At 43.5% G+C, this 144179-nt stretch overlaps 1 protein-coding gene and 3 non-coding genes across 4 annotated transcripts; 3 read left to right on the top strand and 1 right to left on the bottom strand.

Moving 5' to 3' along the window:
* Positions 1-4444: 4444 nt before the first annotated feature.
* On the top strand, positions 4445-4517 carry Trnaa-cgc (transfer RNA alanine (anticodon CGC)). The gene has a single exon. It is a non-coding gene; the product is annotated as a tRNA-Ala (tRNA).
* Positions 4518-50117: 45600 nt separating this feature from the next.
* On the top strand, positions 50118-143635 carry LOC126425242 (uncharacterized). The gene is made up of 8 exons (XM_050088203.1): positions 50118-50294; positions 50379-50456; positions 75697-75842; positions 80739-81032; positions 81998-82486; positions 97230-97368; positions 120620-120969; positions 140272-143635. Exons 1-8 carry the CDS (start codon positions 50118-50120, stop codon positions 140324-140326), a joined length of 1728 nt encoding a protein of 575 aa, XP_049944160.1. The 3' UTR covers positions 140327-143635.
* On the bottom strand, positions 130691-130765 carry Trnas-uga (transfer RNA serine (anticodon UGA)). Its single transcript has one exon. It is a non-coding gene; the product is annotated as a tRNA-Ser (tRNA).
* Positions 130880-130954, top strand: Trnas-uga (transfer RNA serine (anticodon UGA)). Its single transcript has one exon. It is a non-coding gene; the product is annotated as a tRNA-Ser (tRNA).
* Positions 143636-144179: the final 544 nt, after the last annotated feature.

Below are 144179 nucleotides of genomic sequence, written 5' to 3'. Positions count from 1 at the left end.
CAATTGTTCCCTTACGCTCTCCTTGAAACTCTGTACAACCTCTGCTTCTTTCAGTTTATCCAGGCCCCATCTCCTTAAATTCCCACCTTTTTGCAGTTTCTTCAGTTTTAATCTACAGTTCATAACCAATAGATTGTGGTAAGAGTCCGCATCTGCCCTGGAAATGTCTTACAATTTAAAACCTGGTTCCTAAATCTCTGTCTTACCATTATATAATCTACCTGATACCTTTTATTATCTCCAGGATTCTTCCATGTATACAACCTTCTTTTATGATTCTTGAACCAATCATACTAATCATATATTTACACACCTTGTTCCACAGGGCGGCATTGACCAACCTACCCCGCAACGTCGCTACCCAATTAATCCTCAACCGAGCAAACGAATATAGCTACACTTCACCTCTCTTGACTGAATAGAGTTTTCCTAGTCCTAACCCCTCCAAGTGCACCACATTTCTCGAGATGTAACCAAGTCTTTGAGCTTAGCACACCATATCGATCTATAGTAACAGATCTCAAAGTGCCTTAATGTAATAGCATACAGTTAAGAAGAACAAGAACGGAATGATATTTATACGCAACATACTTCAACACATTTTTACGTAAATCATCCATCATGACTAAAACGCAGACTATATCACGTGACTACAGCATCCAGATAGAACATTGGGAAAAAAATGTTCTACAGCAACTTGTACTTCTCTAGAATAAAGGAGTCAACTTTTAAATCATACCTAGTTACAGCTCTATCTCAATCGATCATCCTGTACATATTGAAATATACCAGGTGGTTATAATTAAATTTTGCCAATTTAACTCACTATAACATGGAAACTAATTACCATACGAGTACCAAACTTGGTAGAATTAATGTCCAGAGTATGGGGTGCAGTGTCAGATAGACCGTCAGAAACAGAGCACCTCGTGTTCCTGCTGCTAATACGCCAAGTACACAGTTCATTTCTTACATATTTTTACGAGCTTCAAGCAGGAGCGACTGGTGTAATGGATAGGAACTGTGATTGCTGTGTACAGATGCAAACTGAGTTGGCGACCCTTCGCTCACAGCTCCAGGCTGCATTGGCTTCTGTCACACCGCATGAAGCTGCCGCCAACAGGCATCACTGTGGGGGGGGGGGGTGGGGGGGGGGTCGGACGTAGGGATGTGAGGCACGTCGAACACGTCCCACGTGTCCCCTGTTCGGTCCACTGATGTGGCCGCCCTGGGCTCTGCCGGCACTGAGGTTGACCCCTCACCCATGGTCGAGTGGGGAACCATTCCAAAGTCTTGCAGGCAGCGAAAAACTTTCCGAGGGGCCAGTTCGTATGATGAACAGCTTTTGGGTGTTATCTGTGGCTGACAATGTCTCTGAGCGGGATGCAGTTGCCCACCTTGTTCCAGAGGAAGCTTCACGGCCCGCAAGGCGTTCAAATGGGGTGGGTTTACTGGTAGTTGAGAGCTCCAACGTTAGGCGCATAATAGGGCCCCTTAGGATAATGGCTGCCAAGGAGGGGAAGAAAGCCAGTGTGCACTCCATGTGCATACCAGGAGGAGTTATTCCGGATGTGGAAAGGCTGCTTCCAGATACCATGAAGAGTACAGGGTGCAGCCAACTGCAGGTGGTGGCTCATATCGGTACCAATGACGTGTGTCGCTTTGTATCAGAGGAGATTCTCTCTGGTTTCAGGCGGCTAGCGGAAATGGTAAATACTGCCAGTCTTGCTTGTAAGATTAAGGCGGAGCTCACCATCTGCAGCATCGTCGATAGAACCGACTGTGGTCATTTGGTGCAGAGCCGAGTGGAGGGTCTGAATCAGAGGCTCAAGCGGTTCTGTAACCGTGTAGGCTGCAGATTCCTTGACTCGCGCCATCGGCTGGTGGGTTTCCGGGTTCCGCTTAATAGGTCAGGAGTCAACTACACACAGGACGCGGCTACACGGGTCGCGGGGGCTGGGTGGAAGGGACTGGGCTGTTTTTAGATGGTCTCAGGGAACCACAGAAGGGGCGTCCATCTAAAAGGGAACAGTTAAAACAAGGTAAGTTAGTCGTAGAAACGATCGGTATTAGAGTTGTATGTAAATTGTCGTAGCTGTGTTGGGAAAGAACCAGAGCTCCAAGCCCTAATAGAAAGCACTGAAGCTCAAATAGTTGTAGGTACAGAAAGCTGGCTAAAGCCGGAAATAAGTTCAGCCGATTTTTTTTTCGAATGATGTAACAGTGTTCAGAAAGGATACATTAAATACATTTGGTGGTGGAGTATTTATTGCTGTAAGAAGCAGTTTGCCTTGTAGTGAAATTGAAGTAGACAGTTCCTGCGAAATAGTATGGGTAAAGGTTATACTTGACAAACTATTAATTGGATCGTTTTACTGACCCGACCCCCCCCCCCCCCGACCCAGGAGATGTTGTTGCTAAACAGTTCAAATAAAACTTGAGTATCATTTCAAATAGGTACCCCACTCATATAGTCGCTGGTGACTTCAATCTATCCTCGATATGCTGGAAAAATTATACGTTTAAAGCCGGCGGCAGGCATAAGTCGTCCGAAATTGTACTGAATGTTTTCTCAAAAAATTAGTTTGAACAATCAGTTCATGAGCCCACTCGAAGCCTAAATGGTTGCGATAGCATACTTGACCTCTTAGCAAAAAATAATCCTGGACAAATGGTATCATGACGAATACAGGGATTAGCGACCACAAGGCAGTAGCTGCTAGACTGAACGCCGTAACACCTACAACCATCAAAAAGAGACGCAAAATATATGTTTAAAAAGAGCTGATAAAAAGGCTGTTAACACCGTTTTAACAGACAGTCTTCACTCCTTCCGATCTGGCCATGTAAGCGTTGAAAAGTTGTGGAATGATTTCAAAGAAATAGTAGCGACAGCAATTGAGAGATATATACCACATAAATTCATAAGTGATGGCACTGATCCCCCACGGTTCACAAAACGAGTCATATCGCCGTTGCAGAAGAGAAGCAACTACAAAAGTATGCCAAATTTAAAAGTACGCAAAATCCCCAGGACTGCCAAACTTTTACAGAACTTTGAAATATAGCGCGTACTTCAGTGCGAGATGCTTTTTATAATTTCCATAACGGAACTCTGTCTCGAAATCTGGCCGAAAACCCAAAGATATTCTGGTCATACATAAAGCACACCAGTGGCAAGACGCAGTCAATACCTTCACTGCGTGATAACATCGCTGAAGTCACTGATGATAGTGCCACTAAAGCAGAGTTATTAAACACGGTTTTCCGAAACTCCTTTACCAAAGAAGAAGTAAATATTCCTAAATTCCAATCAAGAACAACTACCAAGATGAGAAACATAGTAGATTTCCTCGGTGTAGCAAAACAGCTAAAATCACTTAGTAAAGGCAAGGCCTCCGGTCCATATTGTATACCAGTCAGGTTCCTCTCAGAGTATGCTGATACAATAACTCCATATTTAGCAAATATATACAACCAGTCGCTCACAGAAAGATCCCTACCTAAAGACTGGAAAATTTCTCAAGTCACGCCAATACCCAAAAAGTGAATTAGGAGTAATCCGTTCAATTGCAGGCCCATATCACTAAGGTCCATTTGCAGTAGGGTTTTGGAACATATGCTATGTTCGAACATTATGAAGTACCTCGAAGAAAACAGTTTATTGACACATAGTCAGCAAGGATTCAGAAAGTATTGTTCTTGTGAAACACAACTAGCTCCTTATACTCATGAAGTAATGAGTGCTATCGACTGGAAATGTGAAATTGATCCATATTTTTGGATTTCCAGAAGGCTTTCGACACCGTTCCTCACAAGCGTCTTCTAATCAAACTGCGTGCCTATGGAGTATCGCCTGAGTTGTGCGACTGGATTCGTGATTTCCTGTCAGAAAGGTCACAGTTCGTAGTAATAGATGGAAAGACATCGAGTAAAATAGAAGTAACATCCGGCGTTCCCCAATGAAATTTTATGTGCTCTCTATTGTTCCTGATCTATATTAACGACACAGGAGACAATCTTAGTGGCCGTCTTAGATTGTTTGCAGGTGATGCTGTCATTTACCGTCTTGTAAAGTCATGAGATGGCCAAAACGAATCGCAAAATAATTTATACAAGATATCTGTATGGTGCGAAAAGTGGCAATTGACCCTGAATAAGGAAAAGTATGAAGTTATTCACATGAATACGAAAAGAGATGCGCTAAATTTCGATTACACACAAATCTGAAAGTTGTCAATTCAACTAAATACTTAGGGATTACAATTACCAATAACCTAAATTGGAACGATCATGTAGATAATGTTGTGGGTAGCACAAACCAAAAACTGCGATTCATTGGCAGAACACTTAGAAGGTGCAACAGGTCTACTAAAGAGACTGCTTACACCACGCTTCTCCGTCCTATTCTGGAGTATTGCTGTGCGGTGTGGGATCCGCACCGAGCGAGGTGGTGCAGTGGTTAGCACACTGGACTCGCATTCGGGAGGACGACGGTTCAATCCCGTCTCCGGCCATCCTGATTTAGGTTTTCCGTGATTTCCCTAAATCGCTTCAGGCAAATGCCGGGATGGTTCCTTTGAAAGGGCACGGCCGATTTCCTTCCCCATCCTTCCCTCACCCGAGCTTGCGCTCCGTCTCTCATGACCTCGTTGTCGACGGGACGTTAAACACTAATATCCTCCTCCTCCTCCTGTGGGATCCGCATCAGGTGGGACTGACGGATGACATCTAAATAGTACAAAGAAGGGCCGCTCGTTTTGTATTATCGTGAAATAGGGGAAATAGTGTCACAGACATGATACGTGAACAGGAGTGGCAATCATTAAAACAAAGGCGTTTCTCGTCGCGACAGGATCTTCTCATGAAATTTCAATCACCAGTTTTCTCCTCCGATTACAAAAACATTCTGTTGGCACCCACCTACATAGGGAGAAAAGATCATCACGATAAAATAAGATAAATCAGGGCTCGCACAGAAAAAATTAAGTGCTTGTTTTTCCCTCGCGCCGTTCGAGAGTGGAACGGTAGAGAGACAGCTTGAAGGTGGTTCATTGAACCCTCTGCCAGGCACTTTATTGTGAATAGCAGAGCAATCATGTAGATGTAGATGTAGATGTAGATTATCTCCGTGCGTCACAGCGCCACCATCCCAGTTCCAACTATGACCACCAGGTGCCGTGATCAGTCATCTCTTGGCAAATGCCTTTCCGAGATTGATGTCTGAAATACTCCTCTGCAATGCAGACAAGAGAGAGATTGAATCAATAATTAAATCACTGAAGACTCTCATCGATATGATTGGGTGCCTAGCAGAATATTAAAGTACCATGCTGCACATGTTAGCCCTGTATTTAGGCATATTTGTAATTTCTCCTTTAGGAATGGTTAGTTTCCCCAAATGATTAAAGTACTCAGTAGTAAAGCCGCTTTATAAAAAGGGAGAAAGTGATAATGTAGACAATTTTAGATCTATTTCTATGCCATTAGTATTTGCTAAAATTATTGAAAAGGCTATGTATGTAAGGATAATTGATCATTTTATATCACACGATTTGCTGTCAAATGTACAGTTTGGATTTAGAAGTCATTTAACAACTGAAAATGCTATATTCTCATTTCTCTGTGAGGTACTGGCGTTTGATTCTGTTGATCCCAAAATATTGCTCCTGAAGTTGGACCATTACGGAATACGGGGAGTAGCTCACAATTGGTTCATCTCTTACTTTAGCAACAGACAGCCAAAGGTCATTATTCACAGTGTTGAGAATGGCTGTGATGTGCGGTACGGTCAAGTAGGCGTGCCCCAGCCATCGGTGTTGGATCACCCCTGTTCCTCATGTGTATAAATGACACACAAGAACTGCATCAAATGAAATATTTCAGCCTTAATAATTACTATAATTGTCACTTTAACAATATGGCCCTCTAGTATTACGGGTAACTCTAAAATATTTCTGTTGGCTGATGACACCTGCTTGGTAGTAAAGGATGTTGTGTGCGACATTGGCTCTGTTTCAAATAGTCCAGTTAATGGCTTGTAGAAAGTGAACTAACGCTAAATCACAGTAAGACTCAGTTTTTACAGTTTCTAACACACAATTCAACAAAACCTGACGTTTTAATTTCACAGAATGGGCATATGATTAGTGAAACTGATCAGTTCAAATTTCTTGGTGTTCAGATAGATAATAAACTGTCGTGGAAAGCCCACGTTTAATTCACCAGCAATGCTCAGAAAATGATTGTTAAATACTGTACGTATATCTGATAAACCAGTAACAGAAATACTTTTACTACGAACTTACTTTATATCGTCGACTTTGTGCTGCTGACCAGACACTTCCTTCACAACTGACCATACGGTTTTAACTTTATCCTGTGAATTAGCTATTCCATTTGCATACCGAATACTCTTTGCCTTCCTAATAACATACAGTACTGTTTGTAATGGGTTACTGTAGCTTGATTGTGACTACTCCTAACATTTTGATATAATTCCCACTTTGCTCTACATGATATTCTTACCTCACTAGTTAGCCACCCAGGCTGCCTTTTACTGCTAGTATCCCGTTAAGAACGTTCTAAAAGCGTGTCAACTGAACTGACTCTGCATGATTTCTCTTCCTCGTGTCCTTGGCATTAATGCTACCAAGCTTGGTACTCGTACGGTAATTAGTTTCCGTGTTATAACTTACTAAGTATGGAAAGTTTAGTTGTAACGACCTGGTATAAGACCAAAGGTTGTTTAACAGTAACGTAACTTGCGTACCTAGGAGCAGGTATAGACTCAGATCACAGTATAGTAGTCGTGAAGATTGGGCTGAAGTTTAATACATTAGTCAGAAAGAATCAATACGCAAAGAAGTGGGATACGGAAGTACTAAGGAACGAGAGATACGCTTGAAGATATCTAAGGCTATAGATACAGCAATAAGGAACAGTTCAGTAGGCATTACAGATGAAGAGGAATGGACATCTCTAAAAAGGGCGATCCCAGAAGTTGGAAAGAAAAACATTGGTAAAAAGAAGGTAACTGCGAAAAACCATGAGTAAAAGAAGAAATACTTCAGTTGATCGATGAAAGGAGGAAATATAAAAATGTTCCGGGCAACTCAAAATACATAAAAACAAGTCGCTGAGGAAGGAAATAAATAGGAAGTGCAGGGAAGCTAAGACGAAATGGCTGCATGAAAAATGTGAAGAAATCGAAAAAGAAATGATTGTCGGAAGGACAAAGCATATAGGAGAGTCAAACCAACCTTCAGAGGCATTAAAAGCCAGTGAGATTAAGAGCGCAACAGGAACTCCGCTGTTAAATGCAGAGGAGAGAGCGGATAGGTGGAAAGAATACATTGAAAGCCTTTATGAGGAGAAAGATATGTCTGATGCGATAGAAGAAGAAACAGGAGTCGATTTAGAAGACACTGGGGATCCGGTATTAGAATCGGAATTTAAAAGAGCTTTGGAGGACTTAAGATCAAATAAGGCAGAAGGGATAGATAACATTCCATCAGAATTTCTAAAATCATTGGGGGAAGTGGCAACAAAACGACTATTCACGTTGGTGTGTAGCATTTATGAGTCAGGTGGCACAGTATTTGACTTTCGGTAAAATATCATCCACACAATTCCGAAGACTGCAAGAGCTGAAAAATGCGAGAATTATCGCGCAATCAGCTTAACAGCTAATGCATGGAAGTTTCTGAAAAGAATAATATAGAGAAGAATGGAAAAGAAAATTGAGGATGTGCTAGATGACGATTAGTTTGGCTTTAGAAAAGTCACAAGAGAGGCAATTCTGACGTTGCGGTTATTAATGGAAGCAAAAATCAAGACACGTTCGTAGGATTTTTCGACCTAGAAAAAGCATTCGACAATGTAAAATGATGCAAAATGTTCGAAATTCTGAGAAAAACAAGGGTAAGCTATAGAGAGAGACGGGTAATATACAATATATACAAGAACCAACAGGGAATAATAAGAGTGGACGACCAACAACGGAATACTCAGATTAAAAGGGGTGTATGACAGGGATTTTGTCTTTCGCCTCTTCTATTCAATCTGTATAACGAAGAAGCAATGGCGGAAATAAAAGAAAGGTTCAAGAGTGAATTAAAATTCATAGTGAAAGGGTATCAATGATACGATTCGCTGATGACGTTACTATCCTGAGTGAAAATGAAGAAGAACTGCATGATTTGCTGGATGGAATAAACAGTCTAATGAGTGCAGAATATGGATTGAGAGTAAATCGAAGAAAGATAAAAGTAATGAGAAGTAGCAGAAATGAGAACAGCGAGAAACTTCACATCAGGATTGATGGTCACGAAGTAGATGAGGTTGAGGAATTCTGCTACTTAGGCAGCAAAATAACCCATGACGGACGGAGCAAGGAGGACATCAAACGCAGACTAGCTATGTCAAAAAAGGTATTCCTTGCCAATAGAAGTCTAATAATATCAAATATCGGCCTTAGTTTGAGGAAGAAATTTCTGAGAACGTACGTCTGGAGTACAGCATTGTATGGTAGTGAAACATGGACTGTGGGAAAACTGGAACAGAAAAGGATCGAAACATTTGAGATGTGGTGCTATAGACGAATGTTGACAATTATGTGGACTGATAAGGTAAGGAATGAGGAGGTTCTGCGCAAGTCGGGGAGGAAAGGAATACGTGGAAAACGCTGACAAGGAGGACAGGATGATGGGACGTCTGTTAAGACATGAGGGAATGACTTCCATGGTAGTAGTGGAAGATGTAGAGGGCAAAAACTGTAGAGGATGACAGAGATTGCAATACATCCAGCAAATAATTGAGGAGGTAGGTCGCAAATGCTAGTGTAAGATGAAGAGGTCGGCACAGGAATTCGTGGCGGCTGCATCAAACCAGTGAGAAAACTGAAGACCCAAAAAAAAAGTCTTTCATATTTCAATATATACATCATACTCATCCTTGTTATTCTTTACCGTATTCTTTATCTAACAGATACAATCACAAGTCAACACAACACTAGTGATACGTCCATCACATACCACACTTTCACTAAGAATGTATCAGACTGAGTAGAGGCAAAGACTGTAGTGTGGTAAGACCAAAGATTGTTTAACAGTAACAACGTCTTCGACCATAAATATAATAGACTGGCCCTGACCTCATTTTCGTGGCTCCAACATCTCTGGGCTAAAGTCACGTGAATGTTGGCAAAACATGGTTGTTTCGAGTTGCTTATGGCTGTACTCAGCGTTTGGTCGGGGGAAATGGCATTACATTTCACGTGTGTTTCTATGATAGTGCAGATGCGTTTATTGAAATCTGCTGAAGTGACTTTTATATGTTTTTTACACTTGAAATAGGGCATCATGTAATTTATAGTGTTGAAAGTGATGCCTGTGAAGTCAGACTCATATTACATTTTGGAAATTATCTGTGATAATTCGGTTACACAAGTAAGTATAATTGTTTCTCGTTCCTACTCATAGTTCCCTAAGGATGAAAACCGAAGGCAGCTTTGGATACAGGCCCTGAAACGGAAAAACTTTAAGCCAATCTGCACATACGCGCCTTTTTGTATATACAAGTGAAATTATAATAAGGTAAGACCACCTATAGTCGACACATGAAGAGAATTTTTTTCTACCTTCTAATACTATTAAATAAATGTAGGCTCTAACATTATTTTCTGAAACTTCAAAGTCTCACCTTTCATCTAAAATATATTTTTTTAAACTGATAGTTTAAACTTTTGTAAAAATAATAGGAACTGAACCTTTGAAGTGCGCCTAAAATTGATACTCTAAAATGGACCTGCTCCTAAAGTCGACAATTTTGGCACCTATAGTTGACATAATTCCCATATCCCCTTTTCTTTTATAAGTGACTAGAGCTCAAAACGCGGCGAAACCAATGGTTAAAGTTTTGACACGAGCCCACTCTTGCTGTTTAAAAGAATTTTAACGACATTTTACTTTAATTGATAGTTTATAGTCATTTCGTCCCGCTGCCCACCAGAGGGGCGTTGGATGTATTTGTTAGATCTTATAAATGGTACTGTGAACAAATCCAGGTCAAATTTAGTTCTGACATAATTTTTCGCAAATAAAAAAAGTAATTTTTGTTGAAAGCGTTTGGCAGTCAATTGAGAAATGTGGGGAAAATACGGCACAAACATAGGATGGCAGACCGCTGATTTGAAATCCCGCCACGTTTTGCCAACAGTCACGTGGTTTATGTTGGAGCCACACCAGCCCTACAGCTTCTGCACAGCAAGGCCAGTCTACTAGTATCTATGGTCGAAGCGTAACTTTCTCTTTCTCTGACTGGCATATCGATGACATATAAAAATCAAAATGACATGACCTCCTGATACAACACCGGCAACCTATCGACAATACATCGAGAAATGCCTGCAAGTTCTGCAGCGTCATCCGGCATTCGCCGCAGACACATCGCAGCAATGTTGACGGCGACGCCATAGCGGCCATATTGCCGTAACACGTGGCCCGTGTAAACGTACGTTCCGAGAGTGGAGCTGGAAGCGGTTGCGGTCCGGTGGCGTCCAGCTGGGAGGAAGTCGGCCAGTCCTGGAGGGGAGCGCGGCAGACACTTGTTAAGAGCGCGCCCGCCTGCGCTCAGACGTGAGTCTGCTCGGGCCGAAGCAGGTCGCAGCTCAGCTCAGCTCAGCAACACGCCGCACACATCAGTCTCCCGTCCGCTCGGGTCTGCAACGCCAAGAGGTAAGGCGGCGCTGCCTACACGCTAGGCGCGCCTCACCTGTTCTTCGGTCAACTGACAGTCTATACCGGCGAGCAATAATCTTTTGTTCGATACAGTTCCCCACAGTCGTTTAGTGAACAAAGTAAGAGCATATAGACTATTAGATCAATTGTGTGATTGGATTGAAGAGTTCCTAGATAACAGAACGCAGCATGTCATTCACAATGGAGAAAAGTCTTGCGAAGTAAGAGTGATTTCAGGTGTGCCGTAGGGGAGTGTCGTAGGACCGTTTCTATTCACAATATACATAAATGACCTTGTGGATGGCATCGGAAGTTCACTGAGGTTTTTTACAGATGATGCTGTGGTATATCGAGAGATTGTAACAATGCAAAATTGTACTGAAATGCAGGAGGATCTGCAGCGAATTGACGCATGGTGCAGGGAATGGCAATTGAATCTCAATGTAGAAAAGTGTAATGTGCTGCGAATACATAGAAAGATAGATCCCTTATCATTTAGCTACAAAATAGCAGGTCAGCAACTGGAAGCAGTTAATTCCATAAATTATCTGGGAGTACGCATTAGGAGTGATTTAAAATTGAATGATCATATAAAGTTGATCGTCGGTAACGCAGATGCCAGACTGAGATTCATTGGAAGAATCCTAAGGAAATACAATTCGAAAACAAAGAAAGTAGGTTATAGTACGCTTGTTCGCCCACTGCTTGAATACTGCTCAGCAGTGTGGGATCCGTACCAGATAGGGTTGATAGAAGAGATAGAGAAGATCCAAAGGAGAGCAGCGCGCTTCGTTACAGGATCATTTAGTAATCGCGAAAGCGTTGCGGTGATGATAAACTCCAGTGGAAGACTCTGCAGGAGATACGCTCAGTAGCTCGGTACGGGCTTTTGTTGAAGTTTCGAGAACATACCTTCACCGAAGAGTCAAGCAGTATATTACTCCTTCCTACGTATATCTCGCGAAGAGACCATGAGGATAAAATCAGAGAGATTAGAGCCCACACAGAGGCATACCGACAATCGTTCTCTCCACGAACAATACGAGACTGGAATAGAAGGGAGAACCGATAGAGGTACTTAAGGTACCCTCCGCCACACACCGTCAGGTGGCTTGCGTAGTATGGATTTAGATGTAGATGTAAATCGTGCGACAATAGATCGCGTTCGTGGCAGATTCCTGGAGCGGCCAACAGTTCAGACGTGTGCAAGCCTTGTTGGAAAGTTAAAAATTAATAGTCACTGGGGAGAAGTCACAAATGTGGTCTGACAGGTTTCAATTTTGGGTCCACTCCTACTCCTTACACAGGATGTTTTCGTGATCATATTTCAAGTTTTCGTGGATGATCGACAAAGCTAAACGTATCAGTCCGAAGTAAGGGATCCTGGTCCAGAAACGACAGCTGACTCTTCTATGCGGAAATAGTTCCAGTAGCTCTGACAGTGTAATACGTGTACCGATACTGTTGTTGCTGAGATTTTAGGGTAGCAAACTTCCAGAGGTGGTAGTATGGACCAAAAATGAAAAACATCCCGTAAGCGTTGGCTCTGACATGCATTCCTTAAGAGGTATAAGCACTTCATCTTTCATACTGTGAAACAGACCTCTTCTATTGCAAACACTTTGGTTTCCATATTTTTGGAGGAGGTAGTATGTACCAAAATAAGGATAATATGTATAGTAAATATGGGCTCTAAAATTCGTATCTTAAGAGCTATGGGCACTTCTTCAGTATAAGAGATGTGTTCCATAGCAGCGATTAAAATTGATACCGGTATTTTAGTTCTGAATAACCGGTATTTTTCTTTATATCTTTGGTGTCGGTTATAACAGGTATTTTTTCTATTTTTTACTAACAACCGAGTGAAAAAACCGAAATATCAATTAGCCATAGCAGCCGTGGTAAAGCTTCTCTTTTTTAAAAACACATTTTTTAAAAGAAAGGAGTAATTTTTATTCGTAATACTTTAATAGGTTTGAAATATTGCGTTATTGTATAAGACGGGAAAAGCGATAAGTATTCTATCAACAACACCAACAGATACATGGCATAGGAACTCGTACAGGAGTGCTGCCCCTGTCGCTGTTTGTCGCGAGTTAAAGTACGCGTGAAAGCGCCCTGTGCGAGACTGGTCTATATGGTGGTTTCTCGCTGTCGTCGCTCGAAATGCGATGTATTGCAGAGTGGCACCAACCCCAGTTTGGAGATATTTTTACGATATGACGAAGCAATTAAGCACAATACTTCATTTGCTTTAATAGATTAAAGATTTTTCTGCCATTTCTATAAAATACTAAAAGAGGAAGGAAATTATAGTAACAGTAAGAAATTAAAAGCTTAGCAACGATTGATTCATAGGATAAAATAAAAACAGGTACTAGGTGATCTGCCGGCTGTCTCTACATAATATGCCTTTATCTGACTGTAGCCCTTGAAAAGGGACAAACTAACTCACAAGGTAGAATTCTTCAACCTCAGTTCACCCTTTAGCACTGATTATTCACAATGCCCAAAAAGTGGTATGGTCCCCTGTTACAACATTATTTTTGAGCACAGTCTCAGAAATAAGAATCAATAGGAGAATACTGATGATTTTTTTTGTAGTATTCAACCACTTATCACATTAAATGTTTTTTATTCCAGTCTTTGATCACAATATCAATTCTTTTGACAATGACCGCTTTCAGTCTGCAATGACCATCCTCAGATCTACAATATAAAAATATATGCACCTAGTGAGCAGTGTATCTTTCAACACAATACAGTATTACGTATCACAATATACTATCATACAACCAGGGAAATGTACAGGTAAAATACGGTAAAACGTACCTTTTCTACTCCATGTCCTAAAGTGATAAGGCCGTAATGGCATCGTGAAAACATATAAATATACTCAGCACAGCATCGTCACATAGATCTAAAATAAGGTGTAGAACAGGCCACATCATCCACACAGTCATTTTTGCAACTGGCAACTGAAGTACAGTAGCTACAAGAAATATGTTTTTCTGCATCCTACATAGATGTCGCTACTGTGGGCTTAGATGTAGGCATTATTTACGTAAGTAACATAATCTAATAAAAAACACGTTTGGTAAAATACATGTAGCAGACTTTTAAATATTGTGAACTATTATAGAAACCAATTGTGATACAGTAAAAGATGAATACAGTTACCCAAATAAAATTATTAAAAGGAAACATATAAAGCTAATAGTGTGGTGTCACCGCCAGACACCACACTTGCTAGGTGGTAGCTTAAATCGGCCGCGGTCCACTAGTACATGTCGGACCCGCGTGTCGCCACTGTCAGGGATCGCAGACCGAGCGCCACCACAAGGCAGGTCTCGAGATACGGACTAGCACTCGCCCCAGTTGTACGGACGACGTAGCTAGCGATGCACACTGTCGAAGCCTCGCTCATTAGCCGAGCCAATAGTTAGAATAGCCTTCAGCTAAGTCAATGGCTACGACCTAGCAAGGCGCCATTAGTAACATTGCATGTATCTAAAGAGTCTCACTTGTATCGCCACAATCTCCAGATGTACCAAAAGGATGGATTAAAGTTAAGTATTCCAGAAGCTACGTACTTTTCTTTATAGCATTCATTACGTGTCCTGTTTCAGACCTCACGCCATCCTGCTTTAGCTAAACGCGTGCCTTTCGGCTTCCTCTCATTGTGTCTAGGCTGTCTTGTCTAGACACAACAAATAGGTCTCACACTTTTATGGTGAATCTATGGTCAAAAATTAATATACACAATACATTGCCTGTAGGAACCTATAAATTACCTATGGAAGATAAAATGTCTATATGACAGCTGAAGAAAAGGCGGAGCAATGATCAGTGCCCTCTGTTAGGTCGGCCGCCAGGGCGTTATGTAGGGGCGCACCGATCGTAAGAGCTTAACCACTAGAGGGCTGTACATACATCGTGAAATGTCTCCCACAGAAAAAGTTTAAAAAACGCATTAACAGCCAACAAATAAAGTTATCTAGTCTGGCCATACAATCCATGAATAGGTAGGAGATAATCAGTTACAGGATTACAGCGACGAATGTATGGAATTGCCTACTGTTCTCAACATAAATCATCAAGCAAGACTAGGTATAAATATGAGAGGCATTATTTGGTTATCGTAGTACGTTATCAAAGAAAGCAAAGTAGGCGTTGTGCACCCTAGTGGGCTGATTCGTTTTGGCCTTGTAAATCTCCAACAAATCAAGAGCGCGACCCTTCTCTGCCCTGTGTACGAAATGGTGCAGAAAAGATACGTTCTACCGTATTTTATCTGTACATTTCCTTGATGGTATGGTAGTATAGTGTGATACGTAATGCTGAAAGACACACCGCTCACTAGCTGTATATATTTTTATATTGTAGATCTGAGGATGGTCATTACTGACAAACCGGTCATCGTCAAAGAATTGATATTGTGATCAAAGACTGGAATAAACAACATTTGACAGTATTGGATCTCTGTTAATAGACGCGACTATGTAGCACCTGGTGAAACTTATCATCTTTAAAGGAAAACGGTGAACGGACTAAGTTTGCTTTCATTTGCCTATTTCATTTAACACTTTGATTCTATGTACGCTGGCGGTAGAAGACCACAACACCAAGAAGGAGTTGCGTGACGTAAAGTTGCTAGGCGACATCCTACACCTAAAAGATGATGTCTATCACAATTTCGCACCAGTCACATAAGTGTGGCGTCGGCAGCGCCACTATGACGCTGGAAACCATATTTGCTTTAAATGTGCGTTGCAAAGGTGGTGAGCGTTAATTACCTTTAGGATTAGACGTGATGAGTTCTTGTTAGTGATGAACACCTTTAAGAGTGTTGTGCTTTCTGATGAAAGCTGCTTCTGCCTCGGTGCCAGTGATGGCCGTGTGTTGGCCAGAAGGAGACCAGCTGAGGCCCTATAAGCACCCTGGCTGCATGCTGGACACACTGGACCTGGTCTGGGGTGAGACAGCAGGAGCACTCCCGAGGTTATCCCACGCACTCTGACTGCAAATTCTTGCGTCAATCTGGTGTTCGACCCGTCGTGTTGCCATTCACGAACAATATTCCAGGGGGTTTTCCAACACGATAAGCTCGCCCACATACACCACTGTTGTAACCCAACATCCTCTACAGAGTGTCGACATGTTGCCTTGGCCCACTCGATCACCAGATCTGTCTCCAACCGGGCACATACGGGATATCTTTGGTCAACAGCTCCTGCGTCATCCACAACCAGCTTCAACCGTCTCTCTATTGGCCGACCAAGTGCGACAGACATGGAACTCCATCCCACAGACTGACATCCGGCACCTGTACAACTCAATGCATGCACGTTTGCATGATTGCATTCAACATTCTGGCGGTCAAACCGGTTATTAATGTGCCAGCATTTCATATTTGCAATGGCTCATCTCACACTTTCAGTAACAAATGTATTCCCGAAATTTCATTACTCTACGTTAATTATTTTTCGATGTTGCGACTTCTTTTCTGGCAAGGTATCGCCGGCCACTGTGGCCGAGTGGTTCTAGGCGCTTCATTCCGGAACCGCGCGACTGCTACGGTCGCAGGTTAGAATCCTACCTCGGGCATGTATGTGTTTGATGTCCTTAGGTTAGTTAGGTTTAAGTAGTTCTGAGTTCTAGGGGACTGATTACCTCAGATGTTAAGTCTCATAATGCCCAGAGCCATTTGAACAATTTGACAAGGTATCTTGAAACTGAGAGACTCAAAATTTTTCATTTCTTGTTAACTGCTACATTTATTACCGGAAATCTGCTATTTCAGAAACATGTTATTTTAGGCAGCTTTAACACTCAGTTTAAACTGGCGTCGAAAGAAAGATCGCCATCCCCGTTTCATAGTAGCGAAGACGATCAAATACTCATAGCTCTTAAGCAACGCAACTCAAACCACATGTTTACTGCACATTTTTTCTTCTTTTCACACCATTGCTTTCTCTAAAATCTTAGCCAGTACATGTATTCCACTGTAAGAGGTTTCAGAACCTTTTTCGCCTACAACTTTTTGACTCAGTCGCGTCTGGAACAGGGACCATTACTCAAATTGACATATTTATCCCTCTCCATTGTCCCTGAAAGTTTGTATCATCATCACGGAATCACCCTGCGTACGTGAATAACCTCCCACTCAACATTCATCAGGCAGAGTTGGTACGCTTTCCAGTCGATACTAGTGTTGTGACAAATCCCTTTAAAGAGAATGCAAACAGAAAAAATTGTTAATGCTATTTTAGAAAAAAATAATTAAGGGGTTCCCTGAAATTTTACTGTCCTTAAATTTTGAGAAAACACACTGTGTTCCGTCCTTTATAGCAATGATTAATGCAGTACTTGAGCAGGAGCCAGTAACTGCAGTAGGATGCTCCCAAGTTTTGGGCATACATAACCGAGAAAACTTGAACTGCAAGTCATATATTATCGTGCGTCTCAAACTATTAAGTTCGGCTACTTTTTCTCTTTGTATAACTGCTAGTCTTGGAAAGAAACGAATTAACTTCCTGACATATTTTGCATCTTATAGAATAATTTTCTGGAGTAACTTATCACTCAGAAAAAAAATTTGAGTACACAAAAGCTAGCAGTTAAGAATAATATATAGTGTTCATCAGCGGTCGCTATGTAGCTACCTCTTCAAGGAGTTGAGCATTTTAACTGTACCTTCGCAATACAGGATGGTCCACTGATAGTGACCGGACCAAATATCTCATCAAATAAGCATCAAACGAAAAAACTACAAAGAACGAAACTCGTCTAGCTTGAAGGGAGAAACCGATGGCGCTATGGTTGGCCCGCTAGATGGCACTGCCATAGGTCAAACGGATATCAACTGCGTTTTTTTAAATAGGAAGCCCCATTTTTTTATTACATATTCGCGTAGTACGTAAAGAAATATGAATGTTTTTGTTGGACCACATTTTCGTTTTGTGATAGATGCCTCTGTAATAGTCACAAACGTATAAAGTACGTGGTATCACGTAACATTACGCCAGTTTGGACGGTATTTGCTTCGTGATACATTACCCGTGTTAAAATGGACCGTTTACCAATTGCGGAAAAGGTCGATATCCAGTTGATATATGGCTATTGTGATCAAAATGCCCAACGGGCGTGTGCTATGTATGCTGCTCGGTATCCTGGACGACATCATCCAAGTTTCCGGACCGTACGCCGGATAGTTACGAAATAGGAAGTGTTCAGCCACATGTGAAACGTCAGCCACGACCTGCAAACAATGATGATGCCCAAGTTGGTGTTTCAGCTGCTGTCGCGGCTAATCCGTAAATCAGTAGCAGACAAGTTGCGCGAGAATCGGGAATCTCAAAAACGTCGGTGTTGAGAATGCTTCACCAACATCGATTGCACCAGTACCATATGTCTATGCACCAGGAATTGCATGGTGACGACTTTGAACGTCGTGTACAGTTCTGACACTGGGCACAAGAGAAATTACGGGACGATGACGGATTTTTTGCACGCGTTCTATTTAGCGACGAAGCGTCATTCACCAACAGAGGTAACGTAAACCGGCATAATATGCACTATTGGGCAACGGAAAATCCACAATGGCTGCGACAAGTGGAACATCAGCGACCTCGGCCGGTTAATGTATGGTGCGCATTATGGGAGGAAGGATAATTGGCCTCCATTTTATCGATGGCAATCTCAATGGTGCAATGTATGCTGATTTCCTACGTAATATTCTACCGATGTTACTACAGGATGTTTCACTGCATGACAGAATGGCGATGTACTTCCAACATCATGGGTGTCCGGTATATAGCTCGCGTGCCGTTGAAGCGGTATTGAATAGCATATTTCATGACAGGTGGATTGGTCGTCGAAGCACCATACCGTGGCCCGCACGTTCACCGGATCTGACGTCCCCGGATTTCTTTCTGAGGGGAGAGTTGAAGGATATTTGCTATCGTGATCCACCGACAACGCCTGACAACATGCGTCAGCGCATTGTCAATGCATGTGCGAACATTACGGAAGGTGAACTACTCGCTGTTGAGAGGAATGTCGTTACACGTATTGCCAAATGCTTTGAGGTTGACGGACATTATTTTGAGCATTTATTGCATTAATGTGGTATTTACAGGTAATCACGCTGTAACAGCATGCTTTATCAGAAATGATAAGTTCACAAAGGTACATGTATCACATTGGAACAACCGAAATAAAATGTTCAAACGTACCACGTTCTGTATTTTAATTTAAAAAACATACCTGTTACCAACTGTTTGTCTAAAACTGTGAACCATATGTTTGTGACTATTACAGCGCCATCTATCACAAAGCAAAAAAAGTGGTCCAACAGGAACATTCATATTTCTTTACGTACTACACGAATATTTAATAAAGAATGGGGGTTCCTATTTTAAAAAACGCAGTTGATATCCGTTTGACCTATGGCAGTGCGATCTAGCGGGCCAACCATAGCGCCATCTGCTTTCCCCCTTCAAGCTAGACAAGTTTCGTTCTTTGTAGTTTTTTTCGTTTGACGCTTATTTCGTGAGATATTTGGCCCGGTCGCGGTCAATGGACCACCCTATATATATATATATATATATATATATATATATATATATATATATATATATATATATATATATATATATACGCTAGTGAAATTCATCACAAATAATCAATCACAAAGTAAGAAGAATAGTGATGTCCATGACTACAACACTAGAGGGAAAAGTAACGTCCATTACTCATTAATGTTGTCCATGGCTCAGAAGGATTCAATGTGCAGCAACAAAAGTTTTTCAATATTTCTCCAACGTCACATAATTTTTAAGTGTGTTCATTGATGTTAACACTAATCATTTATACGTGTCCTGTGAAGTAACTCGTTCCACATCACATAAAAAATCTCAACACGAAGACCAAATCTACGAGTATTCTCACACAATTCAACAACTATGTCAACATTCTCACATATTTTCATAAAAGAAGTGCTCTCTGGTGGTACCATGGACGATTACCACAGAAAGATGATGCATGCGTTAGATAGGGTTAATGTGCTAGATACTAACGTAAATCGTCTTATTAAAGGCATCAACACATCCTTATGAAAACTGCATTAGCCGTGATTTTTTTTTCGATATAAATGATCGATCCACTCCTTCGAGACAGTCATATTTGGTGCCTGAAGCGCAAAAACAATTACTGAAACACGTCATCCTCAACGAACGACAGCAAAAAATGGAAGACAAAGGACTGAAGGTCTTTGTATTGTACGCAACACAAAGAAGATAAAATTTGGTGAAAAAAATTGTAGACATTCGTGAAGAAATCAGCAACGAGTTACGTAAACCAATGAGAAAAATTTTTGAAGGAAGATATATTATTTCTCTTGGTAAAGACAATCTATGGTAAGCAGATCTAGTATAAATCGACAACTGGAACGAGAAAATCTCGAAGAACAAAGCACACAAGTATTTGTTGAATGTCATCGATGCCAGTTAAGGATAAAATAGGCATAAATGTGGTTGATGCCTTTGAAAAACTGCTGCAGGAGAGGACACCGAGAAATCTACAGACAATAATGGAAGAGAGTTCTTGAGAAAATAATTTCGTGAACTGATTTAGAAACGCGGCATGAACCGTTACTCAGCATTTAGTGAGAAGAAGGCATCCGTTGTTGAAAGATTCAACAGAACACTGAAGGAAAAAATGTGGTAAAAGTTTTCTCTTCTGCGTAAGTTGGTTCATGGGTACAATACAATGCATTCAGTGGTAAAGATGAAGACAAAGGATGTGAGTAAGAGGAGGAGAAATACTTGTTGAAGACAATTTAAGTTGAAGATGTCAAATCTAAGGTGAACGATAAGGTGAGGATCAGAAAACTTAAGGACATTCCGAAAAAGGTTACACACCCAAGTCTTCAACAGAAATTTTTGATAACGTATCGTTCTTTCTAATTCAGTTACGTGCAAGAGGAAAGCCTTGGACGGTGAAGAAGTGAAAGGAAATTTTTACGAATAGAAACTACATGAAACTAACTAACCTAATGTGTGTTCGTTGCGAAAGCCTTGAGGAAATCTGTGTGAAATAGTTGGGTTTTGATGGCTCACACAACAGTTGAGTGATGAAGAAAAAATTATTCTATTGAAAATTTCCTCTTTATAAATGAGCTCGGAAAAGATGATGAACAGATGATGATAGATGATGAGAAAATGATGATAGATGGTGAGACGATGATGGTAGATGAAGACATACAAATGTTTCAAATGATCAGGATAGAAGATTTGAGTTAATAGACGGGTGACTCAAATCCATGTTTGGTAATGATCGAGATAAATCGATTGGGGCGATGGATAGATGGTGTGAGATAACCTTTCAATCCATAGAAGAAGAAAAATATGAGATGAATTCTATTGATGTTGAGAAAAATAATTGAGAAAGGTCAGCAGCCAATGATGATGATAATGTTGACGAAACTCCAATTGTGAAGCAAGATAAAACGTATTAGAAATTGTGTAATTTTTTCCTCCATTAACATGGTTTTTTCATCATTTTGGTGAAAAGTCTCTTTTTGGTAAATATCTTTTCATACCGGTTTTCTTTGATTTACTGCTGATTTTTGTTTTGATTTGAAGATTTTGATGAGTTGGGGAAAAAGTAGTCCAGAACATCCGGTGGAAATCGTTTTGCTCTTTTTTCTGTGCAAATTCTTCGTTTTTCCTCCATAAACCGTGGTTCACAACTTTAAAAAGAAAAAGCTTATTTTGATAGATATTTCATGGTACTTCGTCAGTTTTTTCACCCATTTGTCCGAAATTTTCATGTTGGGAAAAGTGGGGCAGAAACGCTAATACATAATACTAGTCCTGTCCCCAAGTATATGACCATAAGGATCTCTCCTTTGTCAGAGTCACTTGTGTCAGTGAATTTCTCCATTTACGGCATGAACGAAATTTTAACAGGGTTGGAACAGGAACAATTTTATGAGTAAACACGGTTGTTCTTCTTATCAGACAAGTTTATTCGCCCAGATGGCATAACAATGAACGATGAGTACTAGTTTCAGCGAAATTAAATCACCAACTTCAGATCGTTTGTATAGAAAAATTTTGTACAGTGCCAAACCATTTCGTCGACTTTCCACATTAAATGGACACAATTGTATTGTAAATAAAGGTGCAGTAATGGAAAATTCTAATGTCAAACCAACATAAAATGCGTACAAATTCAAAGTAAACATACCTTACTGAGACGCTCGATAGGACCGTCTCTCATCATACAGTAAGAGAATAGCTGTGATAAGAGCGCAAATAGTTACAAATAAACCACACAAGACGTCTTCAATAAAATTCTTCAGGGTATCAGACCGCATCGTCATAATTTAAAATGCGCCAACGTTTCGGCCAGCGTTGCAGCTAGCCTTCATCAGGGCCTTCCGTTAACTGCTAAATGAATTTTTTTTTTTTTTTTTTTTACTTTATTGTAATTTTGACACCTGAACAAACCAGGTAGGCTGGCAGCAGCACAATACGCCGCTCTTCAGCCGAAGAGAGTACATGAAGATAAACAAAGAAGAGACATTACATAGAAAAACGGCGGGAAAAAACAGGAGACACAAGAATATAAAAGCACAAGAAGCCGTTCACACTTGATGACAAACCACACTATGAACCGGAGACCCGACGCACAAACACTGAAGAAGACGATGTCACTGGTGAACAATGGAGCGTGACGGCGAAACGGAACACTAAACATGACGGCACACACGATACACTGATGGCGGTGATCTCCGGCGCGCGAATGTCCACGGAGCGTGTGCGAGTCCGGGGACCTGCCAAGAGGGCAACAGGGATGAGGAGGGGGAGAGGGGAGGAAAAGAGGATGCCACGGCTGAGGAGACGGGGACAGGAGGATAGGGACAGGGGAGGCTGCTAAATGAACACACTTGGTTCCTTAAATAGCTGCACGAGAAAACCGTGTCGTTACTTGATTGGCTGTAAAAGGAGGAGGAGGAGGGGTGAAATGTATGCTTTATTGGTGTTTCCTTTATTATCTGTCATTGGCTGAAATAGCTGTTTTCTATTGGTCTTTATATTAATCCACCCCATTGGAGGAGACGGACGAATAGCGAACAGGTGATGGCTGTGACGTCACACTGTTTCCATGCTGTCCAGAAGCCGGCTGCGGCGTGCCATTGCTTTGTGTACTCGCGACCACTACTGCGGCTCTCCGCGTGTCCGCATGGGCCGCCACGGCTCTGCCGCCGCTCCGTAGCCCTGCTATTGCAGGCAGCCAAGACCTCGGAAGCTTGTACCCGTCCTCTCTATTCATGTTGGCGGGTCTTTTGGCTATTTCTATCGCCTCTCTAATCTTTCTTTTGAAAGTGAGAGGCTGTTTCGCCAGGACGCGGGCTTCTTGAAAAAATATTGGTTTCCCGCACTCGTCTCGGTGTTCCGCCACTGCTGACTTAGTGTGTTGTTTCAGGCGGATATATCTTTCATGTTCCGAAAGCCTTGTGCTAATCGGACGTCCCGTCTCACCTATGTAGACTAGTCCACACGCACAACCAATTTCATACACGCCAGCTGTGTGTAGTTTGTCAACTGCATCGTTGGTAGAACCGAGCATGTCTGATATTTTGTTTCTGCTTCGGAAAATTGGTTTGATGTCGGCTTTTCGTAGAATTTTGCCAATACGTTCCGTGACCCCTTGTACATATGGTAACACAGCAATGCTCTGTGCCTCCTTCTCCTCTTCCCTATTAGTCTTCTCCCTTGTCGACATGGTGCTGTCTATCATCTGCTTCCCATAGCCATTAGTTCCGAAGATGGACCTGAGGCGTTCAAGTTCTGTCTTCAGATGTTCTTCGTCGCTTATCCTGTACGCTCTCTTCGTTAGCGTGTGCAGGGCGGACTTCTTCTGCGTGGGGTGATGGTGGGAGGAGGCGTGGAGGTACCTGTCCGTATTGGTTGGTTTCCTGTACACTTTGTGGCCAAGTTTACCATCAGGTTTTCGATAAACTTCCACGTCGAGAAAAGGCAGCACCCCATTCTTCTCTGTTTCCATTGTAAACTGAATTTTCCTATGCTGTTGGTTAAGGTGCTTGTGGAAGTTCTGTAACTCCTCTTCTCCGTGGGGCCAGATGACGAAAGTATCATCGACATAGCGAAGCCAACAATTTGGACGTAATGGTGCGGACTGAAGGGCTGTTTCCTCAAATGCCTCCATGAAAATTTCTGCTGCGATAGGCGATAGTGGTGAGCCCATAGCTACACCGTCAGTTTGTTCATAAAATTGACCTCTCCACTTGAAATAGGTGGTCGTCAGACAGTGGCGCACAAGCTCAAATATATCAGGTGCCACGCGTTCTTCTAGGATGTTCACAGTGTCTGACACTGGGACATTCGTGAATAGGGATTTGACGTCTGACGACCACCTATTTCAAGTGGAGAGGTCAATTTTATGAACAAACTGACGGTGTAGCTATGGGCTCACCCCTATCGCCTATCGCAGGAGAAATTTTCATGTAGGCATTTGAGGAAACAGCCCTCCAGTCCGCACCATTACGTCCAAATTGTTGGCTTCGCTATGTCGATGATACTTTCGTCATCTGGCCCCACGGAGAAGAGGAGTTACAGAACTTCCACAAGCACCTTAACCAACAGCATAGGAAAATTCAGTTTACAATGGAAACAGAGAAGAATGGGGTGCTGCCTTTTCTCGACGTGGAAGTTTATCGAAAACCTGATGGTAAACTTGGCCACAAAGTGTACAGGAAACCAACCAATACGGACAGGTACCTCCACGCCTCCTCCCACCATCACCCCACGCAGAAGAAGTCCGCCCTGCACACGCTAACGAAGAGAGCGTACAGGATAAGCGACGAAGAACATCTGAAGACAGAACTTGAACGCCTCAGGTCCATCTTCGGAACTAATGGCTATGGGAAGCAGATGATAGACAGCACCATGTCGACAAGGGAGAAGACTAATAGGGAAGAGGAGAAGGAGGCACAGAGCATTGCTGTGTTACCATATGTACAAGGGGTCACGGAACGTATTGGCAAAATTCTACGAAAAGCCGACATCAAACCAATTTTCCGAAGCAGAAACAAAATATCAGACATGCTCGGTTCTACCAACGATGCAGTTGACAAACTACACACAGCTGGCGTGTATGAAATTGGTTGTGCGTGTGGACTAGTCTACATAGGTGAGACGGGACGTCCGATTAGCACAAGGCTTTCGGAACATGAAAGATATATCCGCCTGAAACAACACACTAAGTCAGCAGTGGCGGAACACCGAGACGAGTGCGGGAAACCAATATTTTTTCAAGAAGCCCGCGTCCTGGCGAAACAGCCTCTCACTTTCAAAAGAAAGATTAGAGAGGCGATAGAAATAGCCAAAAGACCCGCCAACATGAATAGAGAGGACGGGTACAAGCTTCCGAGGTCTTGGCTGCCTGCAATAGCAGGGCTACGGAGCGGCGGCAGAGCCGTGGCGGCCCATGCGGACACGCGGAGAGCCGCAGTAGTGGTCGCGAGTACACAAAGCAATGGCACGCCGCAGCCGGCTTCTGGACAGCATGGAAACAGTGTGACGTCACAGCCATCACCTGTTCGCTATTCGTCCGTCTCCTCCAATGGGGTGGATTAATATAAAGACCAATAGAAAACAGCTATTTCAGCCAATGACAGATAATAAAGGAAACACCAATAAAGCATACATTTCACCCCTCCTCCTCCTCCTTTTACAGCCAATCAAGTAACGACACGGTTTTCTCGTGCAGCTATTTAAGGAACCAAGTGTGTTCATTTAGCAGTTAACGGAAGGCCCTGATGAAGGCTAGCTGCAACGCTGGCCGAAACGTTGGCGCATTTTAAATTATGACGATGCGGTCTGATACCCTGAAGAATTTTATTGAAGAAGACAATGGCCGCGGAAGCCTACGCTTACATTTACACAAGACGTGTGTAAAATGTTTTCATTTTACGTTTTCGTTGATATCTGACAAGAAACCGTTATGAGGCAGTCAACGGAATACATCGTGTGACGGCAGCAGTCTTTTACAACTTAAGATTATGTCTACCAAATACAATATAAAGAATTATATACACATAAAAGGAACATAGACCTGGTTTTCCAAATATATACATCAAAAATTATTACAAAACTATTATTGCTGTATCTTACATCGTGTTGTGGTCATCGCTACCAGATACATAAATTGGTAAACTATTAACGGTGCAATAACAAACACTTGGCATATAGAAATTAAAAATACAGGATGAAAACAGTGTCGTGTAATTTTACTGCACGCGGGCATAGTCTCGTATAATGATGTATTTTTAATTATCAGCTGATGCGTGCTGAGTAGCTCGAGGTCTAGGTCAAGGTCCAATGTATCAAGTCTCTTATCTCAGTCACGGCCTAGCTTAGGATGAGTGTTACGTATTCACTCATTATCCAAAAGTTTCGGACCAAATTCCGTCTTTAAACTTAAAAAGATACTGAGGGGAGATATAAACACCAGAGGGGGCATGTAGTTTTATCTAAATCTATTGCAGCACCTTCCAGCATAATACCACATATAATTATGGAACAGATAAAAATATATAAAAAGCTATCAATGCAGTACATAAAGAAGCATTACAAAGCTTACAGTACTAGATATCAAATCGCATTAATATCAATAAAAGCTCAATTTCGTAGCATATGTAAAATAATAAAAGCCGCAAGCAGGGTTACCATTTCACAAACTGTACTATCTTTCCATAATGAGATTTTCACGCTGCAGCGGAGTGTGGTCTGATATGAGACTTTCCTGACAAATTAAAACTGTGTGCCGGACCGAGACTCGAACTCGGGACCTTTGCCTTTCGCGGGAAAGTGCTCTACCACTAGAGGAGGAGATTAGTGTTTAACGTCCCGTCGACAAAGAGGCCATTAGAGACGGAGCATAACCTCGGATTAGGGAAGGATGAGGAACGAAATCGGCCGTGCGCTTTCAAAGAAACCATCCCGGCATTTGCCTGAAGTGGTTTAGGGAAATCTCGGGGAACATAAATCAGGATGGCCCGCATCTCGTGGTCGTGCGGTAGCGTTCTCGCTTCCCACGCCCGGGTTCCCGGGTTCGATTCCCGGCGGGGTCAGGGATTTTCTCTGCCTCGTGATGGCTGGGTGTTGTGTGCTGTCCTTAGGTTAGTGAGGTTTAATTAGTTCTAAGTTCTAGGGGACTGATGACCGTAGCAGTTAAGTCCCATAGTGCTCAGAGCCATTTGAACCATAAATCAGGATGGCCGAACGCGGGTTTGAATCGTCGTCCTCCCGAATCCGAGTCGGATGTGGTAACCAGTGTGCCACCTCACTCGGTGTAGTATAAACGGAGAGTTCCAATGTTTGCAGCGTAGGTCGAGGTCAAGGTTCAACGTGACACACAATAAGGTCCTGCGTAAGCGAGTGTGAAGGTTCTGCTGCGGTTCTGCGTAAAAATCCTTAATGTAAGCACAATATCCTCTACTGCGTTAACTTGACCTGTGGTAGACAAAGTTGGCAGTATCACCTCCCAATATTATAAAGCTTTGTTAGAATGCCTTTGCAGTTATACATATATTTTATGTTGGTCTGTCGTTTGAATTTTCGATAATCGCATCTTTACATACATTACAGTTGTGTCCAATCAATGTGAACAGCCGACGGAATGAATTGGCCCCGTAAAAATTTTCTCTATACAAATGATCTAAAGATAGCGATTTAATTTCGCTGAAACAGGTAAACATAGAGCATTTTTGTGCGATCTGTGCGAATAAACTTCTGTAATACGAACAATCGTGTTTGATTCAGAGATCACCTCCACTACAGCATAGGTAATAATGATTTTTATGACTACTTACAAGTCCCCATTCGTCTTCCAAAATATTAAAAATAGACAATCTCTAGGTCTAGCCCCTCCCCCCCCCCCCCTACGAACTATTGTGTTACGGATGGGAAAAACCGATCCGTCAAAACCGATACCGCTATTTTAGTTATGAATAATCGGTATTTTTTGGTACTTGTTTGGTTCATTTATAACAGGTGCCTTTATTTTTTTACCGACAAATGAGTATAAAACCGATATATCAATTTGCCATAGCAGTGGTGCTAAAAATTTTTCACGAAATGAGTTTTGTACGTAGGTCTGTAGCTTCTGAAAGGTTGGTATTGTCTTTGAACGATATTCGTGAAAGGACTCAACTTGCGGATCAACACATTATAAAACAAGTATTTCCGAACAGATTGCATCACAAACATTGGCCAGTGGATTAACTCATTACTGAAATTATAACTATTGTCATGTATTTGTCCCTGGTAAATGCTATGTTTTGTCTACTACCTAAATTGTTCAATTCAGTTTTTTGAAAAAGCATTTCTTGTTTTTTTCAGAATCAATTTTACTCAGATTCCTACTAAAAAGTAGAGATATATATTTGCCTAAAAACAGGTTATTGATTCGAAATAATGAAAGAAAAAGAATGCTACAAATTTCACACAACACTTATTTGTCTCTCATTTCTATCAAATAAGTATAGAGGAAGGAAGTTATGGCAATAGTAGCAAATTATGCATGTGCATAATATACAACGGGCTCTAGGTACCGGCTCCCAGGTCGATGCCATATTCCTCGACTTTCGAAAGGTGTTCGACTCAGTTCCACACTGTCGCTTGCTCCAGTATAGGCGCGCTTATGGTCTATTCGATGACATATGCGGTTGGACAGAAAGTTTTCTAACAGACAGAAAGCAGTATGTCGTCCTGAATGGGGAGACTTCAACAGAAACAAGCGTAACATCAGGTGTACGCCGGAGCAGTGTAATAGGTCCGCTGTTTTTTACGATTTACATAAACGATCTGGTTGATGGTATTGACAGTGGCATTAGACTGTTTGCCGATGATGCTGTAGTCTACAGGAAAGTAGAATCAGACGAAAGTTGTGACGATTTGCAGAAAATTAATGCGTGGCGTAATAACTAGGAGTTATCTCTCAATATTAGTAACCTACTGCGTATAACAAAGCAAAAATCCCCATTAATGTACGAGTACAAAATAAACGGTAACATCTGTCAATTATCTTGGTGTAACTATCCGAAATGATCTCAAATGGAACGATCAGATTACACAAGTAACAGGTAAGGCGAAATCTAGATTGCCGTTTATTGGTAGAATCCTGAAGCGATGGTTCTTCAGCAAAGGAAATTGATTACAATACATTAGTTCATCCGGTCTTAGAGTATTGTTCGACTGTATGGGATCCTTACCAGTTGGAACTGATTCAAGAGACTGAGAAGGTCCAAAGACGAGCGGCAAGATTCGTGACTGGTACATTTAGCCATCGCGAGAACGTTGCAAATCTCATAGAAAGTTTGAAGTGGGACACATTTGCAGATAGACGACGCACTAAACGGTAGGGGCTGCTCACAATTCCGAAATACAATCTTCGCCGAGGATGTAGAGGATATATTATTATCACCAACTTTCATATCGTGCAATGATCACCATTCAAAGATAAGGGAAATTAGATCTCGTACTGAGGCGTTCAGACAGTCGTTTTTCCATCGCGCGATCCGCGAGTGGGACAGAGGGGTGGGGAGGGGACGGGGAATATGACTTTGGCGTGAATAGTGCCCTCAGCGACACACCGCTTGGTGGATAGTGGAGTATATATGTAGATGCAGAAATTAAAAACTTCACAATTCATTCGTAGTTTACAAAAACATAGAAAGTAGCTGATTTGCTGCATCTGCCTACACGGCAAACGTATTACAAAAAATAAAGTTCTCCAACCTCAGTTTTCACTATTTAGCACTGACTATTCGTGAAATCCAAAAAGCAATAAGAGCCTCAACTACAATATGCTTTTTGAGCATGTATTTAAAAAACTTAGAATCAGTAAGACAACACTGGAGAATTTTTTTATATCATCTAGACCCTCACTTGTTTTCGAGAAAGGGGGCGAACAGGAGGTGGACTAATTTTTTTAATATTTACTTTTTTAATTGATACTTTAAGTACCTTGGACTGTACAATGGAAAAGTATAAGCGAGTCTTAGCATTTTTCCATCTTTGTTCGTTTATTTTTGGAAATAACGGCGATAAAAAACAGAAAATCGGTGATTTCAGTAACCGGTTATTTTGAGCGGTTGTAATAGTCAGCTCAAACTGGAGATGAAACAAACCAGTACAGCCTGAAACAGGTTATTTTAGCGATAATTGTCATCCCTGTATGGAATGGGCGCCCTTCTATGTTAATGAGTGATAAATCACTGCAATATAATACTAGACATCTACGTGTGGTAATTTGTCGTAAGTGGGAACACGAACAAAGCAGCAATTATTTTATTCGCGATGGATTACTACCTGTAATCTGCGTAGCGCACGGCAACCATTCCTCTAAAACTAGTTGCTGTGTCGCGGCACATAACCCACCAGCATGACAAGACAGCGCTGCGGGTAGCCTAAACGGGAACTCGTAGGGGCCACGGCATTGAGAACCACAATACAAGGGATATTCGGAAAGTAAGTTCCGATCGGTCAAGAAATGCAAACCACTGTGAATATCTAATAAAGCTTTGCACATATGTGTTCGACAATGCCTCTAGTATGGCTGTCGGTTGCATCACTTCGCTCTTTTCAGTTTTGAGCGCATGGTGAGCACAGAAAGATGTGTACAAAATAGTGTCTCCCGCCAAGTATAAGGTCCTGGTGAGAGATTCCGCCTGATGGTATGCAGCCCACATTACAGAACTGTCATACGGTTCCTACTTCGTGACAAATCTCAGCGGCGATCTGCAGGGGCAATGAAAATGCTCCTGCAGGGTTTTCGATGGGATGTGTTTGGTCACCCGCACTATAGCCCGTAATTGGCTCGCTCTGTGTTTCATCTCTGCTCACATTAACTTCTGGCTATGAAGACAACATTTTCGCACAGGCAACGAGCTATAGATTACCGTAGAGAATTGGCGGGAAGCACAGGCGGCTGCCCTCTATGACGAGGGTATTGGAAAGTTGGTACAACGTTACGACAAATGTCTAAGTCGGAGTGGTGACTATGTAAAGTAGTGGTTGGAAGCTGTAGCTAACTGTTTCAGATAAAATATTTCTGGTTTTCAAAGTGGTTTCCATTTCGCGATAAATCGGAACTTACTTTCCCAATAGCCCTAGTATTAATAGATAAAACAGAGGTCACCAAACTTTCTTCACAGTGGGTAGCATAACTGACAGAAAGAAGGGCTCAGGCCGCGTCTTCATTCTGTGCAATACTTGAAAGTCATTACTAAAGCTCTGGGGTAAAAAACGAGGAACAAAGTTCTGCATTGCGTGTTAATCATGGCTGAGTGGCATGCAAAGCATAAAAAACGACAGCCAACCTATTTACTTACTAGAAAAGTTATCAAAGAAGGCGATGTTAGCAAAGAGAGTTACATATCCGAAACACACAAACGAAACAGCAAAACAGATTGGTGAGATTTGTGACACTGACGTTTGGCTTTCGAATATTATCAGTGTTTGGTTTGGAGTTGCTGGATATAATCAACAGAATTGCTTTCAAATGTCCATCAGTCAATCTCGTTCACTATGCTTTGTTCTTGAAAATGGTTGCTCACGGGCATAAGCTATTGCAAACACTGATGCTGTAAAAGCGACAAATTTCAGTTTCAGATATTCAGCATCAGGTAAGCAGCGATAATATTCAAGTAGTTTTCATTCTCTGTGCTTCTCTTTCAACAAGTCATTTTCTTGCTGAACAATGAGCTCCAGCTGTAGCTCGACAGTCACATCATCAAAGTTACAACCATTCGGAGTCTGGGAGAGAGGGATATCACCCTCAGTTCTGTCAAGATCGGAAAATCTTTCGAAAAAATGCTTCTCGAAGTCACGAATAAATTTTTCGGAAAATCAAAATTGACATCTTTGGCGACTGAAATGACAACGAGAGAAGTTGTCTCCTTCCAATTGTGTTCCAAACAACGATAGCTCTCTCCGAAATCTTTTGCTCATCTTGTAGAGATCGCAGACGAGGTTAGCCTTTGGCTGAAGTTTCAAGGTGGGACGTGATGTCGATAAACAATGACAACTTTGACTGCAGTGGATCGGCTGCCTTTTTCGGTGAGAAAAACATTTGTTTCGGAGATTGTCAGAACGAAAGAGGACTTTACCGCTTTTGAGGCACCTCACAGCAATGTGATGAGCCAATCCACACAATTCAGAATCAATTTCTTCAAGAGAAGTCTGGAAATGTGAGCGTGTCCCCGAATGAATTATGTACGGGACAAGGGGCCGTGTATGGAATCCGTCACGGTGATTTGGCAGAGTCTGTACGCAACACGACGAGAGAACAAGTCAGTAGGTCCTTGGGTACAATGATATTCAACTCCGTATGTCGGGATGCCGGCCACGGGCGAAACTTACAGATGGAATTCTTGACTTTGTGAAGTGGTAAGGAAGCTTCTTAAGATTCTTAATGTGGGTGGCCACGTGTGAGTAGTTCAGCACCCACGAAGTGTGCCGTAGAAGCCCCGTTGTCAGGTTTCACAGCTGCTCGTAGCTCCAGCAAGACCAACAGGAGCCCAGAAACGTCTCCTGTTACCTTCCTTTTATCGAGCGAATTCAGGCACCGTCGGCGCGCTGGGTGAAAAGTTGTCGCCTTGATCTAGACTGTTACAATTATTTTCAAACCTCAAACATAGCTTAGCACTGACGACTACAGAAATGCGTAGCTCATGAGAAGCTGATCCTCTTTAATTCCCTAAATATCGTAATTGTTCTAGGTGGAGTTCTGATAGCACTTACGGAATGATGAGAGATGCCGCTACAGAAATGCGTAGCTCATAAGAAGCTGATCCTCTTTAATTCCCTAAATATCGTAATTGTTCTAGGTGGAGTTCTGACAGCACTTACGGAGTGACGAGAGATTCCGCCCGCTGATTGCGTGCGGTATTTTCACAATCATCACCCGCAATGCTCGATGGATTGTCTCCGTCAGAACATCAGGTCTGCCTGGTCTTGATTTAGATATGAGTGTCTCTTCGTGCCTCCACTTCACAATCACATAACCAACAATTGACAGCTGTACAAGGGTTGAAATGCACCTGATGGATTCGTTACTCGCGTGGCAGCCGTGACTAGCCTACGTTCCAAGTCACACAGCTTTGCCGACCTACGCACTCAGCTTCCCTACTGCCAACGCAACACTCCGTGCCTCCTTTTATACGTACTGGCGGGTCCACGGCTAGTGACATCGAGTGGTCAATTAGAGGTGTGCGAGTACTCTCCTCGCTCAAGAAATCAATCATCATCATTTAAGACTGATTATGCCTTTCAGCGTTCAGTCTGGAGCAAAGTCCCCCTTATAAAATTCCTCCATGATCCCCTATTCAGTGCTAACATTGGTGCCTCTTCTGACGTTAAGCCTGTTACTTCAAAGTCATTCTTAACCGAATCCAGGTACCTTCTCCTTGGTCTGCCCCGACTCCTCCTACCCTCTACTGCTGAATCCATGAGTCTCTTGGGTAACCTTGCTTCTCCCATGCGTGTAACGTGACCCCACCATCTAAGCCTGTTAGCCCTGACTGCTACATCTATAGAGTTCATTCCCAGTTTTTCTTTGATTTCCTCATTGTGGACACCCTCCTGCCATTGTTCCCATCTACTAGTACCCGCAATCATCCTAGCTACTTTCATATCCGTAACCTTAACCTTATTGATAAAGTAATCTGAATCCACCCAGCTTTCGCTCCCATACAACAAAGTTGGTCGAAAGATTGGACGGTGCACAGATAACTTAGTCTTCGTACTGACTTCCTTCTTGCAGAAGACAGTAGATCGTAGCTGAACGCTCACTGCATTAGCTTTGCTACACCTCGCTTCCAGTTCTTTCACTATGTTTCCATCCTGTGAGAATATACATCCTAAGTACTTGAAACCGTCCACCCGTTCTAACTTTGTTCCTCCTATTTGGCACTCAATCCGTTTATATCTCTTTCCCACTGACATTACTTTCGTTTTGGAGATGCTAATCTTCATACCATAGTCCTTACATTTCTGATCTAGCTCTGAAATATTACTTTGCAAACATTCAATAGAATCTGCAATCACAACTACGTCATCCGCATATGCAAGACTGCTTATTTTGTGTTCACGTATCTTAATCTCAGCCAGCCAGTCTATTGTTTTCAACATACGATCCATAAATAATATGAACAACAGTGGAGATAGGTTGCAGCCTTGTCTTACCCCTGAAACTACTCTGAACCATGATCTCAATTTACCGTCAACTCTAACTGCTGCCTGACTATCTATGTAAAGACCTTTAATTGCTTGCAAAAGTTTGCCTCCTATTCCATAATCTCGTAGAACAGACAATAACTTCGTCCTAGGAACCCGGTCATATGCCTTTTCTAGATCTATAAAGCATAGATACAATTCCCTGTTCTACTCGTAACACTTCTCCATTATTTGCGTAAGCTAAGGATCTGGTCCTGACAACCTTTAAGAGGCCTAAACCCACACTGATTTTCATCCAATTTGACCTCAACTAATACTGGCACTTTCCTTTCAACAATACCTGAGAAGATTTTACCCACAACGCTGATTAAAGAGATACCTCTGTAGTTGCTACAATCTTTTCTGTTTCCATGTTTAAAGAGCTTTCGTCCAGTCTGATGGAACCTGTCCCGACTCCCACGCCATTTCAATTATCCTGTGCCGGCCGCGGTGGTCTAGCGGTTCTAGGCGCTCAGTCCGGAGCCGCGCGACTGCTACGGTCGCAGGTTCGAATCCTGCCTCGGGCATGGATGTGTGTGATGTCCTTAGGTTAGTTAGGTTTAAGTAGTTCTAGGCTCTAGAGGACTGATGACCATAGATGTTAAGTCCCATAGTGCTCAGAGCCATTTGAATTATCCTGTGCAGCCATTTAAGACCTGACATTCCACTGTATTTCATGAGTTCCGACTTAATTTCATCCACCCCAGCTTTATTGCACTGCAATCTATTGACCATTTTCTCCACTTCCTCAAATGTGATCCTATTTCCATCATCAATCCTATCACATTGTACATCGAAATTTGATACATTACTGATCATATTTTCACCTACATTGAGCAACTGTTCAAAATATTCCCTCCACTTGCCCAAGAAATCAATAAAAAAATTAATCGTTCATTAAGAAATTCTGGTCTCAGTGGCTTCATATAACTGAATTACACTAACCACTCTTTTCTTTTCTGAAGTCTATCACCCATATAGAGTGTAACATCACAAGTCCTCTATCATACTATTATGTATTTTTTGGTATCGTGGAGTCGGAGGGGGGGGGGAGGGGTAGAACGACATGTTTGTGTGGTGCTACGATTTAATTAGGAGCATAAATGACAACACACGTGAAATGTTGCAGAGAGTAAGCTTCTGGAGATGGGTGTCCCGCCCGAAACAGGTTTGGCGAAAACAAGTCCCGCGGACTGGTTTCCGTCAGCAGTGTGTCGCCCCATCTGTGCGTAGCGTTGCATTTCCGAAGTTTACAGTTTCCCCCTCTACTATCTCAGGGTCCCAGTTCCCTTCCACGCGGTACTGTGTCCCAGCGCATAGCTCCAGAAACTCCTTCCTTAATTTTGTGTCAATACTCAATAGAATTACAATGTTTTCCTTTTACTGCAGACTAGATTATAGTCCGCTGCTTCATTCCGTAAATGGTATGATATGCAAGTATGTTTTTTGTTTTTGTTTTTCTTTAATCGTATTTTTCTGTTGTTCACAGATGGAAACATCTAATAATGCACTTCTGACCAAAAATCGATTCTGGTAGCTGGAGTCACAGGTTTTCGTCAGTCCTGCGTTTTGAGTTTTAGTAGTGATATTACCATAGGAGCTCTCACCCCTAACACATATTTCTTTAGAAGTCAAATACCAGGTTTCATAGATTTAGCTTTAAAGGTGGTTTAATATGACAAAATATTTTCATAAGAATTTTGATCCCCTACTTCACTCCCTTAGGGGTTGTATTTCCAAAAAGCATAAAAAAAGCGTAATTTTTACTTCCAGCCGAGAAGCCAGATACAAATTTTCAGAGATTTAGTTTCAAACATACTTTTATAATGAAATGTTTTAATAAAAAATTTCATCATGTATTTCACCCCCTTAGACTTCGGATTTCCAAAAACATTGAAACATGTATTTTTTTTTATTTTTATGCGAGTAGTGCCCCCCATAAACCATGGACCTTGCCGTTGGTGGGGAGGCTTGCGTGCCTCAGCGATACAGATGGCCGTACCGTAGGTGCAACCACAACGGAGGGGTATCTGTTGAGAGGCCAGACAAACATGTGGTTCCTGAAGAGGGGCAGCAGCCTTTTCAGTAGTTGCAGGGGCAACAGTCTGGATGATTGACTGATCTGGCCTTGTAACATTAACCAAAACGGCCTTGCTGTGCTGGTACTGCGAACGGCTGAAAGCAAGGGGAAACTACGGCCGTAATTTTTCCCGAGGACATGCAGCTTTACTGTATGATTAAATGATGATGGCATCCTCTTGGGTAAAATATTCCGAAGGTAAAATAGTCCCCCATTCGGATCTCCGGGCGGGGACTACTCAAGAGGACGTCGTTATCAGGAGGAAGAAAACTGGCATTCTATGTATCGGAGCGTGGAATGTCAGATCCCTTAATCGGGCAGGTAGGTTAGAAAATTTAAAAAGGGAAATGGATAGGTTAAAGTTAGATATAGTGGGAATTAGTGAAGTTCGGTGGCAGGAGGAACAAGACTTTTGGTCAGGTGATTACAGGGATATAAATACAAAATCAAATAGGGGTAATGCAGGAGTAGGTTTAATAATGAATAAAAAAAATAGGAGTGCGGGTTAGCTACTACAAACAGCATAGTGAACGCATTATTGTGGTCAAGATAGACACAAAGCCCATGCCTACTACAGTCGTACAAGTTTATATGCCAACTAGCTCTGCAGATGATGAAGAAATTGAAGAAATGCATGTCGAGATAAAAGAAATTATTCAGGTAGTGAAGGGAGACGAAAATTTAATAGTCATGGGTGACTGGAATTCGTCAGTAGGAAAAGGGAGAGAAGGAAACATAGTAGGTGAATATGGATTGGGGGGGAAGTAATGAAAGAGGAAGCCGCCATGTAGAATTTTGCACAGAGCATAACTTAATCATAGCTAACACTTGGTTCAAGAATCATGAAAGAAGGTTGTATACCTGGAAGAATCCTGGAGATACTAAAAGGTATCAGATTACATAATGGTAAGACAGAGATTTAGGAACCAGGTTTTAAATTGTAAGACATTTCCAGGGGCAGATGTGGATTCTGACCACAATCTATTGGTTATGAACTGCAGATTGAAACTGAAGAAACTGCAAAAAGGCGGGAATTTAAGGAGATGGGACCTGGATAAACTGAAAGAACCAGAGGTTGTACAGAGTTTCATGGAGAGCATAAGGGAACAATTGACAGGAATGGGGGAAATAAATACATTAGAAGAAGAATGGGTAGCTCTGAGGGATGAAGTAGTGAAGGCAGCAGAGGATCAAGTAAGTAAAAAGACGAGGGCTAATAGAAATCCTTGGGTAACAGAAGAAATATTGAATTTAATTCATGAAAGGAGAAAATATAAAAATGCAGTAAATGAAGCAGGCAAAAAGGAGTACAAACGTCTCAAAAATGAGATCGACAGGGAGTGCAAAATGGCTAAGCAGGGATGGCTAGAGGACAAATGTAAGGATGTAGAGTCTTGTCTCACTAGGGGTAAAATAGATACTGCCTACAGGAAAATTAAAGAGACCTTAGGAGAGAAGAGAACCACTTGTATGAATATCAAGAGCTCAGATGGAAACCCAGTTCTAAGCAAAGAAGGGAAGGCAGAAAGGTGGAAGGAGTATATAGAGGGTTTATACAAAGGCGATGTACTTGAGGACAATATTATGGAAATGGAAGAGGATGTAGATGAAGATGAAATGAGAGATAAGATACTGCGTGAAGAGTTTGACAGAGCACTGAAAGACCTGAGTCGAAACAAGGCCCCAGGAGTAGACAACACTCCATTAGAACTACTGATGGCCTTGGGAGAGCCAGTCATGACAAAACTCCACCATCTAGTGAGCAAGATGTATGAGACAGGCGAAATACCCACAGACTTCAAGAAGAATATAATAATTCCAATCCCAAAGAAAGCAGGTGTTGACAGATGTGAAAATTACCGAACTATCAGTTTAATAAGTTACAGCTGCAAAATACTAACGCGAATTCTTTACAGACGAATGGAAAAACTGGTAGAAGCGGACCTCGGGGAAGATCAGTTTGGATTCCGTAGAAATGTTGGAACACGTGAGGCAATACTAACCTTACGACTTATCTTAGAAGAAAGATTAAGAAAAGGCAAACCTACATTTCTAGCATTTGTAGACTTAGAGAAAGCTTTTGACAACGTTAACTGGAATACTCTCTTTCAAATTCTGAAGATGGCAGGGGTAAAATACAGGGAGCGAAAGGCTATTTACAATTTGTACAGAAACCAGATGGCAGTTATAAGAATCGAGGGGCATGAAAGGGAAGCAGTGGTTGGGAAAGGAGTGAGACAGGGTTGTAGCCTCTCCCCGATGTTATTCAAACTGTATATTGAGCAAGCAGTAAAGGAAAGAAAAGAAATTTCGGAGTAGGTATTAAAATCCATGGAGAAGAAATAAAAACTTTGAGGTTCGCCGATGACATTGTAATTCTGTCAGAGACAGCAAAGGACTTGGAAGAGCAGTTGAACGGAATGGACAGTGTCTTGAAAGGAGGATATAAGATGAACATCAACAAAAGCAAAACGAGGATAATGGAATGTAGTCAAATTAAATCGGGTGATGTTGAGGGGATTAGATTAGGAAATGAGACACTTAAAGTAGTAAAGGAGTTTTGCTATTTAGGGAGTAAAATAACTGATGATGGTCGAAGTAGAGAGGATATAAAATGTAGACTGGCAATGGCAAGGAAATCGTTTCTGAAGAAGAGAAATTTGTTAACATTGAGTATAGATTTAAGTGTCAGGAAGTCGTTTCTGAAAGTATTTGTATGGAGTGTAGCCATGTATGGAAGTGAAACGTGGACGATAACCAGTTTGGACAAGAAGAGAATAGAAGCTTTCGAAATGTGGTGCTACAGAAGAATGCTGAAGATAAGGTGAGTAGATCACGTAACTAATGAGGAGGTACTGAATAGGATTGGGGAGAAGAGAAGTTTGTGGCATAACTTGATTGGAAGAAGGGATCGGTTGGTAGGACATGTTTTGAGGCATCAAGGGATCACAAATTTAGCATTGGAGGGCAGTGTGGAGGGTAAAAATCGTAGAGGGAGACCAAGAGATCAATACACTAAGCAGATTCAGAAGGATGTAGGCTGCAGTAGATACTGGGAGATGAAGAAGCTTGCACAGGATAGAGTAGCATGGAGAGCTGCATCAAACCAGTCTCAGGACTGAAGACCACAACAACAACAACAACATGCGAGTAGCCAAATAGCGTTTTTCGTAGATGTAGCTTTAAAATACTTTGGTACTTCTTTAATAATGGTTTATCTAAAATAACTTTCAGCCACTATTCCGCCCTATAGGGGCTAAATTTTCTAAAATGCCGAAACACGTATTTACTTATTTCTGACCGAGACACAAAGTTTCAAGTTTCTATCCGCAGCGGTTTGGGTTGAGTGATGATGAATCAGCCAGTCAGGACATTTTCTTTTATATACTGAGATAGCTTTCTTTGCTGCGTCACTCGCTTTTTGCATCCAACAAAACAGAATTATTTAATTTCACGCATTGTACCTTTCCGTAGTTTCCACAACTCTTCTTCACTTTCGTCTTCATTTATCTCAACTCACACCCTCACATCCTGTACTAGTTACTCTCTCCATCCCGCTGAGTTCCCCTAGGCATCGTTTAGCGCGCCAAACGAGTGTGTAGTTTATCTGCTAATCTCATCAATGGTAACTCCCTCCCCCCCCCCCCATTCTCATCCGATCACAGGTCTGGTAGCTCACTTCCACCATATGCACCGACTTCTCTTGTGTGTTCGAAATGCGCTCTCTATTCTATGACCAGTTGAAAAGAGAGGCAAGTTTTCGCAAGGCAGGAGAGTAACAGTAAGTTCCATTGTAGTCACGTAAAAAATTGTATTTTAAACTGTTTCGAGTGTACAAGTAAATCGAAACTGTAGTTTCGAAGATCATCTACTGAAGATGCCTTTAATATAAAATGCAAAACGCATCTAGAAAACAAATATTATACTGCAAGAAAATGGGCGTATTAAAGTTAATAAAACCGGATAAATGCGAATAGGAACCGCACTCCCAGGATATATATACAGGGTGTCCTATTTATCTTGACCATCCTAAATAACTGTATGTCCAGATGCAAATTACAAAATGTTTCAAGCAAATGTTCTTTAGCCGTCAGGGGAACATCAATCAGCATGATTGCCTTCGTTGTAGCTTTGTTTTTTACAAAGATATGAACATTAGTATGACCTTTTTAAATGGCATACTGCATTTTTTATTTGGTAATTCATTTCCTCTCCTGAAGACCTATTCAAAAATGTATAACAGTGCACCATTAACTGAGACGCAACGTTATTAATTACATAACACAACATTGACGATGACGCTCTTACCCCTAGTGAGATAAGCCTCTACATCCTTATATTTGTCCTCTAGCCATCCCTTCTTAGCCATTTTGCACTTCCTGTCGATCTCCTTTTTGAAACGTTTGTATTCCTTTTTGCCTGCTTCATTTACTGCATTTTTATATTTTCTCCTTTCACCAATTAAATTCAATATTTCTTCTGTTACCCAAGGATTTCTGCTACCCCTCGTCTTTTTACCTACTTGATCCTCTGCTGCCTTCACTACTACATCACTCAAAGCTACCCATTCTTCTTCTACTGTATTTATTTCCCCCATTCCTGTCAATTGTTCCCTTATGCTCTCCCTGAAACTCTCTACAACCTCTGGTTCTTTCAGTTTATCCAGGTCCCATCTCGTTAAATTCCCACCTTTTTGCAGTTTCTTCAGTTTAAATCTGCAGTTCATAACCAATAGGTTGTGGTCAGAATCCACGTCTGCCCCTGGAAATGTCTTGCAATTTAAAACCTGGTTCCTAAATCTCTGTCTTACCATTATGTAATCTATCTAATACCTTTTAGTATCTCCAGGATTCTTCCAGGTATACAACCTTCTTTTATGATTATTGAACCAAGTGTTAGCTATGATTACGTTATGCTCTGTGCAAAATTCTAACAGATGGCTTCCTCTTTCATTTCTTAGCCCCAATCCATATTCACCTACTATGTCTCCTTCTCTCCCTTTTCCTACACTCGAATTCCAGTCACACATGACTATTAAATTTTCGTCTCCCTTCACTATCTGAATAATTTCTTTTATCTCGTCATACATTTCATCTATTTCTTCATCATCTGCAGAGCTAGTTGGCATATAAACTTGTACTACTGTAGTAAGCATGGGCTTTGTGTCTATCTTGGTCACAATAATGCGTTCACTATGCTGTTTGTAGTAGCTAACCCGCACTCCTATTTTTTTATTCATTATTAAACCTACTCCTGCATTACCCCTATTTGATTTTGTATTTATAACCCTGTAATCACCTGACCAAAAGTCTTGTTCCTCCTGCCACCGAACTTCACTAATTCCCACTATATCTAACTTTAACCTATCCATTTCCCGTTTTAAATTTTCTAACCTACCTGCCCGATTAAGGGATCTGACATTCCAAGCTCTGATCCGTAGAACGCCAGTTTTCTTTCTCCTGACAACGACGTCCTCTTGAGGATGCGATCATCATTTAACCATACGGTAAAGGTGCATGCCCTCGGGAAAAATTACAGCTGTAGTTTCCCCTTGCTTTCAGCCGTTCTCAGTACAAGCACAGCAAGGCCGTTTTGGTTGGTGTTACAAGGCCAGATCAGTCAATCATCCAGACTGTTGCCCCTGCAACTACTGAAAAGGCTGCTGCCCCTCTTCAGAAACCACACGTTTGTCTGGCCTCTCAACAGATACCCCTCCATTGTGGTTGCACCTACCGTACGGCCATCTGCATCACTGAGGCACGCAAGCCTCCCCACCAACGGAAAGGTCCATGTTTCATGGGGGGCATAGTACATTGGGAGTAGGAAACAGAAAATGTCAAATTTCAACGAATTTGACGTACAATGTTCCCTTAATTGACTTTTCGTGTGCTACGTTTCCATGCTAAACGTTTTTCAGTGTACATCCGTTTGCATAACATAAGGCGCATCCCTCCACGAGATGGGTTAATCCGTAGCCTACGTGGTATATGGTCTCCGAAAACTGACAAGAAGTTCGAGTGACGTCACGAAACCGGTGCCACGCCATGACCAGTCCTCCATGAAATCCCATAGGATATGTAACTGCTTTACTCCACCAGTTTGATGTACATACATTTCATTTCCTAGCGATCTGTTTAGAAGATGCTGGTACCCAGCTGTGATCTAAAAGTTGTGTGGTTCTTGTCCTCCCATTTACCCAGACCCAGTTCGAAAACTGGGGCGTCTGCTTGTGTTTTTACGTTACGCTAAGAACTTACATTTGCAAACAACGCCGTTGTCGAGCTTTCTGTAATAATCTGGAATGGATGCCATTCTCCTCTGCAACCGGTCGAGTTTGAACCCTGGGTAGTAATTTTGTGGTTTTATTTATTTATATAACGTATTTATTTTTGTACTTCACACTCTATTATCATTGTTCTATTGTGAAAAATACGTTAATGTTAACTTGCCACTGTGATAACTTCTGTTGGCTGTTAGGTGTTCAGTTTTAGTGTATTTATTTTACATTAAGAGCTTACGTTTGTACACTGAATGCTTTTTGTTGATCTAGTTTGGAAATTGCAGTTATGTTAATATGGCACCTTTGTGACTACTGTGGCCACTCCCATCGGAGGTTCAAGTCCTCCCTCGGGGATGAGTGTGTTGTTCTTAGCACAAGTCAGTTTAAGTAGTGTATAAGTCTAGGGACCGATGACCTGAGCAGTTTGGTCCCTTACAAATTCACACACATTTGAACATTTCAGTAACTACTGTTGTCTGTAGGGTCTTTGCTGCCCAGAGCGAAAAATAAATAAATAAATAAAAAATCCCGTAGTATACGGGCGAGTTCTGACTGCATAGGCTGCAGTTGTGGGCTTCGCGCTTTCGGCGTGTGCGTATGGTATTTGACGGTGTTGCGGGTTGCATAAATCCATTTGCAGGGGCAGCTCAATCACCCTGTATAAAGATAAGCGTGTAGCGTTTGTACTAGGGACGTAGACAGCGTTGAGTTTAGTTACAGTTAAATGTATTTCCAGATGTATGCGTCTCTGTATCAAAAAACTGTTCACAAATTGACGCAAGCAACAGTAGACGGAAGTCAATTAAGTTTTTCTAGCCGTTGCAAATGTTTGTTAATCGGTACGTTTCCGACAGATCGTTTAGAGACTATGTTTGGTCGCAACGGAAAAGCGTATGGTGTGTGTTACCATGTTTCAGCTTTGTACATCGTAGCCTCTGTAAATAATGAAACTATTAAAACTGAGATATGTGTCAGTAGGGGAATTGTGAGCGACAGACCTAACATTGAGTTTTATAGAAACTGCTGGAGAATTTTAAGTACTTATAGCATGCTCATGAACATGCAAGTAAAATAGGAACCTCTCAGAACGACTTAAAGGTACTGTTTTACATAAAATTTGTCTTATGGTTTATTAATATTCGTTAACGAGTGCGATATATGTAAAATCACTTGTTTCCAATGATGATGACTTCACTGCAAACAAGATAAACAGTGACATTACTTCATATTTACTCAATATGTACAGAGTCACCTTAAAATAGCCATCTCATTTAATGTTTCAGATTAATAGAGGACACCAGATGTTTCAAACACTTACATCTGATAACTCCGAAACTTCGTTCCGAAGAAGCGCATATTATACAGAAATGTTTATACAACATCTGTAGGCCGGCCGGTGTGGCCGAGCGGTTCTAGGCGCTTCAGTTTGGAACCACGCGACCGCTACCGTCGCAGGTTCGAATCCTGCCTCGTGCATGGATGTGCGTGATGTCCTTAGGTTAGTTAGGTTTAAGTAGTTCTAAGTTCTAGGGGACTGATGACCTCAGATGTTAAGTCCAATAGTGCTCAGAGCCATTTTTGAACCAACATATGTAAAGTAAACATGAGTACGCACTATCTTGTGGGACATGAATTTCTGGTAAAGATGTGAAAGAAATCACTTATAAAGCTGCCACACTTAGACAAACATTTTCACAAACAAACAAGTGATTCAAATGCTGATCACTGATCGAGTACTGGTCTCCTGCCACAGCTCCGCCTGTTTCCGTGCATCTTCCAATGTCGCTCGACTTCTCTCGCGTTCTATGTTTGCCAGGCACTACGGCTGCAGAAGGCACCACTTCACCTCCTCTGGGCCCAAGTCCACCGGACATCCGGCCTCCTTCGAAGCAGCGGAACCGCTAATGAACACGCGCTAATCCTCAGACGGACGCTGTAGACTTTCGTCCACTCTCCAAAAGTTTCTTCGAAACATTTCAGAAAGCGACGCTCATATGCAGCCAAATTCATATATGCATATGGTATTTCCTCTGGTTTTCTGCGAATGTGAACTAGGGCATCATTTCATTTGTATTCCAGTTATTACGTGGCTCTGTTGTCCCAAATCTTTTACCTTTCTTAATTTTAACTAGTTAAGAAGCGAATCTAGAACTGGTAGTTGGCTTGAGTTCCACCTTCTTATCTCTTTATGAACGCATTATGTTTTTCCTTCCAGCCCGCATCTCGTGGTAGTGCGGTAGCGTTCTCGCTTCCCACGCCCGGGTTCCCGGGTTCGATTCCCAGCGGGGTCAGGAATTTTCTCTGCGTCGTGATGGCTGGGTGTTGTGTGCTGTCCTTAGGTAGGTTTAAGTAGTTCTAAGTTCTAGGGGCTGATGACCATAGATGTTAAGTCCCATAGTGCTCAGAGCCATTTGAACCTTTTTTCTTTCCTTCCGTTCTTCAAAGGATTTCTTGTCAGTTTTCTGTTGAAGCTTCACCATGAATCTCTACTTCGTTACCAGTGTTCTGCAGGCTAGATAGTTTATAGTGATTTCTTTGGTGATGTTTACGTCTTTTAGATCTTCGCCACTTTCTTCTAACCAGCTGATTTCGACCTTCAAATTAATCGTGTTGAGCAGTCTTTTATGAGTCTTTGGCTGCCCGTGCTACAAATTGGCCATAGAATAAATAATTTCAAGCTCCTATTCCGTACAGTTTTAGTGATACTATCTATATCTTTGTAGACGTCGGAATTTCTCGTCTTTATCCAAATTACAAGGGGCGTACAATAAGCTTTGCAACACATACTTTTCTCAACCAATTTCGGTTGGAAAAATGTGAAATTTGTTCTGGGACATCGTGGAATATTCCCGCTTCAGCTCCATAGTTTCATGAAGTTCCGGTAGGTGGCAGCGCTACACACAGCCTTCAAAATGGCGTCTGTAAGAGAGGCGCATTCCAAGCAGACAGCTGCAACGATTTCCTTTTGGCGAAAAACCAGAGCATCGCAGTTATTCGTAGGCGCCTGCAGAATATTTACGGACGCCTGGTAGTGAACAAAAGCACGGTGAGTCGTTGTGCCATCGTGGCAACGAGGTCGCGCAAACCTGTCCCATCTCCCGCAGGCCGGCCGGCCGTGCGCAGCTGTGACTCCTGCAACGTGCGGACACTCTCGTCTGAGGTGATCGACGGAACACAATCAGACACCTCAGTGCGCATCTGTACGTCTCTGTACGTAGTGCTGACACACTGGGTTACTCAAACGTGTGTGCCCGATCGGTTCCTCGCTGCCTAACGGAAGACCATAACGAGCAACGAAGAACTATCTGTGTGGAATTACTTGCGCGTTGAGAGGCTGATTGTGACAATTTTTTGTCGAACAGCGTCAAAGGCGATGAAACATGGGTTCATCACTTCGAACCGGAAACAAAACGGCAATCTCTGGAGTGACGCCGCACCATCTCACTTCCGAAGAAAAAGTTCAGAGTTACACACTCAGCCAGTAATGTCGTGGCGACCGGCTTTTGTGACTCTCTAGTCGTTATTTGGTTTGAATTCCTCCCTTATGGTGCAACGATCATCTCTGACTTGTACTGTGCTTCTCTCAGGAAATTGAGGGAACGGCCTTGCCACAGTGGATACACCAGTTTCTCAGATCAGCGAAGTTAAGCACTGTCGGGTGTGGCCGGCATTTGGATGGGTGACCATCTGGGCGGCCATATGCTATTGCCTTTTTTCGGGATGCACTCAGCCTCGTGATGCCAATTGAGGAGCTACTCGACCGAACAGTAGCGGCTCCGGTCACAGAAAACCATCGTAACGACCAGGAGAGCGGTGTGCTGACCACACGCCCCTCCTATCCGCATCCTCAGCTGAGGATGACACGGCGGTCGGATGGACCCGATGGGCCACTTGTGGCCTGAAGATGGAGTGCTCTCTTAGAAAATTGAAGAAACGACTTCAGTGTGTTCGTCGCCACAAAAACGCAACAAATTTTTCCTTCTCCGTGACAAGGCCCCAGACAAGTCTGCGCCCCCGAGAGGATCTCACAAAACTGTTCTTCCTCATCTACCCTACAGCCCGAATCTCGCACCTTCCGTAAGGTCTGCAGCCAATGGATACCCCAGACGTTGAATGGGCAACGAAAAGTGGATGGCTGTTTCCCTGAAAAATCTGAAGCGTCTCAGTGTTGGAAGGAACATCTTCCTTGAGCAGATTGTTGCAGACGACAAAAGCTGGTGCACCCCCAGGGCACAGGTGTGGAAAGCTCAAGCTCACAACCAGCCATCTCCTCACCCTGTTGTCTGATTACCGAGGCCTATTCCTTATTCATCTCAAGGAACCTGGTGTCTGCATCAACGCTGGGCAAATTACGGTGTGCAATTAAGGCGAAGCGTTTGGGAAATATGCGACAAGGGCTGGTGCTGCTTCATGATAACGGACTTCTTCGCGCAGAAGATAGCCAATCAAATGGGAGGCACTGGAGCACCCGCCCTGTGGGATTGTAAAACAGTTGAGATCAGCCGCCAGGAAGGCATCTGGTCCAGTCGGTATCCCCGTAAGATTTTATGTTGACTATGCTACAAATCTACCACCATTCTTATCCATCATCTAGCAGAGATCACTGTAACAGCGGAACGTTCCACGGGACTGGAAGAAGGACCAGATCATAGTAATCTATAAAAAGGGTAGAAAATCGGATGCACATAATTACCGACCAATTTCACTGACATCGATTTGTTGTAGAAACATGGAACATATTTTGTGTTCAGATATAATAACCTTTCTACACTCTGAGAAGCTCATCTACAGAAACTAGCACGGTTTTAGGAAACAGCAGTCATCCGAGACACAGCTGGCCCTCTTTGTGCATGATACACAACAGGCTGCTCTAGATACCGGCTCCCAGGTTGATGCCATATTCCTCGACTTCCGAATGGCGTTCGACCCAGTTTCGCACTGTCGCTTGCTACAAAAAGCGCGGACTTACGGTCTATCCAATGGCATATGCAGTTGGATAGAAAGTTTTCTAACAGACAGGGATCAGTATGTCGTACTGAACGGTGTGACATCAACAGAAACAAGCGTAACATCAGGTGTACCCCAGGGGAGCATAATAGGTCCGCTGCTTTTTACGATATACATAAACGGTCTGGTTGATGGTATTGACAGCGGCATTAGACTGTTTGCCGATGATGCTGTAGTCTACAGGAAAGTAGTATCACACGAAAGTTGTGAACAAATCAAAGAGGATTTGCAGAAAATAAATGCGTGGTGTCATGACTGGCAGTTGTCTCTCAATATTAGTAAGTGTAGCCTACTGCGTATAACAAGGCGAAAATCCCCATTAATGTACGAGTACAAAATAAATGCCCAGTCTTTGGAAGCGGCAACATCCGTCAAGTAACTGGGTGTGACTGTTCGAAATGATCTCAAATGGAGCGATCAGATTACACAAGTAACGGGCAAAGCGACCTCTAGATTGCGATCCTGAAGTGATGCAGTTCTTCAACAAAGGAATTTGCTTACAATACGTTAGTTTGTCCAGTCTTAGAGTATTGTACGTATGTACGGGACCCTTGCGAGTTGGGTCTCATTCAAGAGATTGAAAAGGTCCAAAGAAGAGCGGCAAGATTCGTGGCTGGCACATTTAGCCATCGCGGGAGCGTTACAGATCTTATAGAAAGTTTGAAGTGGGATACACTTGCAGATAGACGGCGCGCTAAACGGAAGGAGGTGCTCACTAAGTTCCGAAATCCGATGTTCGCCGAAGATGTAGAGCATACATTATTATCACCAACTTCCAAATCGCGCAATGATCACCATTCAAAGATAAGGGAAATTAGAGCTCGTACTGAAGCGTTCATACAGTAGTTTTTCCCTGACGCAATGCGCGAGTGAAACAAAGCTGGGAAGGGGGGGGGGGGGGCAAATATGACTTTGGCGCGAATTGTGCCCTCCGCCAGACGCCGCTCGGAGTCTAGCAGAGTATATATGTAGAAGTAGATGTAGATATATCCCCATGAGATTATCAGGCATCTATATCTACATCTACATATATACTCCGAAAGTCACAGTACGGTGCGTGGAGGAGGGTACCCTGTACCACTGCTACTAGTTTCCTTTCCAGTTCCACTCGCAGGCGGCGCAAGGAAAAAACGACTGTCTGTATGCCTCTGTACCAGACCAGATTTCCCTTGTCTTACCTAGGTGGTGCTTACGCGGAATGTATGTTGGTGATAGTAGAATCGTTCTGCAGTCAGCTTCAAATACCGGTTCCCTAAATTTTCCCAATAGTGATCCTCGAAAAGGAAGTCACCTTCCCTCCACTGATTATTTTTGATTTCTAGAAGTATGTCCGCAACACTTGCGAGTTGCTTGAACCCACCGGTAACAATTGTGGCAACCTGCCTCCGAATTGCTTCGATGTCTTTCTTTAATACAAATCGGTGCGGATCCCTAACACTCGAACAGAAGAATAGGTCCCACTAGCATCCTATATGCGGTCTCCTTTGCAGATGAGCCACACTTCCCTGAAATACTCTCAATAAACCTAAGTCGACCGTTCGCGTTGCCTACCATAGTCCTCACACGTTCGTTCCAGGTATTTAAAAGATACGACTGTTTCGAGCAGGGCACAGCTAATGCTGTATGCATTTACAGCGAGTTGCCATTGATCGCCTTTGGTCCCTGAGGGCCTTGAAAGATCGGCAGTACCTGTTGGACGAGCATGAGCAGCAAGCCACGGTATTTTACCAAATCCGTATTTTCAAGCTGGTGGGGTGATTGACTCAGTCCTCACGGCGATTTTACCTGACTGGCATACCGATTCTGAATTGTACTGCCTATGAACGGAAACTTCTTGATCGCCCCTCATAAATTGCCAACCATTTTACGTCGACGAATTCTATGAAAATGACTCCAATTTTCTTGTTGTTGTTGTTGTTGTGGTCTTCAGTCCTGAGACTGGTTTGATGCAGCTCTCCATGCTACTCTATCCTGTGCAAACTTCTTCATCTCCCAGTACCTACTGCAACCTACATCCTTCTGAATCTGTTTAGTGTATTCATCTCTTGGTCTTCCTCTACGATTTTTACCCTCCACGCTGCCCTCCAATGCTAAATTTATGATCCCTTGATGCCTCAGAACATGTCCTACCAACCGGTCACTTCTTCTTGTCAAGTTGTGCCACAAACTCCTCTTCTCCCCAATTCTATTCAATACCTCCTCATTAGTTATGTGATCTACCCATCTGATCTTCAGCATTCTTCTGTAGCACCACATTTCGAAAGCTTCTTGTCTAAACTATTTATCATCCACGTGTCACTTCCATACGTGGCTACACTCCATACAAATACTTTCAGAAACGACTTCCTGACACTTAAATCTATGCTCGATGTTAACAAATTTCTCCTCTTCAGAAACGCTTTCCTTGCCATTGCCAGTCTACATTTTATATCCTCTCTACTTCGACCATCATCAGTTATTTTGCTCCCCAAATAGCAAGGTGCCCATTTCCAAGTACAGTAGAGCCGCCTCTCTGGCGCCTTTACCTTTCCAAAAGCCAAACTGATCGACAGGGAATATTCCTCAACTTTCGCTAAAATACGGCATAACTCTTTATTCGACCCCTGCATCCTCTTAGTGAGACAGGATGATGTAACGCCAATTTGTAAATAAGCTCATTGGTGGGGCTGTATACTTGTTGTAACGCAATGTGATTCGTGATGCAGATGGTAGCGGTGCTGGCACTGTTTGTGTTGGCCGCGGTGGGCGCGTCGACGTTGAGAGCGGACCACGCCCCCCCGGACCACGCCCCCTCGGGCCTCGCCCCCTCCCTGGAGCCCGCCGACGGGCGTCGCGGCGCCCGGGCCTTCCGCATCCCCGCGCCGTACCGGCCGCTGGTGCACATCCGTCCAGAGGCTGCAGAAGAAGACGCAGCGCCGCCGCCTCCGGAGGCGGAGCGCAGGCGGGACGGGGGCGGCGGGGCGACGGCGGCGCAGCTGCTGGCCGGGGGCGGCTGCCGCCAGGGCGAGAAGTGCGACACCACGCCGCAGCACACGCAGGTAGGGACAACTAGAGCACTGCTCCACTCACCTTTACGATACATTCCGACCAATCCTCCTCTACCAATATCAGGCAGCCACTTACCAGCGGCAAAATACTTCTATCGGAGCCCAATAAACGTGAATAAGTTCCTGTTCATTCAAAAGACTCTGACTGAAAAGTGGAGTACCAGCTGCCTCATTCTACCTCACCCAGCACCTTTGAAAATCTCCCAGAAATTTTTAACATGCAACTGACTTCCTCTTCCTATAACATCCCCTAACTGTGATCACCTGCCTCAAGATGACTGGGTATTTGTGTTGTCCTCATCATTTCATTATTATTATTCTCGAATCGGAAACACACAAATTTACAGTAGCCATACACATCAATAAATATGTACATATATATACACAAATTGCATTTATATTACATGTGCACAGTACTTAGCAACCTCCAAGGCGCTTGGAGTGGCTTGCAGGAGATCAGTCTTCGTGCAGGATGTAGGGCACAAAAGGCACTGGAGCATGTGGCTTGTGGTTTGTTCTTGTCCACAATCACAGGACGTATCTTCTGTTATGAAGCCCCATCTCTTCAGGTTGTCTTTGGATTGTCCAACTCCTGATCGTAATCTGTTTAAAGATTTCCACACCAGGCAGCTCTCGTTGTGTCCAGGTGGTAGTTCTTCAGCTTCTGGCGTCTGCAGGTGAGCCGTCGACTTCTTCCATAACTCCAGCCTTGCCTTCCCTGGTGAAATGGTGAACTTCTCGGATGTTCTCAGGAAGCTCTTTCGCGATCTCAGCCGTGCAGTGGATGGGCACTGTCCTGTCCCACTTTCAGTCTCTCCTTGTTGGCAGCAACTGTTCTGCGTACCCATGATGGTGCTATTCCAGCTAGGCAGTAGAGCTTACCTGTGATCAACCTGTAGGTTTCGTTGAGAGCAATGTCTACTTGTCTGGCATGAGATGATCTGTACCAGACTGGAGAAGCATATTCATCATCATTCGTGAAAGTGGCGAGTTTCGACTGAGCAAAGATTGGGAATTTGTATGGGCGCTGATAACCGCGCAGTTGAGCGTCCCACAAACCAAACATCACCATCATCATCATCATCATGCTAACTGTGGCTCATTCACACTCACCAGTCCATCGCTGTAAGTAGCTCATACCCATCGACTCCCAGTTGGCCTTTCTCATTCCCTCATTCAGCCTACCTCACTGTCATTGTATCTCTCTGTCACTTCACCCATCGGAGGTTCGAGTCCTCCTTCGGGCATGGGTGTGAGCGTGTGTGTGTGTGTGTATGTGTGTGTGTGTGTGTGTGTGTGTGTGTGTGTGTGTGTGTGTGTGTGTCAGATTAAGTAGCTTAGGGACCGATGACCTCTGCAGTTTGGTCCCATAAGACCTTACCACATTTTTTTTTGAGCATGGTTGCGTGTGTCGTCCTTAGCGTAAGTTAGATTAAGTAGTGTGTAAGCTTAGGGACCGATGACTTTAGCAGTTTCGTCCCATAAGACCTTACCACAAATTTCCAAAGTTTCTCTGTCACTGTCTCCTGTATCACAGTCACAGTTCCCTTCGTTCCGTCCTACTACTATTGTGTTCCTTCACTGTCAGTATCTCCCTCTTGCTCTCTCTCTTACCGGTAATATCTCATTCATTCCTACCTACTGCTGCTTTCTCACTGTCACTCTCTCTCTCTTCCCCGTTGCCATTGTCATCCACTCTGTTTCTGATTATCACTTCGCCTTTCTCCTTATTCCTCTCCTCCTGGCACTGTCTCCATCCCTCTTTTCCTAGCACTGTTCTGTCACTGTCAGCTATGTTCCACCGCCATTGTCTCCCTCTCTTCCTCTCTTACTGTCATTCGCTCTTTGTATAACACGACCACTGTCAACCACCATCCAGTATTTATTACTTTAAAGTCTCTTTGCCACTCCTACTGTCTTCTTCTCTCTCAGAATAAAACGGCGCGAATATGTTTATATGCCAAAATTTTTGAGAAAATTTTTAGGTGCCAAGAAAGGTACAATGAGGCAGCTGCTACCGCACTTTTCAGACAGGAATGTATTGGCAATTCTTGTGGTCGAATAGGAGCATTTTCCCTGCAGTAGCAGGACCTGTGAACATTTGAGAAGAGAAGTATTGCACAGCAAAATTTAGATAGTTTACTTATGTGAAATTGAAATCTAATCTCAGCCGCGTCTTTTACAATGGAGTCCCAGTACGTTGACGCATGAGACAAGATACTTGTGTTCTCAAAATGTATTTTGTGACCATTTTTGAGACAATTCTCAGCTATATCCAGGTTGCGAGCTCCCTGTGCTGATTACGTTTCTTGTGCTCGGCACGACGCTCTGCCATTGTGCGAATTGTCTGGCCTGTATAGATGCTGCCGCACTCGCAACTGACACCAATACCGTAAAACAAATTTTAGATCTAAGAGCCGAATTTTAAGTGCAAAAAATTTTGCGAATGCTTCAGTATTACACATGGTGCTCCTAGATGATAACGGAGTCACTTGCGTCCTGGGAGTATTTCTTGTAACGCGATGAATACTATGATGGGCTCACCACTGGCTTCCCCCAGTCGCCAATTTCTTCATGGAGCTCTTCGAGGAGCAGGCTCTGAACTCTGCACTGTTACGTCGTCTTGCTTCCGCAGGTACGTCGATGACACCTTCCTGATATGGCCTCACCGTGAAAATACACTGTAGCAGCTCGTGGATCACATTAAAGCTATCCATCCCAACATTAAATTTACCATCGAGATGGAGGAGCTACCGTTGCCAGATGTTTCAGTTGAGCGGAAGGCAGGAGGCCGGTTCGGTCATTCATTGCACAGGAAACCGACGCACGCTGACTGATGATTGAACGCCGGTAGTTTTCACCACCCTGTACACGAGAAACCGGTCCCGAACACGTTAATACACAGAGCCAAAGTTGTTTCTGACGACGGCCACCTACAGTCTGAGTTGCAGTACTTGAGACACGTGTTCAGGGAGAATGGCTACAGCAAAACATTGCAAACGTTTTCAGATGTCAATGTAGAAGGACGCCTTGTGAATCGGGAGAAGAAGCCAAGCCGGTGGCTTTCCCGCCATGCAGTGTGGCAACGAGCAGCACGTTAGGACGTCTACTGCAGAGACATGGATTCAGACCAGTGTTTCGGCTCGCCCCCAAGGTACCTCTTCGTGCGCCATGCGTGTACGGTGTACGTTGCGAGTGCGGCAGCATCTGTGCAGGCCAGACAATTCGCACAGTTGCAGAGCGCTGTGCGGAATAGAAGAAACGTATTAAGCACAGGGAGCTCGACAACCTGGACATAGCTGAGCATTGCCTCAAAAACAGTTTGAGAACACAGGAATCTTGGCTTGTGTGTCAACACACTGCGACTCCATTATAAAACAGGCGGCTGAGATTAGAATGAACAGCAACAATCTCAAGAGAGACTAGAGGTGCCCACTGGGTAGGGCGTGGTGGCGGGCTTTGAATGTCAGAAGAAAGCAGCGGCGGACGTTTTAACGCTTGTGGGGAGGAAGGAGCGGCGCTCTCAGACGTGGCGCCGGACCCTCGCCCCACCCGACGTCAATCGGCTCCGAAGCGGGCCGGAGCTGCTACGAGCTGCCCGGCTCACCTTCTGCGCACGCGACGGTTCGGCCCTCTCTGATTGGTACCAGAAGCTGTAATCCTAGATATATAAGCTGGGAATAGTGCCAGTCCTGTCTCAAATGATAGGACGCCAGGTGCTCTGCCTCGCCCTCCGTATCCGCCTTCTCTCCCCCACACGCATCCTCTACGACATCATCCCCTTCCCCCACCTTCTCCTTTTTCTCGAGCACATCCTCACCCTCTATACTGTCGGCCGCCTCGATCCCCCACACCCCCTGGTATCCCCCTTCTTCCCCACCCCCAGCCTGTTGCCGCGTCTTTACCGTGTCGCCCGTCTCCATCTCCGCACCCTCCACCTTGTTTTCCAACGCAACTTCCAACTCCTACCCCTCCCCTCCTATCAACTATAATCCCACCTTCCTCCTCCCTGCTGCTCAGTGCCGCCTCTCGTTCCCCTCCCTTCCCCTGAGTGGCTTTCCCCCTCCTCCACCCCCTCCCACCCCGTGCTCCCCTTCTGTGTCTCTGCTCTCCCTCCTGTCTTCCCTCCTGTCCATCGCCTGCCTCTTCGTGCGCCCCTTGCCCTCCTATTCCTCTTCCTCCCGCCCCCTTACCCCCTCCTATCCGACCTCCAGTCCCTCGGCAGGTTCCTACCAGCGGTTTTTATTCTCTGTAAGTGTTTCTGTCGTTTCCAGTGGTTTTGTTTTTTAAGTGTCTCGCTCTGTGTGATTTTTATTCTGTGGCCGACTTTTAACCTGTGTTTGACTCCTGTGATTTTAAGTGCTCACGAATTGCCAGCTGTGTTCTTTTAACTTTATGTCGACTTTTTAACTGTCCTTCTGTGCATGTCCCCGTATTAGTGTATATTTTAACTCCCATAATCTCCATTTATTGTTCTTTTATGTCTCCCTTTTGTCCCACCTTTTTCTGTAATCGTTCCCATTTGCGATTTCATATAGTTTGTAAAACCATTTGGCTGAAGAGCGGTGGACTGTGCTGCTGCCAGCCTTCCCCTGCCCATGGGGCAGGTGAATCAAATTACTATAAAAAAAGAACCAGTCACTAGTTTTACTACTGATGACCATGGCAGAGCTGGACAATTATATTAGAGTTGACATGGCTTGAAAACCGATAAGACTTTATTCAACGAAGTCACTTTACAGCATGTTTATCCTTGTTCTGTCATATTACAAAATAGTTTCCTTTGCGCCTCGGATTTTAAGTGCATATTTTATGCGTGGGAAAACTCTGTCTCAGAAACGAATAAAGATACTTAAAAAAATTTCAAAGTTTTTTGACAACGGTATCTTAGGAATGCATCGTAAAAATTTCAGCCATTTACTGTGCACAGCGGTCTTGGAATCCTCGGCTGCAGTTTGGTCTGCTGGTGACTGCGAAAATATAGTTTTCCGAGGAACTACCATAAAGCCCACCGTAGACCACATTAAATCCAAGAAGAATCAACCGATTTGACCCATTTGCCTAAGCAGGGTGAAGTGTGTAATATTCATACTTCGACTCTATACTGTAGGGGAGTGCCACTAAGGCCATCCCTCTGCTGGGTACGCAAATGGTCCCTAGCCCAAGGGCTTTCCAAACCACTTGACCCCACCTTTCAGTCACCAATAGAACCCAAGGTATGAGTACCGGGAAATCACGTTTCCATGCGCGGCATCGTGGAACATATTAGATACGTATCGTGTCACATGCATACTGATTGACAAAACTTTACTCTCACTGATATACAAGAGTCGCCATGCGCATTCCCTCTGGTGTTTCGGCAAATATTTGTAATTTGTAGCAGGAGACAACCCAAACAAATACAGCTCATCACGTCTTTAATGCAACGTCCAGCGTCGATGGGAATACTCGGTTTTCTTTCCAGTTACATCTACATCTACATTTATACTCCGCAAGCCACCCAACGGTGTGTGGCGGAGGGCACTTTACGTGCCACTATCATTACCTCCCTTTTCTGTTCCAGTCGCGCGTGATTCGCGGGAAGAACGACTGTCTGAAAGCCTCCGTGCGCGCTCGAATCTCTCTAATTTTATATTCGTGATCTCCTCGGGAGGTATAAGTAGGGGGAAGCAATATATTCGATACCTCATCCAGAAACGCACCCTCTCGAAACCTGGACAGCAAGCTACACCGCGATGCAGAGCGCCTCACTTGCAGAGTCTGCCACTTGAGTTTGCTAAACATCTCCGTAACTCTATCACGGTTACCAAATAACCCTGCGACGAAACGCGCCGCTCTTTCTTTGGATCTTCTCTATCTCCTCCGTCAACCCGATCTGGTACGGATCCCACACTGATGAGCAATACTCAAGTATAGGTCGAACGAGTGTTTTTTAAGCCACCTCCTTTGTTGATGGACTACATTTTCTAAGGACTCTCCCAATGAATCTCAACCTGGTACCCGCCTTACCAACAACTAATTTTATATGATCATTCCACTTCAAATCGTTCCGCACGCATACTCCCAGATATTTTACACAAGTAACTGCTACCAGTGTTTGTTCCGCTATCATATAATCATACAATAAAGGATCCTTATTTCTATGTATTCGCAATACATTACATTTGTCTGTGTTAATGGTCAGTTGCCATCCCCTGCACTAAGTGCCTATCCGCTGCAGATCTTCCTGCATTTCGCTACTGCAACTTCTCTGTATACTACAGCATCATCTGCGAAAAGCCGCATGGAACTTCCGACACTATCTACTAGGTCATTTATATATATTGTGCAAAGCAATGGTCCTATAACACTCCCCTGTGGCACGCCAGAGGTTACTTTAACGTCTGTAGACGTCTCTCCATTGATAACAACATGCTGTATTCTGTTTGCTAAAAACTCTTCAATCCAGCCACACAGCTGGTCTGGTATTCCGCAGGCTCTTACTTTGTTTATCAGGCGACAGTGCGGAACTGTATCGAACGCCTTCCAGAAGTCAAGGAAAATAGCATCTACCTGGGAGCCTGTATCTAATGTTTTCTGGGTCTCATGAACAAATAAAGCGAGTTGGGTCTCACACGATCGCTGTTTCCGGAATCCATGTTGATTCCTACAGAGTAGATTCTGGGTTTCCAAAAACGACATGATACTCGAGCAAAAAACATGTTCTAAAATTCTACAACAGATCGACGTCAGAGATATAGGTCTATAGTTTTGCGCATCTGCTCGACGAACCTTCTTGAAGACTGGGACTACCTGTGCTCTTTTCCAAGTAAACGGAGCAGCCACATTAACGTGACTGCCCCCTATGTTCGACGTCGACGTGCAGTAACCTCTCAGAGGCGGGCGGCAGATGTCAGCACTAGCAGCGGAAAGTACATACAACGCGTCGGGGAGACGCGGCAAACAGTGAAATCGTTGTCACAACGTGGAAACAGCGATTTATCTGCCGACCAAAGGGGCACGATCGTTGGCTCTCGCGGCGAGGATGGAAGCATTTTCGAAACAGCTAAGTTTTGTAAACTGTTCTTCCGCCGTGGTGGCTTAAAGCATACCGTTCATGGCAAAATGGCACGATCCAAAGCCGGCCGCTATGTCCGAGAGGTTTCAGGCACTTCAGTCCCGAACCACACAGCTGCTACACTCACAGGTTCGAATCCTGCCTCGGGCATGGATGTGTGTGATATCCTTAGGTTAGTAAGGTTTACTTAGTTCTAAGTCTAGGGGAGTGATGGCCTCAGATGTTAAGTCCCATAGTGCTTAGAGCCATTTGAACCATTTGAACCGTGATCCAAAACCGATGCCCCAACTCAACTGTGGTGCACCAGAGGCCACAGATCACAGGGGTGAACGGCGGCTGTGGAGATGTGTGTGGGGGAATAGACGTGCAACTGTTGAGCAGCTAACCACCCAGATGAAACAAGATCGTGTCAGCAGTGTCTCCTTAGTGATCGTTCGGCGAACCTTGCTGCGTATGGCCCCCTGCAGGACCCACGCTTACTGCTATTCATCAACAACGAACACTGGCTTTTACAAGCCAATACCGCAATTAGGCGTCAGTTACGTGGCGACAGGTGGCCTTTTCAAATGAGTCACATGTTGTGCTCCATCCGACAGATGGCTGTTGGCGTGTACGGTGTGAAATGTCTTAAGGCAAAAAACCCGCAATAACCGTCGGAAGGTTCCAGCCTAGAGGAGGGAGTGTTACGGTCTGGAGAACGTCTTCGTGGCATTCCGTGGGTAATCTCGCCATCCTGGAAGGCACAACGGATCAGTACAAGTATGCACCTATCGTTCGGGACCTCGTCCACCATTGTTGTATGTTGTATGTTGACCGGTGACCGAAAAACAGCGGAGAGGCTCCGTCCCCGCCGCAGCCGCAGTGGTCCACAACCTCACGACGACTGCCGCAGTCCACTTCACCCCTCCGCCGCCCCACACCGAACTCAGGGTTATTGTGAGGTTCGGCCCCCCCCCCCTCCCCCCAACTCCCCAGAAAATTTCTCATACTAGACGAAACTGCAAAAAGGTGGGTATTTAAGGAGATGGGACCTGGATAAACTGACAAAACCAGAGGTTGTGGAGTGTTTCAGGGAGAGCATAAGGGAACGATTCTCACGAATGGGGGAACGAAATGCGGTAGAAGAAGAATGGGTAGCTTTGAGGGATGAAGTAATGAAAAAAATGGTTCAAATGGCTCTGAGCATTATCGGACTTAACATCTGTGGTCATCAGTCCCCTAGAACTTAGAACTACTTAAACCTAACTAACCTAAGGACATCACACACATCCATGCCCGAGGCAGCATTCGAACCTGCGACCGTAGTGAAGTAATGAAGGCAGCAGAGGATCAAGTAGGCGAAAAGACGAGGACTAATAGAAATCCTTGGGTGACAGAAAAATATTGAACTTAATTGATGAAAAGAGAAAATATAAAAATGCAGTAAACGAAGCAGGCAAAAAGGAATACAAACGTCTCAAAAATGAGATCGACAGGAAATGCAAAATGGCTAAGGAGGCATGGCTAGAGAACAAATGTAAGGATGTAGAGGTTTATCTCATTAGGGGTAAGATAGGTACTACCTACAGGAAAATTAGAGAGAAAAGAGAACCGCTTGTATGAATATCAAGATCTCAGATGGAAACCCAGTTATAAGCAAAGAAGGGAAAGCAGAAAAATGCAAGGAGTATATAGAGAGTCTACACAAAGGTGAGGTAGTTGAGGGCGATATTATGGAAATGGAAGAGGATGTAGATGAAGATGAAATGGGAGATATGATACTGCATGAAGAGTTTGACAGAGCACTGAAAGACCTAAGTCGAAACAAGGCCCCAGGAGTAGACAACATTCCATCAGAACTACTGATTGCCTTGGGAGAGCCAATCCTGACAAAACTCTAACATCTGGTGAGCAAAACGTATGAGACAGGCGAAATACTCTTACACTTCAAGAAGACTATAATAATTCCAATCCGAAAGAAAGCATGTGTTGACAGATGTGAAAATTACCGAACTATCAGTTTAATAAGTCACAGCTGCAAAAAAACTAACGCCAATTCTATACAGACGAATGGAAAAACTGGTAGATGCCAACCTCAGGGAAGACCAGTTTGGATTCCGTAGAAATATTGGAACACGTGAGGCAATACTGACCCTACGACTTATCTTAGAAGCTAGATTAAGAAAAGGCAAACCTACGTTTCTAGCATTTGTAGACTTAGAGAAAGCTTTTGACAATGTTGATTGGAAAACTCCCTTTCAACTTCTGAAGGTGGCAGGGGTAAAATACAGGGAGCGGAAAGCTATTTACAATTTGTACAGAAATCAGGTGGCAGTTATAAGAGTCGAGGGGCATTAAAGGGAAGCAGTGGTTGGGAAGGGAGTGAGACAGGGTTTTAGCCTCTCCCCGATGTTATTCAATCTGTATACTGACGAAGCAATAAAGGAAACAAAAGAAAAATTCAGAGTAGGTATTAAAATCCATGGAGAAGAAATGAAAACTTTACTGTTCGCCGATGACATTGTAATTCTGTCAGAGACAGCAAAGGACTTGGACGAGCAGTTGAACGGAATGGAAAGTGTCTTGAAAGGAGGGTATAAGATGAACATCAACAAAAGAAAAACGAGGATGATGGAATGTAGTCGAATTAAATCGGGTGATGCGGAGGGAATTAGATTAAGAAATGAGACACCTAAAGTAGTAAAGGAGTTTTGCTATTTGGGGAGCAAAATAACTGATGATGGTCGAAGTAGAGAGGATATAAAATGTAGACTGCCAATGGCAAGGAAAACGTTCCTGTAGAAGAGAAATTTGTTAACATCGAGTATAGATTTAAGTGTCAGGAAGTCGTTTCTGAAAGTATTTGTATGGAGTGTAGCCATGTATGGAAGTGAAACATGGACGATAAATAATTTAGACAAGAAGAGAATAGAAGCTTTCGAAATGTGGTGCTACATAAGAATGCTGAAGATTGGATGGGTAGATCACATAACTAATGAGGAAGTATTGAATAGAATTGGGGAGAAGAGGAGTTTGTGGCATAACTTGACTAGAAGAAGGGATCGTTTGGTATGAAATATTCTGAGGCATCAAGGGATCACCAATTTAGTATTGGAGGGCAGCGTGGAGGGTAAAAATCGTAGAGGGAGACGAAGAGATGAATACACTAAGCAGATTCAGAAGGATGTAGGTTGCAGTAGGTACTGGGAGATCAAGAAGCTTGCACAGGATAGAGTAGCATGGAGAGCTGCATCAAACCAGTCTCAGGACTGAAGACCACAACAACAGACGAATGTAACCCCTATGTTTGCATGGTAGAGTAATGGCGGTGTACGCGTATGTGGAGAACTTGTTTGCGCAGCAATCCCCGAGATAGTGTAACTGAGGCAGAATAAGGGGAACGAGCCTGCATTCACCGAGGCAGACGTAAAACCGCCTAAAAACCATCCACAGACTGGCCAGCTCACTGGACCTCCACACAAGTCCACCGGGCAGATTTGTATCGGGGACCGGGCGCTCCTACCCGCTCCGAAAAGCCGTGAGTTAGACCACTCGGCTAACTGGGCGGGCCTCGTCCACGCCTACATGCAGTTTGCTTTTCCTCATTGTGATGGCACCTACCAGCAGGACAACGCAAAGTGTCGGACATGTCGCAAAGTACGTGCATGATTCGAAGAGCACCAGCATGAGTTTACCACACTCCCCTGGTTATCAAACTCCCCAGATTTAACCCCAATCGAGGATCTGTAGGAGCCCCTTGATCGGGCTGCACGTGGAATGGATCCTGAACTGAGAAACGTAGCGCAGCTGGCCACAGCGCCAGAGTTGGCAAGGGTCTACATCCCCGCCGGTGCCTTGCTGAACCTACTGACTCTCTTCCTGACGTTTCGCAGCAGTCCGCGCTGGAAATTCAATCTTGTGACAGGTGATCACACTAATGTGACTGGACACTGTAGAATGATTGAAACTTGCATCTTACGTGCCATTCGACAGAACAGTCCCACATTAGACTAGTTCGGTATTAGTTTTATCGATGTATATTAACAGCGACAGTAACACAAGAAGAATAACCAGTACTTCAAATGTTCAAATGTGTGTGAAATCTTATGGGACTTAACTGCTAAGGGCATCAGTCCCTAAGCTTACACACTACTTAAACTAAATTATCCTAAGGAGAAACACATACACACCCATGCTCGAGGGAGGACTCGAAGCTCCGCCGGGACCAGCCGCACAGTCCATGACTGCAGCGCCTTAGACCACTCGGCTAAATCCAAACACATGCGAATCCTTTTTGTGGCGCTGTATTAAAGAGAAGGTGTACAGCAATAACTCCAAAACCGTTGCTGAGCTGAAATCAGCCATTCAGGAGCTCACCGACAGCATTGACGTTCCGACACTTCAGCGAGCCATGCAGAATTTCGCTGTTCGCCTGCGTCACATCATAGTCAATGATGGCAGTCATATCGAACACGTCATAACTTAATTCGGAAAATCTGTAGTGACGTTTACATGTTGAATAAATTGTGTTACACCGTAGTTTGTAACTAATTTATGTTGTTTTTTTTTTCGTATAGCTCAGTAAGTGTCACCGTGTATGTACCGCGACTGAAGTGACAAGTAAAGTGTTGTGGGGAGGAGACCAGACAGCGAGGTCATCGGTGTCATCGGATTAGGGAAGGACGGGGAAGGAAATCGGCCGTGCTCTTTCAGAGTAACCATCCCGGCATTTGCCTGGGACGATTTAGGGAAATCACGGAAAACCTAAATCACGATCGCCGGACGCGGGATTGAATCATCGTCCTCCCGAATGCGAGTCCAGTGTGAAAATTTGTTCCAAGGTCGGGATTCAAACCAGGATCTCCTGCTCAATAGGGACATCCGATAACAAACACGCCACACTGGCGCACTGGCTTTGAACAAATGCATGGACTACACAAGTCTGCAATGCTGTTCGGGTTTAGTGTAAATAGCAAATCAGGTGAAGGGTGAGTGGTAAGTTGGATTGAGGAGCAAGGCGTGCTGGGATAGTCCGTGCATTTGTGCAGAGCCACTGTAGCAGGTGGCGTAGTGGTCCGTGTATCTCCTAGATCTGGGTTCATTCGTCGCTCCGGTCTGCTTATCTACATCATAGATTTAGAGACTTGGGAAGGTCTCTTGAAAAGGTTTCATTTGATTAAAGCACGCATGCCTGGACGTCAGGCACAATCCCCCGTTTCGTTCGGTGCTGCAGTGCTCTTCCAATACAGCTAGAGAACCTCAGCATAGTTGTTCCAGTTCCGTCGACTCTGAGTGTCGCTTTAAAGACGTGATGAGCAGCATTTGTTTGGACTCACTCCAGCAACAAATTCCAAAAACGAAATTGCTAACACCTGTCCAAAAATAAGAGAAAATGCGCCAGACGACTCTTAGGAGGGACATCCGGGATGCACCACACAAAATTTCACTCACAAACACATACGACAATAATAATCCCCAATTGCTTCGAACAAGAAGGAATAATCACATACAGAAAATAACGAGCTACAATTAATACACATGTTTATGGAAACTAAATAAGTAAACCACTTGTGTAATACCTTTCTTAAAATAATAGCAGGTTCAGTAAAACAAAACACTCCAACTTGATCTCTTGAATATGTCCAACGTACGTTCTTTATTGTAATCCCGTCACAGTTGCGTTTTATTAAGCGGGTGATTAGCTTCGAACTGCAAAAGTACTTTTCAAGCCAGGCCTATTGAAGCTGCAGTACTAGTGCTTGGTTAGGCAACTCTCAATTCACACATAGGTAATACACATATAATACATAGTCACAATGGAATATCAGATCCATTTCACAATGTCGATGTATTCATCGAGTGCAATTGAAAGTATGTACTCTATGTGTATTAAATATGTGTGAATTGACTGTCGTCCAACCAAGCACAATTAGGGCAGCTTTAATAGCCCTGGCTTGAAAATGAACTCGGCAGTTCGCAACACGCCACCAGCGCAATAAAACGGAACAGTGAAGACATTACTCTAAAGAATTTACGTCGAGCAGCCAAATAAACTGGTACACCTGCCTAATATCGCGTCGGGCCCCTGTGAGCACGCAGAAGTGCCGCAACCCGACGTGCCATGGACTCGACTAACGTCTGAAGTAGTGCTGCAGGGAACTGACACCATGAATCCTACAGGGCTGTCCAGGCGGGGGGAAATCTCTTCTGAAAAGCACGTTGCAAGGCATCCCAGGAACGCTCAATAATATTCATTCTGGGGAGTTTGATGGCCAGCGGAAGTGTTTAAACTCAGAAGAGTGTTCCTGGAGCCACTCTGCAGCAGTTCTGGACGTATGGGGTGTCGCATAGTCCTGCTGGAATTGCTCAAGTAAATCGGAATGCACAATGGACATGAATGGATGCAGGTGATCAGACAGGATGCCTACGTACGTGTCACTTGTCAGAATCGTATCTAGACGTATCAGAGGTCCCATATCACTTCAACTGCACACGCCCCACAATATCACAGAGTCTCCAACAGCTTGAACAGTCACCTGATGACATGCAGGGTCCACGGATTCAAAAGGTTGTCTTCATACCCATACACGTCCATCCACTCAATACAATTTGAAACGAGACTCGTCCGACCAGGCAACATGTTTACAGTCATCAACAGTTCAATGTCGGTGTTGACGGCCCCAACTGAGGCACAAACCTTTGTGCCATACGGTCATGAAGCGTACACGAGAGAGCCTTCGGCTCCGAAAGAACATACCGATGATATGTTGAATGGTTCAAAATGGTTCAAATGGCTTTAAGCACTAAGGGATTTAACATCTGATGTCATCACTCCCCTACACTTAGAACTACTTAAACGTTAAGGACATAACACACATCCATGCCCGATGCAGGATTCGAACCTGCGACCGTAGCACGCTGACACTTGTTGATGGTCCAGCAATGAAATCGGCAGCAATTTGCGGAAGGGTTGCACTTTTGTCACGTTGAACGACTCTCTTCAAACATCGCTGGTCCCGTTCTTGCAGGATCTTTTTCCAGCCCCAGCGATGTCAGAGAGTTGATGTTTTACCGGATTCGTGATATTTACGGTACACTCGTGAAGTGGTCGTACGGGAAAATTCCCGCTTCATCGCTACCTCGGAAATGTTGTGCCCCACCGCTCGTGCGCCGACTATAACATCAAATTCACTTAAATCTTAAACTGTGAATGCGGCAGCAGTAACTGATCTAACAACTGCACCACACACTTGTTTATATAGGCGTTGCCGACCGCAGCGCCTTATTCTGCCTGTTCATATAGCTCTGTATTTGAATACGCGTGCCTATCTCAGTTTCTTTGTCGCTGCAGTGCATGTTATCCAAATTGCTGGTCCTGTCCTGAGTTAAGGTTGGAAATAAGTAGATGTGCATGTTTTGTAGGGACCGATTTATCGAGAAATTCGATATATGGAGGATCGAAGTAGCAAGAGTCAGCCGTACGTCGTGTGAGATGCCTTTGCTGCCTCGTCGCGTATTTTCGGACTTGTCTGCTTTTAGCTTCGCCCGGAAAGACGCGGGCGTGCAACCGGCCCAGCGACAGGTCTTTGACTGAGCTGGCTGGGGTGACCTTGAACTGCGCAACCAGCAGAAAGGAGGCTACGGTCGCCGACCGCCTTGCCTCTGCCGTAACTCTCTCCTGTCCACACACACACACACACACACACACACACACACACACACGACTGTTCGAGCAGGCCACTATTGTGTGCGGCTCGGCAGGAAGCGAGATAGGCTTTGCACACCTAACTGCTCTCCACAAGGACGGGAGAGGATAATCTCAGCAGTTGGCAAATAGGGAAATGCATCTTTTATTCGTTTAACAATGAAGGACAGTCCCGCATTTACACTGCAGGCTATCTACGCTGCAGCCACGTAAACTTCAAACAAGAAATGTGTTTTCTATAGTACGGTTTGGGTCCCCTTATGACACACTGACACGCGAAAACAGAAGGATAGATGGAAAGAAAATGGAACATCACTCGTTCAGAGTGATGTGATGTTATTGCAGTGACTATACACTGATAGGCCACAGAAGTTGGTTATAGACATGCGTATTCAAATGCAGAGATATGTAAACAGGCAGAGTACAGCAGTGCGGTCGGCAACGCCTATATAAGACAACAAGTGTGTGTCGCAGTTGTTAGGTCGGTTACTGCTGCTACAATGCTAGGTTATCAAGATTGAAGTGAGTTTGAACGTGGTGTTATAGTCGGCGTACGAGCTATGGGACACAGCATCTCCGAGGTATCAATGGTGTGAGGATTTTCTCGTACAGCCCTTTCACGAGCGTATCGGGAATATCACGAATCCAGTAAAACACCAAATCTCCTGCATATATGCTGTCGGAAAAAGATCCTGCAAGACTGGGACCAACGACGACTGAAGAGAATCGTTCGACGTAACAGAAGTGCAACCCTTCCGCAAATTGCTGCATGAACTCAGTGCTGGACCATCAACAAGTATCAGAGTGCGAACTACTCAACGAAAAATCAGCGATATGGGCTTTCGGAGCCGGAGGTCCACTCGTGTACCCTTGATGACTGCAAGACACAAAGCTTTACGCCTCGCCTGGGCATGTCAAAAAAATGGTTCAAATGGCTCTGAGCACTATGGGACTTAACATCAATGGTCATCAGTCCCCTAGAACTTAGAACTACTTAAACCTAACTAACCTAAGGACATCACACTGCACCCAGCCATCACGAGGCAGAGAAAATCCCTGACCCCGCCGGGAATCGAACCCGGGAACCCGGGCGCGGGAAGCGAGAACACTACCGCACGACCACGAGCTGCGGACTGCCGATGTCAACACCGACATTGGACTGTTGATGACTGGAAACATGTTGCCTGGTCGGACGAGTCTCGTTTCAAATTATATCGATCGAACGCAAGTGTATGAGTACGGAGACAACCTCGTGAACCCATGGACCCTGCGTGGCAGTACAGAACTGTTCAAACTGGTGGAGGCTCTGTGATGGCATCTGGCGTGTGCAGTTAGAGTGATATCGTGTAGATACGACTCTGACAGGTGACACATACGTAAACATCCTGTCTCATCACCTGCATCCATTCATCTTCTTTGTGCATTCCGACGGACTTGAGCAATTTTAGCACGACAATGCGACACCTCCCACGTCCTGAATTGCTACAGAGCGGCTCCAGGAACACTCATATGAGTTTAATCACTTCCACTGGCCACCAAACTCCCCAGACATGAACATTATTGGGAATATCTGGGATGCCTTGCAACGTGCTGTTCAGAAGAGATCTTCATCCCCTTGAACTCTTTCGGATTTATGGACAGCTCTGCAGGATTCATGACATCATTTGATTCCAGCACAACTTCAGACATTAGTCGAGTCCATCCCAGGTCGTGTTGTGGCTCTTCTGCGTTCTCGCAGGGGCCCTACACGACATTAGGCAGGTGTACCACTTTCTTTGACTCTTTAGTGTAAAATAGAGACCTATTTGAAAGGCAGCTGTCTTATTTGCTATGATAATTCTGAGTATTGCATGGACCACAAATATGACCTAATTTGTAAATCTGATAAATGTTCTCAAGCCTTGCGATATCGATTTAACATTGCCTTCACAATTTAACACTTTGGAACTATGTTCGAAACCAGAGATGTTGGTCAGAGATGTCAGCTTTACTTTGTCAGAGTAAAGTGAAGTGTGCTAATAGCAACTGTTTGGTATGTACCTGGTTTGCAATGGACGGAAGCTGGCATGGCCTGGAGTAGAGGCAGCATTATTTGGAGCAATTTTTGTAATTTGCTATTTAAAGAGAGATATTAAGCAGAAGGATTATTATAATGTATGAAAAGAAAACATTTAAAGGTAACGTGGTTTGTTAATTTGCAGTTACTTAAAAACGCTGATTGTTATAAAAATGCTAACGTTTTAGATTTTCTGTAAAGTTTTTATAGTAAAGTTATGTCCTTCTGAGCCAGGGGCCTCGCCCCAGTGGTAACACCTGTTCCCGTCAGATCTGCTGGGCTATCACTTGGATGGGTGGCCATCCGGTCTGCCGAGCGCTGTTGGCAAGCGGGCTGCACTCGGCCCTCGTGAGGTAAGCTGGGGAGCTACCGTGACGCGTATGGGCGGAGGATGACACGACGGCTGGTCGGTACCGTTGGGCCTGTTTGGGAGGAGTTCAGAGGTTTTTATGTGGTTCTGTCTTTCACTACAGCGATAAAAGCTAAAGAGACATTTTGCAAATTAGTTCTTGAGTGAGAAGTGTAGAAAGTTGAGTAGTTCCAATGACTTAAAAAAGCTCAGTTAAAACTTGAAGCGTCGATTCAGTTATTTGTTTTTCAATGAGATTAGTACCCGATTTTTCATTTGCAGTCGTGGTTTTATTTGAATGCACACTCGCGTTGCACATCGCGAGTTGTGTGCTGAGTAACATTTTTGAGGATTGATGAAATACCGTCTCGAATTGCACACCGCAAACCTTAATTATGACAGTCATAAAAAACAAAGTTGCAGAGCAGACGAAGGGCCCATTGTGCGCAGGTAAGCCATAATTTCATTTTCACTGTAGTTCATATTCAGAGTCAGGCTCAGTGAGTGTCATTTACGAGAATAATAAGAGTTCAGAGCTTTAATGCGAGTGAAATATTTTATGAGAGCGCTACACTGTGATCTGAACACATTTCACTGATAAAGTCAGATGCGTTTTATTCAGTGGTCATTAGTAGTGTAATAACGATAATACAGCAATTATTTTCTAAACTAACAAAGATACGCAACATTCAATGCCAAAAGTTAACAAAAACTCATTTTCTCAAATAGTCAGATAGCGTACGTAAGTTTATTGAGAGCAGATTTCTTCTGAACAGCACGTTGCAAGGTATCCCAGACATGTTCATGTCTGGGGAGTTTGGTGGCCAGCGGAAGGGATTAAACTCAGAAGAGTGTTCCTGGAGCCACTCGGCAGCAATTCTGGAAGTGTGAGTTGTCGAATTGTCCTGTCGGAATTCCCAAAGTCCGTCGGAACGTGAATGGATGCAGGTGATCAGACAGGATGCTTACGTATGTGTCACCTGTCAGAGTCATATCTAGGCGTATCAGACGTTTCATATAACTCCAGCTGCACAATCCCCACGCCGTTACAGAGCCTCCGCCAGCCGGAACAGGCCCCAGCTGACATGCAGGGTCCATACATTCATGAGTTTGTCTCCATACCAGTACACTTCCATCCGCTCGACACAATTTGAAACGAGACTCGTCCGACCAGGCAACGTGTTTCCAGTCATCAACGATCCAATGGCCGTGTTTACGGACTCGGGCAAGGTGCAAAGCTGTGTCGTGCAGCCATGAAGGGTACACGAGTGGACCTTCGGCTCCAAAAGCCCATATCGATTATGTTCCGTTGACACTTGTTGATGGCCCAGCATTGACATCTGTAGCAATTTGGCGGAAGGGTTGCACTTCTGACACTTTAAACGATTCTCTTCAGTCGTCGTTGGTTCCGTTCTACGAGTATCTTTTTCCGGCCGCAGCCATGTCAGAGATTTGCTGTTTTACCGGATACAAGATATTCACGGCATACTCGTGAAACAGTCGTACAGGAAAAATCCCCACTTTATCTCTACCCAGGATATGCTCTGTTCCATCGATCGATCTAACAACTGCGCCAGACACTTGTGTTATATAGGCGTTGCCGACCGCAGCGCCGTATTCTGCTTGTTTACATATCTCTGTATTTGAATACGCATGTCTGTACCAGTTTCTTTCGCGCTTCAGGGTATTTCCATCTCAAATAAGCTTCAGATCTTTTCGGTCAACATTTCTCAATTACTCAGCTTTGCATATTCTACCGTCTGACTTCACAAATATGTTGTTGTTGTTGTGGTCTTTCAGTCCTCAGACTGGTTTGATGCAGCTCTCCATGCTACTCTATCCTGTGCAAGCTTTTTCATCTCCCAGTACCTACTGCAACCTACATCCTTCTGAATCTGCTTAGTGTATTCATCTCTTGGCCTTCCTCCACGATTTTTACCCTCCACGCTGCCCTCCAATACTAAATTGGTGATCCCTTGATGCCTCAGAACATGTCCTACCAACCGATCCCTTCTTCTGGTCAAGTTGTGCCACAAACTTCTCTTCTCCCCAATCCTATTCAATACTTCCTCATTAGTTATGTGATCTACCCATCTAATCTTTAGCATTCTTCTGTAGCACCACATTTCGAAAGCTTCTATTCTCTTCTTGTCCAAACTATTTATCGTCCATGTTTCACTTCCATACATGGCTACACTCCATACGAATACTTTCAGAAATGACTTCCTGACACTTAAATCAATACTGGATGTTAACAAATTTCTCTTCTTCAGAAACGCTTTCCTTGCCATTGCCAGCCTACATTTTATATCCTCTCTACTTCGACCATCATCAGTTATTTTGCTCCCCAAATAGCAAAACTCCTTTACTACTTTAAGTGCCTCATTTCCTAATCTAATTCCCTCAGCATCACCCGACTTAATTAGACTACATTCCATTATCCTTGTTTTGCTTTTGTTGACGTTCATCTTATATCCTCCTTTCAAGACACTGTCCATTCCATTCAACTGCTCTTCCAAGTCCTTTGCTGTCTCTGACAGAATTACAATGTCATCAGCGAACCTCAAAGTTTTTATTTCTTCTCCATGAATTTTAATACCTACTCCGAATTTTTCTTTTGTTTCCTTTACTGCTTGCTCAATATACAGATTGAACAACATCGGGGAGAGGCTACAACCCTGTCTTACTCCCTTCCCAATCACTGCTTCCCTTTCATGCCCCTCGACTCTTATAACTGCCATCTGGTTTCTGTACAAATTGTAAATAGCCTTTCGCTCCCTGTATTTTACCCCTGCCACCTTTAGAATTTGAAAGAGAGTATTCCAGTCAACATTGTCAAAAGCTTTCTCTAAGTCTACAAATGCTAGAAACGTAGGTTTGCCTTTCCTTAATCTTTCTTCTAAGATAAGTCGTAAGGTCAGTATTGCTTCACGTGTTCCAGTGTTTCTACGGAATCCAAACTGATCTTCCCCGAGGTTGGCTTCTACTAGTTTTTCCATTCGTCTGTAAAGAATTCGTGTTAGTATTTTGCAGCTGTGACTTATTAAGCTGATAGTTCGGTAATTTTCACATCTGTCAACACCTGCTTTCTTTGGGATTGGAATTATTATATTCTTCTTGAAGTCTGAGGGTATTTCGCCTGTTTCATACATCTTGCTCACCAGATGGTAGAGTTTTGTCAGGACTGGCTCTCCCACGGCCGTCAGTAGTTCCAATGGAATATTGTCTACTCCGGGGGCCTTGTTTCGACTCAGGTCTTTCAGGGCTCTGTCAAACTCTTCACGCAGTATCATATCTCCCATTTCATCTTCATCTACATCCTCTTCCATTTCCATAATATTGTCCTCAAGTACATCGGCCTTGTATAGCCCCTCTATATACTCCTTCCACCTTTCTGCTTTCCCTTCTTTGCTTAGAACTGGATTTCCATCTGAGCTCTTGATATTCATACAAGTCGTTCTCTTATCTCCAAAGGTCTCTTTAATTTTCCTGTAGGCGGTATCTATCTTACCCCTAGTGAGATAGGCCTCTACATCATTACATTTGTCCTCTAGCCATCCCTGCTTAGCCATTTTGCACTTCCTGTCGATCTCATTTTTGAGACGTTTGTATTCCTTTTTGCCTGTTTCACTTACTGCATTTTTATATTTTCTCCTTTCATCAATTAAATTCAATATTTCTTCTGTTACCCAAGCATTTCTACTAGCCCTCGTCTTTTTACCTACTTGATCCTCTGCTGCTGTCACTACTTCATCCCTCAAAGCTACCCATTCTTCTTCTACTGTATTTATTTCCCCCATTCCTGTCAATTGCTCCCTTATGCTCTCCCTGAATCTCTGTACAACCTCTGGTTCTTTTAGTTTATCCAGGTCCCATCTCCTTAAATTCCCACCTTTTTGCAGTTTCTTCAGTTTTAATCTACAGGTCATAACCAATAGATTGTGGTCAGAGTCCACATCTGCCCCTGGAAATGTCTTACAATTTAAAACCTGGTTCCTAAATCTCTGTCTTACCATTATATAATCTATCTGATACCTTTTAGTATCTCCAGGGTTCTTCCATGTATACAACCTTCTTTCATGATTCTTAAACCAAGTGTTAGCTATGATTATGTTGTGCTCTGTGCAAAATTCTACCAGGCGGCTTCCTCTTTCATTTCTGTCCCCCAATCCATATTCACCTACTATGTTTCCTTCTCTCCCTTTTCCTACACTCGAATTCCAGTCACCCATGACTATTAAATTTTCGTTTCCCTTCACAATCTGAATAATTTCTTTTATTTCATCATACATTTCTTCAATTTCTTCGTCATCTGCAGAGTTAGTTGGCATATAAACTTGTACTACTGTAGTAGGTGTGGGCTTCGTATCTATCTTTGCCACAATAATGCGTTCACTATGCTGTTTGTAGTAGCTTACCCGCATTCCTATTTTCCTATTCATTATTAAACCTACTCCTGCATTACCCCCATTTGATTTTGTGTTTATAACCCTGTAGTCACCTGACCAGAAGTCTTGTTCCTCCTGCCACCGAACTTCACTAATTCCCACTATATCTAACTTCAACCTATCCATTTCCCTTTTTAAATTTTCTAACCTACCTGCCCGATTAAGGGATCTGACATTCCACGCTCCGATCCGTAGAACGCCAGTTTTCTTTCTCCTGATAACGACGTCCTCTTGAGTAGTCCCCGCCCGGAGATCCGAATGGGGGATTATTTTACCTCCGGAATATTTTACCCAAGAGGACGCCATCGTCATGTAATCATACAGTAAAGCTGCATGCCCTCGGGAAAAATTACGGCTGTAGTTTCCCCTTGCTTTCAGCCGTTCGCAGTACCAGCACAGCAAGGCCGTTTTGGTTATTGTTACAAGGCCAGATCAGTCGATCATCCAGACTGTTGCCCTTGGAACTACTGAAAAGGCTGCTGCCCCTCTTCAGGAACCACACGTTTGTCTGGCCTCTCAACAGATACCCCTCCGTTGTGGTTGCACCTACGGTACGGATATCTGTATCGCTGAGGCACGCAAGCCTCCCCACCAACGGCAAGGTCCATGGTTCATGGGGGGGTTCACAAATATACGAGTATTAAAATACTTCAAAGAATATTTTCATATTTACAAAAAAAAAAACTTGGCAGTATGAGTCCACTTATTAGTGTTACGTTGCGCCTCCCTCTTTTCCTGAGGTATGCGTTGCTTCGACGGGTGAGGGCGTCAGAAAGGGGCGTCGTATCCTCTCTTGAAGAATGCGGGCCCACAGCTGTTGCGGTCGTTCCTTGATATCCTGGGAGGGAGCTGGCGTCCGACCTGATCCCAAACAAGTCCTACTGTTGACAGAACTGAAGAGCTTGCTGGCCACGGGATTACCCCAGCACCACGCAGACAACTCGTAGAGATACATGGCACGTGTGGTCTGGCATTGTTTTCTTGAAAACTGGCACCACGATACTGCCGCATGAAAGTTAACATGTGATGACGTAGGATGTCCGTGACTTACCGTTGTGACGTCACAGTTCTCTTAATCAGTAACAGCCGTGATGTGAAATCAGACGCGATGGCTTCCCACACGATGAAGACGGGAGTAACTGCTCTGCGCCTCTCCAAAACACTGGAAGTAGGACTGCTGGTATTTTTAAAAATATAGGGTTCCGATATATCGATATTTTAAAAGATTTTATCGGCTCTTGATTTATCAAAAAAGCATCAATATATAGGCGTAAGAAGTACCGACGTATCTCCCTATAAAAAGATCGGCTACACACTGTAAATATACTGCAGGTTTTGGATCTGTATATTTTATTGATTTATTATTAGATATTCTGTAAATCAAGAAGCTAGCAGCGTGCCTGCTCTCTATTCCCTGTAGAGCGAGAATTGAAAGGAATACGATGCACGTTCACGCTTGACGATAACCACTTTGCTAACAATGGTAAGTGCATGTTAGTGGCAAGGTAAAAGACGTCTGATGGGTCCACCGTTTGGTTTTGTCACATATCGGGTTTGTCCAGAACACCTCGTGTCGACTTCCCCGTTTCCCATTTCTGCAAACTCCAGCGACCTAGCAGTTATAGTGTCAAAATTGCGTGCTGAGGCTGAACGTTGAAGTTTCTGTTGGTAGCGTCGAGCGGCAATAACGTCAGGATTTCCCATCACACATCTCCGCCAAACGAAACGACCAATCTTGTCACTTAGATTTTTTTTTAAATTACTTTCAGCAACTGTTTCTAAGAATGTCGATGTGAAGAAATAGCACACTAGTTACGTTAAAAACTATTTTTTAACCCAACTGATATACAGTTTCTTCTCACCTTCACATTCTATTCAGACCACCATACCCCAGTGCAATCGTAGTTCTCCTTTTGTGCCACATATACTTGCTCCACACAAAGAAAATATTGGACGTTATGAAAACTCAAAAAGTAATAAGACTCTCTTCATACAGTGAAAGTAAAATTACATCCTACTGCGGTTTCAGAAGAGCAGCTTCAAATATTTTCCGAAAACCGTGAATAATATAATATAAAATGAAAATATCAGCGCTAGATATTGATGTTTTCATATCGATATATATCGATCGGTTGTGTAAAAATATATATGCGCTGAGGAGCTAAAGAAACTGGCAGGTATGCCTAATATCGTGTAGGTCCCCAGCGAGCACGCAGAAGTGCCGCAACACGACGTGGCATGGACTCGAATGAGCACTATGGGACTTAACTTCTGAGGTAATCAGTCCCCTAGAACTTAGAACTACTTAAACCTAACTAACCTAAGGACATCACAAACATCCATGCCCGAGGCAGGATTCGAACCTGCGACCCCACTGGTCGCGCGGTTCCAGACTGTAGCGCCTAGAACCGCTCGGCCACTCCGGCCGGCGGCATGGACTCGACTAATGTCTGAAGTACTGGTGGACTCAAATGACATCATGAATCCTGCAGAGCTGTCCATAAATCCGGAAGAGTACGACGGGGTGGAGATCTCTTCTGAACAGCACGTTGCAAGGCATGCCAGACATGCTCAATAATGTTCATTTCTGGGGAGTTTGATGGCCAGCGGAAGTGTTTAAACTCAGAAGAGTATTCCCGGAGCCACTCCGTAGCAATTCCAGATGTGGGGTATCGCACTGGCCTGCTGGAATTTCCAAAGTCCGTCGGAATGCACAGTGGACATGAATGGAAGCAGGTGATTAGATAGGACGCTTACGTACCCGTCACCTCTCAGAATCGTATCTAGACGTATCAGGGGTCCCGTATCACTCCAACGGCACACGCCCCGCACCATTACAGAGCCTCCACGAGCTTGAACAGCCCCAGCTGACATGCGGGGTCCATGGATTCATGAGGTTGTCTCCACACCCGTACAAGTCCGTCCGCTCGATACAATTTGAAACGAGACTCGTCCGACCAGGCATCATGTCTCCAGTCATCAGCAGTCCAATGTTGGTATTGATGGGGTCAGTCCAGGCGTAAAGCTTTGTGTCGTGCAGTCATCAAGGGAAAACGAGTGGGCCTTCGTATCCGAAAGCCCATATGGATGATGTTTCGTTGATGGTTCAATAGTGAAATCTCCAAGCAATTTGCGGAAGGGTCGCACTTCCGTCATGTTGAACAATTCTCTTCACTCGTCGTAGGTCCCGTTCGTGCAGCATCTTTTTTCAACCGCAGCGATATCGGAGATTTGATGTTTTACCTGATTCCTTACACTCACGGTACACTCGTGAATTGGCCGTACAGCATAATCCGCACTTCATCGGTACCTCGGAGATTTCTGTCCCATCGCTCGTGCACCGACTATAACACCACGTTCAAACTCACTTAAATCTTGATAACCTGCCATTGTAGCAGAAGTAACTGATCTAACAACTGCAGCAGACTCTTGGTACCCTACCGCAGCGCCGTATTCTGCCTGTGTACATATCTCGGTATTTCAATACGCATGCCTGTGCCAGTTTCTTTGGCTTTCAGTGTACGTCTTACGCAACTCGCCTAGTGTATTGCCAATTTACATCACACTCTTTCCACAACAGTTTAAAAAAGGAGCATCGTGTTGCGTTCTGGAATACATTACCACCGTTTGGTCGTAGGAGCTGATCGAGAAGTTTCTGAAGGAATTGGCGGCATCTACGCGCGATCGACCACCAGCACAGGTTGCTACACCAATCAGGGACCATGACAACAAGATCGACCCCGGGAATCGACTGCGGCCATCGACCGAGGAACCCACCAACAGGTGACGTCAAATTTTCCTATCAACTCTTTTTGCCAAAAATTTAAATCTTTTCCAGATCACTGGGTATCTGAATTCTTTACATCCACTTTCCTTGTATTCATTTATTACGCACCTTCCTGCAACACTGTTTCTCTTCATAACTAGTTAGTTACATGTTCCACTGATTGTTGTTGTTGTGGTCTTCAGTCCTCAGACTGGTTTGATGCAGCTCTCCAACCTACTCTATCCTGTGCAAGCTTCTTCATCTCCCAGTACCTACTGCAACCTACATCCTTCTGAATCTGATTAGTGTATTCATCTCTTGGTCTCCCTCTACGATTTTTACCCTCCACGCTGCCCTCCAATACTAAATTGGTGATCCCTTGATGTCTCAGAGCATGTCCTACCAGCCGATCCCTTCTTCTGGTCAAGTTGTGCCACAAACTTCTCTTCTCCCCAATCCTATTCAATACTTCCTCATTAGTTATGTGATCTACCCATCTAATCTTCAGCATTCTTCTGTAGCACCACATTTCGAAAGCTTCTATTCTCTTCTTGTCCAAACTATTTATCGTCCATGTTTCACTTCCATACATGGCTACACTCCATACAAATACTTTCAGAAACGACTTCCTCACAATTAAATCTATACTCGATGTTAATAAATTTCTCTTTTTCAGAAACGCTTTCCTTGCCATTGGCAGTCTACATTTTATATCCTCTCTACTTCGACCATCATCAGTTATTTTGCTCCCCAAATAGCAAAACTCCTTTACTACTTTAAGTGTCTCATTTCCCAATCTAATACCCTCAACATCACCCGACTTAATTCGACTACATTCCATTATCCTCATTTTGCTTTTGTTGATCTTCATCTTATATCCTTCCTTCAAGACACCATCCATTCCGTTCAACTGCTCTTCCAAGTCCTTTGCTGTCTCTGACAGAATTACAATGTCATCGGCGAGCCTCAAAGTTTTTATTTCTTCTCCATGGATTTTAATACCTACTCCGAATTTTTCTTTTGTTTCCTTCACTGCTTGCTCAATATAAATATTGAATAACATCGGGGAGAGGCTACAACCCTGTCTTACTCCCTTCCCAACCACTGCTTCCCTTTCATGTCCCTCGACTCTTATAACTGCCATCTGGTTTCTGTACAAATTGTAAATAGCCTTTCGCTCCCTGTATTTTACCCCTGCCACCTTTAGAATTTGAAAGAGAGTATTCCAGTCAACATTGTCAAAAGCTTTCTCTAAGTCTACAAATGCTAGAAACGTAGGTTTGCCTTTCCTTAATCTTTCTTCTAAGATAAGGCGTAAGGTCAGTATTGCCTCATGTGTTCCAGTATTTCTACGGAATCCAAACTGATCTTCCCTGAGGTCGGCTTCTACTAGTTTTTCCATTCGTCTGTAAAGAATACGTGTTAGTATTTTGCATCTGTGGCTTATTAAACTGATTGTTCGGTAATTTTCACATCTGTCAACACCTGCTTTCTTTGGGATTGGGATTATTATATTCTTCTTGATGTCTGAGGGTATTTCGCCTGTTTCATACATTTTGTTCACCAAATGGTAGAGTTTTGTCAGAACTGGCTCTCCCAAGGCCGTCAGTAGTTCCAATGGAATGTTGTCTACTCCGGGGGCCTTGTTTCGGCTCAGGTCTTTCAGTGCTCTGTCAAACTCTTCACGCAGTATCGTATCTCCCATTTCATCTTCATCTACATCCTATTCCATTTACATAATATTGTCCTCAAGTTCATCGCCCTTGTATAGACCCTCTGTATACTCCTTCCACCTTTCTGCTTTCCCTTCTTTGCTTAGAACTGGGTTTCCATCTGAGCTCTTGATGTTCATACAAGTGGTTCTCTTATCTCCAAAAGTCTCTTTAATTTTCCTGTAGTCAGTATCTATCTTACCCCTAGTGAGATAAGCCTCTACATCCTTACATTTGTCCTCTAGCCATCCCTGCTTAGCCATTTTGCACTTCCTGTCGATCTCATTTTTGAGGCGTTTGTATTCCTTTTTGCCTGCTTCATTTACTGCATTTTTATATTTTCTCCTTTCATCAATTATATTCAATATTTCTTCTGTTACCCATTATAATCACGATAAACTCAATTGTTGAGAATAGATCGAATGAATTAAACATTGCGTGTACAAGTAAATAAACACATACATAGTCTATCACAATTAATAGGAAAAACTGACGTGAATGGAGGTATATGATAAGAGAAGCAAAGACGTCCCAGTTAACATGCGTGCTGAGACGAGCTGTTAGCGAAATAATTGCGAATGTATGGTTACGCTACTCCACTGGCTTCAGTATTAAATACACTGTCCAGTGCCATTATGTGACCACCTGTCCAAAGTCTGAATAACCAGCTTTTGGTGCGCAGACAGCTGCGAGACGTGCAGAAAGAGCGCCGATGAGGTTCTGGAAGGTACCGGCAGGGATGTGGAGCCACGCCGACTCCACCACCGTGCCCAGCTGGGTTTCTCGACTAACAGTCCACGGTGCATACAGCGCGATCGTGATGGTCCAACAGATTCTCTATTGAGCCCAAATCCAGGGAGCGTGGTGGCCAGGAGAGTATGGTAAACTCATCCTGGTGCTTTCTGAACCACGCACGTGCACCGTGAGCTGTGTGGCATGTCGTATTGTCCAGCTGGTAGATGCCATCGCTCTGACGAGAAACAAATCACATGTAGGTGTGGACATGGTCCCAAAGCATAGATGCATACTGTTGTTGATGCACTGTACCTTGCAGAATAACGAGATCACCCAGAGAATGCCACGAAAACATCCCACAGACCACTACGCTCTCTCCTCCAGCCTGGTTCCTTTGCCATATACAACGGCCATCTGCCTGATGGAGCATAACACGTGATTCGTCTGTAAGGTCCCGGGTCGCCACGTAGTGGACGTCCAGCTGTGATACTGGCGTGTAAATTCCAGCACCTAACAACTGTGTCAGACACTTGTTGTCTTATATAGGCGTTGCCGAACGCAGCGCCGTATTTCGGTTATTTACATATCTCTGTATTTGAATATGCATGCCTATACTAGTTTCTTTGGCGCTTCAGTGTGTAATAATTTTGGCTAATTAGCTCTATCTAACAAATCTCATTCGGAGGCATCTATTCGATGATTTATAATGTCATATACGGACAAGTGTAATGTTGTACAATATGCGATAAACTCTACTGAGCAACATATATTGCGCCGTGATCACACGCTGAGTGGTGGTCGATCAGCTGAAACGACTGAGAAGCAGTGTTTCTCGTCTCCCACTGCCTGTCCAGAGCACGCCCTTACGAGAAAGTATTGCCTTTTCCGAACGGCCTGACACGAAGTCGTTGATCAAGTTCTAAAGTGAGTTTCATTAATTCCATCTCCGAATTCAAAGCACTTTCGAATTCTCTTAACAACGGTCGTAACTCTTCTGAGTTCGTCTCAGCGTTCTCTTATGAGAGCAGCACTGTTCCTAATGCAAGCGAGGAATCGTCTCTTTATTTTCACGTTGCTGACCTCACCTTTGAACCGTCCTCATCAGCAAAAATCTAAAAGTGTTAAGTTCCAGGAACCATGGTGGCCTACAAACGTTACCGTATCTGATGATCCACGTTTCGCGGAATGTAAGGTTTACATGATGGATATTTTAGGTTCAGATGATGGATCAGCAGAAATTGTCACGTTTTTTGTCCACCAAGGTCCTCGGACCCTAGCCGTGGCCATTGAGGATAGTTGAAAGGCGAACTCTACAAAGAAAATGCAAGATTCATAGCTCGGATTACACGAAGGGCGTTCAATGAGAAATTTTTCTCAGATCACGTTGATTTTATTGCGAGTTCAAGTACATCATATTACTCCCCACTCCTTTGGCTGCAAAGCCCCATTTTTCGGAGTAATCTCCGTTCACTGCGACCCCGTTACACCACCTTACTGGGATGGCCTGTACGCTCTCAAGGTACCACTCAGCTGGTCAATGACGGGGCCAATTTTTGCTGCATCAGTAACTTCCCCATCACCTGCTTACTGCTTCCTGCGAAGTTTATCCTTCATTGGGCCCAGCAGATGGAAGTCAGAAGGTGCGATAAGAAGGCTGTGGGGTGGATGAGGAAAGACAGTTCAGTGAAGTGTTGTGAGCTCCTTTCAGGTGTATAGACCTGTGTGAGGCCCTGCGTTGTCAAGGATCAGCAGAAGTTCGTTTGCATTTTTGTGGCGACGAATACGATTGAAGTCGTTTCATCGGTTTCCTGAGGTTAGCTCACAGGATCGGGCAGGGTTGCGAGACCATACTGCAATGCTGACAGGCGCCTAGCCCAACGACTCACTGTGCTTTTGTTCATTGCTAGATCTCCGTAGACATTCTGGAAGCGCCTATGAATATTTGTGAAGCTCTAGTTTTGCGTAAAAAGAAACTCAGAGACAACTCTGTGCTAGGAACGCGCCTCCGTTGCACTTGCCATTTTCAGGGCTATCGGAACTTCATCAAACTATAGGGACTCAAGGGGCAATACAAGTATTCCAAGATGTCCACAACAAATTCCGTATTCTTTCAACAGAAGAGGGTGTTGCATTACCTATTGAACGCCCCTCATAAATTGTGCTGCTCTCATTAGGGCATGCCAACACCTCAGAATAGCTACACCATGTATATCCCGTGTAAAGAATACAGTGCTGAAGTTAAGGAAATCCAGCGTCATACTAAGAGGAACCAACAACCTCGATTGCCGTTACGCGTCCACCAGTAAGTGTAGGAGGGGGTGGGGGATGATACTTGTGCAATTTGTACTCTGCACTGCACATCTTACAGTAGCTCGCAGAGCACAGATGTAGAAGAAGTTTCTGCTCCACTCACTTCATGCCCAGAAATTTGTACTTCGGAAGGTAGCCAGATTGTGTGTGCCGCAGGTTGGCGAGCCTGTACCTGGACAATGAGGAGGCTGGTGACAAAAGCAGCACCAGCAGTGAGTCCAGTGAGAGAGACACGGGCCCTGTCGAGGGTTCCGGTGATGGCGACAGCGAGCTGGGCTCCAGCGAGCACAGCTGGAGTTTGCTGGAGTCCAAAAGCCACCGTCATCCCTACGACGATCGTGACGGCTGGGTGACGCTGGAGGCAGTGCCCTGGGCCGCTGCCAAGGTCGCTAAATGGAAGCCCAACCCTGGCCGCCGACCACCCTGGGTCACGCTACAGAATAGCTATGGGTGAGATATTGCTGAGCTCTGTCCAATAATAACTAGAACTGGAACACACAACAAAGAACACCACAACGGGTGAGTGACGTTAGTGGTTCGTGACCTAGAGCACAAACCATGTCACCGAGTAGGAACACAACCTGGGGCTGCAGGGACACTGAATCATGCATCAACCTAGCTACAGATGAGATACTTCGTAATTCCCTCTCATAATAGTAAAAATTGCATTCGATACGGTAATTGCTGAAATAGCAAACCACAAAGGCGTGCCTTCGCTATACTATCCTTATATGCTTGTTCCATTTCGTCTGCAACATTAATCCTAGGTATTTAATAGAGGTGGTAGCTGAGTGGTCAGCGTGACAGACTGTCAATCCTAAGGGCCCAGGTTCAATTCCCGGCTGGGTCGGAGATTTTCTCCGCTCAGGGACTGGGTGTTGTGTTGTCCTAATCATCATCATTTCATCTCCATCGACGCACAGGTCGCCGAAGTGGCGTCAACTCGAAAGACCTGCACCAGGCGAACGGTCTACCCAATGGGAGGCCCTAGCCACACGACATTTCATTTCATTTCAATAGAGGTGACTGTGTCAAGCAGTACCTACTGATACTATATTTGAACATTAACTTACATTTTTCTACAGAGTAAGCTGCTATTCGTCACACCATCTTGTATCTTCCTATGGTCACTAAAGGTACACCACAACATCATCAGGAAACAGCTATGTGTTGCAGCAGAATTTTTCGATTTATTGCTGCTGATCACCAATGTTTTCTCGTGTTTGTAAAATACTATTTCAGCAATAGTAATTGATAATACACATTCATTTTTAATTGAGAATAACAGTATAATGTTAAAATGGAAGTTAACTTTCAATTGTGAATAGCTACATTTTTTCTGGCAAAAAGCCAGTAAAAATAAGGCACACGGACTGCGCGACTAGCTAGCTCACTGCAGCCGCGGTGGTTTGCAGGGGCCAGCAGAGCAGTCCCCCCCACGATCGCTGGGACCGGCCTCAGCCGACCTCCGTCTGGCACAGACCCGCCCTGGAGCGCCCCCCGGCTGTGAAGCCGTCACTGCCGGCAGACCCTTACGAATACTTGGCGCATCACCACGGCGACATCGTCACCGACCAGCGCCCCCTACACCGGCCCCCCTGGGCGCCCCCTCCCGGCAGTGCCGAGATCGGAGAGGGTGGTGGCGGCAGTGTGTACGGCCTCTCCCAACCCCACCACCAGCAGCACGGCCCTGCCAGACCCGGCTACATTTTCCCAGAAGAGCCCTCGGGGCTGGACTCGCTTCACCGGCACCACTACCATCATCCCCACCACCCTCCCAGCTACCCGGGTGAGGCGGACGGTGAGTGGGTGCTACTGTCCAGCACCAAGGGCTACTCCCTGCCGTCACACCGCCGCCTGCACCAGCGCGCTGTCTCCTTCAGTGCGAGACCTGTCACCTCCAGGTAACCAGCTACAACAGCGTCACATCTTTTGTCTGAATTATTATTTGTTTTATGGCCTTCATTGGACCACTCTAGTCAGAAATACAAAGTTGTAAACAAGTTGTTACACAGGGATACAATTTGGCTCAACAATAACTTAATATGGTATTTAGATAATATAATTATTAGAGTCAATTAGAAAGGTGTTTTGCTCTTCTGTCTGCCCAATATTTCTTCATTCCTTCAGATATTTTCTTTCTTTCTTCATCTGAGACCACTCTTTCTGTACTCCTTTTATTGATTTTCATTTGTAGTCTGGTTTGCGGGTCTTGCAGTATTCTGGTTTTCTCTGTCTTGTTTTTTAGGTCATCTACTGTAATTTGGAGTTCTTTTATATCTTCCTTAATTTCTGTGATCCATTTAATGTCGCTCTTGCTATTCCACAATTTTTGTATTATTTTTTACTAATTCTGTTTTCTGGAGTTCTCATCAGATGTCCAAAGAATGAGATGCGTTTCTTCCTGATCGTGCTCATGACTGGTTCTATTTTATTATATACTGTTTCATTTGATGCTATTCTCCAATGTCCATTTATTTTAGACTGTTTATTTATACATGTCCTAATTATTCTTGTTCTATTTTTAGAATTCTGTCAATTTCTGCTGTATCAGTTTTTTTGAAGATAGTTTCAGCTGCATACGTTATTTCTGGTTGTGTAACTGTTTTATAGTGTTTTAATTTTGCATCTATAGATAGGCTTTTTTGTTGTATGTAGTTTTGGTAATGTAATTTGCGTAGTTCAGTTTTTTTATTCTATTCTGCCACGATGGCTTCTCATTTAGATTGTATGTTATTATTTCGCCTAAATATTTAAATTTATCAACAATTTTGATTTCCTGTTTTCCTATTGTAATTTTGTTTGCAAGTGGTGGGTCAGTTAGCATAATCTCCGTTTTTTCAAATGATATTCTAAGGCCTATTTTCTCTGCTATTTCTTGTAGTGATTTCACCTTTTGTCTTAATTACATCAATTTACCCACATTAATGCTGGATGAGCTCCACTGCTATTGAGAATTACCTATATTTGGTTTCTTTGTTTATAAAAGTCGAGTCTACAGTAGATTCACAAATCCACAAGTTACCTTGTGACTGTTGGTTTGTCTAAGGTTCCAGGTCCATGGCTTCTGATAATGTTTGAGGTGACTTTAAATGGGTGAAAATCAAAGGAAAACTATCCACAACATTAGTTTAGTTCAGCACAAAACAAATAATAAGATTAAAAACAGCCCACCAGTTGCAATGGATAAAGTAATCTTTACCTAGGTTTCGACAGATTTAAATCTATCTTCTTCAGAAGGCGGCAGTATTACATTAATATGGAATGATATGTCACTGTCGTTTTTACAAATATCTGCATAGATCCATTAGTCTAAAATAAAATATAGCCCTGAAAATAGGGTTTGTCATGTTTATTTATACATGTCCTAATTATTCTTGTTCTATTTTTAGAATTCTGTCAATTTCTGCTGTATCAGTTTTTTTTTAATGTAATCCAACCATTACCAATACTACTTGATTCAGATGATTTAGCAATAGAAAAATTCAATTTCGGACCTAAAAAGTATTTAGGACCTGACAATACAGATATACTGGCAAGCTTCTTCAGATTGGTGACCTTCTTACTGGTGCCAGGCACTGGAACGGAACCATAAGTGCCAGTAATATTCAACAAATCTTTGTAGACCAGCATACGTCTGCGACGGCGATATCCAACTCTGCAACTTCCATGCACTAATTTTTATTTACATGACAAACCCTATTTTCAGGGCTATATTTTATTTTAGACTAATGGATCTATGCAGATATTTGTAAAAACGACAATGACATATCATTCCATATTAATGTAATACTGCCGCCTTCTGAAGTAGATAGATTTAAATCTGTCGAAACCTAGGTAAAGATTACTTTATCCATTGCAACTGGTCGGCTGTTTTTAATCTTATTACGTGGAACCGTTGCTGTTGCGCAGCTATGTTTAAAATACAAAACAAATACATATTGCTCCACTTCAGTATGGTGTAGCCATTGTTGCCACCAAACTATTTACATGAATCGAATCTTAAGAATCAGTCTGCCAGTAACTGGCCAAACTCACCATAACTGTCCTCAACGACTAACCTTCAGCTGATGTGGCTTCTTTTATTGTAGTGCCTCGCGACACCTTCCCGTGCCAACAAACAAGCCCCATGTCAGATTTACGAAGTGCATTATGTATCAAGTTAAAATTGGTGCAGTTCGCAATGGCGCTGAAGACAATTTTTCAGTATGATTCAGTGGATCTAAATACACCCTAAGACCAAAAAAAAAGAAAAAGATGCACCACAAAGTAATATCTCAATGAAGTGATGTACGTGTACAGACAAACAAATTGTTGCAATTTCAGAAAAGTTGGATGATTTAGACAAGAAAAAGAGCTTCACAAGCTGAGCAAGTCAATAATGCATTCATCCACCTCTGACCCTTATGCAAGCAATTATTCGGCTTGGCGTTGTTTGATGGAGTGTTGCATGTTCTCTTGAGGAATACTGAATCAAATCCTGACAATCAGCGTGTTACATTTGTTATTAACTAATTTATTTATTAAAATATAGATTAATTAAAATATAGATATAATGAAATATAAATATAATATTTATTAAAATATAAATTTATCAAAATATTAAATGAATAAATAGTGCTTTCGGTTCTAGACGCTTCAGTCTGGAACCGAGTGACCGCTACGGTCGCAAGTTCGAATCCTGCCTCGGGCATGGATGTGTGTGATGTCCTTAGGTTAGTCAGGTTTAAATAGTTCTAAGTTCTAGGGGACTGATGACCTCAGATGTTAAGTCTCATAGTGCTCAGAGCCATTTGAACCAAATTATAGATATCTAAAAACCCGAGGGATGGGATCTGACGACCTTACTGGCCAAGATAGTGTCTGATAAGCACGAAGATAAGCAGTAGAAACTATCGCCATATGTGAGTACCATTATCTCACTGAAATGTAAGACCAAGCTGGCTTGCCATGAAGAGAAATAAACCGTGGCACTGAATATCGTAGACATAATGTTTCGCCATAATGGTGCAACGGATCACAACCAAAAGCGTCCTGCTGTCAAGAGAAATGCCACGCCATACCACCGCTCCTGATTGTCATATCATACATCTGGTGACAGGCTGGTATTCTACCGCTGTTCAGGGCATCTCCAAATACTGTACGTCTTCAGAGTCGAATTGTCTGCAGTGAAGAGTCTCACTTCGAGCTGAGCCCCAATCACCAGCAAAGACGTGTCTGAACACGCCCTGGACAGCAGTAGGATATCAATCTGAATGGCGCTCGCAATATGGCCCAACAACCAGGAGTCATTTCACTTCATGTCTTGGCCCATTTGGTTGTCATCCGTGGCCCCATTATAGCACAGCAGTATGCCAACAGTGTTCTACACCCCGCTTTGTTGCCATTCGTGGCAAGCCATCTGGAGCTCACCTTTCAGCAAGATAATGCCTGCCTGCAAATGGTCTCTACAGGGCTTGTCAAACCTTTGCTTGGCCAGCAAAGTCGCCGAATCTCTCTCCGAATCAGACTGTTTGAAGCATTATGGGCAGGGCCCTCTAACCATCTCGGAATTTTGATGAGCTCAAGTGCCAGTTGGACAGTATTTGGCATGATATCCCCCTGGAGGACATCCAACAACTCTGTCAATGAATTCCAAGTAGAATAACTGCTTCCATCACGAACATAGGGGAAAATTATCCATATCTTCTGACACTGCAATCATTTGTACATCTGTACATGTATGTCACATCTTCAGATCTCCCTTCCATTCGGATTCGGATAATTGCTTCATGGTACGTCGTTTTTTGTGTTAGAGAGTATGTATGTATGTAATGTATGTATGCATACGTATTCAGGGACCCTCATGGACTGCCAGATCTGTTCGTATGCAATTCATACACTGAAGAGCCAAAGAAACTGGTACACCATCCTAATACCGTGTAAGGCCCCTGAGAGCATGCAGAAGTACCACAACATGAAGTGGCGTGGACTCGACTAATATCTGAAGTAGTGCTGGAGGGAATTGACACCGTGAATCGTGCAGAGCTGTCCATAAATCCGTAAGAGTATGACGGGGTGGAGATCTCTTCTGAAGAGCACGTTGCAAGGCATCCCAGATGTGCCCAATAATGTTCATGCCTGGGGAGTTTGGTGGCCAGCAGAAATGTTTAGACTCAGAAGAGTGTTCCTGGAGCCACTCTGTAGAAATTCTGGATGTGTGGGGTGTCGCATTGTCCTGCTGGAATCGCCCAATCCCGTCGGAATGCACAATGGACATGAATGGATACAGTTGATCAGACAGGATGCTTTCGTAAGTGTCACATGTCATATCTCGACGTTTCAAGGGACCCATATCACTCCAACTGCACACTCCCCACACCATTACAGAGCTTCCACCAGCTTCAACAGTCCCCTGCTGACATGCAGGGTCCATGGACTCATGAGGATGTCTCCATACCCATACACGTCCATCCACTCTTTACTATTTAAAACGAGACTCGTTCCACCAGGCAACATGTTTCCAGTCATTTCCAGTCCAGTGTCGGTGTTGATGGGCTCAGGCAAGGCGTAAAGCTTTGTGTCATGCAGTCATGAAGGGTACACGAGTGGACTTTTGGCTCCGAAAGCCCGTACCGACGATGTTTCGTCGAATGATTCGCATGCTTACACTTGTTGATGCCCCAGCTTTGAAATCTGCAGCGATTTGCGAGAAGGTTGCACGTCTGCCATGTTGAACGATTCTCTTCAGTCGTCGTTGGTGCCATTCTTGCAGGATCTTTTTCCGGCCGCAGCGATATGGGAAATTTGGTGTTTTACCGGACTCCTGATATTCAGAGGACACTTTTGAAATGGTCATACAGGAAAATCATCACTTTATCGCTACCTCTGAGATGTTGCGCCCCATCGCTCGTGCGCCGATTACATCACTTTCAAACTCACTTAAATCTTGTTAACCTGCCATTGTAGCAGCAGTAACCGATCTAACAACTGTGTCAGACACTTGTCTTATATAGACGTTGCCGACCGCTGCACCGTATTCTCCATGTTTACATATCTCTGTATTTGAATACGCATGCCTGTACCAATTTATTTTGTGCTTCAGTGTATTTACAATATATTAACTGAATGGGTTCGTATAGCTAGTACGTTTCCCGAGTTGTCTACTAACTTTTAATTAATAGTTACCTGCTCTTTAACTTCTGGCTCCTTTCTCTCGCCCTGACAAGCACAGTAGAAACACTTTCATGTTTACCGATGCAGCACGTCGTTTATAATTTGGTCAAGTAATGTTTTGCTGTACATCATAAGTAAAGCACATGTAACGTCAAGTTATGGTTTTCTTACACATTTCAAAACTAATTCTTCTGTATGTACTATAATGAGTCACACTAGTTTTTTTTATTTAGATGTAAGTAGCGATACCACACATTTTACACACAATCAACACGTGGTCCAGTCACATTGTGTCCGCCTCTCAAAAGTGTGAATAATCACCTTTCGCTGTGTGGACGTGCAAAGAGGTTCTGAAATGTATCGACACAGATGTGGAGCCATTCCAATTTCATTGTCGCGGCCAGCTGCAATAGGTTTCTCGCTAGAGAGTACAAGACGGAATAGTTGGATGGAGGTGGTCCAGCAGATTCTAGATTGAGTTTAAATTCGAATAGTTTGGTGGCCAGGGAATTAGTGTGAATTCATCTTGAAGCCCTTTGAACCACACACGTACCATGCAGGGCCATGTGACTTGTTGTATTGGTCCATGGGTAGATGCCATTGTGCCGAAGAAAGACGAATTGCATGTAGGGGCTCACATTGTCCACAAGTACATGTGCCTATTTGTGTTCCTCCATTGTGCCTTTCAGAATTACGATGGTTCCAATAGTTCAAATGGCTCTGAGCACTGTGGGACTTAAACATCTGAGGTCATCAGTCCCCTAGAAATTAGAACTACCTAAACCGAACCAACCTAAGGACGTCACACACATCCATACCCGAGGCAAGATTCGAACCTGCGACCGTAGCGGTCGCGTGGTTCCAGATTGAAGCGCCTAGAATCGCTCGGCCACACCGGCCGGCAGAATTACGAGGTCACCCGGGGAATGCCACGTAAACATCCCCGAGACCATAGTGCTCCCTCCTCCGACCCAGACCCATTGCTTTGAGATGTTCCATGCCGTACATGCCAACTGCCTTCTGCCCAGTGGAGCATAAAATGCTTTTCATCTAAAAAGCCCATCTGTCGCCACTCCGACGACATCCACTTGTGATATTGACGTGCAAATTGCCGTCTTTGTTGCTGGTGATCAGCTTTGGCACATGAACCAGGTGCCTGCTGAGGAGGCCCGTGCACTGCAGCATTCACTGTGTGGTCATTGAGAAGACACTGTTAGTAGCCCTCGGTTGATCTGGGCAGTGTGTTGCTCAGTAGTTGCGTGTCTGTTCACCCACACACGTTTCTGCAGCCAACATTGAGCCTGTCATCTACGGTCTGTGGTGCAGCACAATTGCCTTGGTGCCAGTCTTGGATCGGCTTTATATGCCCGTTTCGCCATGTGTAGTATACTTTAAGCACAGCAGCATGCTAACTTAGACGTATTGGAACTGCTTCCAACCTTGACCCAAAAGCCAATGATCATGCCCTTTTGAACTTCAGACAAATCGCATCGTTTCCGCATTACTACGTCCTCCTGCCGCCCCCCTCCCCCCCTCCACCGCTAACTCTGCCATCTGCCGGCTGCGAGTGATTATTACATGCTGACAACGGACATAGGTGGTGCGCACGTTCTCCGATTGAGCCGTGTACGTTGACACAATGTAATAGCATTTTAGAATGAATAAAACAAGAAGTAAATGGCTTATATTATACATAGTTATTAAATTGTCACGTTGCTATTAATGATTATTTGTTTATGTTCAGTCCGTGTGCGAACAGCCGAACTTTTGCAGATCTTCCTGCATGGCACTACAACTTTTAAGCATTGCGACTTTAGCATGTACAACAGCACCATCCTTTAACAGGCTCATGAAGCTCCTGGCGTTATCCACTAGGTATTTAGTGATGAACCACTTTCGTTTCTTTTTTTTATTTTTAACACACACAAAAAATGGCTCTGAGCACTATGGGACTTAACATCTGAGGTCATCAGTCCCCTAGAACTTAGAACTACTTAAACCTAACTAACCTAAGGACATCACACACATCCATGCCCGACGCAGGATTCGAACCTCCGGACTGAAGCGCCTAGAACCGCTCGGCCACACGGCCGGCTAACACACACACTGTTAGTACAGTGTGGACTGTGTATTTTTATACTTAGTCCCCGCACGCTTTATTTACTGCAGAGGACGAGAAAATACAAAGGAAAAAGTAACGATTTCAGTGCAGCCAATCGCAGCTCTTATTGTAACTTTACATAATTTAAATTCCGCTGAGACAACTGCTGCTGAGATGCACTCCATTCGGTTCTAGTTTGTAGTTGCAATGAAAAGATACAATATTTCTTTTTATAGCAATGGAAATTACAGGATACAAACTATACGCAAAACACAGACACACCACTGAGTCGCAGATGAATGGAGCGTGGAGCATAGACAAATGAGTACATGGCCATTATATAATCATACTAGGTTATGAGCTCCAAATCATCTTCCAGTCTAAGAATGCACACATAGTTATCCACGAAGTGGAAAGTAATAAACGAGGGAAGAAAGAGACAAAGGACATCGTTTTTAATCCCAGATCTCTCCTACCGTGACACAATGTACACTAAATGATTGTAAGTATCCGTACAGCCATATGTACTGCAGAGTTGACCTCTAGATGTCACGAGAGGATGGGTATTGTGTTGTCAGTGGAGAATGTTCCCTGCCATCATGCGTGGTACAAGCAGTGAACTATGTAGCTGGCGGTGTTACGGTATGGGGATGTCTTTCAGTGGCCGAGCGGTTATAGGCACTACAGTCTGGAACTGCGCGACTGCTACGGTCCCAGGTTCGAATGTTGGCTCGAGCATGGATGTGTGTGATGTTCCTAGGTTAGTTAGGTTTAAGTAGTTCTAAGTTCTAGGGGACTGATGATCTCAGAAGTTAAGTCCCACAGTGCTCAGAACCATTTGAACCATTTTGATGTTTTTCACAGTTAGGCTCTGGCACCAGTATTGAGCTTAAGAAAACATAAAGTGCATAATGATATGTACAAATCTTACAGCACTGTGTACTGTGTACAGTATAGAAAAAGTTCAGTGCTGCAGTCACCACAGATGCCTACTGCAGTGGCAACACGGCAGACAGACCAGCGATGCGGGTTGCTGACTAAGCTGCGAAGTCTGGCCGACGCAAGAGTGTTTACAAACAAGTACCACAGTTGACAACAAACACGTAGGTGTGACCAACGTCCATCAGAGTGCATCAACCAGCAACAAAGGAAGGGGTCACGACGATCAACGAATTATTTCCTGGCGATCAAGTGTGCACAAATAGTCCTGGAAATATCCCTCCGCCCGAGGCTAGATGAGCCGGCACCATGCCATTCGGTGGGCACTTCTCGACTCGGCGGGTGCGGTGAAGATCGGCCGGTCCAGCAGTGTGCCAACTCGACCAACCTCTCTTCCGCAACAGTTGGGTCCGCAGCTTGTGGTCTAGTGGCTAGCGTTGCTGCCTCTGGGTCATGGGGTCCCGTGTTCATTTCCCGGCTGGGTTGGGGATTTTCTCTGCACGGGGACTGGGTGTTTGTGTTGTCCTCATCATTTCGTCATCATTCGTCACGTGGCTAAACTGGACTGAGTAAAGAAATTGCAATGTGTGAAAAACTGGGACATTGCATGGGCGCTGATGACCGCGCAGTTGAGTGCCCGACAAAACTTTTTGACTGCGCAGTTGAGTGCCCAACAAAACCAAACGTCATCATCATCATCCGCAACGATTGGGATACGTCGCTCTCGTCAGGTTACGCTATCTACTAGCTGCTAACAGCCGACTTCAACGTGGAACAGTTGTACAGGTATAAAGTCGAAGGGAAGTCTGATTGTAGGAATTAGTTGTTATTTGCTTGTTCTGCAGCAGGAATCCTTATTGTTTTGTCGATTTTGAAGAGAGTTTTACTGTTGGTAGTTTATTCTAGTTTCCTTAGTAAATAAGTTGGCAAAGCGAGTTGGTTCTTGCTCTGTAGATTTAGCATTCAGAGACAATGATTGTTGGAGACGATGACTATTTGTATGAGCATGACAATCTTGTCATAAAGCAACACTTGCAAGTCACTGGTCTGGGGACAATAACATTCCTGAAACGGACTGGTCTGCGCAGAGTCTGGACCAAACCCAGTGGAACACCTTTGGGATGAGCTAGGACACGACATCGATACAGTCTCCAGCATCCAACATCACTATCTCCTCTGTTTTCCACTCTTGAGTTAGAATGGATAGTCATCCTCATCAATCAGACATTTCATTGAGAGTTTCCCCATCAGAGTTCAAGCCCTCATAAATACAAGGGGTGGATACACCCCATATTGTTGTCCAGTAATAGGTATCTGGATATTTTTGATCATATAGCATAATTTATTGCTGGGCACAATCATACCACTTTCAAAACGAAATTGTCAGGTTCAGTCATTGGTGGTAATTTTAGTTTAAAATTGGATTGATTGCGTGGGACAGTGCATTATTTTCAAAACAAGCAATCACTGCGAGTGTCCAGTTCGACTGGAGCGTCACTATTTCCAGACCCACAGAGGAAAGTGCCTTAAACCGGATTCCCCTCACCCCTCAGACGGCCTCCCTGGTCTCTTGGCTCTGCATTCTCATGAACTCTAGTGGGACAAAGTGCAAACAGTAGTTTAGGCTTCTACCACTGTGTAGCAGGGTGCACAATTCGCCCACTTCACTTGTCACTTATCAGTTTTTCATTACATGTTCTGACAGTGGAAAAAATTTGTTCCACTTTGCTACATTTAAGGTTAATGTTTATGATTAACCCGTTTAATTTTGACTTTATGTTCAAACTTTATTGGGTTATAGTCACATAAACTGGACTCCCTTCAGTTCCTTGAACTGAAACTCATAATTATTCATGTTCCAAGTCTGGTGGTATTAGAACACATTTATTCTCTAGGAAGACTCCTGCGGATTCTGAGAAGACTATGGGAAAGGTTGATCAAATGAAGTGTGATCCATCGAAAGTAGTTAAAGCCACTGATTCAGTTCAGAAAAAGAAAATGGATCGGAAGGGGGCCAGTGAACGGTTTCATGTTCCAAAAGCAACACTTATGGGGCTGTCCAATATAAAGAATGGTACACCTAAGGAAGCAACAAAAACAAAATGAGACATACATGAGAGTGGGTAAAGATTTTGAAGATGCGCTGGTTTAGAGCTGTCTTGCTAAGAGAGACCCTTCCTTTGGGCTTACTGGTAATGACTTAAGAAGAACAGCAGTGATAAATTATACCGACTGATCTTTAACAGACGAAATTCCTGGGAAAAGTGGTTCTGGCTTTTTCTTAAATGATACAAAAGTAAACTGTCAGAAGGGACATCCTACAGCAGGGCCCTTGACTTCAGCAAAGAAAACACAGAGAAATTTTATAAATTTCTGGAAAATATTATACACACATCAAAAAAATTTTGCATCACCTCCATTCCGAGAGTTCCGGGACCTGTACAGAAAACTGGAATAGATATGAACATAAACATCATTTACGTCCTTTTTATTGCTCATGAAAACCACACTTTGCATGTTGTACCACCATACAGCAAGACCAACAGTGGTGGTGGTCCGGATTGATGTACACACCGGCACCTCTAATACCCAGCGGCACGTCCTCATGCATTGATGCATGCCTGTATTCGTCGTGGCATACTATCGACAAGTTCATCAAGGCACTGTTGGTCAAGATTGTCAGACTCCTCAAAGGCGATTTGGCGTAGATCCCTCAGAGTGCTTGGTGGGTCAGGTCGTCCATAAACAGCCCTTTTCAATATATCCCAGGCTTTTTTGATAGGGTTCATGTCTGGAGAACTATGTTGTTATCCTGAAGGAAGTCATTTACAAGATGTGCACGATGGGGGCGCGAATTGTCGTCCATGAAGACGAATACCTCGCCAATATGCTGCTGATATGGTTGCACTATCGGTCGGAGGATGGCATTCACGTATCGCACAGCCGTTCACAGCGCCTTCCATAACCACCAGCAGCGTACGTTGGCCCTACATAACGCCACCCCAAAACAGTGTATCTAAGGCGTTCAGCCTGACCGGGTTGCCTCCAAACACGTCTCTGACGATTGTCTGAGTAAGGCCATATGCGACACTCATCAGTGAAGAGCACGTGATGCCAATCCTGAGCGGTCCATTCAGTTTGTTGTTGGGCCAATCTGTACCATGCTGCACAGTGTGGTGGTTGTAAAGATGGACCTCGCCATGGACGTCAGGAGTGAAGTTGTACATCATGCAGCTTACTGCACACAGTATGTATCGTAACACGACGTCCTGAGGCTGCACGAAAAGCATTATTCAACGTGGTGGCATTACTGTGAGGTTCCTCCGAACCATAATCCGTAGGTAGCGTTCATCCACTTCAGTAGTAGCCTTTGGGCAGCCTGAGCGTGGCATGTCATCGACAGTTCCTGTGTATCTCCTCCATGTCCGAACAACATCAATTTTAAACTTCCTGGCAGATTAAAACTGTGTGCCGAACCGAGACTAGAACTCGAGAGCTTTGCCTTTCGTGGGCAAGTGCTCTGCCAACTGAGCTACCCAAGCACGACTCACGCCCCGTCCTCACAGCCTTACTTCTGCCAGTACCTCGTCTCCTACCTTCCAAACTTTACAGAAGCTCTCCTGCGAACCTTGCAAAACTAGCACTCCTGGCTTAGCCACAGCCTGGGGGATGTTTCTAGAATGATATTTTCACTCTGCAGCGGAGTGTGCGCTGATATGAAACTTCCTGGCAGAATAAAACTGTGTGCTGGACCTAGACTCGAACTCGGGAGAGCTTCTGTAAAGTTTGGAAGGTAGGAGACGAGGTACTGGCAGAAGTAAGGCTGTGAGGACGGGGCGTTTAGTCGTGCTTGGGTAGCTCAGTTAGCAGAGCACTTGCCCGCGAAAAGCAAAGGTCTCGAGTTCGAGTCTCGGTCCGGCACACATTTTTCATCTGCCAGGAAGTTTCATATCAGTGCACACTCCGCTGCAGAGTGAAAATCTCATTCTGGAAACATCAATTTGGTTCACTCCGAGACGCCTGGACACTTCCCCTGTTGAGAGCCCTTCCTGACACAAAGTGTGGACGTGATCGAACAGCGGTATTGACCACCTAGGCATGGTTGAATTACAGATGACTGGAACTGATCGGCTGTCGGCCCTCCTCCGTCTAATAGGCGCTGCTCGTGCATGGTTGTTAACATCTTTGGGTGTGTTTAGTGACATCTGTGAACAGTCTAAGGGACTGTGTCTGCAATACAATATCCCCAGTCAACGTCTATCTTCAGTAGTTCTGGGAACCGGGCTGATGCAAAACTTTTTTTGATGTGTGCTTTACACATTGAAACTAGATTATGTTTTGTCTGATTTAATCGCTTACTCTAATTTCTTTCAACGTTATTTTATTTTGAAAAGGGATCAGATTTTGGTAGCTACTGGTAAGTGTAAGTTTTATTCATAGTAATAACTAGCTGTTTCCTGTGGCTGTGACTGAGCGAGGTGGCGCAGTGATTAGCACATTGGACTCAGGGGAGGATGACGGTTGAAATGCGCACCCAGGCATCCTGGTACAGGTTTTCCTTGATTTCCCTAAATCACTACAGGCGAGTTGCCAGGGTGGTTGCTTTGAAAGGGAAAGACTGACTTCCTTCAACGCCCTTCCCTAATCCCATGTGACTGATGACGTCACTGTTTGGTGCCCTCCCCCAACGAACCAACCAAGCTGTTATCGCATGCCAGTAGTGTTGTTACGACGAGTGATGGTACGTCAGCAAGCTACTGTGGGTTCAATATCATCAGCAGCCCTCACATGTCTGCCTGTTTGGGTAATGCAAGCATATTTCATGTTCTGCTCCACTCTCTCCCACCTCCCAATCTGTCCCAACACACGGTGCATCAGAATGCGAAGCACTGCTGCCGAGCAGTGCATACAGAGGCGGAGGGGCAGTAGCGCGCCTCTAAGTATCTTGCTATTGAAGCAGGTACACATTATGCAATGTGTACATTACGCAGAAAATAGTGTGGAAATATGTATTAAATACTGAATGTCTATAAGCATTGTATTGATTAATTTCAATCGTATTATGTAGCACATATCAACCAACAAAAGCATTTTCACAAACACGATCAAGAGTGAAAGAATAAATAGCTTTTTCAAAGAGTAAATATATTTCCGTAATTCGCGTAATATTCTTCAAAACAATACGTATCTAGTACTACACATTGTCTAAAGCAGTCTTTATTGTTCCTCAAGGTTCGAGCTATGTCCTTACCGACTTTCATTGAAACCGGTTGAATGGGTTAGTAATAATAAATTTAAACGTCATGCATGATGCAGCCGTTTTTCACGCATCCCCTGTTTATGACACCTTATACTGTGTCCTGACCTGTGTCGTACAATGATATAATTTTGCAGATACATTCAGTGGTGTATGGGAAGACTGCCCACAAAACGTATGACAAATACAATTAGTAGTAGAGAAATTATAAATTAAAACTTCATGGATGATGCGAAAATTAACAGCAGAAATGTAGTAAGTGATAACCTTTTTTTTCCTTTCGTCTTTTTTTGAAGGGTGTAAGCCACAAAAAATCTGTCCAAGATTTGAAATTATGTCTAACGTTCTTTGCAAGTCACTGAGTGCTCTAACTGGATTAATATAATCTGGGTATTCTCGCTTTGTAGCCTACATTTCTTTTTCACCCCCGTCCCCTTTGAAAGGTTAGTAGTTCTTACCCCCACACCGACCCTTTTCAGACACTAAATGCTTTGCGTACGAAGTTTAGTTGAAATTGGTACAATGGTTTTGGAGGAGATGTGACACATAAATACATACATATAGTTTCATAATATGTACGGCTATCCTTTGTGTCGTGGTGCGATTTTGATGAAATAAAACTTGTACAGTGTCCCAAACTGTGCTCAAGGTACCTGTGAAAAACCCATGAAAATTCGTGTAGCAGTTTTGGAAATTAGAGTGTTCAGACAGACAGACGGACAGACCAGAACGCTGAAAAGTTTAAACCACGATATCTTTTTTTTTTTTTTTTTTTCGTGGTACGAGTTTGATGAAGTAAACCCTACACTCTGCAACAAACTACGCTTGAGCTACCTGCGAAAATTCTATGAAAATTCGTCTTGTAATTTTGGAGATTAACGAGTTCAAATACAAGAAGACAAAGACAGTATTACGTACTTATTATTAGTAATGGATAGTAAAACGTAAGTGGTGCATAACATTATAAAGTAAATACTGCGGACATTTAATTTTTTTTTTTATTTTGTTCTGTTTTCAAAAACAGAAACGAAATGTGGGTCCGATTTTGGTTTTGGTTTGTCGGTTTGTAGAATAAAGGAAATAAACTACAAAGTTATCAGTCCCTTCTCGTTTCTGGTCCTGTCCTCCACGTTTCGCTGGCTTTATTTCTGTAGCTGCAGTCTCTGCCCAGCAAGTGTGTGTGTGTGACCCGCAGGAGGTCGGTGCGGCTGACGGTGCTGCCTGCGCAGAACGGCACGACCAACATGTCCACGTCACACGGCGGCCTGCTCGAGGTGCACAGCTCCTTCAACAGCGTCGAGCAGGACGTGCACGACCGCGAACACGACCAACAGGTAAGCCGCGAACGTCGCTAACACTTACACTGTCCAGTCTCGTTAACGTGACCACCAGTGAAAAGCCCGAATAACCGCCCTCTACAGCGCAGACCGCCGCGATACGTGCAGGAGCTGGCCAGTGTGGTCGAGCGGTTCTAGGCGCTTCAGTCTGGAACCGCGCGACCGCTAAGGTCGCAGGTTCGAATCCTGCCTCGGGCATGGATGTGTGTGATGTCCTTAGGTTAGTTAGGTTGAAGTAGTTCTAAGTTCTAGGGGACTGATGACCTCAGATGTCAAGTCCCATAGTGGTCAGAGCCAGCCTGCAGGACGAGGGTCAGTGAGGCACTGCATGATACTGACACGGATGTGAAGCCACGCGAACTCCAGTGCCGCGCTACGTTTCTCGGTTAAGGATCCACGGAGCGAACAGGGTGCTCCCACGGTTTCTCGATTGGGTATAAATCTGTGGCATTTGGTAGCCAGGGGAGCACTGCCAACTCACCCTGGTGGTCTTCGAACCACGCACATACACTGAAAGCTGTGTGAGGTGCTGTGTTGTCCTGCTGATAGATTCCATCGTGACGAGGAGAAAAGAACTGCACGTAGGGGAGACCACAGTCCCCAAGGACAGATGCACACTTGTACTGATTCATTGTTCCTTCCAGAATGCAGTCCAGCCTGGGCCCTACCAACGATTGTTTCCCGGTGTCCCTTTCAGACGTTTCGTGTCAAACGTGCCAAGAGCCATCTTTTCGATGCAACCTGTCGCCACTCATTGGATGTACAGTTGCGCTACTGGCGTGCAAATTCCAACCTGCATCGCTGATGACAGCAGTCAGCACGGGTAGATGAACTGTGGACCAGCTGTGGAGGCCCACATACAACAATGTTCACAGAACGGTCACTGAGAAGGCACTGTAGGCAGCCTCGTGGTTCATTTGGGCGGTCAGTTGCTCAACAATTGCACTTCTATGCACGTATAGACATCTTCACAGCCGTTAATGACCCCTGTTATACAGGGTGTTACAAAAAGGTACCGCCAAACTTTCAGCAAACATTCCTGATACACAAATAAAGAAACGCTTAATTTCCATGTTAGAGCTCATTTCAGTTTCGTCAGTATGTACTGTACTTCCTCGATTCACCGCCAGTTGGCCAATTGAAGGAAGGTAATGTTGACTTCGGTGCTTGTGTTGACATGCGACTCATTGCTCTACAGTACTAGCATGAAGCACATCACTACGTAGCTTCAACAGGTTAGTGTTCATCACGAACGTGGTTTTGAAGTCAACGCAATCTTTACAAATGCGGAGTTGGCAGATGCCCTTCTGATGTATGGATTAGCAGGGGCAATAGCCGTGGCGCGGTACGTTTGTATCGAGACAAATTTCCAGAACGAAGGTGTCCCGACAGGAAGACGTTCGAAGCAATTGATAGGCGTCTTAGCGAGCACGGAGCATTCCAACCCATGACTCGGGACTGGGGAAGGCCTAGAACGATGAGGACACCTGCAATGGACGAGGCAATTCTTCGTGCAGTTGACGATAACCCTAATGTCAGCATCAGAGAAGTAGCTGCTGTACAAGGTAACCTTGACCACGTCACTGTATGGAGAGTGCTACGGGAGAACCAGTCGTTTCCGTACCATGTAAAGCGTGTGTAGGCACTATCAGCAGCTGATTGGCCTCCACGGGTACACTTCTGCGAACGGTTCATCCAACAATGTCTCAATCCTCATTTCAGTGCAATGTTCTCTTTACGGGTGAGGCTTCATTCCAATGTGATCAAATTGTAAATTTTCACAATCAACATGTGTGGGCTGACGAGAATCCGCACGCAATTGTGCAATCACGTCATCGACACAGATTTTCTGTGAACGTTTGGGCAGGCATTGTTGGTGATGTCTCGATTGGGCTCCATGTTCTTCCACCTACGCTCAATGGAGCACGTTATCATGATTTCATACGGCATACTCTACCTGTGCTGCTAGAACATGTGCCTTTACAAGTACCACACAACATGTGGTTCATGCACGATGGAGCTCCCGCACATTTCAGTCGAAGTGTTCGTACGCTTCTCAACAACAGATTCGGTGACCGATCGATTGGTAGAGGCGGACTAATTCCATGGCCTCCACGCTCTCCTGACCTCAACCCTCTTGACTTTCATTTATGGGGTCATTTGAAAGCTCTTGTCTACGCAACCCCGGTACCAAATGTAGAGACTCTTCGTGCTCGTATTGTGGACGGCTGTGATACAATACGCCATTCTCCAGGGCTGCATCAGCGCATCAGGGATTCCATGCGACGGAGGGTGGATGCATGTATCCTCGCTAACGGAGGACATTTTGAACATTTCCTGTAACAAAGTGTTTGATGTCACGCTGGTACGTTCTGTTGCTGTGTGTTTCGATTCCATGATTAATGTGATTTGAAGAGAAGTAATAAAATGAGCTCTAATATGGAAAGTTTTCTTTCTTTGTGTGGAGGAATGTTTCCTGAAAGTTTGGCCGTACCTTTTTGTAACACCCTGTATCTGGCCCACGAAGCACCACACTTGCCTCTGTGTCACTTTTCGATAATGCCAGTTTCCCAAGCACGGTGTGTTTCAAACGTGGCTGCATGTTGCAGGTGGACAGTTTAGAAACTTATCCATTATGGAGAAGTGTTGTAACCGGGACCGGAACGGCCGCGGGGTTGCCGTGAAGGAGAGCGTGGCGGGATCCACAGAGTGGCCCGCAAAGAGAGAGGACAGACACGAACAATGGAGGACCTTAGGAACAACAACAATGTAGAAACTACAGAGTCGCAAGAAAACCTAACTAATCAATCACGTCCACTCGTACACAATACGCTGTCTGAGGCGAGATGTCGATAGATGCAGGCCAAGGTTAGACTGACTGGCTGAGCGGGAGGCAGGCGCTTAGATACACGATCGGGGGACGCAGAGATTCGCCGCGGGGACCACGTGTTCCACTGTGGCGCCTGGCGCCCCCACGTTGGAGGTGGGCCAGATGCACCCGCCGCCACGGCTTACGGGGCGAAGGTGCAGGCACCTCCAGGGGTCTTCGATGTCCACGCTGTCTGGGACAGATTCAAAATCCGCGGCGCGCTGTACCAGATCCCTCCCCCTGAAACTGGCGCGTAGGGGCGGAAACGCCCCGGACATTGCCGAGGTGGGCGGCAGTGGGAAGAAGAGCCGGCCTCGTCGGCCGCCGTTGACAGGTAGGAAGGGACGCCCGAGGTATCCGTGACGGCCGACCCAGAGTCCGGGGCAGAGGAGAGAGTTCCCGACCCACCCGGGGGCAGGGAGGGCCAGCGGCCGACCCGCGGGGTGATGGCAACCGGGGGCAGGGGCGGCGACTCGAGGACCACGTCCGTACCCGAAAGAGGTAGGGGGAGGGGGAGGCGGCAGCGCGAGTCCCGCGGGGGCGCGCAGCCGGATCTGATTACGATGGCGGCACTCCGACCCTTTCGACGTCTGCACCGAAGTCACACGCCGCCCACGGGCTGCGAGACCGTGGCGGGCGTACAACCCGCCTTGCGCCCGTACTCGCGGGCCCACACGGCCGCGCCGGGGGTGTAACGCCGAGAGGGCCAGGGGTGGCGGCGGGAGGGGGATGGCATCAGCCAATGGAGCAGGGTCCGCAGCTGTCGCCCGTGAAGGAGCTCTGCCAGACTACGTCCATCAATTGGCATCGTGCGGTAGGTGCTCAAAAACAGGGAGAGGGCCAATGTGGTGGGAGATGTGCCGACCACCTTTGCCAACTTCTTAGGCTAGGCGCAAATTGAGACGCGTATAGCACGTGTGACGTGACACTAGACTACAGCGCGACACGCACGTGCCGCACGGGTCGCGCGGGTGCAGCGCATATTGCGACGCGTACACCGTACTTCGCACGCGCCGACTGGCGACGCTCTGCGCTGACTGAACCGAAGCGCGCGCAACCTGTTATCTCCCTCAAACGATTTTACAGAAACTATTCACTGAAAATATTCGATTTTTGCCTTACTTGTAGCGTTATATGTCAGCTTCGTGGAGAAGTGCCCTTCATCTCGCTAATGACCATTCTTATTGTGATCTACACATTTTAGTGAGACACTACGGAAAACTCTAAAAGTTTGCAACGAAAATTAGGGATCGGTATGATTTTGCGTTTGGTGCGTATTACATCATACGTTGCTGCAAATGAAATTTAGATAACATGTTGAATTTTTCTTTAGACTTGGGAGGAGGTCTATATCTGCCTCCATCTCGAGAAAATGGATCCTACGTAGCGCGCTCACTTCCGATCTCACGCACGCGAGAATGAAATACTCTCAACATCTCTCATATCTCCTAAACCGTTCGAGACATCGAAACTAAAGTTTGGCGAATGATAGCACACAAGGAGGAGAGTGTTTTGCCAGTTCCTAAACACACGGAACTTTCTTATCTACGGCGATATACCAACACTTATACTTCCCTTTTTATTTATTTCACTCCAGTGACTAATTTTTTAAGAATCATCAACAGCTGGCGAAACAAGAGCTTCCTAGTATGAAAATAAACATGACATTTCTTCTTTTATGTTACTACAAACCGACACTAAGAGGTTTTTCGTAAGCTATCGAGCTCTGTGATGGCCAATTACTTGTTTAATGAGGCACTCCGTTTCGGAATTCTGTCGCAATACCTGCTGTGTTTGGCAAATTACTCTGTGACAAAGGAAGTACAATTAAACCAGTCACCAAGAGAAATGTGGCCGTTACAAACGGTGATGCTTCTTCGAATTAGAAAAGATTAACAATTCACACAAAAACAGATTGCAGTTCTGTTGGAACTTTCGTGGAATGACCGTAACCCATCGTCTTTTTAACACTGAGCGACTGGAACGGAAACTTACCAAAGGATTTTATTCCTTCTCTTGAACGAAGCAGTATTAAATTAATGACGAGCGTTCCTTCAGGCGGAATGATAGGCAAATGCCACATACTGGTTACTTACCTACGGCTTGCCAAACTGACAATGTGTGATCCTGAATAAAATAGTTGTTATTGAGAAAAATAAACAATTGTTCAAAATGTTCAAATGTGTGTGAAATCTTATGGGACTTAACTGCTAAGGTCATCAGTCCCTAAGCTTACACACTACTTGACCTAAATTGTCCTAAGGACAAACACATACACATCCATGCCCGAGGGAGGACTCGAACCTCCGCCGGGACCAGCCGTACAGTCCATGACTGCAGTGCCTTGACCGCTCGGCTAATCACGCGCAATAAACAATTGATCTGTCGCACAACACAATGGTCAGTGTATTGTCAGCAGCGGAGTTAATGCGCGCGACAGGACTGCACAAGCTAGACATGTGTGCCTTGTGAGCTGGAGTTCGAAAAACATTGTCATGAAAGTAGATCTGCCTTTGTCAGCAGTACATTTCAACAAATTAAATATATCTAATCATAACACTCTATTCGGATATTCCTACTTTCGTAATAATACCGACCATTTTCTTCATTTGTGTAGCTTGTTGTATAATTAGTTTATTAATGCTGATAATGTGCATGCAACAATTGAAATGCTTTTTCTCATCACGGCGAACCAATTAAAACATTGTTATTTGAGACTGCTTTTCGACTGTTTCTAGCTTGCAGTGAAAATGTGATGTTCACATGCATGTAGTACAGTGTGTCGTATAACAAAATGGCTCTGAGCACTATGGGACTTTACTGCTGTGGTCATCAGTCCCCTAGAACTTAGAACTACTTAAACCTAACTAACCTAAGGACATCACACACATCCATGCCCGAGGCAGGATGCGAACCTGAGAGCGTAGCGGTCAGTCGTATTACATTATTACATCCATATCAGAGTAATGACATTGAGACTTCAATACTTCAGATCTTGGACGCTTTTTACCAGGAGTACAAAGGGTCACATCTGTGGAGATTATCCCTTTCTAAATTTTTATAACAGATAGGACGGTTACGACAGCATACTAGGCAGCGAGAATATAACCTTGCTTTACTTTCCTGCCTTGATTCTTAATCACATGATTTTATAATATTCCTTGCTTCCTTATTCACTACCCTCTGTCCCTTCCTGCGATCTGAAAACATCGCGTAGACATATGATACAATTCCAGCGGCCAATGGCTCGTCAGTTACTGAAGTATGCATTTTTCTTGACAGAAGAAAAACAAAACAAAACAAAACTACACAGATATAAATAACAGAAAAGTATAATGTACTAACGAAGAAAGCTGGAGCGTTTAAGTGGCGAAAACCGAAACACTACCCAAAGGCGATAAAATTCAGTACATAGTAAGGCAAAATTTATCGTATTGGCAATACTACCACTGCTGATATGCGCCGTTCCGCTGTGAGCATATGGCTGGGCTACTTTTAGGCTCCCCTCCTCAAATTTCCCACGGTGCTAGCGAGGCACGCGCGACGCGCGGCGCGAGAAACTGTGCCTCAACCACAACGCCGCGCGACCTGGCGCAGGCGCGTGTCGCGTCCCAGTCGCGTCGCGTCGCAATTTGCGCGGTCCCATTTGAACCTGTGATATAAAAACGCGCACTGCGCTGCGTCACGCCACACGCGCTACACACGCCTCAATTTGCGCCTAGCCTAGAGGTATAAACAATGTGCTGTTCGCAGCCATCGTCATCTCGATACACGAGGATGATCCCAATACCGTATGCCGAGGCATCAGCCGCCACAAACCGAGGGCCGGTCTGGAGAGAAGGGAGTAAGGCATAGCCTTTAAACGTAGAAAAGCCTGGTCACAGGCAGAAGTACCATCAAAAGGCTCTCCTTTGCGACGCAAGTTATTGAGGGGTTGAGCAACGGAGGCAGCCTGAACTTTAAGTAATAAGTAACACCTGGAGGTCAGGTAAGTCCTTGGGACGAGAAGGGGCCTCAATGGCCGTGACATTGCGACCCGAAGGGGGAATGTCATCTTTGCTAAGCCAGTGGCCTAAGTATTCCACTTCCGGTTGAAAAAAAAAATAACACTTTCCCAGCCGACAGCGTAAACCAGCAGACTGCAGAGTACGAAACAGGGCGCTGAGGTTTTGCAAATGTTCCTGGCGGAAACACCCGGTGACCGAGATGTCATCCAGATAATTCATGCAAGCGGGGGATAGGCTGCGTAAGCTGCTCCAGGAACCGCTGGAAAATCAATAATTGAAGAAGTCTTAATCGCATTTATTATTATTATACGGCCAACCGGTTTCGACCCGACGTAGGGGCCATCTTCTGGGCCTTTACACCATTGGTAAAGGAAACTAGTTGATAGCTTGCTTCCGTTATGTAGACAGGAGTGACACCACCAGCAGTCGACCAATGGAAGATGGCCCCTAAGTCTTAAATTCCTGGGATTACAACTTGATAATAAATTCAGTTGGGAGGAGCACACCACAGAACTGCAGAAACGCCTTACCAAAACTGTATTTGCAATTCGAGTGTTAGCAGACATAGGCGACATAAAAATGAAAAAGCTTGCATACTTTGCCTACTTTCATTCCATAATGTCATATGGTATAATATTTTGGGTAACTCTTCAAGTCAAACAAAAGTTTTCAGAGTCCAAAAGCGTGTAATACGTATTATTTGTGGAGTAAATTCACGGGCGTCCTGTAGAAACCTCTTCAAAGAACTGGGTATACTAACTACTGCCTCTCAGTATATTTACTCATTAATGAAATTTGTCCTAAATAATATATCTCTTTCTCCAACAAACAGCTCAGTTCATACATACAATACCAGGAACAAAAATGATCTGCACAAGGACTTAAAAGCACTTACTTTAGTTCAAAAAGGGGTCCACTACTCAGGAACACTCATCTTCAATAATTTGCTAGGAAACATAAAAAATTTAGTTACAAATAAAGATCTGCTTAAAAAGAGCCTGAAAGACTTACTAGTGGCCAACTCATTCTACTCCATTGACGAATTTTTTAATAGAAACAAATGATGTATTGTATATATTCATACTATTAGTATTGTTATTTCAGCTTTAAAAAAAATTGACATGTTCCACATCCATGAGGATCTCATCAGCACGGATCAATGGAACGAAAAACTAATCTAATCTAATCTAATGTAATGTAATCTCGGGTTGAAACCGGTTGGCCATATAATAACAATAAATGCTATTAAGACTGTACTTGAATTATTGATTAATCATACTAATCGCTGCTTCTCTCCACAACCATTTTGTCCAAATAACCGCTGGAAAATGGCCGGCGCCAAAGAGACACCAAAGGGAAGGCGCTTGTTTAACTCGTAAGGCGTGTCGACAATGACGACGTCCTGCGACACGGCATCCATGAGTAACTGGTGGTATGCCTCAGCTAGGTCGATGTTGAAAAAGTACTCGCCGCCGGCTAGCTCGGCGAGAAGGCTCTCCTGTCGGGGAATGGGGTAACACTGTCGACGAGGGACCGAGCACTGACCGTAGCGCCGAAGTCCCCGCGCAGCCGAAGGGACCCACTCGGTTCCCGTACGACCACCGACGGTGTCGCCCGGGCAGCGTATGTCACAGGCTCCAGGACGCCAGCGCCCTGAAGCCGACCGAGTTCCCGCTCGACCACCGGCAGTAAGGCCGCCGGAAGGGGCCGCGCCCGAAACAAGCGAGGCTGCGCGCCCAGCCGAAATGCGATGTGCGCCCGAAAATCGGAAGCACATCCGAGATCCGTAGCAAACGACGACGCAAAAGCAGAGCACAGATCGTCCGGGTCCCGAAAAGGAACGGCCGTGGAAATGACCTTAACTTCGTCGAAAATTGAAAAGCCAAACAGTTGAAACCCATGCGGGCCAAAAATATTCGAAACCGACGGACGGTCGACGACAAATAGGGTAAGGAGCCGGGGAACACGTTCGTACGTCGCCTGGACGACGAACGGCGCTTGAAGGGGAACGGAACCGTCTCCGTAGGCGACCCAACGCGGAGAGGGAGGTGACAACTCAGGAGAGCCCGAGCGGGCATATGTCGCCATATTGATCGGGGAGACGGTGGCCCCAGTGTCGACCCTAGAAGTGACTCCTCAGTGAAAAGGCGGAGCGCGAGGAAAAGCTTCTGCGCAGACGGGTCGTTCTGCGGGACGACTCACAGGGGGAGGCCACGACGTTTGGAACACGGATTTACTGCAAACTTCCTACACTCGTAGTACTCCACGAGGACACAAAATGTGTAAGCAGTAGGGCGTACTTCTCAAGCGTTACTGAGAAAATCGCAACATAATATTTCGGTCGTTAAATATACAGGGTGTCACAAAAAGGGACGGCCAAACTTTCAGGAAGCATTCCTCACACACAAATAAGGAAAAGATGTTATATGGACATGTGTCCGGAAACACTTACTTTCCACGTTAGAGCTCATTTTAGTTTCGTCAGTATATACTGTACCTCCTCGATTCACCGCCATAATTTCATACGGGATACTCTACCTGTGCTGCTAGAACATGTGCCTTTACAAGTACGACACAACATCTGGTTCGTGCACGATGGAGCTCCTGCACATTTCAGTCGAAGTGTTCGTACGCTTCTCAACAACAGATTCGGTGACCGATGGATTGGTAGAGGCGGACCAATTCCGTGGCCTCCACGCTCTCCTGACCTCAACCCTCTTGACTTTCATTTATGGGGGCATTTGAAAGCTCTTGTCTACGCAACCCCGGTACCAAATCTAGAGACTCTTCGTGCTCGTATTGTGGACGGCTGTAATACAATACGCCATTCTCCAGGGCTGCATCAGCCCATCAGGGATTCCATGCGACGGAGGGTGGATGCATGTATCCTCGCTAACGGAGGACATTTTGAACATTTCCTGTAACAAAGTGTTTGAAGTCACGCTGGTAGGTTCTGTTCCTGTGTGTTTCCATTCCATGATTAATGTGATTTGAAGAGAAGTAATAAAATGAGCTCTAACATGTAAAGTAAGTGTTTCCGGACACATGTCCACATAACATATTTTCTGTCTTTGTGTGTGAGGAATGTTTCCTGAAAGTTTGGCCGTACCTTTTTGTAACACCCTATACATGTGTGTGTGTGTGTGTGTGTGTGTGGCCATATTTACCACAAAGCGCCGGCAGCCGAGTGGTGCCGGCACGGTAGCTCAGCGTGGTCGGTCAGAGGGTTAGCAGCCCTCTGTAATAAAAAAAACTGAGTTAATGGGTCAACAATGAACTTATACGGACGTCTTACGACGTCCGCCCGGAGCAGATGCAACGATCAAAAGTGAACACAACGAGAGTCATCATACGAAGCCTCCTGGTGGAACTCCAGTCGAGAGGCGACCACGTGGCATCGTTCGGAATAATAGTTCGTCAGCAAAAGTCATATCTCCTGGAAAGAGAGAGAGCCACAGGAAACGAGAACGGTGCCAACTTGCGGAGCGGGAAGAACGTGTCCGGGGACGACCGAGACAGGAACAACGACCGCTGCGAGGAGTCATCCGTGACTTGAAAAGCCCTGAAATGTTGTTTCAGTCGATGTTAAGTACGTTTCCCAGTCTTCTTTAGCGTCATTAAATGGAGGTAACGACGGCGGACGTGGGAAAGCATCTGACCCCCGAGGACTCGGAAGCTGTTGTGGCAGTGCGTCCCTAGCATCGACTATCCATGAGGAATAGCAGTGACTGCTGTAAGATGTCTAACTGGAGCTGCTGCTGTTGCTCCAGCAGACAGACCAACTTCGCCTCCGTGCGAACAACGACCGCCGGTCACCTCGTCGCCAAGAATGCAGCCGCGACCGGAACGGCCGCGGGGTTGCCGTGAACGAAAATGCGGTGGGACCCACGGGGCGGTCCGTGAACAACAACACAAACGGGAAATGTCTGTATTCACTGGAAGTATTGTGGGCTTCTTAAAGACCCAGCTCTGGGCTGCGGAATGAAATTCGACCCAACAGTAGAAACTGGGAACTACTGTAGAATGTACGTGCTTGTAAGTAGTGGAAGATGATGTAAAAATCTGTGTTACTAAATGGCAGGCTGTTAGCAAACGTCTAAGTATACGGTTTAGCTTGCCACGTATGTGAGTGGATCGAAGTTAAATAATAAAAAGCAATACTATGTCCTCCACGGTGAAAGATCGTCAGAGACAGGGGTATCAACCGGAGTGGTTGATAGAATTGCTCTTATTCTCCGTACACAGGTTGTTAGTGGTACAAGTGCAGAAATTTTTATCGGTTACGGAAGACAGTGTAATCAACATCATATCAGTATTTACTTCATTTCCAGACTAGTAACTACAGCTACTAGGAGTGGCAGACTAATAGTTATACCTATTAGCAGTAATTCGTTTTTAGGCCTCAAGAGCAAGCGATTGATAATTATTTTCCCCTGGCCAGCAGGTCAGATTTCGAAGCATGCACGCAAAGCGGTATATTGACAGGTGTAGTTCACTTAATGGTGCAGTTATGGCTGCAGAAAACATCAGGTACTACCAGGATCGTTCAATAAGTAATGCCCCATATTTTTTTTCTAAGAGCATATTTATCGTTAATAGTCAGAATATGGTGACAATATACATCAATATGTCTCGTCCACGTCCTATTCCCTGCTGGTAAAAGCTCTTGTCCTGTAGGCATAGTCACGTTTTCACTGCGCGACTGACACTCGCCATTTTCAAAGTGTGTTACCCATAGAGAATCTTTAAGCTCCAACATTTCAGACGAAATGGCCTTTCTTTGGATACGTGTGCATTCGTGGAACCCATCGTGAGCATCTCTTTGAGTATGCGAGAGTCTCGATCGTTGTGGACGCACTCCCAGTGCTGACCGGCAACTGCAGGGCCTGACTGCCACACGTGACATGTTGCAGAGAGCTGATGCTTTCACTCGCGAAGACGGGCGCATTACGACTCGAGAAAACATTTTGAGGCTGATGAGGAGGTGATTGACACAGTGAAGCACTGGCTCCGCCACCTGGACGAGGATCGTACCCACAGACCATACACGCCCTTGTTTTCCACTGGAGGAAGACCATAGAACAGGACGGAGATTACGTGGAAAAATAGGGCATGTAGATAAAACACCAGTCTTTCATGTGTGCAATTCTCATTATTTTCAACACAGAATTGTTGAAGAAAAAATGCGTTGCATTAGTTTCTGGGCAACTCTCGTAGTTTACTTTTTACGTCGTGGACTCATCCTCCCACCACAGGAATCTGTTTCGCAATTCCCGTGTACTGATTTGAATCCACTGATCTTACGTTTTTTAACTTCTTCACTTCAGTTGTAAATGGCTTTCCCTATGGTTGGGTAGAGGGATGTGTGTATTTTTTTAGATTGTTACCGATAAGTTACTTTACAATGAGGTAACAAAAGTCATGAGAGGTATGCACAAATACAGGTGGCACTAGTACCGCATACACAACGTATACGACGGCAGTGCATTGGCGGAGCTATCATTTGTGCTCAGGTGATTCATGTGAAAAGGTTTCTGATGTGGTTATGGTTCCTCCACGATTATGGCCCCACCATAGTTCGAGCTAGAAGCACGTTCCATTTCGGAAATCGTTAGAGATCCACCGTGTCAAGAGTGTGTCAATAATACCGAATTTCAGGCATTACCTCTCACCACGGACAATGCTGTGGTCAACAGCCTTCACTTAACGACCGAGAGCAGCAGCATTTGTGTAGAGTTGTCAGTGCTAACAGACAAGCAATACTGGTGAAATAACCCCAAACACCGATGCCGGAGGTACGACGAACATACCTGCTAGGACATAGGACAGTGTCGCGAAATATGCGATTAAGAGGCTATGGCAGCAGACGACCGATGCCAGGGACTTCACTAACAGCATATCGCCTGCAGCGCCTGTCCTGGGCTGTTAACCATATCACTTCAGCCCAAGATGACAGGAAAACCGTGGCATGCTGAGATGAGTCCCAATTTCAGTTGGTAAGAGCTGATGGTAGGGTTCAAGTGTGCCGCAGACCACACGAAGCTGTGCAAATTGGTGCTGGATCTGTAATGGGTCGGGCTGTGTCTACATCGAATGGATTGCGTCCTGTGGCAAACTGAACGGATCATTGACTCGAAATAGTTATGTTAGGCTACTTCTAACCACTTGCAAGCGTTCATGGACTTTTTGTTCAAAACCAATTATGAAAGTTTTACGGAGGGCCGGCTGCTGTGGTGGAGGGGTCCTAGGTGCTTCAGTCTGGGACCACGCTGCTTCTACGGTCGCAGGTTCGAATCCTGCCTCGGGCACGGATGTGTGTGATGTCCTTAGGTTAGTTAGGTTTAAGTAGCTCTAATGAGGGGGTTGGGGTTGGGTTGTTTCAGGGAGAAGACCAGACAGCGAGGTCATCGGTCTCATCGGATTAGGGAAGGATGGGGAAGTAAGTCGGCCGTGCCCTTTTAAAGGAACCATCCCGGCATTTGCCTAAGGCGATTTAGGGAAATCACGGAAAACCTAAATCAGGATGGCCGGACGCGGGATTGAACCATCATCCTCCCGAATGCGAGTCCAGTGTACTAGCCACTGCGCCACCTCGCTCGGTGTGACTGGTGATCACAGATGTTAGGTCCCATAGTGCTCAGAGCCATTTGAACCACTTTTTGAAGTTTTATGGATGACAATGTGCCATGTCACCGGGCCACAATTGTTCGCAATCGGTTTTGGAAATTTGTGGTAAGGTCTTATGGGACCAAACTGCTGAGGTCATCAGTCCCTAAGCTTACACACTACTTAATCTAACTTAAACCAACTTACGCTAAGGACGACACATACGCCCATGCCGCAATTGGTTTGAAGAACATTGTGGAAAATTCGAGTTAATGATTTGGTCACCTAGATCGACCGATGTAAATCTCATCGAACGTTTATGGGACGCAATCGAGAGGTCAGTTTGTGAAAAAAGTCCTGCATTGGCCACACATTCGCAATTATGGACAGCTCTACAGGTGGTTCTTGTTCTATACTACTGTGGCGCAGTGTGTGCCTGGCTGTGATAGCTTTCCGTCTGCTCCTGCAAGCTCAGTACTAACATTTTGTTACTGGAGCTCAAATAGTACTACGAGATATTGTTACTGAATTTTAGTAAACTTCGTCGAGACGCAGGATGAGATTTTTGTTGGTACATTTCTTGGTTTTTTACGTTAAGTCTGATTATGTTGTGGGTTCTGGATCAGAAAAATGGTTCAAATGGCTCTGAACACTATGGGACTTAGTCCCCTAGAACTTAGAACTAACTAACCTAAGGACATCATACACATCCATGCCCGAGGCAGGATTCGAACCTGCGACCTTTGCGGTCACGCAGTTCCAGACTGAAGTGCCTAGAACCGCTCGGCCACACCGGCCGGCGGTTCTGGATCGATTTTTCGGATATGTTGATGGCACAACTCAACCTATTTACAATTCGACAGTACAGTCATTTGGCGCACTACTATTATTTCGACAGTAATGTTGGACCTCATATAAACCCCCATATTTATGACTTGGAAAGTAAGGTCCAATCGGTCCCTAATTGGAAACCACAGTCAAAATCCGATGAAGCTTTGCACAGATGTGTTGGTCAGTGTGTCCGGTGTCTCCACTGATAGCAGCAAGTCGCTCTTTTCAGTTCTGAGTGCACAGTGTGCAAGTACAAATGCCTAGAAAATAGTGTCTCCCGACAACTGTGAGTGGATGTGAGAGATTTCGCCTGATACCACGGAGCCAGCGCAACATAACTATCGAGCATTTCGTTTTTCGTGGCAATTCTCGGCCGCACACTGCAGAAGAAATGAGGACACACCTGCAGCGTTTTCAGTGGGAGGTGTTTGATCACCCACCATAGAGCCCAGGCGTCTCTGCTACCATGAGTCGCTGGCTGAAGACATTTTGGCACAGACAACGCGCTGCAGAAGCGTAGAGAAAGTACAGGCGGCTGTTTGCTATGATGAGGGTATTGGAAAGTTAGTCTAAATGTCTATATCAGCCGGCCGCGGTGGTCTAGCGGTTCTAGGCGCTCAGTCCGGAACCGCGCGACTGCTACGGTCGCAGGTTCGAATCCTGTCTCGGGCATGGGTGTGTGTGATGTCCTTAGGTTAGTTAGGTTTAAGTAGTTCTAAGTTCTAGGGGACTAATGACCACAGATGTTAAGTCCCATAGTACTCAGAGCCATTTTTTGTCTATATCAGAGCAACGACTATGAAGGAAAATAGTTAGGAGGTGTAGCTGATTGTTGCAAATAAAACATCTATTTTCAAAGTGCTTTCCATTTCGTGACTGATCAGACCGTACTTTCCGAATAACACTCGTGTTTTATGTATTTCTTTATTATCGCCATTATTGGTGATTGGGGGAATATTCTGATTTTTAACTGACATTTCCCTTCTCTATTCAGCTACCCACCTGAAGATTTGGCTTTAAGCTACGAAACCGTTTGTGATTCCAAATAAAGGATCTTACAAACAATTGCTTGCGGTTTCCACAAGATGTACATTCACATCTGCTGTTGCTCTGAACATGAAGTTGTTTGCAACCGGCATGGACAACTGCCAGAACAAACAGACAAGTTTCGATGCCAGGGGTGTACATCTCGTATACGAGGTGTGTTCAATAAGTAATACAACATATTTTTTCCTCTGACATTTCGGTTAAAAATACAGAATTGCCATGGGACATCATGGAATATTCTCGCTTCAGCCGCTGTGATTTCATGAAGTTCCTATATGTGGCGGCACTATACATAGCTTCAAAATGGAATGTATAATGGAGGTGTGTTCTGAAAAGAGAACCGTCATTGATTTCTTTGGGCGAAAAACCAGAGCATCGCAGATATCCATAGGTGCTTGCAGAATGTCTACAGAAATCTGGTAGTGAACAAGAGCACGGTGAGTCGTTGGGCAAAGCGTCTGCCATCATTCGCACAAGGCCGTGTGAACCTGTCCAGTCTCCAGCATGCTGTTACTCCTGCAATGTTGGAGCGCATGGACACTCTCATTCAAGGTGACTGACAGATGGCAATCAAACACCTCACTGCTCAACTGGACATCTCTGTTGGTAGTGCTGACTTAGTTATCCACCAGATGGGGGTACGCCAACATGTGTGCCCGCTGGAATCCTCACTGCCTTGAACTTAGTGAGGATGATCGTGACAATTTTTTGTTGAACAGCATCACAGGTGATGAAACATGGGTTCATCACTTCGAACCAGAAATAAAATGGCAATCCATGGAGTAGCACCACACCATCCCCCCTTTGAAGAAAAAGTTCAAAGTGCGCCCTCAACTGGTAAAGTCATGGCAATGGTCTTCTGGAACTATGAAGGGGATTATCATGTTTTGCCAGCTGCGTGGGCCGAGCGGTTCTAGGCGCTTCAGTCCGGGCTACGGTTGCAGGTTCGAATCCAGCCTTGGGCATGGATGAGTGTGATGTCCTTAGGTTAGTTAGGTTTAAGTAGTTCTAAGTTCTAGGGGACTGATGACCTCAGACGTTAAGTCCCATAGTGCTCAGAGCCATTTGAGCCGTTTATCTTGTTTGATGTCCTCCCTTGTGGTGCAACAGTCAACTCTGAAGTGTATTTTGCTACTCTCAGTAAACTGAAGAAACAACTTCATCGTTTGTCATCACAAAAATCCAAATGGATTTCTCCTTCTGCATGATAATGCAAGATCTCAACAAGTCTCTGCACCTGAAAGGAGCTCACAAAACTTCATTGGACTGTCCTTCCTCATCCACCCACCTTCCAGCTTACATCTGTTTGGCCCAATGAAGAAAGCACTCTCTGGGATGCAGTATATGGATGATGCGGAGGTTTTTGATGAGACAAAACATTGGCTCCGATGCCAACCAGTAGAGTGGTACATAGGTCCTCCCAGTAAGCTGACATCAGGTCATCTCAAGGAGATTATGTTGAAAAATAAGATTTTTTAGGCAAAAGAGTGGATAATAATATGGTGTATTGGAATCCTGAATAAACACAGCCTGCTTTCAGAAGAAAAATTCGTTGCATTACTAACTGAATGCCCCTCATAGATAAAAGCACAAGAGGATCATGAATAATAACTACGCCAATCATTACTGCAATAATTTATTTAGCTTTTTTTTAGCTATTCCTGCAAGCACCATTTCTACTACTCAATACATTTGTCTGTAATTATATAGTACCTTGCCTTTCCCTCTATTCCATACTCCAGTCATATTCTTATTTTCTTCTTCCCTTCTATTTTTCTTCCTTTTCCAGCTCGTCAGCTTTTCAGTTACATCTTATTAATAGTGAGGTAGTGTAATCTGGTGCTTTGTTTTGGTCTGCACAGAAACCTAATCACAAAATTAAGCAAAAAAAATTAATGTAATGTGGATCTTAATAATAATAATAACTGTGAAACAAGATCTGTAATAGTGTGCAGGTCATATCTAAAAACAGAAACTAACATATTATATAAAATAAAAAAAGAGTTAATTAATTGATTTCCAGCTATTCTCAGTATGTTATGAGCTTCAACCTACAAGAATTACTGGAAAGCAGTAATGCAAAGCACACAAAGTACTTCTTATCTGTAAAACTCTTCTAGTTTTCTATGTAATGAACATGACAAGACACCCTGCAAGACAATATTAAATGCTTTCTCTGAAAATTACATCATATAGATATTTGAAGACCATCAGGATTACTGCTAAGAGTGACTAATAAAATTTCTTTATTTAACAATCAGTTTCAAAATACAGACCATTATCAGTATTTACTACATCATATTAGGCACTATAAAATCACTGGTGTCAGTTAATAGAATCCATGAATTCATCACTGCTGTCACACAGTAATGTTAATTACACCATCATCATAAACTGTGCAAGTCAGTGCACTTATCCATGGTTGATCCTAGGAATGCAGACATTCTACATCACTGAGTATATGGATGGCTCCATTCCTAGCACTGATGCTGACTGCTGATCAACCATGGATAAGTGCACAGTCTGGCACAGTTTAGGATAATGGTGTAGTTAACATTACTATGTAACAACAGTGACAATTTCATGGATTTTATTATTTGATGCCCATGATTTTTTAATACCTTAAATGGTGCTGTAAACTCTTTTATGAACCTGATGATGGTCTGTGGCCTGAAACTGGTTCTTAAATAAAGACATTTTATCAGTATATCTTGCCAGTAATCATGACTTGCTGCAAATATTTACAAGCAGTGAGGCACCACCTTCTGCAAATATTACAGACAGTTTGTGATGTGCTTTCCCACCTGCACTGAAACTGCTATCAGTGGCCATGAGGCGGTGGTGGTGGTGGTTAGTGTTTAACGTCCCGTCAACAACGAGGTCATTAGAGATGGAGCGCAAGCTCGGGTTAGGGAAGGATTGGGGGAAGGAAATAGGCCGTGCCCTTTCAAAGGAACCATCCCGGCATTTGCCTGAAACGATTTAGGGAAATCACGGAAAACCTAAATCAGGATGACCGGAGACGGGATTGAACCGTCGTCCTCCCGAATGCGAGTCCAGTGTGCTAACCACTGCGCCACCTCGCTCGGTGGCCACGAGGCAGTTGTAGTGACAGTTATTTACAAATATCTAAGAGCAACTAAGAAACACTGATAACTGCACAATAGGAGTAAAACAAAGCATGCAGCTATAGACGGAGAGATGCTGAATAAAATGCATTTGGCTGTCAATAGGGCAGAACATGAAGCCTTCATCAACTACTGTATCACTATCTTATTGAAGGCCTATCACAAAACTCAAATATATTCTCCTCATGTGTGATGCCTTTCATTGGCACCAAAGTTAGTGACCAAACACTTGTGCTAACACAAAAATTGAAACTGAGGCTAGCAAATCAAAAGCAGAAATGTTTTAACTGCACTTCCAAATCCTATAATACCCCCTCAGGCAAAGCATTTTACGGGTGGACACCATATCCTGGATAAATCTGAAGAAAGACATTGTTCTATCAGCCTCTATTTTAAAATTGCCCTTATTTAGCACTGTCCACCTCTGTAGACCACGAGGGGAACAGACTTCAATTCCTTGGACTGCCAAGGATTTTTTGTAGGTGGGAAGTTGGAACAGCATGCACTCAGCCCGTGGTGCCAAGTGAGGAACTACTTGAATGAGAGGTAGCAGCACCAGGGCTGCTAGGAGAGTGGTGTGCTGACCCTACGCCACTCCTTACCATCCAAAAGGAGCCACTGGCACTGGACGATACGCTGCTCATTCAGGCGCGACGGTGCTACCCTTATTTTATTAAGCACTACTAGTTTTGAGTGCAGCTAAGTCTCAGGTGCATCTACAGTAGATGTGGATATATCATCCTCATCAAACAAAAATCAAGTGTCATGCACAGTTGTGCACAGCATGGTCATTAAAGTGCATGATGCATGGCAATGCATTTCAATATGGTGCACTTTGATGAATGTGCCATCCACAACTACATACAGCAAGCAATATCTGTTTGATGAGGATGATATACATCCTCATCTCTTGTAGTTGCACTTTAGAATGATCAATGCTTGAAACTAGTAGTGCTTAATAAACTACAATTTTAAAACAGTCTGATCATCTTTCTTCAAATTTTGGTAGTTATCAATACATCTTTACTGATGTTTTAATTATTTATTATTAATTAAAACATTATTGTTTGGGTGAAGCTAGATATCTGGATCAAGGTACTCTGACATGCTTTGACTGGGATATCTGTATGCTTCAAATTGATTTTTTTTTAGTGTTAAAAACTAAACAGGTAACACTCTTGTATCAGGCTTAGTATGAGCAGATGATAAAAGCTCTCCTCCACGAATCATTTTATATCACTGCAAATAAGTGGTGGTTCTAACTTTAGATAACTGCTAGTAATGTCAATCATAATTTCTGAAGAGGAAACCAAAAGTAAAAACCTGATTCACACATTGTGAGCTGGTAGAGTAAACATATGTAAAATGACTAGCATGAAAAACAGGTGGATAGTTTCAAGTAATTTTGTTTTGTAACCTAAAGTGTTTGTCATGTTACATCAGAACCAATAATGGAAAAATCCAGGATAGAATGTAACCCTGTCCCTCTACACTCCCACGAGCAGCACTTCACCATCCCTCATCCCTACCCTGCTATCCTTCCCTCCCCCCCCCCCCAGCCTACTCCTTACACTCCCCCCCCCCCAAAAAAAATACAGTTGTTCTCCCATCATGCACTGCTGCTCACAGTATGGCTTCAGTAGCCACAGAATGCAGTCATGTATGTGTAAGTAGCATTTGTGTGTGTGTGTGTGTGTGTGTGTGTGTGTGTGTGTGTGTGTGTGTGTGTGTGTGTGTGTGTGTGTGTGTGTGCGTGTGCGTGTGCGCGTGTGTGCGTGCGCGCGTGCGCGTGTGTGTGTGTGTGTGTGTGTGTGTGTGTGTGTGTGTGTGTGTGTGTGTGTGTGTGTGTGTGTGTGTGTCTATTTCTGACAACGGCCTAGGTGGCAGAAAGCTCACTATCCGACAGCCTTTTTGTTGTGCCTATCTGCAACTCAGAACCAGCTTATATTACATTAAAATTTACCTAATGTTGAACAAAAAGCTTTCCCTACAAAACAACTGATTAGATGTAAATTTTGTGTTCGATCTTACAAAGGGACTTTATGCATCGATCCTCTTTGATTTTCTTCAAACTTACAGCATTTGAAGGTCAATGCTCAAACATCACTTACCAGTAGTTAAAGCACTACAATAATTTTCTCACAAATGCTCAAAAAATTGATTTTTAGTGTTGTTAAAGGATAGAATACTTCAATACTTATAACACAGCAGTCTGTAGCTGTCTATTAACAATCCGGTCTAATAGTCTTGAAGTTGACTTTTTCATTCCCACTGGATCCAAGTTTATGTTAACTATTGTCTGCATTTGTTTTATCATCAGTTTGAATGGCTAAATAACAAAATTTAATCTCAGTTTTTAACACAAAAATATTTTTTGTTTTTAATTACAAATCACATGAAAGAGTGAATATATACACAATAAAATAAAATTTGCTACAAAAGTGTCTTGTTGTTAAATGAAATAACTATACACACCAATAACGTTATTTTTAATATTATTTTTTGTATTTATTAGTAATCTCTAGAAATACATTGTTTTATTTTCTGTTTCATGTTTCACATTTATGTACTATACCTACCACATCTGAATTTATTATGAATGCAGTCCTCACACTTCTATTCCATTACCACATATAAATATAAAGATATTATTTTCTATTAAGAACTATGATTCAGTGTTTGTTAATTAACATTTCAGTTGATAATACATGCAGAGTTCATAAATATAAAAAAATGACTCAAGTGAGAATCAAACTAACAACCACAAGACCACAATTCCAGACAACTATGCACACAGTTACGATTGTTCTTCTTCTAAAAGACAGTTTTCGAATTTCTAAATTGTCAGAATTCCCACCCCCCTTGTATTTGCTTTTTGTTGACTATTTGCTTTTTGTTGACCTTCTATGGGGTGTATTTCCCATGCTAGGATCAATCGCCCACCAACATTGTTTACTAATGAGACTTCCCTTAATTTTTTGCAACCAGTGGTGATAATTATCTTTATTCAAAAGTTCAGTTTTTCCACGGAGGCTGGAATATTGTATTACCTTTCTTCAATTTTTCACTTACGAATCCTCTTCACCATCTGAACAAATGGGAAAATTTTCAGTACTGGTATTCACAGTGTCTCAGCATTTAAAACAATCTTTTCCAGCCGGTCTTGTTATTTAGATGGTGTTCCTACTTTGTGTAGCTCTCATGGATGTATAATAAGGGGATAGGCTTACACTGTACGTTGCTTCGAAACTGGCACCGTGTTAGATGCACCAAAAGCTTAGCAGACTACAATTACTTTTTGTTTTTAATTTCTGTAGTGTGCAGGCAACAGTTGTTTTAAAAATGTTACAGTGCTTTTGTAAATAATGTAGCATCAGAAACACATTTTCAGGCATTTTTCTGATCTTAAATGCATATTTGATACTGACAACACCATATTTTGGCTTGTTAATGTAAGTTTATTTTTTTATTTGTTTAGAATAACCAAGAAATGAAAATGCTGCTTTCATAATCATATTTTCCGTAATATGGGATCACTACATTAGTGTTCAGTCTATGCCCTCTTCCTGAAAATGCTGAGAACATATTTTGCTATGTTTGGTGAGTTTCCAGTCTTTTCTTCTCGATTGGAGTGTGTCAGCTCTCGCATTAGCTGAGCAAAGTCGAAACAAGTCAAGACCGAAGGACATATTACAGACTAATCTGCAGGGAGCTAGAGGGGAAAGAAACATTAATTTAAGGGTGTGTGGCATAAATATTCATATTCAAAAATAAAAGCCGAGATTGCCCAGGCAGCTTTTCAAGTTAGACTAATAGAAAATCTAAAGTCAAATGACAAAAATAAAACCACTACAGTAACAGCAAGCAGTACAACCAAAATTCCTGTGTATAAAGAAAATATCACTTAACAAGTCCACTTACGAATATAATGTAATTCCTTTATATTTTAGACAATAATCATAGTGATTAGTACATCTGTAAATGAAACAAGCTGACATTTTTTATCCAAACACTTCCACCAGAAGATAATGTCTAAGGCAACTAAGGTGGCAGACATTTGCCTCAAGTTTGTGACATCATGACAACTCCCCTCATTACACCTCCATGGTAGCTGTTGATCAACAATCTTGGGCACATAACCTGTGAACATTCTTTAGAATAATGGCAGAGAGCACACCAAAAAGCAAAGTACATTGCAAATAAAGGAACACATCTGTTTTAACATAGATGCAGAATACCTTTAAAATGTAATGTACATAATAACAAGAAGACAGCAATAGGTACCAGTACCAGCTAATTCACAGTCCACAAGACAGATAGTCCACATCACTGATATTAAATGCATCAAAAATTTTTATACTTAACAGTGGTTAGAAAACTCTGAATGCAATTTCTTTATTGTTTCTTAGAAGTGCGCCATACAACTTTAAGAAACATGTATCTGTGTTCTGATCTTGAAATTTATTTCTTTCTTTTTTAATTATTTATCCCACAAGTATGAAGAAAATCAAAGAGGGCCAGTCTGTACAGATAAACAGAGAGGAATTCAGCAGAATTATAATTCATATTCACTACAAACAGAAGACCAGACAGCTATTCACGACATCCTATTGCCTCTTTGGGTATGATGTTCACAAGATATATGCTCTAACTTCCCACCCCTAATTCACATACACATCGAATGACTGAAGAAAAAGTAATACACCTTCCCATTCTCTTCTTCACTCACATCTCCTCAGCATTTTCCTCGGTACTTACAGAATGGCCTGGTGCCCGCACAAGACATCCCCGTGTTCACCGGCGTGCCAGCACGTCCTACTCTGGCGTCTGTGCCAGTATTGCAAGGTGTTGGCAGTGGAGCCAACTTGACAACACAGTTTGGAATCCGCCCACTACAGCAGCAGCTCTTTCACGTGGTACCGGGTAGGAAGGGCACCAAGCCAAATCCGGGCCGTGCACTGTTGGCAGCAGTAGGTGCCGGGGTGTTACCTGCTACTGTGGCCATGTTGGTACCCCTGGCACTCGGACGCCGAAGGCGGAGAAGCATCTACGGAGGGGAATACCCCAGTAAGGACTGGTTGCTTGTTCCAGACACTACCACATTCAGCAGGTGAGCATTTGCCCTTTTTTACATTGTTATTTTATTAAAGTCTTTCAAAAAGTAACGGCAAACCCTCAATTCTACACAAAGGGGAACAGTCCAGAAATTTCAAACTGTCATACAGGACTAATATGTGCCCTTTAAAGGTGTTGACATATGGCAGAAGACCATTCACCCCTACAACAAAAAATGGGCAGTTGAAAAAAGATGGCAGTATGTTTACCTGTGGGTAACATAGAATAACAGTGAGCAGTTGCACAATTTTTGTGATCAGGAGGAATAAAACATCAGTAAAACCAACACAAGATGGTGGAATGCATGGTAGTAGCCACATTAAGGGACACATTAAGGGAGAGTTTGATTGAATAAAATATGTTTATAAATGCACATATGTCAGTCCGTAGTGAAACACATTCCATTCACTGTAGTCCTCTGTTTATGAGAATGTGGGTCGTATCAGTTTTATAATTCTTGAGAGCTCCTATGACCCTCTACAAGTTATGGGCAGGGAATTAGGTGGCAGTGTCAGTCCATTTATAATGATAACAGAGGCTGCACAATACCAGAAGTTGGATGCACTGTGCTGGTATTGCGTAAAGTTGTCACATGAAGGGTTCCTCTCGTTCACCTCACTGTAACTGATACACTTGTCATTATCCACAAACCAAAGTTCTAGATACACAACACTGCAATACTCTCACCATGTTACTATGTACTTGGAACAGTGAAGGGTGTTTTGGGGAATTTAGAGTGAAGGCAACCCAAAGACTCTCTCTGTCTCATAGGGTAAAAGAACTGGTGCAGACATGTGTGAAACGCATGAAACAGTGGATTTCCGTTTCAAAACATTAATTCCAGGGCAGTTCTTGATAAGAATTACAGAGAATCTAAAAGAAAGTTCAAAATTTTGATTGTTTTGCATGCACAGTGAATTATAAGCTGCCACATTCTATGGGAATGCTGGAATCCATGGAGAAAGGACCATTGGATGCATGTCTCATTTTTAGCAATGAAGCAACCTTCCCCACAAGTACTGGCACAACATTCACTTAGATACAGAAAAGACTTTATGTGTAAGTGAGCATCAGCATGACTCATCAAAAGTTAATTTCTTCTCTGTGATATCATAAAAATTGTAAATCCCATTTTTCTTCACTGCGAACCACAGGAGAGCTTCTGTAAAGTTTGGAAGTTGGGAGACGAGATATTGGCAGAAGTAAAGCTGTGGGGCTGGGTGTGAGTCATGCTTGGGTAGCTCAGACGGTAGTGCACTTGCCCGCGAAAGGCAAAGGTCTCGAGTTCGGGTCTCTGTCCGGCACACAGTTTTAATCTGCCAGGAAGTTTCAGAGCTGTATTCTGCTCTTGGCCATCTAAATCTCTGGACCTGACACCCTGTGATGGATTGAGGATTTTGTTTTGGGAAGGGCTTGACCCAACTGAACGTAGGCTTTCTCAAAGTAAACATTAATGCAAACTCTTCAATGACTTTGACAGGTTGCAGGCTGCCAGATATATCTCGGTGAATATACATGGCAACCACACCATTCAACTTGTCGTCCACCACTGTCGTACGAAGGTACGACTTTATCAGTTTAAGCGAAGAGAAGCTAATCTCCACAAAACAAGTAGATACTGGTAATGTAGCGAGGATTTGTAAAAGAATTTTTATATTAGGGAAAAATTCATTTGTCTCTTGATGTGCCTCTGCTGCTGTTTGGGAGGGGGGGGGGATGTTCCCTGTCTCTCCAGAGCTCCTTTCGAAGAGTTATTTCTCCCGACAACGAGAGAGGATGAGGCAAGTCGCTGCTGTAAACACGTGCAGCTGCCACTAGAGAGTTCACATTTTCTGTTTTAACATTGGCACTTGGTATAAGGGTGAAGAGGTCGTGATTGAAGAGTGCTCTGCTCTCGAATAGCGACTCCTCAACTGTCCAGTACAAATCGATGAAAGTAAACAAAACACGACAATACATTATTCTCGAACTCGAAAGAACAGAAAAGAAAGAAATGCTGCATCAAGCAAAAAGCGTGTGTATGTACTAAAGGTTTATTTTACCTGTAGTATTCATTAGCATCAGGTGCTTCTATATTTGAGCGATGAGCAGAACGATTGGCAATTCTGGATGCCTGCACTGAGATGTCCAAAGGTTCTACAATATGACACGCCTCTTGGAAAATTTCTTCATATTGCGTTTCTCTGTATCATCCCAGTGTTCTTATTACACTGTCTACCATCGCGTAGCAAAGTTTGAGATCTAACGCAATAGCCTGAAACTGCCGTGGAAGCGAGACAGTAATTTCAATTGTCAAGTCATAGCATTGAATAGAAGCCAGAAAACGTGCTCTTTCTGACAACGGCCAAGTTCTGTCCATTTCTTCAAGGGACTGTGCGACAGGGTCAAAGAACTCTTTGAATTGAAGGAGTGCATCATGGCTTTCAAATCAGCTTGTATCACTAACACTTCAACTCTTTTCGCCTCTGGTTGTTTTTCAAGGATAGCTTGCTTGATAAGTTCCAACCTTTTGCTGACTAGCGCACAAAATTGGTAACACGGCTTACAACTCCCACCATATTGCGAATGCAAGGCAACCGGCAGCACCTCACGATAGCTAGGTTTAGTTTATGTGTTGCACAATGCATGTACGTCGCCTGCGGTTGCAGCTACTTTATTTGGGATTGTACGCCACTGAACTTTTCAAACATGTTGGCAACTCCGTCATAACCTTGACCTCTCAAATTCTTAACTTGTACGCCGACTTCATTTAATTTTTGAACGAGTCGTGACAGTTGCAGATAGAAAGTATATGAAGTCTTCGTGTATTATGCTTTTTTGTAAATTCAGATACCAGATACATACACCGAGTTGTCCTGTACCACTGGCATCCGTTGTTGTGTCGCCAAGGACAGCATTATATTTTGCTTCTTCGACTTTGTCGAGTACCTTTTTCATAATGACAGAATGGCAACAATCAATCAGCTGATTCTGAGTTGTTTTGCTCAGATATGTAGCACTTTGTGCCGCTATCTATATATGTTTTTGGAGAGACGAATCATCTGAGTCAATGCGAAATTTTAAAAAGTGCTCGAAATTCTCCTTGGCTGATTTCATCACTCAGTGTACCATCATCTTGGTGGCCTCTTAACGGTATGTTCTCTCGACCACATCATATAAACGTCTTTACTATAGGAATCAGCCGCTCTGTTTGATTTAATCATTTTCAGTTTCTCAATTTCGATTACATTATTTACAGTTTTTTCATGGTTTTCATACGAACTTTTGAAATGTGTGCTTTTTAAAACTGCCACTTTGTGATAATCTGTAGCAGAATGGTTTCTGAAGATTTCTAGTGCTTTTTTATATTTGCAAAGTGGACGAGTGACTCAAGATCTTAGAGCCACAGAAAGCTTGCCCGCACTATCTGGACCAGAAAATAGCACGAAAGGCAAACAATATGCGTCGTTCTGTTGTTGGCTATAAACTAGCCGAGAGTGTTCCTTTAGCCAATCAGAACGTAACTTTCTTTTTTGTCCACCCTCTGTCTGCTAGGGATATTCATAATTACGAAGTTATTCTGAAGACTCCGTCAGATTTTTAAACTTTTCCTCGTCACTGAGTACTTTTCCTGCCACATAAGAAATATCAAAAGGATTTTCAGCGCAAGTACCAGACACACCCACTGACACTGGTTCCGGTTCTGTTCACAACAGCAAACAAAATATTATAGGGTTGTTTAAAAAGCCCAATAACCATTTAATGGTTTAAAATAAAACTCATTAATATGAAGGTTTTCTTTTATTATGGGACAGACTTGAAATCAACTAGTCCCTGTAAAAGTTACATACGAATTAACCTACCCGACCAAAATGTATGAAACAAGTGATTTTTCGTGATTTTGAAGTTGGTCCCACAGTAAAAGTTGTTCTTATTGATGAGTAGTTTAACCCATTAAAAGATTATTTACCGATTTTAGGTAAATAACGCGATATAAAAGTATGAAATTCACGGCAACACCGGGAAGCGCGGAGAAAGCTAGTTTAAAAAGAATTCAAAACCGAACAAACCCGATGATTGATATTACGTTACATCATTTACGCTAAATATTACTTCACGCTGTCCCTTGCAGGGCAGGCAGAGAGAATCGAGTGCTCAGAGTATTTTTGTTACTAACAGTGAAATGAGATTTCCGGCTAAAAGAACTTATTCAAAATCCCTATAAACGACTACGTTTTTTATCGTGCCTTTAACAAAACCATTGGATTGTTATTTTTTAAGCACTGAGTATGTTGAGTAACCAAAATTATGCAACAGTTCAATTTATCCATTTGTTTAAAGCTATAATAATATTATGAAATGTGACACAGCGAACTTACCTAAGAGAAAATGAAATGCTCGAGGTTATCAACGTCTTCCCCAACAGAAGGTTCAACACCGGAGGCAGAGGTAGTAGCGGATAAAGTACGACCAGATGCTTCCAGGGTATGTTCAGAGGCGTTACATGTAGTTAACAGTTCCAATCAGGTCACATATAATTGAATGAAACCGCAAACAGCTGTTACCCGGCCGGAGTGGCCGAGCGGTTCTAGTCGCTACAGTCTGGAACCGCGCGACCACTACGGTCGCGGGTTCTAATCCTGCCTCGGGCATGGATGTGTGTGATGTCCTTAGGTTAGTTAGGTTTAAGTAGTTCTAACTTCTAGGGGACTGATGACCTCAGAAGTTAAGTCCCATAGTGCTCAGAGCCATTTGAACCAAACAGCTGTTAACTGATTGTGTATTAACACGATCGGTTTCGCTGCGTTAAAGCAATATCTTCAGGTGTAAGTGGTGTCACATGAATTAGCACATGGAGACGCTCCAACGTTCGCAGTCAGAGAATCCAACCCCATGAAGAGGGGAAGTGCTCAACGAACAAAAGTCGGCGAAACATTGGGGTGAATAGTGCAGGGGATGCGACAACCGTAGTCAGAAGTCGTAAGGATTCTCTGACTACGAACGCTGGGAGCATCTCCATGTGCTAATTGATGTTACACCCTTACACCCCAATACGCTGCTTTAACGCAGCGAAACCGGTCGGGTCAATAAACGACCAGTTAACAGCTGTCTGCGGTTTCATTCAGTTTCAATTCACCATGAATTTCACTGGCTGTGAGTGCCCATCTTACAAAGTTGTTAAGTTTCTACCTGCGTCGGCACATCTGTTGGCAGTTCACTATTGTGGCAACATTGTTTCTTCCTCCCGATTCCTGCTCGAATCGACAATTGTGAATTCACCATTTCGAATTTCATTTTATTTCTCGTTTTGGTTTTAATAATGTTCATCTGCCTAGAAAGTCTTTGCACTTCCGCATTCGACCATGGTAACGTTGGTCGAGACAGCGCAGAAATTGTTAACTCGCGAGATGTGTTGACATTAGTTGCAGCTCTGTGTTGCAGCACTTCACAGCAGAAATTAACAGCGTCTGTTTCGGACCATTTGACAAGAACTGAATTTTGTCATTGAAAATCAGATTTTGTTATTGTGCCAGGATCAATATTAGCCTACACGGTTCAAGGAGAGGAATCAGTGACTTTTTAACGACACTGAATTATAAATTGGTACACAAACTGGATGCATCTCAGATGTAGGACACGTTCTTGTTCCGGGCATAATTAAGAGTTTCTCAATTCATTAATATTATTTTCGAACTAATATCCTAGTATGTTTTGGGATCTAAGTGGTTTTCAAATTTTCTTTGCATAGGGTACGTGGAGGGGGGGGGGGGGGGTTAGACGCGCAGTGTGAGGCGCCTTGTCAACGGTCCGCGCCCGCGCGGCTACCCCCGTCGCAGTCCTCCGTCGGGCACGGCTGTGTGACTCGTCCTTAGCGTAAGTTACACTGCTGGCCAGTAAAATTGCTACACCGAGAATAAATGCAGATGATAAACGGGCTTTCATTGCACAAATATATTATACTAGTACTGACATGTGATTACATTTTCACGCAATTTGGGTGCATAGATCCTGAGAAATCAGTACGCAGAACCACCACCTCTGGCCGTAATAACGGCCTTGATACGCCTGGGCATTCAGTCAAACAGAGCTTGGATGGCGTGTACAGTTACAGCTGCCCATGCAGCTTCAACACGATACCACAGGTTATCAAGAGTAGTGACTGGCGTATTGTGACGAGCCAGTTGCTCGGCCACCATTGACCAGACGTTTTCAATTGGTGAGAGATCTGGAGAATGTGCTGGCCAGGGCAGCAGTCGAACATTTTCTGTATCTAGAAAGGCCCGTACAGAACCTGCAACATGCGGTCGTGCATTATCCTGCTGAAATGTAGGGTTTCACAGGGATCGAATGAAGGGTAGAGCCACGGGCCGTAACACATCTGAAATGTAACGTCCACTTTTCAAAGTGCTGTCAATGCCAACAAGAGGTGACCGAGACGTGTAACCAATGGCATCCCATACCATCACGCCAGGTGATACGCCAGCATGGCGATGGCTAATACACGCTTCCAATGTGCGTTCACCGCGATGTCGCCAAACACGGATGCGACCATCACGATGCTGTAAACAGAACCTGGATTCATCCGAAAAAATGACGATTTGCCATTCGTGCACCCAGGTTCGTTGTTGAGTACATCATCGCAGGCGCTCCTGTCTGTGATGCAGCGTCAAAGGCAACCACAGCCACGGTCTCCGAGCTGATAGTCCATGCTGCTGCAAACGTCGTCGAACTATTCGTGCAGATGGTTGTTGTCTTGCAAACGTCCCTGTCTGTTGACTCAGGGATCGAGACGTGGCTGCACGATCCGTTACAGCCATACGGATAAGATGCCTGTCATCTCGACTGCTAGTGATACGAGGCCGTTGGGATCCAGCACGGCGTTCCGTATTAACCTCCTGAACCCACCGATTCCATATTCTGCCAACAGTCATTGGATCTCGACCAACGCGGGCAGCAATGTCGCGATACAATAAACTGCAATCGTGATAGGCTACAATCCGACCTTTATCAAAGCCGGAAACGAGTTGGTACGCATTTCTCCTCCTTACACGAGGCATCACAACGTTTCACCAGGCAACGCCGGTCAACTGCTGCTTGTCAACGACTCCCTCAAAATTTCCAAAGTTATTCCAGTGTTTAAAAAGGGTGACAAACATCTTCCTAAAAGTTATCGCCCAATCTCAATTGTGCCAATATTTTCTAAAGTATTTGAGTCACTTATGTACACTCAATTAAGTAGCTATTTTGAGACACACAACCTTTTGAGCAATAGTCAGTTCGGATTCCGACAGGGCAGAAATACCACTGCGGCCATCCTGGAAATTGTTGACCAGACATTAACAGCCTTTGAAGACCGGAATATGGTGTCACTTGTCTTGTGTGATCTGAGCAAAGCTTTTGACTGCATTCCCTTTGGCACCCTGGTTGCAAAACTAGAATTTTATGGTGTATGTAACCCAGCATTAGCAGTAATAGAGTCATATCTTCATAATAGAAGACAGTTTGTCTCAGTTAAAAATAATTACTCCCCTGTAGCAGCAGTTAGTACTGGTGTACCACAGGGCTCGGTTCTGGGACCCTTCTTCTTCATCATAGCCATCAATGACCTACCTCATCACATAAATAGTACTACCATATGCTATGCAGATGACACAACCCTCCTCACCTCACATCAGAACATCTCAGCTTTGGACAATAACACACAGGAATCACTCAAATCAGCCATCCACTGGTTCACATCCAATAAATTACTGTGTAACTCAGAGAAAACACAACAGCTTCTCTTAGGGTTACCCAAAACCATAGAAAACAAAACTGTAAAACTATTAGGAATGCATATTGATTCCAAACTTAATTGGGAAGAACACGTAAATCAGGTTTGCAAAAAGCTTTCAAGAGTCTCCTATCTCCTTTGGAAACTTAGGGACATGATTAGCATGAACTTTCTGAGAACAATGTACTGTGGACTCTTCCAGTCACATATTACATATGGCCTTCTCATATGGGGGCACAGCTCTCACAGTAACAAAATTTTGTTGATGCAGAAAAGAATGCTGCGCATAATGTGTAAAGTCGGTCCCACGGAGCACTGTCGTCCTCTCTTTATAAGGCTAAGACTGTTGACCATTGTAAACTTGTATATTTATATCTGTGTGTTACACATTAAAAACAATGGTATGGAAGGTGTTGTCAGGGAAGAAATTCATAACTACAACACTAGAAGGAAGGCAGATTATGATATACCAAGACACAGACTAACAAAAAGTAGTAACTCACACAAAGTGAATACCTTAAAAATATTCAACAAACTACCGCAATCTGCTCGGGACATGCCCACAAAAATTCTTAAACAAAATTTGTACAATTGGTTATCTGACAATCCATTTTATTCTATGCAAGAATATTATGATCTGAGTAGCACAGAGATAAACCTGTAATTGCATAATTAACTTAATTAACTACTATATATACTGTTACAAAATATTTCATATCTAATACCTTTGTATTTCAACTGTGTTAGGTAACTACTTTATTTGCCAGTGTTATGATGTGTTACGTAACTACTGTGTTTGCTACTACAATGTAACTCATTTTTGGTACCTTTGTATGTATCTGAAACAAGAATATGTATTAAGCATTGTAGTCACCTGCTTAAGGTTTAGGTTATTTGTAAGTTACTCATATGCTAATTATATCTATGCCTTGTATATAGTGTCTGGAATATTAATATTATTTTATGTACTGACGAAGCCTATTTCATCTTGCATGATCAATGGCTAATAAAGAATCTTGAATCTTGTGTCAGCACGTTGTACGTCTCGCCGTCGGCACCAACCTTGTGTGAATGCTCTGAAAAGCTAAACATTTGCATATCACAGCATCGTCTTCCTGTCGGTTAAGTTTCGCATCTGTAGCACGTCATCTTCGTGGTGTAGCAATTTTAATGGCCAGTAGTGTAGTTTAAGTATGGGTAAGCTTACGGACCGATGACCTCAGTAGTTTGGTCTCATTAGACCTTACCACAAATTTCCAAAAAATTTAACAGCTTACACGAATCCTCTGTATTTGGTTCAAAATGTTGTTGACTAGATGCAAATTTGAAAGAATCGTCTTGAAAAATATGTAAATAAGCCTAGCTGGATTTATCAGAAAACACTGAATAAAGCACTTCTGCAGTGTAACAGTTGTCTTTGAATCCCTTTATTTCGGTGAGCGTACTAAGCTGTAACTGCTGGTCCGTAGTTTTTGTTAGCGTAGGTTCTGTGGACAACTTCGCGTATCACATGGGCATGGAATTTTAAGAGGTTGTGCTCCTTTGACAGTCTGATAAATATTACTATTCAACTGGGGGCTAGTCGAAGAATGCAAAAACCAATTATATGTTTCCCTAATTAAGAAGTCCAGATTTCCTGGAGCGTCTCACTTGCAGCAGAAGTAGCAAGTTGAACTGAATGGCATACACATTTTATAACAATCAAATCCAGAATTACATTTTTCAAAATTTGATTGACACCATTGTGAACACCTACGATTACGTTCGTATTGTCTGTGCCTATACCCTGGAGGTTGTTTAAGTCTAACTTTAATTCTTGAGGCGTGCATTATAATGTTTGACATCGGCTAATTTTAAAAATGTGTAAATGATTGCATTGGTAGCAGCACTGTAATAGGAACGAGATTTTCACTCTGCAGCGGAGTGTGCGCTGATATGAAACTTCCTGGCAGATTAAAACTGTGTGCCCGACCGAGACTCGAACTCGGGACCTTTGCCTTTCACGGGCAAGTGCTCTACCAACTGAGCCACCGAAGCACGACTCACGCCCGGTACTCACAGCACAAGGTTCGCAGGAGAGCTTATGTAAAGTTTGGAAGGTAGGAGACGAGGTACTGGCAGAAGTAAAGCTGTGAGTACCGGGCGTGAGTCGTGCTTCGGTAGCTCAGTTGGTAGAGCACTTGCCCGTGAAAGGCAAAGGTCCCGAGTTCGAGTCTCGGTCGGGCACACAGTTTTAATCTGCCAGGAAGTTTCAGCACTGTAATATATTATTGTTATTCCTAAAAATTTGGTCACACTAATGTCTGTTGATTCATTAATTATAATGATATACATGCTGTCACCGATATCTTGCAGCACATTTTCCACAAAATACCGCATTATTACATGTTTTATAGCTGCACTATATTTTGTTCAACGTAATTTAAGTTTTCTGGCAATATTACTGTCTGTGAATTTACTCTTGCACAAATCGGTTGCGTGATGACACGACATGATCTGGCAATGGGTGGAAACAAATAATGCAAGGGAACCCTCAGCTTGAGTCACGTCTGAACACTCTATCAAGGTTTTGAAAGATATTTTTGTTTGTTGTCAAAGGTGCTGCCGCTGTCTTGTGCATTTTTTTGCGCCACTGTGGCTTATTATTGAGGCAGAACCCACTAACAAAATATTACCTCAAAATTTACGATATGCTCTTGCGTCATCACCTAGAATTCTTTCTAGACAGTCTGCAAATTTACTATCGCGTAGCGATTCTGCACGAAATTTCTGGGTATACTGTCCCTTTACATACGTTTAGCACCAAAACAACAAGTGATTTAAGGAACACCACATTATCACCGGCACTACAGATATGCACTGTGAGTGCAACTGCAAATTTATTAATACTAGAGCGCATAACAAAGCGGATGCGTAACAATACGGGCACAAAACAACACGGAAACGGAGACAAAATACCGTGTATTATAAATGTTTATGTGATATAAATTTAAGAGCTACTAGACGTTAGCAAATGAAATATTCCTCTTTGCTGTATGTAATATGGATATGTGGCTTTAAAAAATAATTTTACCATAAACCACTCAAATCTTTTTAAAATCCACCATGATTCACACTAGCCAGTATATGCAAAATCTGCACATTAGACATGTACTCAAAACCACCAAATTTAGAGGGAAAAATCACTAACTTCGCATTACTGATCGAGTCCGCACCACACCGACCGAAAGACCAACGAACTCAACCCCAACAAAAAGTCACAAACTCGACTAATCGTGTTTGTATGAATTTCATTAAGTACCGTACATTAAAAAATAATTAGAAAGATGTACCTGCTGAACGTTGAGTCGACAATGATAAGTCACCGACATTGTTTCCAGGTAATGCTGGTTCATTTTCGCATTCTACGTCCTCTTTCTTCCTTTCCTGTGCAAAAAAAAAAGGTCTTTGACTACGTTTCATTGTTATTTTTTAAAAAAATTCGGACACATACAAACAAAAGCACGCCTTGATTACAATTCAGACCACTTGAACAACGCATTGTATTGTGTCTGATTCGACAAACCATACAACAATGCGCTATGTGCACAGTAGCGCAGAGCGCGCACTCGCAAACTGCACACTCGCGTCGAGCGTGCGTGTGGCGGCAGTGTTGTGTGTGTGTGCGTGTAGAATGGGTGGCGCGCGATTTAAAAACTACTCACATAAGCACCTTCTCAGAGAAATGCGAAATTTGAAAACATGCTACACCTACTTCTCAAGAATATCGTCTCACTAGCTTGTACTTTGCTTTTCTCTCTTCCCTTCATAACCCAGGTTTCTGATGCATATGTCAGGATCGGAACATAGTATGACCGGTATATAACCCTTTTTTTTTCTATCGTTTCGGCCAGCTGTGGACTACGAAGATTTTTTCTCTCTTCCCTGATTGTGTTTTCCTCTTTTTCCAGTAGATTTTCATTTTGGCTGACCGTGCTTCTTTTCTCTGTTCTGATCATTTGCAGGAAGGGCGTGGAACTGGCGTAGTAAGCAAAATAAGGCTTTTAGTAATTTTGACTTTTTCTCTGAAAACTTCTCGATCCTGAATGTCATTGTGGTGTGCGTACTGTAAGACCTTCGGTACACACACCATCAGATTATTTGACTTGTCACTCTAACGAAGTAGGCGAGTGTCAGCAATATGTCTCGCGGTCTTATTGTGGTGTGTTTATCTTCTGCCGTTAGGTCATACGATAGAAATGCCACTTGCACGCTTAGAGTAGCAGATTGACGGTGACCAACTTTAAACAGAACTTTGATTAATTTTCACACACATTTATTAAAATAATAAAAAGCATAGAAATTACTTAACTTGATTCTGGATGCTGTTTACAATTGACATTCTGAAGTTCCTTTGGTCTTGGTACGTTAATCTTATTCTTACATATCTCTGATACTTGACGAAGTATCTATTGATTTATCTTCATGGCTATGTACAGGAATATGATAATCTTATTAGGCGCAGACTGAAACTTGACTATAGACTGGTGCAGACTAATGCAGACTGACTAATCGGAGGTCTGTACGCTCTTTATAATACCTCGAGCGTTCAGGTATCACTGCGCGAGTGTGATTCGCGAGGAGAAAAGGTTCTACGTTAGCAGTAATCTCATTGGCTGCGTGACATATTAATACGCAGATCGGGGGAAGCAGAATTTGGTCCGCCTCTAAGACAGCGCCATCTCGTAGTGCGGAGACGGACGAGCGCTGCGCCTGCGCTGTTGTGCTTAGCGGGGCGCGCTCTACAGGGAAAGTTGTGTACGCGCTGACACACGGAACTATGTACACAACAGTCATCAAATGAAATTTCAGCTGCCTGTAAATCCTTTTTACCTTGGCTTGCCCATTTTGATTTTGTTTTTGAAATTGATGAATGTATGCGATGAGTAAGTCTTTGTGGGTTCATTCTTTCCAGACGACCAAAAAACATCATTCTCCGCTTCCTCATGCTGATATCAATGTCTTCTGTATGTTTGTATAATTCACAGTTGTGTCTTCGGTGGAATTCCCCGTTTTCTTTGATAGGGCCAAGGATTTTCCTCAAAAAATTTTCCGGTATTTTATTTCAAGTTTTCATAGTGGTCCTTTCTTCGTCATGTTTAAACATTCTGATTTGGGGCACATCCTTGCTCCATATCAGCCTTCTGACACTCTTCCGAAAGGCTTCTGCTTTACTCGCCAGCTCGTTTATTTCTCTGTCGTTTTTTCCACCTTCCTGTATCAAGGCTTCCTAGGTACTTCAAACTCCTCACTCTCCTCAATTGTTCCCCACCAATTGTTGTTCCAGTTGTCCCTCTCTTCTTGTTTCTTGTTGTGATAATCATCTCACTCTTTCTTACACTAAATTTCATCCCACATTGGTGTACTGTTCGTTCCCATACGTTCAACTGCTCTTGTAGTTCCTTCTCGTTATTCCCCCAAATCATCAGTGACAAAGATAGACAGGTTAAGAAAAGGGAGGTTCAGAAAGTTAATGAAGATGAAACCATTGCAGGAGGAGATAGAGAAATCAAGGCTGAGATGGTATGGACCCATTAATAGAATGGAGGAGAGGATACCCAGGAAGATAAACAAGATAAAACTGGAAGGAGAGAGACCCAGCGGAAGACCAAGAGACAGATGGCTGAAAGGAGTAGAGGAATGCATCCAGAAGAAAGGAGAAGAGTGGGACCAAGGTGAAGATGGACAGATGGTGGCAAGACAGAAGACAATCGAGAAGCCTATGTTCCATGCAGACCTGGCCAAAGGCTGGAAAACTATCCAAGATGATGATGATGATGATGATGATGATGATTACACCTACTTAAAATGGATTATTTAACAAGTGATGAAAATTGTGCTGTAGGTAGTATAGTACTAAGACAGTAGTATAATATCAAGTTTAATTTGAGAAGATTTGTCATGGGTGGACCCAGATGCTTTTAGGGTGTGGGGGGGGGGGGGGGGAGGGTGTGGGGGGGGGAGAGCCTTGAGCTTGTTAGCCCCCCCCCCTCTCCCCCCTGAATCCACTAGTACTGACACCAATTGATATATAAGTTACCTGAAAGACCTTTTGCATGTGCCTCCTTTGCTGAAAACAATTCCAGAACACCAAACGTGCATTTCTGCAGCCTTCTTATGGTGACTCCACACTGGCTTCGGAATAGATTATGTGAAATATATTACTGCTTAGATGTTGCCCATGTGACAAAGGGGAGTCATATAGAACACTTATAGAGTACTGTATGCAAAAGAAAATTAAATTTTCTTTTACATTCCGTGTAATTCTTGCCCGTTGACGACTGTGTGTTAAATAGTTATAATTGTTTGTAAACATTACATTCATTTTGAATTGGCCTGTACTTCTTGTATTTGTAACTGAAATCTATGTTTTAGAAAAACTGGGTAAGCTGTTACTTTCTGAAACATCAGTTTTTAAAAATACTGATTGCTTTTTTGGACACTGTCATTTCCTCCTCACTTCAACTTGTGGACATATGATACAATTTCTTCATTATGCCTATTTCTATCTGAAAATCAAAATTTTACCAGTTTAAATTGTTTCTCACAGCTCTGTTAAATTTATGAGAATAGTGTAGCGTTCTAAATTGAGTTCCTCGCTCAAAATGGGGAACTTACCTTCACATCTTTTAGCCCTGCTGAAAGAGTAGCCAACAAACCACAGTTGTAGTTTTGTCAGATCATTAATCATCAAAGTATTGTGTGGACGATAAATCATTTGAGTAAATGTGACATCTTATCTTGAACATCATTGCAGAATGCTTCAAGGAAAGAAGGAAATAAACTTCACTCTGCACACAGACTGGTAAGGGGAAAGAACTGATGGAGAGCAAGTAAGATGTGCCTTCTTCATGCAAAGCTACAGCAGCATTTTCCTATTATTTTTATGCTCTTGCAATGGATTATAAACTCTCTCAGAAGGAGTGATAGGTGGCATGTTTAATAGACCAGGAACAGCTTTACATCCATAGTAGTAAAAATAATCCAAAATCAAGTGCATAAAATGTAATGAAACACAGCATATGAAAATAGCTCCTGCTGCACCAGCCTATTATTGGATTACAAAGACTGACAACAAATGAAAGAAGAGTGCTAATGGCCAAAAGTGTTTTGATTCAATTGACTGTCAAGAAAGAGGCTGACCGTTTGAAGAAAAGTGCACACAGTTGTTATTTATAACCACAAGGTAAGGCCACTGACTGAAATATTGCTGGGCAGATGCATTTGTCTAATAATGCTGTAAATATCAAACAATGGAAAATCCAGGATGGAATGTAACAATATTACGAGAAGGAAATTTACAACTCACCATATAGTGGAGATGCTGAGTCGCAGACAGGCACACCAAAAAGATTTTCACACTTAAGGCTTTAGGCTAATGGCCTTTGTCAACAATAGACACGCATAGGCACACACACACACACACACACACACACTCACACTCACACAAACGCAACTAACACACACGACTCGTTTGCATGCCTATTGTTGACAAAGGCCGTGGCCGAAGTTTTAAGTGTGAAAATCTTTTTGTTGTGCCTATCTGCATCTCAGCATCTCCACTATATAGTGAATGATGTAAACACATATAAATAGGTAAATCATAACACCGTATGATTCCTGGTTAAACTATTAAAGGACAGCAGACAGTATACAGGTTGTTCAGAATATTTGCTGCATTCTATTCAGAACTGTGAAAGCCATCACGTGATGTATCAGTGTCATCTGTCAGTGCCGTGAACCGTGTCAACAATTCACTTCCAGACACATGTTCATAGGACTTTTTTCCTCCATTTCCAGTCCAGAATCTGTCCCTGCAGTTTCTCAGTTTTATTAATGTTCTAATTAAAATGTGAGCTCGATTTTGGCATTGCTGAAACCATGGTTAGATCAGCTTGGATACTGTCAATGGTCTAGTACGAAGCATATGTAAACATTTAAAAAGTTAATATTAATAAACAGAGTGATGTGCTTGTTGCCAAGTCTCACAGTATGAATCACCACATTCTCTATACTCTATAGTATGTCACTGCTGCTACTCGCACATTTGTTCTTGTACTTCGTGACCACCTGTCGCTTGGGGGGGGGGGGGGGGGGGGGGAGTGTCTTCAGTATTAACTGCTTGCTGGCTTACAGTGCGAACCTTACAATACCGTACAATGAGATTAATAAAATGTGGGCTGGCATGGGACATAAATGCCACAATACATTCTTAATTTCCAGATAATGCAAACTGGGCATACTTTAGCAGCATTCAAAGCATTTTATTCTCGTATAATGAAATCATTGATAATCTCGGTGTAAGAATCCAATGACATCTAGTAAAAGTCATTACGTTTTAGGACACTGCTGACAGGTGAAAGGCACATCACAGCACAAGTGACATGCTGGGGTGGTCAGTCTGTGAGCAGAGAGCACACCACGGTGAGCCGGTAAGCCAACAGGCCGACGGGCTGGCCTCGTAGCCTGGCATACGTGGTGTGGCGGGCTGCACTCAGCTCACTGACTAAACCGGATAGTTCGTGGCCAGTACATCTGACATGGGCTGGGCAGGTTAAAACTTGTGCTGCCCACAATTCTACATGAGAAACACTGTTGGGATTTGGCTCAATTGCCCTCCAGGTTACACGACCGTCATCTGCCGAACACGACTAGGCCACAATTGAGCACAGTGTGTAGGACTCAAATTCGGCTCTGAGTTGTCGGTGGCGGTTGCGGATCAGATTCAGTCCTGAACATTTTTGGTGTCTTGTGGAGTGCATGCCACATTGCATCAACACTGTCATAAAAATGAATGGTGTGTACATGTTACTAGGTTCTTGTCTCAAATAAGCTGAAGCCTGTAGCAACAGGAAGGGCTTCTGACAGCCCTTTATACACTCCTGGAAATTGAAATAAGAACACCGTGAATTCATTGTCCCAGGAAGGGGAAACTTTATTGACACATTCCTGGGGTCAGATACATCACATGATCACACTGACAGAACCACAGGCACACATAGACACAGGCAACAGAGCATGCACAATGTCGGCACTAGTACAGTGTATATCCACCTTCCGCAGCAATGCAGGCTGTTATTCTCCCATGGAGATGATCGTAGAGATGCTGGATGTAGTCCTGTGGAACGGCTTGCCATGCCATTTCCACCTGGCGCCTCAGTTGGACCAGCGTACGTGCTGGACGTGCAGACCGCGTGAGACGACGCTTCATCCAGTCCCAAACATGCTCAATGGGGGACAGATCCGGAGATCTTGCTGGCCAGGGTAGTTGACTTACACCTTCTAGAGCACGTTGGGTGGCACGGGATACATGCGGACGTGCATTGTCCTGTTGGAACAGCAAGTTCCCTTGCCGGTCTAGGAATGGTAGAACGATGGGTTCGATGACGGTTTGGATGTACCGTGCACTATTCAGTATCCCCTCGACGATCACCAGTGGTGTACGGCCAGTTTAGGAGATCGCTCCCCACACCATGATGCCGGGTGTTGGCCCTGTGTGCCTCGGTCGTATGCAGTCCTGATTGTGGCGCTCACTTGCACGGCGCCAAACACGCATACGACCATCATTGGCACCAAGGCAGAAGCGACTCTCATCGCTGAAGACGACACGTCTCCATTCGTCCCTCCATTCATGCCTGTCGCGACACCACTGGAGGCGGGCTGCACGATGTTGGGGCGTGAGCGGAAGATGGCCTAACGGTGTGCGGGACAGTAGCCCAGCTTCATGGAAACGGTTGCGAATGGTCCTCGCCGATACCCCAGGAGCAACAGTGTCCCTAATTTGCTGGGAAGTGGCGGTGCGGTCCCCTACGGCACTGCGTAGGATCCTACGGTCTTGGCGTGCATCCGTGCGTCGCTGCGGTCCGGTCCCAGGTCGACGGGCACGTGCACCTTCCGCCGACCACTGGCGACAACATCGATGTACTGTGAAGACATCACGCCCCACGTGTTGAGCAATTCGGCGGTACGTCCACCCGGCCTCCCGCATGCCCACTATACGCCCTCGCTCAAAGTCCGACATCCACGCTGTCGCGGCATGCTACCAGTGTTAAAGACTGCGATGGAGCTCCGTATGCCATGGCAAACTGGCTGACACTGACGGCGGCAGTGCACAAATGCTGCGCAGCTAGCGCCATTCGACGGCCAACACCACGGTTCCTGGTGTGTCCGCTGTGCCGTGCGTGTGATCATTACTTGTACAGCCCTCTCGCAGTGTCCGGAGCAAGTATGGTGGGTCTGACACACCGGTGTCAATGTATTCTTTTTTCCATTTCCAGGAGTGTATTAACCATGCTAAATCTGTTAATAACCATGTAGGCCAAGGGCACAAGAAAAACAAGACAAAGAAAGAACAGAACCATTGCCAAAGTCCAATTGCTCATGTGTGTACACAACTGGAGATGTCACAGGGAATATTTCTATTCTGTTAAACAGACAGGAGAAATTAAAAAAGTTTCATCAGCCCAGATTCAAATCCCAAAACCTGCCTTTCATGTGATGTATTCTATTACTGAAATGTGTGGGCACATGCATGTTACACGCCTCTGGGCTGTTCTCATTCCTCCATCCACACAGAGACTGTGCCTTGAAGCTATGTGATTGCCACCTCTGAGACAATGGATACTGTGCAGAGTTGTGACTTAACCGCAGCATAAGGACTGCACAGATGTTGAACTGCTTTCTACTCCTAGTGGAGAAATGAAGTGTGCCCCACTGGAGTTTGAATGATGCCCCATTGGAGTTTGAGTGAATGGTGGAAAGCCAGTGAGAAATTGAAATGAGGCCTGTTAATGTGGCTAATATGACAAGGTTGAAGCTCTAGTTTGATGTACAGTTTTAACTCAAAATTATTGTTTAATCATTTGTGTTATCTAGTGCTTGCTTGTCTTAGCGAATGAAATTTAAAAAATAATTTCATCATAAATGTCACTTATTAGATTCTGCAGTGTCATTGGAACATTTGATAAATTATATGTAACAGAAAATTGGAAAATTACAAGAAGACAAAATAATTGTCCAACACTTAATTTCAAGAGGAGAAATTTTGAGAAATGATGATAGACACATAACATAATTGTAAAAGAAAAAAAGTTTCTAACATTTAGAACTATTATTTTGGATATTTATGTTTGTTGGTTCTTCCCCCCACCCCTTACTTTTTCACCTCTGAAGTGCTCCACCATCCATTTACTGCTTGAGTTACACATCTGACAAAGCACACCTCTTAACAACACAATGAAGAGCAATATGTACAGCAATAACTGCAATACAGTGATTCCTACATAAATTTATGCTTATATTCTGTTATGTTACACATATGTGAAAAATGGATTTGTAAATGTAATTCAAAGATTCACTCAGTCAATGTAAAGAAATATGTACACAAAACTACATCTATGTCTAGCATGCCATACATCAAACATTTCTGAGGAGTAAACTAAAACAAGAAGGTTAAGTAGAGAGCACACATCGATACAAAGGCTGACATCTCTATCTTTTTGGCAGGGAACAGACTGCATCAGCCAGGAGACCAAATCAACGTCACCAGAAGAGGTTCTAGCTGCTATCACCACTGCACGTGTTGAACAAATGGCACTGCTGTAACTCCGTCATTAATGAGACATTGTGTGGCATTAAGTCAAAAGAGGTCATCGGCAAACTGGGTGCTCTAACAAACAGTGGATGTCACTAAGACATGAAAGTCCTCACTAGCAAAATAAGTAATCATTTTTGGAGTTCTGTGCTCAAGTTGGTAGGCTGTGTGGGTTGTCTGAAGTATAGAGTTCCTACATGCATTACTTCTCCAACATCCTGGTTTTGAATCTGTCCGTTCCCACGTTCACCCACACACGTGTAAATGTAATTTAGGTATCATGGTAAGTTCATTATGTGTCATGATCCCTAAAACGTTTAATCTCAAATATTCAGGTAGATTACGTAAAGCAGCGAGGATAAAATATTATACAGTTGTGCTGGAATTTGTACTTGTGGTACTTCATGTCTCTGGATGCAACCACTTTGGCTGCAGCAGGTTTTCCAGCCACTCAGCCAACCACTGAACCTCAGTTTAGCATTATTTAACCATCAAATCACTTCACCTTATCTTCTAAACTTTCCACTCCTCTCACACAATTTGTTACCATCAATATTTCACCTGATATGCCAGTCTCTCCTTTCTTCCAGGAGTGCGGGTACTGCAATGAGATCGTCTATCAAAGTTTGGAAACAAGGGCGTATTTACTGGCAATAGTGAAACTGTGTTATCAATGGTGTCCAGCCAGCCCAGTTGATAAAAAGATTGCACATGAAAGGCAAGTTTCCAGGTTCCAGTACCACTCCAACACACAGTTTTAATCTGCCAGCAAGTTTCAACTCAGTGTGTACCACATGCCTGTGAACTTTCTTCTGTTTATCTCAAAATTTCAAATGCTTATGTGTTGTTACCATATGCACTGACAAATGTGGAGGATTACCAAAAACCAAAACACAAACTGGCCAGTGTAACATACCAACAGTCATAATATCATATACAGATTGATCTAACACTGACTCAACTCCATCTGTCTCTGTCTCTATTGCTCCAGTTATCATTGCACCATTAGACCTAATTTTTTTCATTTCCCTGCACCAACACCAGTATTAAGCTATAAGAACAGATCACATTTTACATGTGGAGGGGAAAAAAGGAAATGTTTAAGAGTTGCATACAAACAATACTCAAGAAAATAATTAATGCATCCACTTACCTGGTGCCAAAACATGTCGATCGGGGCATTTAGTGCTTCCATATGCAATTAAAAGTGGACTCCATCCTCAACCTTTTTGAAAATGTCATCAGGGTAGATAGGGAATACAGGAAATAGGTGAAAGAGATGATAATCAGTTCTGGATGATGACAGCTAAAATGTTCAAGAAAGAACTTTGAATTATCAGCTCTTTTCCAGTAAAATATCACAAGTACTCAGGAGTAAACATGCTAAAATTATCATCCTGTCACTCTCATTTACATTTTGCATGTTTTTCTCCAAAAGTCACATGAGGATGATTGCTCAGTGATTCAAACATCCAACACCTCTCTACCCTCTGTTCCATACTGTGCAGTAGCTCTCTAGCGAACATCCCAACCTCCACAGCAGCTAGTTTGTTGCTGTGGCCCTTTTCCTCAGCAAGGATATAAACATTTGTTTTATAAATTCAAACATGTTTTCCTCTCAGGGAAAAATGGTTTAACTACAGCCCAGGAAATGTTTGCAGAATTAAGTTCAGATTGAGCTATTTTGGAAACTTCCGAAGAAACTAAAATTGGTTATCAAGCTAGTACTCAAATACAGATCCTTCCCTTCACAGCCAGTCCTCGTATCCACTGAGATATCCAGGTTCAACTCACAAATTCCATCTGCCAGTGCAGACTTTCCAAAGCCCTGTAAACCTCTTCTACTAACATAACTGGTGTGCATTTAATTTGTCACTGATTTTATTTTAAAAACCATGTCCCCAATCTGCTACTGCTAACCACTGTAAATTGTAGACATTCCATCTAGTTTGCTTTATGTAGGCATTTTACAATGCATCTCCATTGTATTACTGACCTACTGCTAGTGACGCAGTGGGAACTTTCAAAGTCCATGTTCAGTAACCTTTTCATTAGAGTTTCCTTTTACCACATATCTGTCAATCTTTAGGAACTTCCTTCAGGTTTTGGTTTGTAGTTCAGATTAAATAAAGCCTTTAATACCGATTCACCAACTTACAATCAAACCATAACCTCTGAACCCCTAGGCCTCAAGCTGTGCTACAGATCAATATTCCACCACAAGCAAGATTTCTTATTTCACATTCATTAACTTTGTCAACTCTCAGTCAGATTGCCACCTTTCATCCTAATGTACAGCTCAGGCTACACTATAGATCAGCTTGTCACCACAATCTACATACCAAAAAATAATACAGATACAAGAAATATTTCTAACTTTTTAGTCTCTATTTTATTCCTGTTTGCGTAAGTAAGATTTCATAAGCAATGACATCCTTATATCACACGGTGAAGCCAACATGCAGTACTGGTAGGTTCAGTTGACCATACAGTTCCATATCCACTTTTTTGTTATCAGAGTTAATGATTCCATGAGACAAATGGCATGTCCTATGTCTCACAAATCATAATGAGCAAATTTTATAGAAGAGAAGGTGATGTGTAACAAGAAAGTTTCCAACTTAAATGCCTGGTTACCTTGCTATAGTCTGTGACTATTCCAAATGCATTGATATATTGTGTGAATGCATTGTTATATTGTGTGAATGGGTAATGTATTTAAGCTTCTAAACTTTCAGTGTACTGCCTGCTTTTACATACTTTACTCTTTTTTTATCTTGTATGTATGCTGTTCCAATTAGTACAGTTTTCCAAAACACTGCCTACACCTTCGAGTTAAAACAGATACAAGCAAGTTACCAATCTGCCATAGCAGTGATGGTGAAGATCGTAGAATTGTAATCACAGCTGCTGCTATAGTTGTGACTGTAGTTTGTCTCTATGATCTGTATTTAATACTAAAACAGTGCTAACCTGACTACCTGCACACCAAAGCAACTGCCTCAGATTTTTACTAGGTTACAGACAAGTAGAATGCACTGAAAAATTTCATGATTTTCACTATTTTACCACCATTTTCCCCCTTTTCATGACATTTATTTATATTCCAATGTACTGTTGTACTATTGTCAAGTATTACATGTTTTGTTTAGCAGTAGTATTTACTGTGTGAGGAACAAGTTGAGTGTGGAGAGATACGGGGAGGGAGAGAGAGAGAGAGAGAGAGAAAGAGAGAGAATGTGTGTGTGTGTGTGTGTGTGTGTGTGTGTGTGTGTGTGTGTGTGTGGGTGTGTGTGGGTGTGTACATGTTTCAGAATATTTCATAATAAATTCAACTTTGCTGTACTGTACTTGTAATTTAATAATTTAATGTTTGATTTAAGCTCAATAAATTATTTCACATTACTGTTTCTCATTTTTCATAACATGGTTTATTTTTTTGGTTAATTTTCTCCTCTCATAAGAGTGTGCGGGGGCAGGGAAAATTGTAAAACTGCAATGAAAACGTCATTCAGGATATGTGCATGTGTACTGCAAGCTTATTTTACAATATGCCCACAAACTGCTGCCTCATCAATGTGTTGTGTATTGCTAAAGACACTTTATTGTAATCTGCATTCTCCCACATCTGCATAAATTATGTTTTGGCTTTTTGCAAGATATAGCAACAGTGGCTTGTAAAAGAATATTATCACAAATAATAACAATAGTATTTCATTTTTATATTACTATTCACACATATACGACAAATTATAGTCTCAGCCACACAGCAGGAACTATTACTTGCAAAATAATGATGTAAAGTGCCATACAATCCAAG

This window comes from Schistocerca serialis, chromosome 10 (assembly GCF_023864345.2).
Source record: "Schistocerca serialis cubense isolate TAMUIC-IGC-003099 chromosome 10, iqSchSeri2.2, whole genome shotgun sequence".
In the NCBI taxonomy this organism is placed as follows: Eukaryota; Metazoa; Arthropoda; class Insecta; order Orthoptera; family Acrididae; genus Schistocerca; species Schistocerca serialis.
Note: the sequence above shows the minus strand (reverse complement) of the source record. Positions and strands in the feature narration are given on the sequence as shown.

Excerpts from the sequence above, each read along its gene's own strand:
- LOC126425242 (XM_050088203.1), top strand. The coding sequence starts at position 50,118 with ATGCAGATGGTAGCGGTGCTGGCACTGTTTGTGTTGGCCGCGGTGGGC. Across the intron at positions 50,457-75,696 it reads CCACGCCGCAGCACACGCAG|GAGCTGATCGAGAAGTTTCT; the intron begins GTAGGGACAACT and ends GTTTGGTCGTAG. Across the intron at positions 75,843-80,738 it reads ACCGAGGAACCCACCAACAG|GTTGGCGAGCCTGTACCTGG; the intron begins GTGACGTCAAAT and ends TGTGTGCCGCAG.